General features: G+C 51.3%; 2 protein-coding genes and 1 long non-coding RNA gene across 3 annotated transcripts in view; all 3 read left to right on the forward strand.

The window, feature by feature from the left end:
- Positions 1 to 435: 435 nt before the first annotated feature.
- RETREG1 (reticulophagy regulator 1) lies at positions 436 to 115491 on the forward strand. Its single transcript, NM_001314111.1, is given in 9 exon segments — positions 436 to 719; positions 30433 to 30539; positions 35126 to 35156; positions 106028 to 106154; positions 108892 to 108976; positions 110911 to 111048; positions 111851 to 111915; positions 112144 to 112270; positions 114998 to 115491. Coding segments are annotated over 9 exon segments (1458 nt in total).
- Positions 115492 to 124303: 8812 nt separating this feature from the next.
- On the forward strand, positions 124304 to 138076 carry ZNF622 (zinc finger protein 622). The gene is given in 6 exon segments (NM_001287117.1): positions 124304 to 124985; positions 126807 to 127067; positions 127295 to 127457; positions 130268 to 130380; positions 136620 to 136763; positions 137797 to 138076. Coding segments are annotated over 6 exon segments (1416 nt in total). The 5' UTR covers positions 124304 to 124378; the 3' UTR covers positions 137925 to 138076.
- Positions 138077 to 138239: 163 nt separating this feature from the next.
- LOC119876214 overlaps positions 138240 to 142097 on the forward strand; it is a 10183-nt gene continuing 6325 nt past the window's right edge. The window contains exon 1 of the long non-coding RNA XR_005358693.1: positions 138240 to 138755. This is a non-coding gene — a long non-coding RNA (uncharacterized LOC119876214). The remainder of the gene's footprint in view (positions 138756 to 142097) is intronic.

Genomic DNA, 142097 nt, shown 5'->3' on the forward strand with positions numbered 1-142097 from the left:
CACACCCACTTCTCCGGGAGCCCCGCCCCATTCGCCGACGCTCCGCCTTGGCCACACCCACGTCTCCGGGAGCCCCGCCCCCCTCGCCGCCCCGCCCCGGCTTGGCCACACCCACTTCTCCGGGAGCCCCGCCCCATTCGTCGCCGCCCCGCCTTGGCCACACCCACGTCTCCGGGAGCCCCGCCCCACGCGGGCTTGGCCACACCCACTTCCCCGGGAGCCCCGCCCCATTCGCCGACGCTCCGGCTTGGCCACACCCACTTCCCGGGAGCGCCCCGCCCGCCCCTCCGCCGCCGCGGGGCTGACGTCACCAGGGCCCCGGCCGCCGGCGCCCCACGGTGCGCGCCCCGCGCGGGGACCCGCCGCCCTCCCGGCGCCGACCGCAGCGCGCGTGCCCGAGCCCGAGCCCGAGCCGGAGCCCGGCCGCCCGCGAAGATGGCGAGCCCGGCGCCCGCGGAGCTCGGCGCGGAGGGATGCCCGGCTCCCGCGGCCGCAGAGCAGGCGCCGCGGGCCCCGCCGCCGCCCCGGGCCGCCCCCGAGGAGCGCGCGGCGGGCGCGGGGCTGCAGGTGCCGGAGGCGGCGGGCGGGGTGGCGGCCGCGGTGAGCTGGCTGCTCGGGGAGCCGGGGCTGTGGCTGGGCGGCCGCGCCGACGAGCTCCTGAGCTGGAAGAGGCCGCGGCGCAGCCTGCTCGGCTTCCTGGCGGCCAACCTGCTGTTCTGGTGAGCGCGGCGGGCGGGCGGGCGGGCGGGCGGTGACCTTGGGGCGCGCGGGGGGCGGCCCCGAGCCCGCGGGCGGCGTCCGCCCGGCCCCGCCTTGGGCCTCCGGGTGCACGGTGGCCCCGTCCCCCCCCCGCGCACGGTAGCCCTGTCCCCCCCCCACGGTGCACGGTTGCCCTGTCCACCCCCCCCCACGGTGCACGGTTGCCCCGTCCCCCCCCCTCCTCGTGCACGGTTGCCCTGCCCCCCCCCCCCACGGTGCACGGTTGCCCCGTCCCCCCCCAGTGCACGGTTGCCCCGTCCCCCCCCCCCGTGCACGGTTGCCGTCCTCCGTGCCCCCCCGCCCCAGGCCCGCGGGCCCAGGCGCCTGACCTGCAGGTGTGGCCGGCGCGCTCGGGAGCCGGGACGCCGCCCGCTTGCCCACACCGCGCCCGCGAGCCCCGCCGGCCCCTGCACCCCGCTCGCTCCCCGACCCGCTCGCCACACGCTCCGGGGCGCCGCCGTCGTGGGCCGCGGCGTGGGCGCCGCACGGTGCCTTGGCATCCCCCGAGGGCTGGGTTGACGGCTCCTGCGGGCAAACCGAGGCAGACAGGTGGCTTAGGTACAGCGCCCGCGGCCCCCTGCCCCCAGGTGTGTGCTCGGGGCGGAAAGCAGCCTCGCTCGCAGGTGAGGCACGAGATGGGATCCACAGGAACGTGTTCGGAAAAGCCCCTTGATCCACAGGTTTGCCCCTGCACAAAGCGCCCTTCCCCGCGGAGGGCCCGGGAGGGCCGCGGCCTGTCATCAGCTCGAGCCCGCGGGGTGCAGCGAGGCCGCCTTTGTCTGCAGCCGCGGCCTCCGGATGAGCATCAGCCGCCGGCAGGACCTGCGGGGGTTGGCAGGGGACCCCTCGGTCGGTACAGGGCGCAGCTTTATGACCTTACAGTGAGGAGGTGAAGTGCACAGAACCCGCACGGCTCGCCGTCTTCCAGGGGAACTGGAGCAGCTCGAGATTTTTTTCTGCCGATCTGGGTTAGCCTGGGCCTCCTCTTCAAGTGAGCTGTGTCTTACCACGGTCCCGGAATGGGAGTTCACTTTGGACACCTTAGCTGTGCTTCGAGTGTCTATTCCAGATTTCTTTATCCTGTTCTGAAGTTCTGGGAGCCCCCAAACAGGGAGGACATACCGCATTAGGCGAGCACAGTCCAGTCATCCGACGGCTGTGCTCCCCTCATTTTACCAGCGAGGAACATGTTTTTGAATTCTCTTCTTTTTAAATTGCATTTATATCCTTAACAAACAGTGTAGCCTCAAGAATTCAAACATTTAAAGCTACACAATGATGCACACTTTGAAGATCTCTTTCCCGTGCCGGTCTCCGGCCACCCAGTTTTCTCCCAAAGGCAACCAATGTTACTACTTTCCTCTGTATCTTTCCAGCTTGTGTCTGTTTTCAAAAATAGGCAATATTCTACACACGTTGTGGGATACTCTTTGGGCTATTCCGGTTCTTGTATGTCTTGGCAATTACTTCCTTGTTCTTTTTCAGCTGCATAGAATTCCATCATAAGGATGTCACAAATTAGTGAGCCTTCCTCCTACTGATGCACTAAGATATTTTCCGAACTTCTGCTATTTCAGTGTTACAGTTAATGGCCTTGGACATACATTATCTTGCATATATTAAGCATTTCTGTAGGATAGATTCCCAGAAGTGGGGTTTTTGGGTCCAAGAGAATGTGCACATGTGATTTTTTTTTTGTGTGTGTGCAATTTATTTATTTGAGAGAGAGAGAGAGAGCATGTGAGCAGGGGAAAGGGCAGAGGGAGAGCGAGACTCCCTGCAGGGAGGCCTCTCCAGCTGGATCCCGGGACCCTGAGATCATGACCTGAGCTGAAATCCAGAGTCGAGTGCTTACCCGACCGAGCCCCCCATGTGCCCCTGTTCATGTGTAATCTTGATGGTTATCATTATAGGATTTCCTTAGAGTTCCACACACCTGTATTCCAGCCAGCAATGTGTGTGACTGCCTGTTTCTAGACCCCTTGCTAACAGTGTTTTACCAAACTTTCTGATCTTGCATATCAGGTGAAGAAGGGTATCCAAATTTGGTTTTAATTTGCATTTCTCTGGCATTGGACAATTTTTTCTTAGGTTCAAGAGCTGTTATAATTATCTTTTCTTTGGATTATTGTCTATTTATAAATAACTTTGTCCATATTTTTAGTTGTGCCATTGAGCTTTTTTTCCTATTGATTTGTGGGAGCTCTTTTTATATTAACAACTGAAATACTTATTAATTGTCATTTCTGATCCATTAGTTCCATTAAAATGTTAGTTTTTTTTACACCTCCCCCCCCCCCCGCTTTTGGGATTAAAACAATTTTCAAGGTCATCATTTTCTTTAAATAGTGTGCTTCTTATCAAGTGATCTTAACTTACGTGAAGCTCTAGCATTCTGTGTCCCAGAGACTTTAAAACTCTACCTTTTTTATGAGAATAAAAGATTGTGTTAGAAATATGAGGAACCCAAATCTTGTCTTAGGTAAAAGTGATGATTTTTTTTTTTTCTTTAGTTGGTGTGATTGCATTTTTGTGGAAAGTAACTTTTTAAATGTTTTTGAATGATTTAGTGCCTGATACAAGCAGTAGCTTTCAAGATCTTGAGTTGGGGCTCAAAAGCTCTAACGTTTTTTACCTGCCCTTTATCTGTAAGATGTTAGTGCTGTATACTAGCACAAAATCTGAGACGCAGCCGTAGCAAATGGGTATAACAAGGCTGCATGAAGTAAGTGTGGGGGCGGAAACAGAAAGCATCATTCATTTGGTGAGGTTTTGGGGGATTGACAGCATAGTCAATGGAGAAATTGTGGGGCCTTCATAGGGCAATTATGCTTGAACGAGACCCTGATGGACAGGAATGAGTTGGAAAGGTCTGATGGAAGGCCAGCAGCATTCCAGGCATAAGAAATTGTTCATAATATTTTGACCAATATACTTAACAGGTACAATCGGGTAGTGGTTGGTAGAGAAAAGTAGGGAGATGGCACTGGCCGGGTCTCATATTTGAGGGTAGTATGGTCACCTTGAATGTCAGACTGTGTGTTTGGACTTGTTTTTTTTTTTTAAATAGGCAATGGACCAAAAAAAAGTCCAAGTGTCCATGAATCTTTTAATGGGTGAGTAAATTGTAGTACCTGCATTCCTACCATAAAATTACTATATCACAGTGAAAATAAACTGCAGCTATAGGCAACACCATAGGGGAATTTTACAGACGTAGCTTTGGGCAAAAGAAGCATGCGACATGTGTAGAATGATCCAGTCTTTTAAAAGTTTTAGAATGCGTAAAACTAAACAGTCTTGATTAGGGGTATACACATAGGAGATTAGAAAGACATTTATTTTTTAAGAGACGGAAGGAAAGGTGGGGGAGGGGCGGAGGGGGAGAGAGAGAGAGAGAATCGTAAGCAGGCTCCACGCTCAGCGCAGAGCCCAACATGGGCCTCGATCCCAAAACCCCGAGATCATGACCTGAGCAGAAATCCAGAGTTGGATGCTTGACTGACTGAGCCACCCAGGTGCCCCTAGAAAGAGATTCTTATCCCTAAAATCAAGAGACTGTTTATCCCTGGAAGGAGTGGGAAAGTATGACCGTAGAGGGGCACGTGGAAAGTTCTGGGGTGCAGGCAGTGTTCTATGTTTTGACTCAGGTGGTAGTTACATGACATTCAAGTTCTGTTTATTATTTTTTAAAGACTTTATTTATTCCTGAAAGACAGATAGAGAGAGGGAGGCAGAGAGAGAGGGAGAAGCAGGCTCCCCGCGGAGCAGGGAGCCCGATGTGACGCTCGATCCCAGGCCCCGGGGGTCAAGACCTGAGCCGGAGGCAGACGCTTAACCGACTGACCCATCCAGGCGTCCTGAGTTCTGATTACTTTAAAACTCTGTGTGCCTGTGTTCTTATCTATGATATATTTTATGAAAAATGCTAGAATACTAAATAATGCTAAAAAAAAAAATGGCATCCACGCACAGCTCCAAGGAGTTTGATAAAACACAGACCGCATCTAGTGCTGTCTCAAGAAGCAGGATTTCTACAACCTGAAATAGAATGAGTAATGGCCCGAGAGCCTTAGGGCTGTGTCCTCCTCATCCTAACCAACAAAGTACATGTTTCTAAAATTCTTTTTTCTTATTTTTAAATTTTACTTATTTTAAGAAAACGCTAATGCAGCCTCGCAGTTCAAAAGTTTAAAAGTACAGAATGGTAAACACTTGAAGATCTCTTTCCCACGCCTGTCCCTGGCCACCCAGTCTCCTCTCAGAGGCCGTCAGGGACACCACTTTTAAGCCCAGTATAAAACAGGATGAACCCAGAGAGGCAGACAACGCCCATTTAGTTTTGTTTTTAAGGGATCAGCTTTGTGCAGTATACCTGAGATGCGCACAGTTCCAGTGTACGGCCGAGTGTATATGCCCGGGGAACCGTGCGGCAATCAGGATCTAGAACGCTCCATCACTCCAGAAGATTGGAGTCAGGACCACGTCTGGGGATTGATCCGCTTTACGTCACTATAGATCAGATCTGTCTTCCCCAAGGTTTCATATCAACGACACCATATAATACGCTGTCCTCTGTGTCTGGCTTGGTGCACTGAGCGCCGGGTTTTGAGATCCATCCCTCTTGTGTCCATCCATTACTCCTTTTTGTCGTTATCCAGTACGCCCCTTGGGGGATGTGCCACGACTTGTTTATCCACTTCCGAGGTGACGTTCATCTGGGTTCTTTTCAGGGTTGGCTATGACGAATCAAACTATCAAAAACTCCAGGCACAGGTCTTTGGGTGCAGGGTCTGTTTTTGCCGAGGGTAGGGGCAAGCTGTGACCTGTGTTTCGTCCGGCCACGTGGCAGTCGCCTTGCATAGGCAAGCGATGGAAGCCCCTCCTCTTAGTCTCCTTGCTGGCCAGAACACTGAAATTGGGTGCCACCCTCTTGGGTCAGGCTGCCCTTGCCACCCAGAAAGCGCCTCTGTGGTGATTTGGTTTTGAGCCGGCCACGGGAGACTGTGGCAACGGAACGTCTTTGCACAGGCTGGTCCCTTCAGGGCATGCGGCGTTGCCAGATGGCTATACTCGTCGTTTGTGTAAATAGCAAAAGTGCAAGAAAGTGGTTTGCTCGAGGTGGCTACACAGGGTGTACCTGCCAGGAGACCTGTGGGACTCTGCCTTCTGTGTTTCGTCGGGTTGGACGTCCGTGCTGTCCACGATGCCCGACCCACTGGGCGTCCTTGCAGCGCCGCCCTGAAGGCTTGGTTCCGAGAGTAGCAAAGTCCAACTCCCACTTGGTTCCAAGAGCCCCCGCTCCATGGTCACCGATGGGTTGCATTGCAGTCGGGGCCCCCAAAGAGTGGTCTCAGACGGGCACCGTCAAGGGCATCACCCGGACGCTAGTTAGAGGCCAAGACCGTGGGCTCCCCTCCACGCCTACTGGACCAGGAGCCCTGGAGGTGGGACCAAAGCAGCTCAATTTCCTCCAGTTCCCTAGGTGACCTGATGCACAAATATGAGAACCACTGCCTTGGATCCCGCTTTCTGGGAGCACGGGCCCTCTTCTCCATAAGGCGGCATTGCCGTTGGCGACAACTGAATAGTAAATATTTTCCTTAGCATGAATTCAGCCCCCCTCTTGATCATCTCTGCAGCTGCCCAAGATCCACACCCCCTTTCTAAGACAATCCTTTGTTTCAAGATGAATTCTCCTCTTGCTCCTGCTGAGTCCTTTCGCCCCAGCTGAGGAATCCCGGGCTCCTTCCCCCACTGTTTTCCAGACTCCTCTGGACCTGCTTCACCTGATCTGTCTTCCTCCTGAATGCAGCATTCCTGAGATGGCCTGACCCACCCCCGCCCTCCTGGGCAGCATTCACCCAGCCTGAGATAGAATTTCTTTATTCTGATTGATAGTAACTCCCTTTGCCCCCATAATTGACGGTTGTTGGACTCTTATTCTGTATTACACGTATGTATAGATGACTACACAATCACAGTGTGTAGAGCTGTACTAAACTAAGGACATTCAGATTTCTCACCTTATCTAAATCTTACAGCAACTTGGAAAAGCAGGTATCGTTCCCGTTTAACACAAGAAGAAACTGAGGCTTGTAGGATAATTGAACGATCAAAGAGTGGCTTTGACCTGCACCGTTCAGTAGAGTATTTGCAGTGATGGAAACATGCTACATTTGTACCGTCTGGTGTAGCCTCTTGTGGCTGTTGAGCATATGAAATGTGGCTAGTTTGACTCAGGAACTGTATTTTAAAATATATTTGAAGTTTAAATAGCCACATGCGGCCAGTGGCTACCGTATTGGGTAGCACAGTGTTAGGCCATGGTCACAGGGCTGGGTCATGAAGCCATGCCCTCTCTCAACGAATTTAGTGGTTTTTGTTTGTTTGCTTTTGCTCTATTGTATCACTCTAAGGAGAAGACAGATTATGAAAGCCAACAACTAGGGGTTACATTTTGCAATATCACGGAATCATGCTTGGTGATTTCAGCCTAGGGCGAAAATAATTATGTTGGAAGAATGTTGCTTCTGCATTGGGAGGGATTTTTTCTTTTCTTTTCTTTTCTTTTTTCTTTTTTTTTTAGCCTGACAGTCTAGGCCACGGTCCTCCGTTATCTCCGCTCCGGCTGGCGCTGGGCAGCTGTGGCGGGGTGCCTGCTCCGGGCCCGCTAGCTGCCGGCCGGGGTGTACCAGAAGCCGGGCTCGGCGCTTGTCCCGGAGGGCGGAGGGCTCTGGGAGGCCGGGCGGGTGCAGTGAACTGCTTGAAACAGGGCGGCACGATTCTGAGTCGCATGCCGCATGCCGCGGTCTCCAGGGCCTTACAGTTTAGGACTAGCGGAGCTCGGGAGGGTGGGAATAGTTACCGAAAGCTCCGTGGCTTACCCTGTAGACCAAGAAGAGAAGATAGACTTGTAAAAGCAAGGTGAACAGTGAGGGACAAGCCCCGGGGTAGATGGGGGGTAAGCACCAGATGTGGTCAGCCCGGGGGGACTCCCCTGCCTACGCTAAGGTACATTCTGGGGAGCGTGGATTTAAAGGATTATTCTTGGATGCCCGGAACCAGCGTGGGCCCCGAAACATTGTTAGATGGCCCACGGGTTCGGTGAACGGAGCTGGACGAGAGGGTATTTCCCCCGCCTGACTCGGTGGGGCCCGCGAAGACCAGTCTTGCAAAACAGAGAGGCAACGGTCACGGGACACGGCGGCTTCCTGAGCTCCCGTGAGGCTCTTGAGCACCTGGTCGTGCACCCAAGGAACACGGCTGTTTTTTTACCCGATTAATACTCATTCTAGAAACCCATCAGGTTTTCTCTCTGATAACCATAAAGCGCATCTTTAGCGATTTTGCACAATCTTATGATGATGCTATTTGAGTAATAACCGTACCTCAGCTTCTTTCCTGTTCTTTTTCTCCCCCTTTATCCCCTGCTGTGCATGACTGTTTTTCAGTCGCTGGACGGATTCAGATGAGTACACGTGAATGAGGTGTACCACGATCACTCGCTGCTGGGAATGCAGTGGTGGACACATCGGACCCCTGGTGGGAGACAGATTCGCAAGCAGATAATCCTGAGGCAAGGCTGCGCCGTGCACACTAAATCGTCACGCACGGGCCAGGAAGAAGCCATAGGATTTCCCCTCGTTGGCAAATAAGGGCTGTGTGGGGACAGGGTGGGCCGCAGGTGAGGTCAGAGGGCGTCCGCAGGCGCTGGGCAGCTGTTAGGAGCTGGGGCCTCTGCTAATTCAGGGGCGCTGGACCCGTGGCACTCATCGTGCCCCTTCTGCAGGTGGGGGAAGGGAAAGGAAGGAGGCGGAGGAGTTGTTTTATGTGCTCCGGGGTGCAGAGGTGACCCTGGGAGGAGAGACGTTGGGCCAGCTGATGAAGGGGTTACTGTGGGCCGTGCCGGGGAACTCGGACTACGTCGGCAAGAGCGGTTGCCATCTCTTGCTCGGGTATAAATACCATCATGTTAGACCCTTTCTTCCGACACTTCCATTGAAACGAGCGACATTACCGGGTGTCTGCTCTACCGACAGTGCTTTAGGTGCCAGATGTGCAGCAGCGGACACAAAACGTGTGCGTGGAGTCCCCATATTCTCGTGGCACCGGCATTCCGGGGTGGAAATGGCAGAGGGAAGAAGTGAGCGTGCAAGACGCTGGAAGCGGCTGGGCCTACGGAGGAAGCTGAGGCAGGGACAAGGGACAGGAGGGACAGGCCGGTGCTGGCACCTCGGGAAGGACCGGGGTGATCCGGGCAGCTCCCTCGGGGGGGCGGTGTTCCAGAGGAGGTGGTGTGTGCAGAGGCCCCGGGTCGGGTTGGGTGGGCTGGGCTGGGGGCCCAGTGCGCTGCCACTGGGTGACAAGGGGGAGACGCCATCAGTTTAGCCCAGAACTCCACTTTTTGAACTCGGCAGTTGTGCCAGATTCTGCGTTTTAGGCTTTTATGGGTCCCCCTGGATGAAGTAGGGGAGCGAGGGCCTGGGACCACAGCCCAGCGTGGTCCCAGAGGAGGGGGAGCAGGTGGTGGTGGGGAGGAGGAGATGGACTCAGGGGGGCCTCTGCAGGTGATGTCGGGGTGGGGAGAACGAGGTGCAGGACCTAGGAGGAGTGGCTGGCGTGAACCAGCGTGAAGGTCCCTGAGCCTCAGCAGGGTGGGGCCGCGGGGAAGGAGGGGCACCTCCCCAATTTTGGGATGTGGAATTTGATGTGCTTGTGGACACCAAGTGGAGTTGTGCAAGTGAGTCCCTACGGGGTTAGCTCCATGGGCGGATGCTCCAGGGACACATGGTTGCAGTCCAGCTTTGGGGATAACTAGGGGTGCAGGTGGCCTGGGGTTCCCGCAGGAGCACTTCCTGGGGTGCAAGGGTGCTGCGGGGGTCCTGCGGGAGCACTTCCTGGGGTGCAGGGGGTCTGGGGGTTCCCACGGGAGCATTTCCTGGGGTGCAGGGGAGTGGGGGTTCCTGCAGAAGCACTCCCTGGGGTACAGGGAAGCTGTGGGGGTCCTGCGGGAGCACTTCCTGGGGTGCAGGGGGCTGGGATTCCTGCGGGAGCACTTCCTGGGGTGCAGGGGGCTGGGGGGTCCCATGGGAGCATTTCCTGGGGTGCAGGGGAGCTGCGGAGGTCCTTTGGGAGCACTTCCTGGGGTGCAGGGGGCTGCGGGGGTCCCACGGGAGCACTTCCTGGGTAGCTGGAGGAGGGCCTGTCCTCGCCCAGGGGGGTGCCCAGAGGCAGCCCCGGAGCGCTGGGGCGGGGGTCCCGGGGGTGCCGGGCAGCAGGGAGGTCAGGTGCTCTCTCAGGGTGCGGGAGCGCTCCAGGGGCAGGTGCTCCCCGCGCCTCGGGTGCACGCAGCAGGGGCGGATTCTCACCCCGTCCTCCTGGCCCCTCCTGGCTGTGTCCTTTGGGGCGCGGTGTCGACGTGACAGAGAAGGTGACCGGCCTGAGCGGCCCAGCCTGTGGGCATAACCTGAAGGTGGCAGATGCATCCCGGGTCTGCCCGTCCCCTCCGAGCTGTTCTCCGGCTGCCGTGACACCGCGGCGGGGCTCTGAGCGACCCTGGGGCTGGTGGGGCTACAGGCACCAGAGACGGAGGGTGAGGACGTGGGGCAGGAGGGGCCACAGGGACTCTGGGGGAGGCCCCTCCTCCTCAGATACCTGAGGATGTTGGGGAAGGATGGAGTGCCCGGAGGTGGCCGGGAGGTGCCCCGAAGTGGCCGGGAGGTGGCTGGGAGGTGCCCAGGAGGTGGCCCAGAGGTGACCCAGAGGTGGCCTGGAGGTGCCCGAGAGGTGGCCCAGAGGTGGCTGGGAGGTGCCCGGAGGTGGCCGGGGGGTGGCCAGAGGTGGCCGGGAGCCGCGTGTAGTGGCAGCTAGTCTCCGTTTGAAGGAGGAGGAGCAGCCGTGGAAGGCGTTGCGGGACAGAGGGGGTGCAGCTGTCGTGGGGAAGGCTTGCAGGAAACCCCGAATCTTGGGGGCGTCTCGGGCACATTGTTTTCTTGGCTTTATTCACGCGTAGCCGTTTCTTCCGTGGATCCACTTGCGCCAGGCTCCTTCCTGTATTTTCGTCTCTGGCTCCTAAACCAATTTCCGCCGAGGTGTACCCTAGTCTTGGTCCCCCCCCCCCACCCATGCTTGTCAGTTTGACAGCGAATGTTTCGAGGGACGGTTCCCATTTGCTTACAGAGGCGAGATCAGATGCGCCCGCGGTGTCCACGGGTCATCACAGGCTTCTAGAAGCTGAACCGCTTCGCTCTTCTCAGAGACGCTTCGGAAATCTCCTCCGTGCTGCTCTGTCCCCTGCAGAGCTCCACTTACGTGCGGGGGATCTTTCCGTGTCCAGAAGGAAGGGGGCGGTGCCGGGGGATCCCGGTGGCGCCCCTTGCCCGGTCCAGACGGGAGGTGGGGGGGCAGGTGCCACCCGAGGGCAGCGGCTGGGCCAGCCCGTCACTGGGAAGGTGCGCGATGAAGCAGGGGGAGCCCCTGGGCTGGTTCACACCGGGCCTCTGGATAACCCGTTTGGCTCCTGTGCAACCAGACGGCTTTCGTGGGACACATGTGGGCGCCCCGTGCCGTAGCCTCGCAGGGTGTCGCTTCACGCTGCCTGCGGTGGCCGCTGGTGTTGACGACGGCCGCGCGCCGCGCTCTGCTGGGTGCAGGCCGCACTTGCCCCCTCCCCCAAGTCTCGTGCCACCCAGCCCGGTGCCGTTGCCCCGGTTCTCAGCGCCGCCGGTGACGGGGCCCCGAGGGCCCTTGCCCCAAGGTGACAGGTTGTCCGGCCAGGCTCCTTGCGTCGTCTTCCCCAAGAAGGGGGCGATGGCCACGTAAAGGGGGCGCGACTGCGTGTGGCTCAGCCTCGGCCTGGCGGGGAAAGCACTTGTCGCAGTACCGGCTGCCGCCCCACAGCCGGATGTGGCCGCGTGAGCCAAGGAAGTCCGTTCATTTTTCCCAGGAAAGTTCCAGCACCACCGGCGGCCTTCACCTGCTGCGCCTCTCTGCGCCCGGGTATCTCAGCTTCGGCGTTGATCGTGCAAACTGCATGTGCGTTTGTCCGAGACGTCACACGGCCCAGCTTCGGGTCCCCTTGGCGCGGCCCTCTGGGCTCGGGGGAGGCTCTGGGTCTGCAGGTGAGATGTCAAGTGGACTCGTGCGTCCGCTCAGGAGGCCACGCCGTGGGGGACGGGGCGACTTGTAACTGCCTGGGAGATGACCTCCTGTGGCCGGGGAGCCCGGTGTCCCGCCCCAGGTGAGGCTGGGCTGACGTGGGGCGCCGCTGCTGGGGCCGGAGGCGGTCAGGAGGGCCCAGGCGCCCCAGCCTCTCCCGCTTCTCCCGCGGCTCGTGTGCGCGGCCCCGAGCTCTGGGGTGGCCCCGGCCCCAGGCCCCCCCGGAGGCTCCAGGCCGCACGGGGACCTCCCGTTGATTCCAGTTGCCGCCCTGCCGGGGGCTTCCGTGCCCCTGTGCACAGTTTGAAAGTATTTTATTTTACTGTGTATTTCTTCTGATTCTTAGCAACGTATTAGAACTTTGTGGAGTTGTACCTGGGTCGAAGAAAAACCCTACAATTACCGAATACGTAGTAAATGATGAGAATCCCACACGTGGAAGTCGACCACTGTGTTGTGTACACACCCAAACGCCCTTCTCTGTCTGATCAATGAATTCCACCAGACTTTTAATAAAACACAGCCGTGTCTCGTCCCGCCTCTCCCCGGGTCCCCGTCCTGTTTCTCAAAGCAACGATTGTTATTTTTTCTGCTTTTTCGGTCTGGTTAGGCTTTTCTAAATAATATCCTTAAAATGCCTTTCTATTTTATTTTATTTTTTTTTACAATCATAAGCAATTTCTTGAATTTTTTTGAGATATAATTGACATATAATGTATTAGTTTCAGGTAATCCACCTAAAGATTGGATATTTGTGTTTGTTGCAAAGTGATCACTGCTGCACGTCTAGTTAACATCTGTCACCAGACGTATTACAAGGTCTTTTGTTTTTTTGCTTTTTTTTAGATGCCATTTCTTGACTTAGCTACGTTGTTTTTTCCCTCCCAGCCCCCACACAGACACCCTTCCCTCCTCCGTCTGCCGCAGTGATGCCGTAACTTGGGGTTCAGTCGCGGGCCGTGTGAGCCTTATCCATGCGTGAGCTACAGAGAGTGGCCCGGTCACCGTTCCTTTCTAGAATGACTTTATTTTGCTGTTACTCTTAGCGTGTTTGTTCTATTTGATCCTTTTGACTCTCCAACATTTCTAGGAGGCTCCCTCCGGTAGAGGGCAAACCTATCAGGCCGACACCCGAGCCTCCCTCCTTTGTACCTCTCCCTGCAGCCGTCCCTGCCGGAGCGCCCACACTCCTGTTCCAGTCCCGTCTCGTCGTCCCCCGGGCCTCCTGTCCCCGTGGGACATCCACACCGTTGTCACCCGCTGCTCCTCCCATGTGCCGGGGCCTCTGTTACAGGATCCAGGCGGAAAATGGGGTCACGGGAAAGCTAGCGGCCTGCACCGGGGAGCTCCCGTTCCTTCTCCTTGAGAATATTCATGGTGGCTTAAGAGTTTCTCATGTTGATTTGAGTTCTTCTTTTGATTTTTTTTCCTCTGTCGCTAGACTCTTTCTCGGTGAGCTCTTCGTCACGGAGATGGCACCTTCCCTGGCTTTGAGAGAGTCCAAAGCAACCCTGTGTTTTGAGGACTTGTGTGCGGAAAACACCTGGATCCCACTCTTCCCGCTGATTGCTGGGAAGTTGGGCTTGGTCGAGGGTTCTGGGCCGGGGAATGACTCCGCCTCAGAGGTTTTTTTTTTGTTTTTTTTTTTTTAATTTTTTTTTTTTTCCGCCTCAGAGTTTTGAAGCATTGCCCTCCGTGTCTGCTTGACTGCTTCCATGCTTCTCCAGGGCCTGATCTCTCCCAGGTGATCTCCAGTGGCTGCGGCCGCCGGCCATGCCTTCTCGGTATGCAGGGGAGCAGGGCCTGGACCACGTGCTTGAGATCTTCAGGGCACACTCAGAGCGGTCCCTTCTGGCTTTCATGCCGTGTCCCGAAAGGCCTTTCCATGCCTTCATCCCAGTACCTGCGTGCGACATAAAAGCTGCGTCTGGCGCTTGTGGTCTGCTCGCTAGCTGGGGGAGTTGCCACAGGGCGTCTGTGAGCATCCCAAGGGTACTCGCTCGGAAAACAGCAGGCGTGGGGCCCAGGGCTGCCCAGGGAGGCTGTAGGCTGGGCTGAGTGGTGCCCTGGGGGCCCGGGGGCCAGGTCCCACAGCTGGCCTGGCTTTGCGTGAACACAGGCAGATCCTAGAAGAGGCTGCGCCTCAACCAGTCCAAAGGCAGAGAGAATTGGTGCCTTGACCTTGTCAGCACAGCACTCAGCTAATACCTTGGCCTGGCCGGACAGGAGGCTGGGAGTTGAGACAGCGTCGGGCCGGTTGACGGTTTAGATTCGGACTGGAGCCTAGGAGTGCTCCGGCTCCGCTGGGCCGTGTGGCCTGAGAGCAGTGCGCGCCCGGAGTAGCGGATTGCAGCCAAGGGCTGAGAGAGCGGATCCACTGAGACCGCCTGGGACCCTGAGTTCCGTGGCCTCTGAAGGCACTAACCGGTTTCGGCCTCCAGAAGATACTTGTGCCTGTGACCAAGCTGAGCTGGCTCTGACCTAGTAAACCGAGGCTAAAGCCTTTCCAAAGAAGGCACCTGTATGATGAACTAGGAAATGGGGAGATCTTTGCTCCGCTTTAACCACCTCATTGACAGATGAAGAAACCGGGTCCCCAGGCTCCGCAGGTTGCTGGCGGCAGCACGACCCACATCCGAGCCTCCTGACCCCTTTTTCTCGAAACCGCATGCCATTCGGTGTTGAAAGAGTGAGCATGACAAACCTAGGAGGCGAAATCCTAACGCTCCCAAGGGCCGGAATCGCCGATGGTGGTTTGCAGGTCGGTGTGCAGATTTTGCTCTGTGGGTCCCACCGTGCCCTGGGGGAGCCCGAGAATCTGGAGCCAGCCTACTGACCGGCCTCCCCACGACTTGCCGACCCTCCAAGCTCCCCGCGGTGGCCTCGGGCATTCGCTGCACGTGTTCACGCTCCCTTTTGTGCCACCATCAAATGAGCCAGTTTGTTAAGCCCCTTCTGCCCTCAGTAGGGAGGGCTCGCATCTGCCTACTTCTGCTCAGGACGAGGTGCTTAACACCCAGCGAAGGGTAACACAACCTTCTTTCAAATGACGACTTGAAGTCCGTCCCAGAAAACCTTTTGTAAGAAGAATTCTTGGCACGGGGCTCCCGGGGGGCTCAGCAGTTGAGAGTCTACACCTTGGGCTCAGGGCGTGATTCCGGGGTCCCGGGATCGAGTCCCGCATCAGGCTCCCCGCAGGGAGTCCGCTTCTCCCTCTGCCTGGGTCTCTGCCTCCCTCTCTGGGTGTCTCAGGAATAAATAAATAAGATTAAAAACTGCATTTACCATTCAAGGCAGAAACACTTTCAAATGCGCCTGAATTACACATGGTACCCGTGTTTGCTGAAACAACCCCAAGACCTGTCGAGGCGGCCGTGATCTCTTCCGTGCATCTGCGGGTTGTCACAGCTCAAGGCTTCGGTTGTTACCAGGACGATCTCTAACAGAGCTGCTGACCTCTCTCAAGCTCTCTTGGGTGTTCACAGAAAACATGCATGTGCCCAGCGTTTTAAAAAGCTGATGTTTTCGTGGGTAATAAAAGCCAAACATAGAAGTGAAGACGGAGGCTGTCCTTTGGAGGCATGTTGCAGGCAGTGTCTGGGCCTCGGTGGCTCCCAGCGCATGGACCCCAGATCCAGCTTTGGACACGGGGGAGACGGCCGTGAGCTGGAGGGGGACATGCACGAGCTCCTCGCACACTTGCGTTCCTGCGCTTCCCGTGCGCGTGTCACGGGCTCTGCTTCGGCAGGGGAACCGCATTTCATCTACACATGCATCTCTGTGGGAATCTGGTTCCTTGGTCTGCCTTTCGAATTTAGCTCCCAAAAACCTTCTTGTAAATTCAGAACAAAAGCTGCATTGATGTCGTGTGTATGACATCAGAAAGTTTTAGTGAGAGACTTTCAACAGTTCATGAGAAAATGGTGTAGTGAGACTTCCAACTTTTTCTTAAAAATGATATCTAAGTAGTTGAAGATATTTAACAACAAAGTTTCATCTTCAGCTCGAGTTTTATTTATTAGGATAGATTTTAAAATAGACTCCAATGGAAATGGAAAATATGATCTAAAAATTGCTTTCTTTTTTTTTTTCATTCACTGGTGGACACTAGTGAACAGTATTATTGAACAACGGGTTTCCTTTATCAAAATGGATCATTTCTATTGAGTTTTTTACTTTTAATATCACAATATAGCTGAAAAGCTGACGCGTTTGTATATTTTTTAAAGATTTATTTTAGGGAGAGAGAGAGTGCAAGCACTAGTGGGGGCAGGGGGAGACAGAGAAGGAGAGAATGTCAAGCTGACTCCGTGCTGAACACAGACTCTGATGCGGGGCTCCATCCCCGGACCCTGAGCTCATGACCTGGGCTGAAATCAAGAGTCGGATGCTTAAGGGACTCAGCCACGCAGGCGCCCCCGTGTTTGCATATTAATGCCGTGTACGAGGTGCTGTACGTGTGCCAGCTCTCAGCTCCTTGCTGCCCATAAACCTCTGCTGTGTGCAGGGTTACCTGGTGCAGACAGGTGCATGTCCTGAGGCCTGTGGGCCCATGGCTGCCGCGCGCCTATGGCTCAAGAGCATGACTGTTGGCAAAAGAACCATTCCTGGGCTGTAGTCCCTAGATTGTCAATGCCGATCTTCGGCTTCTAGTTAAAACTCCCAGATGCCGGGGCGGCCGGGTGGCTCAGTCAGTTAAGCGTCTGCCTTTGGCTCAGGTCATGACCTCGGGTCCTGGGATCGAGCCTCTCAGTTGGGCTCCCTGCTCAGCAGGGGTCTACTTCTCCTCCCCACTGCTTGTGCTCTGTCTCAACTACATGAATTCAATCTTTAAAAAACGTTGCAGATGCCTCATAAGAAGCCGGGACCGCTCCTGGGTGTTGGTATGGCTTTCCTCACAAGTGTGTCCGCTGAGGCTTGAGGGAGGTACACGTGCTGCCACTCCTCTGGAGATGAGGATGCAGGAGTTGGCCAGGGCACCATTCTCTTTGTCCTCTTTGACCTGAACAAACACATCATCCCAACAGGCCTTTTGTACAGTGGCATTAGGATGGATTACATTCATCGTGTGCCTAATAACTTAATTATGTTAACTGACTTATTTATTAAATAAATATTGAACGAACAACAATGCAAAAAAGTATTAATTGAGCACCGGCTATCACCAGGTGGTGATCTAGTGCTGGAGCATCACCAGCGAGCCGGAGAGAGTGAGCCCTCCCCTCACGTAACCTGCAGTTTGGTGTCGGGAAGTGCAGGCTGTAAACAAAGGCACCAGCGGATCAGTACACAGGTAGAAAGCGAGATGAGAACCACGAAGAGAAAAGACAACCTGGAAGAGCCTCAGAGTAGACTCTGATTGCAGGCCGCCAAGGAGATGACGTTTCAGCCCCATATTGACTGTGACCACCGTCCACAGGGTGATACCTTGATTCATTCTTGTGCTTTGCCAGGCTTCTGGAAGCAAACACCTTTTGCTAAAGGACGTGTGTTCTCCTTGATGAGCACAGCCAGGCCCTTGTGGGTGTGGCAGGTTGGAGGTTCTGATGTAGCTGACTGCACGGTTGGGGTTGTTTCTAGAAGATGGGTTATTTTATTTTTTTAAGATTTTATTTATTCAATCATGAGACACAGAGAGAGGTAGAGACACAGGAGGAGGGAGAAGCAGGCTCCATGCAGGGAGCCCGACGTGGGACTTAATCCCAGGACTCCAAGATCACGCCCTGGGCCGAAGGCAGACGCTCAACCCCTGGGCCCCCCAGGGATCCCTAGAAGATGGGCTATTGACCAACCAACAGAGGGCATCTCCGCCATTTGTGGGCCTGGGTTACCTGCCATCCAGGGGTCATCTGATTGAAATGCAAGCTCATGACTGAGATGTCGACCATATTCCCCAGGCTCACGGTGCTTGCTGACTCTGTGGTCGAACGAGGTGTTTCCTGTCATTGCTCATGTGTAACGCCAGATGCTATAAACACCGACGCTGCATCGCTCATTGGGGGAGCCTCATGAGAGACTGTCCCCTCTCCCTATTACACATTATTCTGTTCTCCTCCCCTGCGTTGTTTTTCATGGCTACCGTCTGTCTTGTTTGGAGAGTTAATAGGGCCCTGGGAATCTCAGGTGGAATTATCAGGAGAGACTTCTGTTTTCCATTAGAGCTTGGTGAGGGCTGCGCTAAGGGTTTGTCTCCCTTGTTTAATTAGAGAAGGTTGTTAAGGTTGTTTCCACCTCCGTGTACCGCCCAGTGTACACAGAGTGGGGAAAGGGAGTGGGCAGGCCTGTAAAGGTAGCACCTTCTAGGTCACTGGTGTGAGGTTGTAAACCGAGTGTGTTGGGGAGGTGGCTCCTGTAATACCACCCATCACTGTTTCTCTTGTCCTTCCTCTTTTATGGCTTCCTTTTGGCAAAGAGTGAAAAGCATTAAAAACAAACAGACGTACCCAGAGACTCACTTTTTTTTTTTTTATGTATGATAGTCACAGAGAGAGAGAGAGGCAGAGACACAGGCAGAGGGAGAAGCAGGCTCCATATACCGGGAGCCTGATGTGGGATTCGATCCTGGGTCTCCAGGATCGCGCCCTGGGCCAAAGGCAGGCGCCAAACCACTGCGCCACCCAGGGATCCCCAGAGACTCACTTTTAATTAGTTGGGATGGTTCAGTTCATTATCGTAGCACGTGGGCTCCCAAAGTGAGCTTGGGGGGTCGTCTGTGATGTTCACTTACTTTACTTACTCACTTGCTGTGTTTTATTGATGGACTCTTTCTGCATTGAGACCTCACTGTGTAGGTCTTCTCTTACTGGGGTAAGAAGAGGGTGCCCTAAGGATGAAGTATTAAGTTCTTACAGTAGGTGATTAGGGTCTGATCAAGGTGCATTCACCCAAAAAGGGATTGGTTGGAACCAGGGAGGGCTTCCCGTGAGGAAGGGGAGGAGAGGGTGCAGGGTAACGATGGGCTGGAGAACGGGGCCAACCCACAGAACAGAACCGAGGCTGGGTGGGTGCCACACGGAGGCATGCAGCTCAAGTCCAGCTATTTGCACCCTTGAGTTTTTGGAGCAAAGGGGATGGAGAAACAAACGGGTCATTTGCAGCTGTGGTAATGTCCTCGGTCTTAGAACTGCTGCAGAATGGCTGGGTTCCTCTTGGGGTGTGGACGGGTGCAGGTACATTGGGGTGGGCTCTTGAGCAGAACGTGGACGTCAGCTGTTGAGTGGTTGACCACGACTGAATGGGCATTTTTTTAAAAGTGTAGGTATATATGTGTGTATGTATGTGATCTCTACACCCAACATGGAGTTCGAGCTCAGGATCAAGAGTCCTGTTCTTCCAGCTGAGCCCGCCAGGGCCCCCTGAATGGGCATTTAAAGGGCAGGAGCCAAAATGACAGTTGTTCTTTCAAATCTACTCTCTAGAACATTCTGGAGCTTTAGATCAGTTGGTTAAAGTGAGATGCCGAGGGACTATGAATGGCATGTAAGTAGAACGTTTGAATAGGAGTCAGTAAGACCCAGGTCTTTCACTTACAGGCTGCGTGGTTTTAAACACGTTGCTCCAGCTCCTCTATTTGTGAAGATCTTGTCATATGTCTCACTTCATCGGGTTGTTTCGGAACATTAAATGATCCGGGGAAGTGAAAATATCCAGCACGTGGTAGGTTCTCATGACACATCTCATCTCACCCAGTAGTGTGTGTCCCACTCACTTAGAGCCTTCTTCTAGAAGCAGCTTCAGCACCTGCTCAATGCCTGTATACGGTACATGCATTTATTTATTTATTTATGAAGAAGCCCCAAACTTCACCTTGATGTTTGGGTCAATTACGTGCACAGCCTCTAGGTTTAGAGTGTATGGATTCGGAGAGTGTTGGAATGGATAACACCTTGAGAGATCTTCCCTTCTTCCCTCTTAACCCTCCTGTGCTACACTGCAGTGTGTGATTTTGGTCAGCTCTCCCCCTTCTTCTCGTAGCTCCTTTCTGTGGCTGAATCTGGTAGTCCGTGCTTAGCCTGTGGCAGCCTAGCTGGAGTGGCCTGCAGAAGTTGGCTCACCCACCCTCCTTGAGAGTCTGCTTCTGCTGAGCTGCACTGGGCACCTGGGTAGGTGCAAGGCCCTCTGGATTGGCAGGTACATACACCAGGTAGAGCTAAGGAACCCGTTGCATGCCCTCCCCCCACCCCCCCCCCCCCCCCCCCCACGGTGCACCCTGTTGGATTTGCTCCTGGCTTTTTTCATAATTCCAAAGCAGGAGGAGAGAGAGCAGGCCTGATTTCACTTTGCCTTGAGCTCACATGAATTTGGTTCCACTCCAGCCGTACCCTTGGCCTCTCCCGTTCTCTGGGCTCAAGAACACAAACTCCCTGCTGCTCCACACTGCTGCCCTTGTGTTTCATCACCGTGCCTTGCTGACCTGTGCACATTCCTGGAATTCATTGGATTATCACCACCCTTTTCTACTAGAGACAGCCTGTCTCCCTCCTCCACTGCAGGATGCTCTTTCCGATGGCTATGAACCAATGTTGCCCTGCCTATGGGTGCCTTCCAAAATGTCTCATCTCCCTGTAGAAAGTCTCTCATCTCTTTATTTTCTTTCTTTGTTTTTCTCTTCTTTCTTGCTTCTAATTCACTTTTTTGGTCATCACAACTAAAGAAATACCTTCCTAGAAGAAAAAGTCTTCTGAGTTTTATTCAGTCTTCAATTTGTAATTAATAATCGTGACTTACCTTACTTCACCTTCAAAGAGGTGATTACCCTCTTTCTTTCCAAATTATTTAAAACTATATATTTTATTGACTTTTAAGAAAATGTATCTCCCTCTCCCCAACCTACAGGCGTGTTTAAACAGATCTGAAATTGGGATGTATTTTCATCTTGCAATTCAGAGAGTCATGGTTATTTGGTAGATTTTTTTAATCTGCCTAACAGTGCATAATTTAATTTCACAAAGCATCTTCAGACAGTGTTTACATGATCTGTACAAAAGGCCAGGAAAAATGAAAGCCAACTTTGGTTGAGATTCAGAATTTTGTAATTTAGGGAAGATGGCTACCAGTATGCCTAACTCTTGAGAAGATATAGGACTATCTTCCAGCAAAGTGTGATAATGTTCTGAACTTTGAATAAAAATGTTGGATAGGTCATTGTGATTGATTGATTGATTGATTGATTGTGAGACCCTCCTTTTATGATTTGAGCTACGGTAATATTACATAAAGGCAACCATACATAGAGGACTCTGTCTAGGCAAAGTCTATGATTATATATATTTCAGTAAAGGAAAACAGAACCTGCTTTTTGGGTCTCTAGCTTGAAAGAGTTACAAAGCAAATACTACAGATTAATTCCCACCTCATAACTATGGAGGGTCTAGTGTTTTTTTCCATGGATTCCTTTCCCTGAAGACAAAAAATTGTATTTTTGCTGTTAACATTATTTCATAAGGCAAAGTGGGTTATTCTGTACACAGAAGTGGGGGTTAGAGTTTCACATGTGGGACACACTAAATATTATTCTTTATGTTCATAAACCAGAGAATTTTTTAAAAGCTTTATTTATTTATTTGAGGGGCCGCCGAGCAAGAGAGGGAGAGAGACTCTCTAGCAGACTCTCTGCTGAGCACGGAGCTTGACGTGGGGCTCAGTGTCATGACCCCAAGATCAGACCTGAGCTCAAACCAAGAGTCAGACAGTTAACCAGCTATGCTACCCAGGTGCTCCCATAACCAGAGTTTTTTATTTGTCTTGTGAGTTATCCTTTTATTTGCTTTATGACAAATTTAGCCTCTTGAGCCATTTAATTTGACCTTGAACACTCATCATGAAGAAATGGAAAATTTAGCTTTTTGTCTTGTCCAATGGATACACAACTAGCAAAAAAAAATTTGTAGAGATTTGTAATGAGCCGCTGAGCAGAGTCCACAGAACATGGCTCTGGCACCTTCGCGTCCTTCGGCATCATGTCACCCACAGAGCCCCGTGCCAGCCTGGCCACTGTGCTGTAGACTTCCTCCATCGCTAAGGCTGAGGGGGAACCTCCTGGGCCCTGTGTGCAGACCGGTTGCTCGCAGATCCATCCAGGGACGAGGAAGAGCGGTGGCCCTGAATGACCTGTGCGCAGGAGGCTAGAATGGTGGGTGACCCGAGAGTACTTTTGCGCCCAGCCTGTCCTTCTCCTTTGTGGGCATCTCCCTGGAGTACACGACTGTCACGTGACGATGAGCACGAGTGCAGGCTAACTGGCCAGTAGTCAAAGCCCATAATTTGATAGGAACTTTTCTATTTAAAATGGTGGACAAAAAAAATAAAATAAAAATAAAATGGTGGACATATTTTAGAGATTCTACAGCCTCTTCTGTTTCCTTTTTTAACCATTAGACACTTACAATCTTTTAGGCTTTCTCTGGATCTCTGCCTGTTTTCCTTACACTCTCCTTCATCTCTGAACATATGGATTGAGTCTTATTTCTTAGCTGACCCAGATAGCAGAGTGGAGACTAGTCCTAGGAGCAGAACTAGCACCAGATTAAAATTTAAAATGATGTTGCTGAGTCAGAGGGTATAGAAAAAAATGAGAAAATACTAAGGAAAAAAGCAAATAGACAAATGTAGCCAACCGAAAAGTGAATCAGAAATGATGCTCTACGAGTGTGGCTAGCAATCATCCGTGGGCTGTAATAATCATAAGCTAAACATGAGTCATCTGGGCAGTGTGGTATTTTTTAAAGCAGTCATCACATTGAGATGTAGAAATTGGACACAGTTTGCTAAAGCAAAAGTGCACGTAGTGATTTGGAGCTCTACTTTTCCAAAGCAGCTAAACCATATAGTATGTCTTCATAGAACAAATGGGGTATTATTATACAAATACAACTTATATATCTATAAGATGTATGTATTTATTTTGATATAAATTTTATAAATATATTTATAAAATTTGTATATAAACATATACACAAATACATATTTATAACGTGTATATAATACATACATGTTCTATTCCATGACAGTGGAATTGTCATTTGCAGTGTTTACCTATCGTGATAGGTCTATGTATATTATAGTTGTCATATATGATATTTACTTGCCTTGCTTTACGAAATCTGGAATATCCTTTATCAGAAATTATATCCAATGTCAGCAAAAAGAAGTACCTGTGTCAGACATCATATTTTAATTTTAAAAAGATGTAATTTTTTTTCCTGTTGATGAGGTATAGAAAAGCCCATCCATCTGCAGAAGGATGTTTCTGATAGCCAGAGACTCCGGGATTAGTGGTGCCTTCTCCTTTCTGGATCCACTGATGTCAGCATAGGTTCCCAGGCTAATTTGGATACAGGCAAGGGTTAGTGGCCTTTTTTATTGAAGTAAAAGTTATTTTTAGGAGAAAGCCTTAATCGTTCAGCTGTGGGGATGCCCCTCCGAGGCACAGTGAGGCAGAGCTGGTTAAATGGGCGAGTGGCCTGTACAGTCACCAGAGCCTGGTGTTCAGAAGGCCCCATGGTTGGGGATTACTGCTCCGCGGTTGCTGCCTTGCGGTTCTCTATACTTTCATCTTTGGAGTTCTGTTTTGTAGGTGAAGTCTGATGGGACAGTGAGCAAGCTCTGGGGGTGTGGAGCTTCACCTCGCCTTGAGGGGTTCTTGCTGTCCCCTTGCGCCACTTGTCAGCCATCCTGCCCAGCCGCCCTCCCCCTCCCAGCTGCTCTGCATGACCTCCCTGCAGTGGGCAGGTTGTATCAAGAGGTAGAGGCTTGTGTTCCAGTGTGGCCATCTGCCCCTCACAGCAAGGCCTGGGCACAAGGGTGAGGAGGGTCCTCATCAGGCATGTGCCCCTCAGCCTCGAGATAGGTGTTCGCTGCCCTTGCCCCAGCTGGTGATGCCAGAGTGCATTCAGGGCTGATGGGTCATGGGCATTGTACCCACTCTGGATCCAGGTCCCAATATGCCCTGGAGTGGGGGTTGAAATATCTTGGGGACCCATTAGTCATGGGTGGGGGTTACAGACTGGTGGGAACGGGGTATTGACTTCTCCACCTCCAGCATTTTCACCTTGCAGTGGACCTGGAAAATCATGTGTGCCCTGAGTGAGGGTGATGTGCATCCACAGACCTCCCTCTTCGAAGTCTGTACTTGATCACTCTGCATCTCATGATTTCTTGGGCATCCTGCATTTTGACCACAACCCATCTCTTAATTACTATTCGACAACATTCAGGAATCGTCTGATCACCCATGTGTGGCCATCTTTCCTTTAAAATTCCACCATGGGGGGATCCCTGGGTGGCGCAGCGGTTTGGTGCCTGCCTTTGGCCCAGGGCGCGATCCTGGAGACCCGGGATCGAATCCCACGTTGGGCTCCCGGTGCATGGAGCCTGCTTCTCCCTCTCCCTCTGCCTGTGTCTCTGCCTCTCTCTCTCTCTCTGTGTGACTGTCATAAATAAATAAAAAAATAAAATAACATAAAATAAAATAAAATAAAATAAAATAAAATTCCACTATGGGTGACATGGTCACCACTTGTGAATTCTGAGTGGGCAGATGAGCAGAGTGCTTGCTCACTCAGCGCTTGCTCACTGGGAAAATCCCTGGCCCTGGTGCTCAGATCAGGACGAGCCCCATGATCCTCTTTGGCAGGTTCTGATGGTGTTTAGTTGTGCAGCTGAGAAGTGCTTCATACCTCAAAGTCATTGTCAGCATCAGTCAAGCAGATCAATACTTACAAACACTTAGACTTCAGGAATGCATTAGGTTTCAGCAACACGTTTAAGGAAATCTATTATTATGCCTTTGTGGATAAGATGGAGTGATATGGACAAGACTGTAGGGGTGGACAGTCTATCATATTCATAAGTGCTGATGAATAAATCTAAGTCACTCTGGAAGCAGTTGCTAATGGAGAGTGACAGGACACCCGCACTGATTGATAACTTTGATCAGGAGTGTGGATGAGGACCGATGACCTGCAGATAGCAAGTGTGTGGGTGCTATGAAGGTGGACAAGAGAACAAATGGGATTGATGACACCATTAAGGTCTGTGGGTTTGACTGATGGGCTCTGTCAAACAGGAACAAATTCAATAGGACATACTTAGATTCAAAAGTTGCATCTGAAAAATAGGATCCATGGAGGTTTTTAACTGCCTATTAATCCAGGATAAGCTGGGATGCTGATGGACCTGTTTAAAAAAAAAAAAAAAAAAAAAAGAGGCTGTCCCCAAGATTTGAAAACTTGTGACGACACAAAATCCTTCACACAATAGCTATTTTATTCATAATCGCTCCAAATAGGAAGCAACCAAGTTGTCCTTCAGTAGTGAGTGAATTAGCAGCGGTCCATCATATAAGAGAATGTTATTCAGTGTAAGAAATGAGCTGGGGCTCCTGGGGGGCTCCGTCGATGAAGCGTCTGCCTTGGGCTCAGGTCCTGATCTCGGGGTCCTGGGATGGAGCCCTGCATGGGGTGCCCTGCTCAGCGGGGAGCCTGCTTCTTCTCCCTCTGCCTCTGCCCCCCACTTGTGCACACACTCTCTCTTGGTCTCTCTCAAATAAATACATAAAATCCTTAAAAAGTTCGTACCAGAGGACTCAGGATCCTGCCTGAATCGGCACCCACCAGCCAAGATGGGACCCTCGATGATCAGTAGGAATCACACTCCGTGCACCGAAGCACGTCATGTGTTCGTAGCGACAGTAAGGGAAGGAATGAAGAAAACCCATGGAGTTACCCTTGGAGGAGCCTAAGGAGCTGCCTCATTACCTTGACAGCTGGTAGATAAAGAATCAAGGATTAATCCTGGGTCTCTTGTGACCTCCATCTCTCAGGGCACCTTCGTCCATAGGGGAAATTTCTCTCTGTGGGTCTTTGAAGGCCTCCCCTCTGTATAGATCTGATGCAGCAAGAGCGAGGGGTGCTCACTCTTGGGTATCTCCCCAGGGTCATCCTCGTCAGTGGCTGCCGATATCACAGAAGCATGGACACCGGACACCCAGACAGCACGTGTCTCCTGGTGGAAGCGCACACCACCAACCTATGACGTAGATTCAACTTTGAACCTAAAGCCGGTCACGGCTCTAGATCCAACTACCAGCTTATATAGTCTGCCCAAGGCATGGAGGAAACTGTTAAACTAAGCCACAGGGTTCAGTGAATGATTCTGAGACTCTGGAAGATTTTACTGGACAGATGAGTCTGTTTCTTCCACAAAGAATTTCAAGCGAGAGAGGGTGGGGGGGAGACAGAGAGAGAGAGAGAGTGATGACCGGAGATGGCCGGAGACCTGTATATTATAGGAAACTCAAAACTTGCATCATTAATTTCAATGTATGACTTTTCCCAATATTGTTTCAGTCTTTGTGCATATATACACACGTGTGTGCAAAAGGTGGTTGGGTGAATGTGCACGCTCATGGGATTTAATGTCTAGTGACACTAAAGAATTAGAATAAATTTTAAAGGGGAGATTGTGTTTTTATTGTTAGGTTAAATAGTCCTTTTGGGGAAGATATGTGGCATTATCTGAAAATAAAATTATCTGGTGTTTGGGATTTGCTTCAAATAAATGGGATGGTTGGTGGGGTTGGGAAGGAGAACTTGGTAGGAACATAGAATAGGGGCATGGATGCAAAATTGTTGAGGCTTCTATATTATATTTTGGTCTCTCTTTTTATATGTGTTTGAAATCTACCAAAGTAGTTCTTCAGAAATAACTGTAACAACCCAAGCTCCCCTGAATATTAGGCAATTCCTGGAAAATGAAGAAATTAAACTCATGTGTTCCTAAGATTTTGATTTCAAATCACAAGTCTGCACAGCCACAGACTGTTTAAATTTGGAACCGTGAGATGAATCATCTTAAACAGTATAAATAACTAAAATACCAAACATGCATAGGTTTTTTTTTTTTTTTAAATACGAATGAGTAATATTAGGGATTCGTTTTGCAAACATTTCTGCACTTAAGTCTTGGGGTTGAGGATGCTAACCTGCGAGGCGGCAATCGTGGAATCTGTACAATCGCAGCATTCCCTTCCTAAGCAGTTGTCGGGATTGCCTTTGCATCAGCCTGAGGATTCTGGTGTGTAAATGAAGTTTATTGGAAGGTGACCTTCCCCTGCTTTTATATAATATCTATGCTGCTTTCACAGAGTGACAGAGTTGACAGTTGCCACAGACTATATGACCCATGAAGCTGAAAATGTGTTCTGTCTAGGCCTTTGGGGAAAATGTGCTGACCTGGTTGCAAAATATTATTCCTTTCTCATTCACCTTAACTTGTTTGGCAATAGACCTAGGATTTTCCTTTCTTCCAGGTGGTTACAGATGATCACAGCATCATTTATTAAACAGTCCATCCTTTATGGTTGAGGGTTCTTCATGAACAATGAGACCCTTAGCCACAGTGCCCACTGGACCCTTGCCCAGCACCCCTAAGTGGAATTGCTGTTGCAGTGCCCTCCAGGTGAAGTCTCTCAGGAGCCAGGGCTGAGGGTTACAGCCCTGTCATTACCTGATGTTTCTATTCCTGGAAGATCATAACTTCTAAGAGTAATTAATGACCTCCACTGCTTGGGTTGGTTTTCTTTCTTTATTTTTAAAAAGACATTTAACTGGTTTTCTGGCCAAGGGAAGACCTTTAAACTCGAGGGAACCTTCCTAGGGCTTTGCCTGACTCTGCAAAGCAGGTGATTCTAACAAAACATCCTAATTTAACATCTGTGTAGATTTTCTCTGATGTGGTGAATGAAACTGTGAGTTACAACTCATTTATGAGCTTTGAATCACCTTAGAAATACAGTCTTCATTTAAAAATATGATAGAATTGAATGGAAAATAGCAGAAGGCATTACAAATTATAAGGATGAGTATTATTTGGGGGTGCCTGCTGGCTCAGTCGGTAGAGGGTGCAACTCTTGACTTCAGGGTTGTGTGTTCAAGCCCCATGCTGGGTATAGAGATTACTTTTAAAAATCTTTAAAAAAGGAAAAATTCAGGTGCTTGGGTGGCTCGATTTGTAAAGCATCTGACTCTTGATTTAGGCTCAGGTCATGCTCTCAGGATTGTGAGATCAAGCCCTGCATCAGGCTCTACGCTGAGCACAGAGTCAGCTTGAGATTTGCTCTCTCCCTCTCCCTGTGATCCTGTTTTTTTTTTCTCTCTCTCTCTAAAAAAAAAAGGATAAATTTATTTTTTGAAACTTTGGTTCCATTTGTATGCATTTAGATGTACATGAATTTCTTACTGTGGGTCACCATCAAAAATTTGGTAACTGCCATGGCAGTATCAGGTGGGGAAAACTGAGAGAGCTTGGCACACGGACGTGGCGAGCAGTGATCATGAGCTGATAGGAGGAAGTAAGGAAGAAGAAAACAAATACCCCAAACCAGCCTTGGTTAATACAAACATATATGAGCTCCAAAAATAGAGCCAGAAGCTCCAAAAATAGAGCCAGCTACTCTTCTCAGAGTAGAAGGACAAATCATTATTGCTAAAAAATATAGATGTTGGCCTTATGGATTTTCTTATATGTCTGCCCCTTCCCTCTGTGCTGCTTGTTCACTATTTCCTTCTGGTAGAACAGTGGCTGGCCCAATGTAGACACTTTCCAAATAAGTGTTTGTTGAATACAAATACTAGTAGTTAGAACACCTATTTCAGAGGATCAGGGCGGGGGCCAGCGCGGGGAGGAGCCTGGGGCCTGGGAATTTATATTTTAACAATCTTTCCAGACAGCAGCCTGGGGCTGTGGCAGATCAGTATTTAAGAATCACTGACTCATTTTACCTGGTTATTTTCCTGGCCCAGGTCACACACACAGTTAACATTATAATCAGAACTGGAGCCCGGTTGCCCACCTTCTGCTGGGGAGCTTTTCCCATAAAATCACCAGCAGCATCTCACACCCTCCATGTCTCATCAAACACATTGCACGACCTTCTAATGTACGCCCCGAACACCATGCTTCCTCATCGTCCCCCTCATCCTGTCAGTTGCCCTCAGGCATTTTCCTAAATCACCCATCATTCCATTTTCCTGCCCTATACCTTTGGGTTTCTATTTAGTGCCGGTAACATTGAGATGAGATGCTGTGGCACATCATTCAGGGCCTCCCACAGTGTGCCCCCAGCCTGTCCCCTCAATATCTTCTCTCTCGGCAGTCTGCCAAATCTCTGCTTTATCCAGATCCTTCCGCGGGGACGCCCCGGAACACGCAGCATGCCCCAGGCACACCTGCCCCTTCCCTGACTCTGACCGTCTGTACGCGTTGTATCCTCCAACTGGAACAGTCTCTGTTTTCCTCTGAATTACATCCATCCTGCCAGACCAAGTGCAGGGGCCATTCTGTAAAGTCTTCCCTCATGAGTGAGCTAATCACTCCTCCTCCTTTACCTCTCTTTGTTCTTTGCTCACGTTTGATTGTTAGAGTCCCTCAGACTCATTGTCTTGGATTTTGCTAGCTTGGCCTGCTTGGTCTGTGATGAGGAAGCAAGTTCCTGGAAGACAGGATTCTTTCTTTACAGTATATGTTCTCCTCTGTAAAGCCTACAGTACCTTTCAACTAGTATTAAATGACATATATGTTAATTTTTCGATGATTAGGACTGCATCAGGATTAATCTTAACTGGTAGTTTGGCCAATTAACCTCTATAGAATAGGCTTCATCCTCTACACGAAGCCTCAGAGCTCCTTGTAACCTGTTTGCCATTTTCTTCCTTTATAAGCCCGATCATAAGACGGTACTGCAGTGTCCGCGCGCTGTTCATGATGAAGAATTCCGTGTTTTTCTCTGGAGAGGAAGGGGCCAGATAGACCAAGGGGTAGTGATCGCAAAGGGGGGGGGGGCTAGCACCTTGGATCTTTGCTTGCTATTTTCAAGAGAATGAAGGGAGAGGATAGTAGTTAAATAAGTGAATGTGGCGCGAGAGCAGAAGGCCGAGGGCAGGGAGGAAAGGGCATCTGCAGTAGCTACTCCGCATGTCGGGAGACCCCGCGGCGCTCCCCTTCTAGCACCTCATAATTCGGTTGCAGGTCACTTCCATTCTCCATCTGTTAGCAGAGCGATATTTGGGGCACACCCGACATAGCAAATCCTCTGCCCAGATCAGAGGTTACAGCGGAAAGCCTAGCACAAAAGCGTACATGGCTCGAGCGCTTTTATTTTGCTGACTTCGTTGCCGATGAAAATAACTTCGATGTGGTCTCAGTGGGGTGATGCTGAAAACTGAAATTTGGATTGTTTCCATGGTGAAGACTAAACCTGTTTTTTTTTTTTTACTTCATTTGAGAGAGAGCTTGCATGAGAGAGACTGTGAGAGCAGGGGAGGGGCAGCGGGTGAGGCAGGGAGGTGAGCAGGGAGCCCGATGTGGTGCCACCCCAGGACCCGGGATCACGACCTGAGCCGAAGGCTCAACCAGCTGAGCCACCCAGGCGCCCCGAGACTAAACCTAATTTTTAAAAAAAAGGATAAAAATTCTAAAATTGATATAATGATTTGTCTGTTTTTGCTGTTGCAGGTTCCTCGCGCTGACTCCGTGGAGAGTGTACCACCTGATTTCTGTCATGATACTTGGGCGTGTTATTATGCAAATAATAAAGGATATGGTTTTGTCTAGAGCTAGAGGTAAGAAAACTGAGAATTCATTTTTATGCTAAATAATTTTCTAGGCCGTGAATGTCTGATTTTCGCGTAGGCATATTAACCAAGTAGTTTTAAAAGGGAACAAAATAACAGATCATGTAGACGTTGACTTTGGTGTTATGTTGATTGAATATTTATTTGGTAAATATTTATTTAATACGTATTATTTACTCACCTGATGTTGTCCCAAGTCATAGCTAGTGCTCCTGGGTGAAAGGTCTGTGGGGGCTGGTTTCGCTCGGGCTCTAAGCACTACGTAAATATCATTTTGATACTCGAGTAGGCTGCAGCAAGGCTGACAGTGAAATCTTTATTACGCCCCGCATGGTGACACTTGGACCGCTGGAAGATGGACTCATTTATGTAAAAATTTTCTCTGCCCCTGTGAAGAAAAAAATTATTCAGGGCTTAAAAACAAGTAATAGTTGGGCGCCTGGCTGGCTCCGTCAGTAGAACATATGACTCTTGATCTCGGGGTTATGAGTTCCAGCCCCACGTTGGAGGTGGAGATTACTTAAGAACAAAACCAGAAGACAAGGAATAGTCAAGTAAATATTAACAAACAAGTTCATAATGATGAAAAACGAGCTGACTGTAAACATCGTTTAGAAGTGAGAAGTTCGAATTACTTTTGAAATTTGCTTAAGGTGTTTCCTGAGTGATTCGTCTATATCACGAATGTGAGTCCAGCTTTCCTGTCCTTGGAGAGGCCCCTCCTCACAAGGTTTGAGTAGTTTCCGTGAATGGGCGAAACACCTTCCTCGGAATAACTGAGTCCTGGATACTAAGTGTGATAAGACTGATTGGATCAAAAAAGTGAACAGGAGGAGGTTATAGTGAGACATTTGAGTCCCTGAGTGATTTATTTATTCTCTGCCCAGTGGAGAACCTGCTTCTCCCTCTCCCTCTGCCTGCTGCTGCTCCTGCTTGTGCTTGCTCGCTCTCGCTCGCTCTCTATCAAAGAATAAATGGGTAAAAAAAAAAAAAAAAAAAGGTTTAAAACAAAAGAGATGATTAACTGCCTGAGCCACCCAGGTGCTCCTCCAGGCCCCTAACTTTTAGCCCCTCTCAGGCACCTGCCCCAGGACTTTCTGTTCACCACAGACGAAGGGAGGCCGCCTGGAGGTGGAGCACCTCACTCTGGGGTTTTGCAGGGGGTCGGTCAGATAAGGCACAGCTACGCCCTGTTTTGCCCTGATCCGTAATGGGTAGATGACAGCGCATTTTCCTCCACTGGACTTTTACCCCCTAAAACCTCCCTCAGGGGAATCTTAGAAGAAATCACTGCTTAAAATTTAATCAGCAGCCATTTTAGGTGAGCAACTCAGGAGTTTCAAATTTTTTAAAGGATTTATTTATTTTTTTATTCTTGAGAGACACACACAGAGAGGCAGAGACACAGGCAGGGGGAGAAGCAGGCTCCCCGCGGGGAGCCCGATGCAGGACTCGATCTCGGAGCCCCGGGACCATGCCCTGACGCTCCACTGCTGAGCCACCCAGACGTCCCAACTCAGTAGTTTCAGCGTTGAATCAAATTTGGTCCCGTCTGGGCACAAGTGACAAGGAGCGGACAAGCAGGGACAGAGCTGGAAGGCTTGCGACTGTTCACTTTCTCACTCTCAGCCCCTGGCGCAGAGGCCCTTCTCAGCCGTGGCTCATTGGCTTCATGTTCTTGCAGATACGGGACTTGCATGTTCCCAAGGTGGGGCCACCTCGTGACAAAGGGTCAGGCCTTAAAAAAAAAAAAAGGGTCAGGTCTTTACAAAGCTAGGCTGGTAGGGCTGGGGAATGTGGGCCAGGGTCGGCTCAGGATCCCGCAGTCCCAGCTTTGGGCTTCACCCGAGGCTCAGGTGGCCCGTGACAGTTCGTGGTAGTGGCTGGAGGGGAGACAACAAACACACGGGGATGGGGAAGGAAAGCACCAGGAGGGGGCAAGAGCTGGCTGGCTCCTTCCCAGCCTGATTTAGGGGAAGGAGGTGGTGCCTCTGCACCAACAGGTGGACCCCGCCTTCACCCCTTGGTCGGGGAGGGAGAAAGCGGAGGGCTGTTGCTTCAGCCCCGCTGAGTCTCCAGGGAAAGGGGAAGGCCGGGGTTCCGATGTCCTGAGTCCTGGGACGGGGAAGGGCGGGCTGGCTCGGGTGCAGGGCGGCTGGGAAAACTGGCAAAAAATCTGGAAAAACTGATCTCAAGGGTCTGGCCGTTGAGCCCACTCGCTGCACGTCGCAGCCGCCGAGGGCACCCGTCCCGACTGCGGGAACACGTCCTCGTCCCCGCAGTGGCTCCAAACCACAGAATCTCTGCTCTGTGGGCCACGGTGCAAGGGCAGGGTCATGGGGCCCAGGTCCGGGCGCCGCAGGGCCGTGCCCCCCTCCCTGCGTCTCCAGCCGCCCCGGTTGCGGGGTGTCGGTGGCTGAGCTCACGGCATCCCCTCCTCCCCCAGCCTCTCCCAGGGAGGCCTGGGATTACCTCTGGGGCCCTGGGCCCAGGACAGGCTGCCCGCCGCCTGCTCCTGCCTCCATCGCATAGACCACCTCCCGTTTGCCACGTAAAAGGTTCGGGGAGGGAAGACCTGCCACCTCTGGGTCACGCGGTCCCCTGCACGGCCGGCCTCCTTGCGCCCCGGGACGGCAGAAACCGACCCAGGGCACAGGGTCCTGTGAGGGCCACCGCCGGGTCCCCCGCTCCGCTGCTGCCCGCCTGGCCCTGAGGGGACTCCGCTTGTTGGGCTGCGGGCGGGGGGGATCCAGGGCGTCCACACCCGGGGAGCCGGGGGCTCCGGGGCATCCAGGGCATCCCCACTCAGGGGATCCAGGGCATCTAGGGTGTTGGGGGCGTCCACACACGGGGGTCCAGGGCATCCAGGGCATCCCCACTCAGGGGGATCCAGGACATCTAGGGCGTCGGGGGCATCCACATGCGGGGGTCCAGTGTGTCCAGGGCATCCATACGCGGGGGCTCCAAGGGCTCTGGGAGCTCCGGGGCATCCCCACGCGGCAGCACCGTGGGCGCCGGGGCAGTGAGCGCGGCCGCAGCGCCCCCCTGGGCCCAGTCCCCTTGGCACTTGCTGGCCCGCGGGTCCCGGTGCAGCGGCCTCAGCGGTGGAGCTTGGCCGGGAGTCTTCCCGCTGATGCCCACTGTCCCTTGGCCGCGTCCCCTTCCCTCTCAGGCCGTACTTCCCACCTGGCTCCCCTTCCTGTCCCGTGTTCCAGCAGTGCCCTGTGCGCCAGGGGGACAGCTCAGCAGTTGCCGCACGGACACCTGTGCGGTGTTTATACCTGTCGCCTTTTCATTATTTTTTAAAGATTGTATTTATTTATTCATGAGACACAGAGAGAGGCAGAGATACAGGCAGAGGGAGAAGCAGGGAGCCCGATGCAGACTCGGTCCCAGGTCCCCGGGATCACGCCCTGAGCCGAAGGCCAGCGCTCAGTCACTGAACCCCCACTTCTGCCCGTGGCGCCCCGTCCTTTTCTCTCTTGATGGCCTTGCCTCCTTCACTGCTGCGTCTGGGTACTACTCCCACTGCCAGCTTTAATGACGCGCCACCCTGGGAATGGCCAGGAGGCGGCTTCTGCACCTTCCCATCAAACGAATGCCAGAGACGCCCCTTTTGTCCTGCGGCATCCCCCATCCAAGATCCATGTCATAAATTTTTAAAATTTAGTCCTAGGGGAAAAAGAAGTTTCTCAAAAGTGCTTGCATTCTTTCATCAGACTATTAGAATTGTTCAGTTGATCTAGCTTCCCTTTTTGCCTTGGCTGCCAGTCAGCCCAGGGATGAATCTGTCGCTCAGTTATGGTCACCATATTAGTAGAATCCTGTTCCCCGGGCCCCTGGGGGGGCTCAGCGGTTGAGTGACTGCTTTCGGCCTGGGACGTGATCCTGGGGTCCTGGGATCGAGTCCCACCTCGGGCTCCCTGCAAGGAGCCTGCTTCTCCCTCTGCCTGTGTCTCTGCCTCTCTCTCTGTGTCTCATGAATAAATAAATAAAAAATCTTAAAAACAACAACAACAACAAAGCGAATGATTGCTGTGAGTGAACGTGTTTTCCTGTGGACCTCACGTGAGCCTGCATACGGCTGCAGACACCTAGAGGGCGGTACATAGCAGCCTCCTTCCTCAAAGAACGGTGTCTTGGCTCTCGGGTCAGTGCCAACTCCAGGGCCCACCGTGACGGCCGCCTCTGTTGTCGGCGCTCCGTGGAGCAGCGGCCTTTTCCCGCTTCCCTGAGCCCTTCCCTGTGCCCTGCCCACCTTGATTCCCAGGAGCTCACGCGCGGCACCTGCCCCAGGAGCAGCCCCGTCCCAGGCCGGGCCACGGGTGTAGGGCTCTGTGTCGCACGGCCCCTGCCCAGGGGTCTTGCATGTGGCCGGAGCTCAGGTGGTCACGGGCCGATCCCCCGAACTGATGGTGGTGCCGAGGCGTACCCGGGACAGCTCGGTAGTCTCTAGAGCCTGGAGAGCTGAGCACCTGGTTCAGGTAGCTCAGCGTGCTTCTAAGTGCAGAACTGCCTCCAGAGAAACCACCTCCGGTAGTGTTTCACGCCTTGCCTCTCCTTGCTTGTTGCAGGTGCCCAGCTATGGAGAAGTCTCAGTGAAAGGTAAGGAACGTTTTTTTTTTTTTTTTCCCCCCAGTGTTTTCACAAACAGGAGGACAGGTGACTGAGCCTCTGAGATGTCCAGTGGGTCCAGATCCATCAGTTGGTTCTCTCCTTCTTTAAAATTGACTTTAGTTTTTAGAACGGTTGAGATTTACAGAAAACCTAAGAGGCTACTACCAAGTTCCCATATACAGATGGCACATCCCCTGCCTTTCTTCTGTTCTCACAGTGATGTTATGTCATCACGATACACTGGCACAGTGAATGAGCCAATAATCAATACGCTGTTATTGAGTAAAGGTCCGTGCGGTGTGTTTTCCCTGGTTTTTGCCCGAAAAACTGTAGGATCCCATCGAGGATTGTAGGATCCCATCGAGGATCTGTAGGATCCCATCGAGGATTGCACAGTGCAGTTCAGAGACCTGGCTCCATAGGCTCCTCCTGGCGGGGACAGCTTCTAGGCCTTTTCCTGTCTGCATTGGCTCTGACGGTTTCGAGGAGTACTGCCTGGGTGTATGGTCGGAGGTCCCTTTGCTAGAATGTGGTGTTGTTCTTACAAGACTGAGGATTTCCCAGAGGTCCAGCACCATGTCTTCGTGTCTTCGCATCTACCCAGGCTGACCTATCACCCACGGTGTTAACCTCGCCCGCCCGGCCAGAGGAGTGTTTGTCAGGTTCTTCCAAGTCGGTTATTAGGCAGGGAAACCAAATTAAATCAGAAGGCTATTGACAAGAGCAGGATCAGAGAGGGTGATCTGAAGCGTGTTCACGATGGTGCCCTTGCGGCATGCAGGCCACGCAGTACAGGGCGTGGGTTCCAGTCCTGCCCGCTGCACACCCATGGGACCTTCTTGGGTAAGCGTCTACGCTCTCCGTGCAAGGGAAGAAATGAAGCTTGTTCGTTAATTTTGTGTTGGGAGGGAAATTCGACCCGGGAGCTAGTGTAATTTCAAAGGAATTTTAAAAAGCGTTTTGTGATTTACTGGTACTTATTTTGACTGGTGAAGGTGTCAATGGTCTGCTTTTCTAGAGCCTAGGGCTTTCTGATCGATGCACAAGTTGCCTGTCTAGAAGCTGTTTGAGAGTCTGATAACGATTTAGAAAAGATATTTCACAGCAGGACCGAGGAACTCACTTTGCCAATGCTGCGTTTGGTCCGGGAGCGAGTGGCTCCTTATAAGAGGGCTTTTTTTTTTAAAGATTTGCAGTATTTCACTACTTTGGGAAAGTGCTCCTGTGGTCCCAGAGAAAGCATGATAGTGGAAATAACCTTTTTAAAAAAGATTTATTGGGCAGCCTGGTGGCTCAGCGGTTTGGCGCTGCCTTCAGCCCAGGGTGTGATCCTGGAGACCCAGGATCGAGTCCCGCGTCGGGCTCCCTGCATGGAGCCTGCTTCTCCCTCTGCCTGTGTCTCTGCCTCTCTCTCTGTGTCTCTCATGAATAAATAAATAAAATCTTTAAAAAGATTTATTTCAGTGAGAGAGTGTGCAGTTGGGAGGCCTAGAAGAAGGAGAGAGACTCTCAAACAGACTCCCGCTAGGGAGCTTGGTGCAAGGCTGAGATCAGGACCTGAGCCAGAATCAAGAGTTGGTTGCTGAACCCACTGTGCCACCCAGGTGCCCGGGAACTAACCCTTTTTTTTTTTTCTTTTTTTTTTTTTTAAAGATTTTATCCATGAGAGACACACAGAGAGAGTCCCCTGATGTGGGACTCGATCCCAGGACCCTAGGGTCACACCCTGAGCCAAAGGCAGGCGCTCAACTCCTGCACCCCTAGGGGCCCCAGAAGTAACCTCTTTAAGGAAGGGTCTCCTCCGCTGCGCAATACCCTAGATTTATATTCACGTGCAAGCGATCTTGCATCCTGGGCCCAACCCCACGGCTGACGGTCTTGCCGAATTCACTTGTCTCTTGGCCTCAGTTTTCTCATCTGCTGACCCAGGAGATAGGACAGGGAATCATTTCAAATATCCCTTCCAGCCCTAAAAAGTCTGTAATGCAATTGGAGGGATTTGTGTGTTTGAGATGCCGTGATTCATAATAAGAATACAGATTTGGTCGTTGTCCCCATGTTTGTGTCACAGAGTCACTAAAACTTTTGCAATTTCCCAATTGTTGCAAGGAGTTGTCTTTTGTTATGTTACAGGTGGCTTTTCTCCTGCCCAGAAGGATGGGGAGGGCCGGGGGGGGGGGGGGCTGGTGTGCAGGGGAGGCAGGGGAGGCGGCCTTGTGATGAGAGGGCTAGAACCTCAGTCCTGCCTCCCTTCTCGGCCTGGCCTGGCGAGGGGCTGGCGGCTGAGTCGGTCACCCGTGGCCAACGATTTACAGTCGTGCCTGTGGAACGAAGCTTCCATACAACCCCCAAAGGACCGTGTTTGGAGGGCTTCCAGGTTGGTGAACACGCGGTTTGTGGGGGGAGCAGCGTGCTCCCGGGGGGGCACGTGACCTCCCCACGCTTCCCCAAGCCTTGCCCTGTGCTTCTCTTCCAGCGGATGGTCCCGAGGCATTTTTTTGGTAAGAAACCTGTAATCTAGTAAGTAAGCGGTTTCCGCGTTCTGGAGGCCGCTGGGGCGAATGAGTGGAACCCGAGGGAGGCGATTGTTGGAACCGCCAATCTCTAGCAGGCGGGTCAGCACACATGACAACCTGGGTGGCAAGTGGCATCTGATGGGGGGACGGGCCAGTCTTGTAAGACTGCGCCCCAACCTGTGGGGTCTGAGGGCATCTGCTGTAGCTGAGTTGTACACGGCCCAGCCCCAGCGGGGACCAAGAACCGCGAGGCGGGGAGAAGGAGCCTCTCCTAGCCCAGCCCCACGTGGGGAGCTGGTGATCAGAAGGGGGAGCGCGCATTCCTGTTCCTTTCAGTTTGTTCCCTCCTTATGTTTCTGTTCGGCCAGTGACTCTTTCAAAGGGATTCAATCCACAGTAGAAAGGATACTTCCCAGTACTTTTTCACTGTGGCTTCTCCCCCAGCCCCAAATTTTTATTTGTGATAGTGTGATCTTGGTCCCAGGAGTAGAATTGAGTGATTGATCGCTTACCTGTAACGCCGCCGCTTACCTGGCCACTTACCTGTAATGCCGCCGCCCGGGAGCCCATCGCCCGGGAGCCCATCGCAACAGGTGCCTCCCTAGTACCATCCCCCACTGAGCCCATCCCCCACCCACCTCCCTTAATCCTGCAGCTAAGTCTCTTAGGGTTTGCCTCTCTCCCTCTTTTCTAGTCCCCTTCCCCTTTGTTTGTATATTTTGTTTTTTAAATCCCACATTGGGTGAAATCATGATATTTGTCTTATTTTGCTTAATACTCCAGCTCCATCCGCGTCGTTGCAAATGGCAAGGTTTCCTTTTTCTGGTGGCTGAGGTCACCACAGTTCCAACTGCGTGATTGTACTCTGTTCCCTATTCATCGTCAAGACATAAAATTACAATACTTACTCCTCTCATGTCTTTGGTTCAGTATGTGGCTTGCAGTGATTCTTGGGTGTCTGGTACCGGGGAGTGCTTGTGTTTTTCACATCAAAAACTTCAAAACCACTATATGGGAAGGACGAAATACAGTGCTGTGTGAGAGGCTCTTGGGGGCAGAGAGGCGCTCAGGGGGACCCCGTGGGGTGAGGCCTTGGCACTTCCCTGGTTGGTTTGCCCGGCCTCGCATGCAGCCAGTGGTTTGTGCTCAATCTCTGAATGAGCCAGGCCTTCTCTCTCCGGGGCTTTGAGTCTTGGGTTCAGGATCATTACGTTCATTGTAAAAAAGTGAATCAAATAATGGACCACGCTGTCTTCACGGTGCCGTTGTAAAGCTTTTAAGTTACAGAGGAGCTCCTTGGAGAGGGAACCCTTGTGTGCAGTTGGTGGGGGTGGGTGGGAATGTAAATCGGCCCAGCCACTACGCGAAACAGGACCGAGGTCCTAGAAATTAAGGAGGAGAACTCCCCTATGATCCCACACCCCCACTCCTGGGTACGTACCCGAGGGAGAGGAACGCATCGTTGCAGAGCGGTGCCCACAGCTGCGTGTCCACGGCCGCGCCAAGACGTGGAAGGGCCTGAGTGTGCTGTGCCGATGGGAGGGTCAACAGGTACACATGTACACTATGGGATATCGCGTAGCCGTACAAAAAGAAGGAAATTCTGCTATTTGTGACACTGCGCGTGAGCCTGGAGGGCGTCCTGCGAAGTCACGTAAGGCAGAGAAGGAGTGTAGGACCTCGCTCCCATGTGGCATCCAGAAAAGCTGCCGGTAAAAACGGAGGGGAGCTGGGGGGCTGCCAGGGGCTGGGGCGGGGAGATGAGACGGGGGCAGAGAGCACGCGCCTGCCGAGATGCGGGCTGACCCCGGGCCCGAGGCGCTGCTGTGCGTGGGACGTGGCCGAGGCTGGGCCTTCGGGGTGGTCGCCAGCAGCAGAGTGAGCTCCGTGCCAGCTGAAGGGGGCTCCCTGTCTGCGTGGCCATCATTTAACGATTCATGCCTGCGTCAAACCTTCGTGTCATAAACAGCGAACTCACGCCACGGTATGTGTCAGCTGTCCCCCAGTAAAGCCTGAAAATAAAGGGGGCCTCCGTCCTTCACAACAGTCTGACAGCTTGACACTCCACAGACCGTTCTCTACCCTTTCGGGGGAACCTGCTTCTATCAGCCTAGCTGGAAGGATTTCCCACAATTTAGCCTGAAGACGGCAATGTCCGTGTGTACCGACATCCGTGTGCAGTTGCCCTGGGCACTTGCAGGCCGCTCGTGAGGTCCGCGTGGCTTAGACCTGTCGAGTACGGTGCAGCCAGCACCTGATCTCTGACGTGGCCCCCAGTAATCAAAGCGGAATAACTCTATAATCGGGTGCCACTCATATATAAATTTTTTTTTTTTTGGTACCTGGAAAGTTGACTTTGTGGAACTGCGGTTCACAGTAGGTAGGTTCTGAGAAGGGCTCATGCTTGGCCTGTTTCCTTAGCAAACAGTACGTCACCAACTGCAGCCTGGACAGGTGTGTGCAGAGCAGTCTGCCAACTGAGCCAGGTCCACCTCTGTGGGCTCATCCTCGTATTGCAGAGCAGCTTGACCCCCTAGTGTCCTGAGAGCGTCTTATTCCTTTTTTAAATTTTTTAAAATTTTTATTTATTTATTTATTTATTTATTTATTTATTTATTTATTTATTTATTTATTTATTTTTGAGGTCTTATTCCTGCACGTGACTGTGGCAGCTGACTGAATGGGATCTGGGGTTAACAAAAGAGACGTTGTGCACATTGCCTTTTAGTAACATAAAATAGTTTTCCTTCTGGCCAGTAGAAGTTTGACAGAAATCACTTGTGTATATCCCCATCATCCAAAATTTCTGGACAGACTTCTTTTAATGGTTTGGTAGGTTGTAGCCAGATGAGCTGTTCTCATCAAAAATCTTGTTTTATTGCTCAGTGCCAATTTGAAGAAAATACTTAATTTTTTTTTTTAATAGCAGCTAAACATTTTGAAAATTATGGCTGAGAGCTCTGGGATCTTCCAACAGATGTCTCTGGAATCTTGATGCCTCTCCCAGAATGTCCTACACAGGAGTCGGGGAGTGGCTATCCCGTGACTCGTGAGGACATCAGAGCTACTTTGCTCTACCTGGAGTTGACTCTTCAGAGGCATAGCAGAGAATTAACAGTCCGTGTTTCCAGGGCCTGCAGGGATTAGCAAGAGCTGTGGGCTTTTTGCCTCTATCTTGGTCAAATGGCAGGGGTGTCGGCTTGCCTCCATCTCACCTGCTCTTGGGAGAAACCGTTGCATGGCCCCACTTCATGAGATAAAGTGCCCTTCGGCCTCGTCAGCTTCCTGGTGACTGCCAGTCAGAGCATTCTGGCTGGTTCTGTATTTTTTTCCCCCCCCGCAGGGTAAAAAGCCAAGAATCTTTGGTTGCGAAACCCAAGTCCTGAGCTTGCCCTAGCTCATTCGCCCAGAACAAATTGGAGCCTTTAAGTAGAGGATGTCTAGTTAATTAAATCCTTGAGCCCGACATTATGTCTCTAGTAAAAGTTAAAAGTCATCTAGCATTTGCTAAATTGTCTCCTCTGAGGAATAGAATTTAGTGTGAAAACTGTGTTTTCAGTATTTACGAATCATTCTTACTCATCAAAATTACAAGCTGAATTACTAAAAGCCTCGAATAGTCATAGGGCTTCTTAAAAAGTGTCCTTTCTTTGCTGTTAGGCATAGAAGCGATTTTGATTTGTGCGTTGAAACTAGTCAATTTTATGGTTTGAGCATTTTTTAATGTGTCCGGCAGTCACCTTGTGCCTTTGTAATAAGGTATTAGGTGTGAAAGCTGTATTTTTTTCAATTTAATTTCAGCCAGAACTTTAGACAGGGAGCCACGTCTCCATGTGTTTTAAAAGAAAATTTTGCTGTGAAGAATACATTTGAGTCAATTCAATGGGGAGATATTATTTACTTTTGGAAAAAATATTCAGTTGAATTCAGAATCTGCTGGATTTTAGCATAGGCATATCTGAATTTGGTTAATTCTTTGGCTAAAGATGTCTGGGCTGGCCTGGGAGCTAAACACTATTCAGATCTGTCTCCTGCCAAAATAAAAATCCAAATAGGCTTTTATTCACTCCCCCCCCCCCCCCAAAATAATAATTGAGCACTATTCTGTAGTCCTGTATTGCACAATGGAGAGTCAAAGCCCCTTTCTTCCTCGCTGCTGGGAAAGAACAGCCGCATTCAGTGATTGATGGATGGCGAGCTCTCGGCCAGAGCTGCGGAGCCTGGGTCGGACAGTTTCTAAGTTGACTTCCTCCGGGTTCCCATGGATTGGACTCCTTTTTTAAAGCCATGCTTCGAAAATTCGACCTGTTGGAAGACGAGGATGGCACCCAGGACTATAAGCAGTGGGTAAAGCCGGCTTGCGGGACAGTCTCCTCGCCATTGAGGGTAGACCTCCTAGGAGAAGATTTACGGGTGTTTGAGATGTGCCTTCTGAACATTGAGGGGCCGTTCTTTTCTCTCCGGGTTGTCTGTCAAAGCGAAGCGCCTCCCATGTCAAGGGGCAGGGGCGCCCTGAGATTGCCTCGGACCCTAGGACAGCAGCTGGTGCGTTTCTCGAAGCATTGCAGGTGGGGGCCCCCCGGAGGTGCAGGTCACGGCGCACCGGCTTCGCCGATGGGGGCGACCAGTGCTTAGACCTGTTCTGGTGGCACATTCCTTTCATGAGTCATCGTGTCTCCTCATGGTGAAGCCCATTTACCAAGTCAGAAGCCTGGGCGCTCTGGTCTGGGAGCAGGAGCACTTAGTGAGCCCTCAGTGACTTAACACTCAAGGACCCTTTTTTCTTTCTTTCTTTTTTTTTTTTTTAAGATTTTATTTATTTATTCATGAGACAGAGAGAGAGAGAGAGAGAGAGAGAGAGAGAGGTACAGACCCAGGTAGAGGGAGAAGCAGGCTCCATGCAGGGAGCCCGATGCAAGACTTGATCCCAGGTGTCCAGGATCACACCCTGGATCAAAGGCAGGTGCTAAACTGCTGAGCCACCCACGGATCCCCAGGGACCCTTCCTTCCTTCCTTCCTTCCTTTCCTTTCCTTCCTTCCTTCCTTCCTTCCTTCCTTCCTTCCTTCCTTCCTTCCTTCCTTCCTTCCTTCCTTCGAGACACAGAGAAAGGCAGAGACACAGGCAGAGGGAGAGGCAGGCTCCCTGGGTGGGGAGGGGGCAATGCGGGACTCCATCCCGGATCCCGGGAGACAACCACGGAGCCCCCCAGGGGCCCCAAAACTCAAGGTTCCTTAAGTGAAAAGCACTCAATATTATGTTTTACTATAATTTCTCATTTTTGTGTTTGATAGTTTTTGACATTCCTTTAAATTAACACGACTTAATCTGCTTTGACACGAGTTCCATCACCCCCATTTTAAAAATTATTTAAAAGAGCTACTTCATCTTCGCATAAGTGCGCGTAGACCACCATTTCCCACAGCAGCGCCTTGAGCCCCTACAGCCCCTTCCTAACAGATGAAAACTCCCGGTCCAATCATTTTAGTCCATGTTTCAGTTTCTCTGAACTCCGTGCTTGTTAGGTTTGATTCCGTAGTAGATCTGAGTCATCGAGGGTTTGAAGATGTGGTTCATTCATAAATATACTTAAAAAACAAAGTTGGACTAATTAATGTTACCTAATAGATTCTTGCTTCTTTAAGTCTTAAAAAAACCAAAGGAAGAATGATTAGTGATTAATGTTTGTCTTAACTTACCCTGGCCTGTGTTGTGATTATTTGAATATAGAGAAGACTTCACAGATAGTTGGAGGTTTCTGTCAGCCTGTGTCTTTGTTTTTGTCTTTTTTTTTTTTTTTTTTTTTCTGTCTCTTGGTCTCTCTCTGCCTCTCTTTTTTGTCTCTTTGGATTTTTTTTCTGTTTTTTTTTTTTTTTTTTTTCTATCTTTGGTTCTTTCTTTACTGTTCCCAAATAGGGTTAATTTTAGTCCTGTGTGCCTAGTAGCATCTAAAATGTCTGTCCTCCCCCCATGTTAAAAGCATTACATGCTATTGAAAACTGAAAATATAGGAAACCTAAAAGAAAAAAACCCCTAAATCCTTATAAATCTATCACCCAGAAATTAAACTCCCTTTCAGTTTTGCTCGTTTTCTTCTAGTCTTCATAAAATTGTGTGTGTTCCCTCATCCATCCTTTTCAACAAACATTTAATCAGTGCTTTTATTGCCTGTATTTTAAGGCATTTGTGGATGAAATGGAGTTCATATTGTAGCGAGTAAGCCAGCAAATAAATTGCTAGACTACATAATGTTACATAGTGAGCCTTATTTAAGGAAACGAAAGCAGAAGAGGGGATTAGGGGGTGTGAGGGCGGGCAGGGAGGGCCAGGTTGTAATAAAGTGCTCAGGACATACTTCACTGAAGATTTTGAGCAAAGCTTAGGAAGTGAGATTGTGAATCATGTCTGGATAAAGAGCTTCTAGACAGAGGGAGCAGCAAGTGCAAAGGCCCTGAGGCAGGAGCCGTATATGAGGGTGATTTTTAAATTTTATCCCAGTAAGTTTTTTTTGTGTGTGCAGCCATAGTAACTGGAATACATGGAATATTACACAGCTCATTAAGATCATATTATAAAAGAGTTTGTAGCAATGTGAAAATATACCCTTTATTGTTAATTGTGGATTTAAACCCCAAAAAACTATAGATTTAAGTAAGTGCAGGAAGGTCTAATGTACATTATAATCATGTGCTGGTATACATGGGGTATTGCTCGGTGAGGGGAAAACAAGGGGTTTTTATTTTCCTGATTTTATTACATTTCTCTTTCTATAACGAACATGGTAGCTTTTATGATGAAGAGAGGCCGTGAAGGGGGGAGTGTCCCGTCAGGCGGGGGGAGGTCCGTGACTGAGGATGTTGGAGGTGACACACGGAAGTCTGCAGGCACCACTGCTCCAGGCCCTCCACTCACCCAAGTGCCTAGTGGCTCGACCCCAGAGCTGCGTCCAGACACAGGGCTCTGGTTGCGAGGGGGACTGGCATGGCCTCGACACTGGAAACAGAGGTCAGGGCCGAAGTCCAGAGAAGCAGCTGGGCTCTATGAAGGCTGCAGCGTCAGGAAGAAGTCAGAGGCAATACAGGGGGCGGGGGGTGCTGACCAGGCCAAGTGCCGCTTGACACTAAGTCTCATGGGATTGGGGTGAAGAGAAAGTATTAATGGATTATTAAGGAGTAAATTAAAATTATTCATTTCCAAGGTCAGGCGGTGTCGGTGTGAGGGGGGGTTGTGGGGGGTAAAAGTTCTTGATTCTTCCTTTGGGAGCCTCTGCCTCAGGCCCAAGGTTGAGCCTCCACGTGCGGGTGGAGGGCCTGGCTGCATATTCTCATGATCGAGGCGCCGTCCAAGCGTTTTGCGTAAAATTTGGAAACTCATCGTATCACCCGGGCTAGGATTTGTGTCTGCCCGTACGCCCCAAACTACGGTCTTTAGGCAATCAAACGAGAATGGGTCTGAGAAGGCCTCATGTTCTCCTGAACAACCCACCCCTGGGTTCTGTCCACCACTTGGTCTCTGTCCCGCCGTCCCTCGATCAACTACCAATACGTCAGTCGACTTACCTGCACGTATCCTTTAACTCTAGTTTAATGGTAATATTTGATATATTGAAGAATGTAGCAGACCCGTAAGCTGTAGACGTTATGATACAGTGAATATGCCGGAGCTTCCCCCAGCCGGCACCGTCGCCTCCTGTGTCCCTTACCCTCCGGGCCTGCGGCCTCATGCCAACGGCAAGAAGGATCCTCAATTTTGTGGTCTTCGTTCCATTGCTTTTTTTTTAAAAAAATCATATGTTGTGTGTGTGCGAATATTCATATAAATCACAAATACTTGTGTTCCTAAAACCATTTTCGAGGTCTGTAAAGTGGGATTCTTACATCGTTGGGAAAACGGAGTCTCTCTGTTGGGAAAGACTCCTGCGGGCGGGCGGGCGTCGCGGTCGTGCGGGTCGTGGCTGCGCGGACCCGCCGCTGACCTCCCGGGTTTACGCGGACGCGTCTTTCGGCCGGACGGGGTGCGTCTTCCTGTCCCGGGGTCCAGGTGGGCTCGCTGCCCGGCGCTGCGCGGGTCCCACGGGCGGGAGGGGCTCCCTGGGTCCGCGCCGACCCTGCCCGAGCCCCGGGATGGCGCCGTCCACGCGGCCCGGCGGCTGCAGGAACGCGGCGCTTTCGGCACGTGCGCGTTTCGGGGCGGAGGCGCCGGAGTCGCTGCAGTTACGGCGGCGGCCCCGGGGCAGGCGTGTCCGGGCCGCCGCCTCCAGGAGGGCGCAGTGGGAGCCGCCCGCGCCGCCGGGACGCTGAGCGCTGGAGCCAGGCCGCGCCGTGGGCCGCCCCTCGCGCGGCCGCGGGGCGGGAGGCTCTTCACGGTGACCCCGGGGCGGGGGGCCCCTCACGAGGCAGGGGACGGGAGGCCCCACAGGAGGCCGCGGGGTGGGAGGCTCTTCACGAGGCCGCGGGGCGGGCGGCTCCTCACGGTGACCCCGGGGCGGGCGGCCCCTCAGGAGGCCGCGGGGCGGGCGGCTCCTCACGGTGACCCCGGGGCGGGCGGCCCCTCAGGAGGCCGCGGGGCGGGAGGCTCCTCACGGTGACCCCGGGGCGGGGGGCCCCTCACGAGGCAGGGGACGGGAGGCCCCACAGGAGGCCGCGGGGTGGGAGGCTCTTCACGAGGCCGCGGGGCGGGCGGCTCCTCACGGTGACCCCGGGGCGGGCGGCCCCTCAGGAGGCCGCGGGGCGGGAGGCTCCTCACGGTGACCCCGGGGCGGGCGGCCCCTCAGGAGGCCGCGGGGCGGGAGGCTCCTCACGGTGACCCCGGGGCGGGGGGCCCCTCACGAGGCAGGGGACGGGAGGCCCCACAGGAGGCCGCGGGGTGGGAGGCTCTTCACGAGGCCGCGGGGCGGGCGGCTCCTCACGGTGACCCCGGGGCGGGCGGCCCCTCACGGTGACCCCGGGGCGGGCGGCCCCTCGGCGTGGACACCCCGCTTGCTAGGCAGTGTGGGGGCGGCTGCCGACCTCCACCGCCACCTGCTGAAGAAGCGTCGTGTGGGCGCAGCGTGTGGGGAGAGCGGGGGCCTCGAGGTCCCGGCGGACCGAGCCAGGGAAGGGCAGCAGCCGCCGGGAGGAGCCGGAGCGTTCCCGCCGGTCCGGGGTGCGAGAGCCCGGGCGGCGCGTGGCCGAGACGGCCCTGAGGCTGTGGAGGCGCCGAGGGCCCCGGGCGCGGAAGCGGGGCTCCCGTGGGGCGGTCCCGGCCCCGGCTCACCGCGTGGGGAGGCGGAGCGTTTCGGAGCGAGAGAGCACAGTACGGGGCTGTGGACGGGCCGGGGGCTGAGAGGGAGGCGGGTGGCGCCAGGCGCGTCCCGGGGAATACTGGGGCGGGGGGCGGGGCGGGCGGCCAGCGCCGGGGCTTCTCGGTGGTTCGGCGTGTGGAGAACGGCCGTAGCGCGGCAGTGACGCGGCCCCCGCGGCGCACCAGGTTTTTAAGGTTCGTGCATCGTGTCGCGCGCTTCACCGCTTCGCCGCCTGTCGGGGCCGGAAACTCCCGCCGCGGGACGGGCCACACCGCGCCGGCCCGGCCACCCGCTGACGGCACGCGGGTTGCTCCGGCCTCGGGCGGCCGTGAAGGGCGAGCCGCCTGCCCGCACCGCGCTGGGCTTCGGTTCCGGAGCGGGGAGACCGGCCCGTGGGGACCGGCCCGTGGGGAGGAGAGGCCCGGCCGGCAGCCCCGCTCTGTGGAGCCCGCGGCGCCTCGACCCGCCCGGTGCCGGGGGCTGCGGGGTCTGTAGGGCGCAGGGCTCTGCCTGCGGGGAGAGGCGCTCGGCCGTCCCGGATCCTACGGGAGCCTGGAAGCGGGTGCTGGTAACTGGGGCGACGCCCAGGTTGCTTCTGAAGGGAGAGCCCGACCGTGCCCTGGGCTTGTCACTTAGTCATGCTTCGTTTCTCCCTTTTTTTTTTCTTTTCCTTTTTAAAGGGAGAAAACTTGCAGGAAGGAGGGAAGCGAGGGGGGCAGTGTTGTTATTTAGAGATATTTGGGGGGAGGAGGCGAAAGTGCATGATATGGTCATCCTTATCGGGTAGATTGCATCGCTCGCGTGCTATTTATTCGTTTTTTTGAAGGCTATTCTTGTGCCTTTTTTTAATACCTGAACAACTGGGAGAGAGAACTTATAATCCTGTAGTCATTTGGCTTGTATTCTTAGAGAGTATTTTTAAACGCTAACTTTGAGAGCCATCGAATGTCATTTAAAACACAAGACGTGCTTCCAGTATTCGTTTCTCTTGACCTGCAGGTTTTTCGATTTTGAGTAGTATTTTTACTTCCACTGAAAACACAGTTCTCCCCCCAGATCTCTTTCTTGATGTTTGCCTAAATTTTTTTCGGTCAGTTGTCTATTTTGTCCATCACTCTATTAAAATGAGTGATGATATTTTCAGTTATGACTCAAAAGTCATCTGCTATGGAAAGAAAACTGTCTGAATTCCAAAGCTTATCAAGCTAAACATCCTCAAGTCAGAAAATAGATGTGTATTTTGAATAAATTGCGCATTTAAACTCTTTTCCGGAAGCTAAGTTGGAGTGAAATCATCTTGCCTTTTTAAAGGGCTTTTTGCGGCTGCACCAGGTTTGGAATTTGTAAGGAAGACTCAGTAATTGAGAAAATTTTTAAATGAAGACTCAGTAATTGAAAGAAAAGAATCTTGTATTTTTAAATTGAGAAATTGATCTGGCACTGATCTGAGGTCAAAACAGGAGTGTCCTAATCTAGGTCCTCGTTAAACTGGAATAGAAAACACTGCGCTTCTCCACGTCTCTCCTGCATATACGTAGGTGATCGAGTTGGACCATTTCTACTTGCCTAATGAAAGGGGACAAGGGATCCTGGTGTAAGGACTTTGTGCTTGTGTAGGGCCCCTGGGAAGTTAGAAATTGACTTATAAGTTTGACTTTGTTCCTTGTTCAAGGCACAAAAGTCCTCAAGAGTGAAAGAAAACATGGCTGGTCACCACTTTTCTCATGCTGGTTACAATGAATTGGGGTTGATAATTAATAGCAAGAAGGTAGTTAGCTCAAACTTTCAAGAAAACTTTTTCTTTTGGTACTTCCAGCTGATTTCTGCAATAGAAGAAATTTCTGCTTAGCCATTCTCTGCTAAGCAGTTGATTCCAGGAAGTAGAGAGAGTGAAAACTTGACCCTGTTACTTTTACCTGAGACTCCGATGGTACGTCCATGCCTTTGCCTGAGACTCACCACCTAGACTTTGCATGAAGTCTTGGCCTGAGATTCTCTTTCTGCCCCTCTCCCTCATTTTGCCTTTTTGAATTTAACAATGAGGGGAAATAGAGGGGATTAGTTGGCTGATGCAGTCCGTAGGAATGCAGAATTAGAGACTAGGATGAAGCCATGGGTAATCCACGCTTGGAAAAGATCTCGATGAAACAAAATCATAAAAGATAAGCTGCCCAGCACTCAGAGTTCTGAGTCCAGAGGGATTATTTGCTAGTCTCTTTTGGTGAAGTGGTTCTAGCATCTCATGACTCTCCTTTTTAGATACAAAAAGGAAAAGTCCTATGTTGTATTCTTTTTTGGACAGTCCTCCCTGTCTGTCACCATTGTGCTCGGGGACTCCTGAATTACAGTAGTTATTTCAAGGGATGTTGTGAATACTTTGCTGTGGATCATGGAGGACTAAGCTGTTTTCACCCACAAACTACCCTCACTCATATTTTGACACCATTGAAAGAAACCTTGACAGCCACTACCATGGGTCTGACATGGCGGTGAGGCCTAAGTAGGGGTCATATGGTAGGGTCGCCTCACATCAACACAGTAACAAGAGCAGAGTCCTTAACCAATCCTGATCACCCTCCCCTCTCCCAGCTCTTGAGTCTGATAGATCCTGGCTCCTTATCCATGGATAAGGATAGAAGGAGGGAATCCAGACAAAGTATAAAAGTGGATCTATATAAACAATTTCTGTTCAAAAAGTCTTCTCAAGATCTAAAATTTTTATTAATCAGTTCACATGAAGCTAAAAAACAGGATTTTTTTTTAAAGATTGTATTTATTCATGAGAGACACACAGAGAGAGACAGAGACAGAGAGAGAGAAGCAGGTTCCATGCAGGGAGCCCGATGTGGGACTCGATCCCAGGACCCTGGGATCACGCCCTGAGCTGAAGGCAGATGCTCAACCCCTGAGCCACCAAGGTGTCCCAAGAAACAGGATTGATAATGAATATGTCATGATTCCCCAATTGCCATACTTGTCTCCTCATTGAGTAAGGACATAGCATAGTCAGGCATTGCTGTGTAACAAGCATACGGATCTCAGTGGCATACAGTCAGCATTTATTTCTTGCTCGTGTATCTGTAGGCCGGCTGGGCTCCAGCTGGTTTGGCTGGACATGGCGCCAAGCTTTGGGTGTCTCTGGGCCCGCTCCTCAGTCTTTCAGCCTTTTTGGACTAGAGGCTATCCAAGGCAAATTGTTCCTATGGACGAAGACTGTAGGAACCTAAAAGGGCAAACCCCATCATTCATGTGCATTTCAGGCTTCTGCCTACCAGTTTCCAGTTGGCCAAAGGAAGTCACGTGAGCAACTCCAGAACCAAAAAGGGGGAAAACACATCCAGTTACCATAGGCCATGGCAAGGGAGTGGAGAATTGGGACTCATAATTTGACCTGGCATTAGGGTTTGTTATTATTAAGTTAGGATATTTTTCATATGGTTATATTGGCTTTTATTCTATGTTCACAGTATTTTTTGATTCTGTGTGTTTTTTCCATTTATGGGATAAAATCTTCTAAGTCCAGTTTTTCTATTTCTGAAGATAGCAACTTTACCTTTTCTTAACCCTTAGTATTTATAGGTGCTTTTTGGAGTTGGGGCCATAATTATTATTTTTATCCAGCACCAATTTTAAGGAATTTACTCAATTCCTTGTTATTCTTCTATCTTTTCCAAACTGAAGCAATTTCACCCACTAATAATTTGAGGATATGAAATTATTGGCAAATTTGACATTATGGTGGCACATCTGTGTGTGTGTTCATATATTCAGAGCTGAAGGGCTTTCTTTGGTTTTATTTTAGAGAGAACATGCAAGCACATGGGTGTATAAGTAGGGTAGGGAGGGCCAGTGGGAAAGGAGAGAACTATTTATTTATTTATTTATTTATTTATTTATTTAAGGAGAGAACCTTAAACAGGCTCCATGCTCAGTATGGAGACTGACAATGGGGCTCGATCTCCCGACCTTGAGATCAAGACCTGAGCCGAAATCAAGACCACCCAGGCGCCCCTAGAACCAAGGGGCTTTCTAAAAGCTACTGTTACAGGACTGAGCACTGAATGTATTCTGTATCTTTTATTTACAGAAGGGTCTCATTATACATATTGAAAGGGGAACTTAGAAGAAGCAGGTACATTCTTTGACAAAATCCTCCACCTATCTGGAGCCTAAATTAATGTAGGTGGCTTAGAAAGAGTCACTGTTTTCGGATCATGAATTCCTATTGTTGGCAGCACACTCGTGGGTATTCAGCAAAGTTAACAAGGGAACCAACTGTGTGCGAGGCTCTGTGAGAGGATGAAAGTGAAGATATAATTTATTAAAAATGTTCAGGTATTCAGAAGAAACCAAATTCTCCTGTTACCTGTTCAGGAGCTCATTAACCAGCGACGCTTTCTTGCCATAAAATATCTTTTATCCCGGGCCTGACTCTGAAATGCTTCACTTGGACTTCTTAACGATATTTGTGAAGGAGTGAAACATTTGACCAATGTCAGTTTTTTGGCTGTGAATAGAGAAGGGGAGGTGACAGTTCCCAGGGCCACCCTATAGAGAGGTTTCTAATAGAGCATTGCTGTTTCGGATTCCCGCTCCAACTTTGGGGTCACTTTCCCTATCAGGGTCTCGAGCATGAGTCAATGGCTCCATTCTTCCAAGACTTAGTCGATGCCTGCTGTGCCTAAGGTGCTCTGCTGGACATCTAGCAGAGGACCTCATATTATGTCAGGGTTTTGTTGTATTTCCCTTGATGTTGGAATCAAGGGAGAAGGTCTCTGGTGTCAGAGAGGTGGTAGAAATAACAGGAGACTTGCACATTGTCAGACAGAGTCAAAGCTGTCCATTTGCAAACGATTCTTAAGAGGACTGACCACGTTTGCTGTTTGTTCTACATAAAGAGGGCCTGCGGGCACCAGAATAAAAAGAGCTGCAAGTATTACAGCATCAGAAAAAGTTTTCATTGGTACATCATGCCTTGAGAGGAGGAAGTCCATGATTATATTTAGATTGATTCTGTTTTGCTCATTGAAATGATAATACTAAGACAATAATAAGAAACAGGAAGGGGCGGGCTATTTGAAAGCACACATTAGTTAATATCGCAAAACTGGGGCCTGCTATTTTCATAGATATCAGCACCCTATTTTATGTTTTCCAATCAGCCGTAATAATTATGTCTCATATTTAAACTATAAAAGCATCTTGGAGGTAATGTGTTACACCTGACAGTGGACCTCTTTTCAAAAAGTTGATTGTTTCTTTTATCAAGACTATGAAATTTCAAGATTTGTGCAGTGAAAAAACCAAAGTACCAAAGGAAACTTCAGTGTTTTGTTTTGGTTTACCTTAGGGTTTTGGTCATTGGATCGCATAGCTTTGTTTTTCATGGCTGTGAAGACTGGACTTGGTTTAGATTCTCTCATCACAGGGTACAGGTGTTAGCTCCCTGCCCATGTGATACATTTTGCCCTCACCCAACAGGACACCTGGTCCAGGACCTTCTGCTTGGCCGCCTGCAGTGACTGTGCTCCAGACGACCCTGCGCTAGCACTGTGGACATGGGGATCCACCAGTCTCTAATTTATCTGTCTTTCCAGGGAAGCTTCTATGGTCACAACAGGAACCCCTCAATCTAGCATTAATAAGGAAGGGATTACTTTATTTTGACTCAGAGTATGACATGGACGCTAGGCCCAAGAAATGCAAGGAACTAGAGGCTAGAAAGTTACCAGGAACAGAAGCAGCTTTTGAGGGCTCCCCAGGAATCAGAGGCAGCAGGTGGGGAGCTTGGGGTGCAGTGAAGGGCGGTTGAGGAGGTGGGAGGAGCTTGAATGATGGTGCTGATAACCTGTTAATAACCGCCATCTATTAGCGCGTAATATTGCCCGGCACTGTGCTAAACGCCTTCAGCGTTACCTAATTTATCTTCATGGCCGTTGAGGAGGCAGGAAGTCGTGGCCCCATTTGCAAGACAAGGATGCCAGAACTTGGGTAAGTAGCTTGACCAAAGTGATGGAGGCCACACTTCCATGTCCGTCGCTCCCCAGAGCCAGCGGGCTGGTCTCCATGTTTCAGTGCATCCTCTGTCAACCCGCTTATATTTCCTCTTCTAGAACATAACCTTTTAAACAGTACTCAGGCAAAGAAACGTATAGTTATAATTTAAAATAAGCATTTAAAAGGTTTCATCACGTGCCAATAAAGAGGAAGCAAACAGGACTTTGGTGTCACCGCGGTGCAAGGCTATGAGACGGTTGGAGCCCTATCTCTGACGGTGTGTGGAGGGGACTGTCTTCATGTTGGAGAGACGAGTCATGCTTTTTGTGTCTGACCTATTTCTTTTCTCTTGTTAAAAGTTTGCTTTTAGTATTGTTAAAGCTTGTTTTCATCACAAAGACGAGGCTGTATTTTTAGTAAAAATAGGCTCATCTCTGTCATATCAACTAATTTTTTTCTTGGTGTAGAGTTCCTCCTGACATGTTAAAAGAATTAAATCTTAGGAGATGACAATGGCACCTGATGGAAGAAACTTTGGACTTTGAGCAAAGCAGTTCATCTTATAGGCCTGTCTCCTTATGGGCTAAACGAAGTGAGTAGGTTCATTTTAAAGCTGTGCTAATCCCGACGGGATAGTGATAAATCAGCGGGACAGAGTCGAGTCTAGAAATCAGACTCACATATATGTGACAACTAATTTTCAGCAAAGGTTCAGAGGCAGTTCAGAGAGAAGATGGCTTTTTAACAAGTAGCACAGAAAAGTTGAATATCCGTATGCAAAAACATAAACTTAGATCTGTGCCTGGCGTCATGTATAAAAATTAACTCCAAGGGCATTAAAGCAGGCCTAAATGTGAGCTCAAATCTATGAAACTTCTAGAAGAGAACACAGGAGAAGGTCTTCATAACCCCAAGTTAAGGACAGATTTCCTGGATATAATACTATAGGCATCATCCATGAAAGAAAAATCTAACAACTTGGACTTCAAGATTAAAAAAAAAAAACCTAAAATCTTAAAAAAAAAAAAAAAAAAAAATTGGGAGGATCCCCAGGTGGCTCAGCAGTTTATTCCGGGGCATAATCCTGGAGACCCGGGATCGAGTCCCGCATCGGGCTCCTTGCATGGAGCCTGCTTCTCCCGCTGCCTGGGTCTCTCTCTCTCTCTCTCTCTCTCTCTCATAAATAAATAAAATCTTAAAAAAAAAAAGATTAAAAAAAAACCTTTGGTCTATGACAGTATTGAGGAAATGAAAAGTCATGGCACAGGTTGGAAGAAAATACTCACCATGTATCTGAAAAGATCTGTACGCAGAGTATGTAAAGAACTCTTAAAACTTAATAAGAAAACAAGCAACCCAGTTTTTGAAAGTCCAAATGATTTGAACAGATACTTTAACAAAGATGAACACATAAAAAGGTGTCATCCATCATTAGTTGTTGGAACTGCAAATTACAGCCACAGTGAGATACCACTACACGTATTTGGACGGCCAAAATTAATTGATTAATTACTTTGTTTTTAAAAGAGGTTAGTTATTTATTCCTGAGAGACACAGAGAGAGGCAGAGACACAGGCAGAGGGAGAAGCAGGCTCCATGCAGGGAGCCCGATGCGGAACTTGATCCCGGGACCCCGGGGTCATGCCCTGGGCCGAAGGCGGGTGCTCAACTGCTGAGCCACCCGGGGACCCCAGAATGGCCAAAATTTAAAAAGACCATACTGAGTGTTGTGACAACATGGAGCCGTTGCAGTTCTCATATTCTGCTGCTGGGAATGAATGTCAGATGGTTAGAGACGTCTGCTTAGGCAGCCTCGGTCGCTGGTTCTTGGAAAGGTCAACACGCACCTACCATGTGGCTCAGCCGTCCGCTCCTAGGTGTTTACCTGAGAAATGGGCGCTATGTCCGTACAGTCTTGTCTAGGAAGGTTCACAGGAGGGGCGCCTGGGTGGTGCAGGTGGGTAAGCATCTGCCTTGGGCTCAGGTCATGATCCGGGGGCTCCAGGGATCCACCCTGCCTCTTCTCTGCCCCTCACCCCCTCTCAAAATAATTACCCTGAAGTAAAGAAGCCAGACCAAAGTCATGCTGTATGACTCCACTTGTATGAAATTCTTAAAATGCAAACTGCTGTGTCGTTACAGGGAGCAAATCGGTCTTTGCCTTGGAAGGGAGGGGGTGGTGCAGGGAAAGGCAGAAAGGAAGGATCCAGAAGGGCACCAGGAGACTTGAGAAGGCTGATGGCCTTGTTGAGTACGGTGGTTTTGATGGTGTCACGCGTGTACACGCATGTCAAAGGTTATCAAATAATGCACTTTATTTTTTTTTAAAGATTTTATTCATTCATGAGAGACACACAGGGAGAGGCAGAGACACAGGCAGAGGGGGAAGCAGGCTCCATGCAGGGAGCCCGATGCAGAACTCGATCCCAGGACCTGGGATCACGCCCTGAACCGAAGGCAGATGCTCAGCCACTGAGCCCCCCAGGGACCCCTCAAATAATGCTCTTTAAATATGCAATTTATTATACGTCGATTACACGCCAGCACAGCTATTTAAAACAAAGCACAGCGGGTGCAGCCGTCAGCGCTAGTACTTGAATGAGAGTACAGGTGGGCGCGCTCAGGAGACGCCGTGGGGTTTTCTGTGTTCCGCAGCTGCTTCCAGAACTTGTTCTGACACCAGCCCGTGTTGCTGAGGTATGCCTTTCATGTGTGTTGAGCGGGGGTCATTTCTTGGAGTTGGAATAATTAAAAGGTGCTTTGACTTTGAGGAATAATGCATTTCTCATTTTAGTAAAAAGCCGTTAGGGAGGCGCAGTACAAAGGTGGGCAAGTGCGGACCTGACTTCTGAGCTGACTCCCTGTGGGGTGGTTTTGCGCCTTGGTGTTTATACGTCATAAAAGCAGTAAACCAAAGAGGACTGGGTGCTCGGAGGAAGGTGGGCTCCTCTGGCTCTGAGATGAAGGTGTCCGCACCCCGGGTCTGTCCTCTGTCACCTGCCACGGCTGTGTGGAGGTGGGTGACAGGAAGTACACACCCGCTTTAGCACCCCTGCCCGGACGCCTTCGGGTAGGAGTCAGGTGGGCTGTGTCGTTTTCCCCGGGGACCTTTGACTACCCTCTAGTGACAGCAGAGCGCTGGCTGCCCCGGGCTGCGTTGGACTTCAAAGGAGGCGATCCCGTAGGTGGGCAGGTGTTCTCGGGTGGGCGTTGGACATGCTCTGTGTCTTGCTTCTGATGGGGTTTCAAGGGTGCAAACAGCCGCTAAACCTCACCACATTTTTGTGCTTTCAAAACGCGTAGTTTATTCTCGGTAAATCACATCTCAATAAAGCTGCGGTTTTAGAAACTCCACACCTTTCTGCCTTCAGCCCCGAGCCCCCAGCTGCGGAAAGTAATGGCCCCGGGACACACACACCCCGACTGTATCTCAATAAAATAATCGTGTCGTTGCCTCCATGAGTCATTTCTTCTTAGGAAAAACAAGAGCCAACACCTTGCAGCTGCTATCCCAGGCGTAGACCCGTAGATTAGCTTTTATTGTCGAGCTTGGGTGCTGTTGCTTCATGTCTGTGTTTCTAGGGACAAAGTCAAGGCGAAATTGCGGCAGTTGGCTCGAGCTGCTGAGCGACACGGAGCGTGATCGCAGTCCTGTGTGCACACGTGCGAGCGCGGGGCCGCGGCCTCTTCGTCCCAGAATCCCAGGCGCAGGGATGCCGCATCATAAACGCCTGGTTACTTGTCCCTTGACCGAACTGCTGCTCCCCTGCAGCTCTGACTCACCCCTGTCAGATGAGCCCTGCGCTCGGGGATCCCCTGACGGACCCCAGGACGCTGGCCAGCTGTCCTCCCGTGTCCTTTCGTCCTGTGCCCAGAAACATCGTCTTTGGCTCCGTGGAACGTGGGTGAGCCGACAGGTGAGGGTGCCCAGCACCCCTGCTTGTCTGCAACAGGCTCCTACCCTCCTTGTCCCCACCCCCTCATGTGGCCCTCAGTTAGGTCCAAGCTCCGTACTAATGAGCCTGCATCTTCCCCAGGTTTGATCTTCGGTGACGGAGTGACCCCTGCACCAGTGCGCGTGTGGGTTTCCTGAGGGCCTGGACCCGAAGCGGGTGGGCTCCCCACTTTTTAAGATCCTTTCCGTCGTAACTGAGTTCGTGCTAGGGGTGAATCGCGTTCTTCAGGGCTAGCCTGTTTCTGCAGAAGCCCTGTGCTTCCGGGTGCCAGAAACCTCAGTCCTGAGCTCCGAGTCCAGCCTCACCGCCTGCCCTGTGGGGCGGGTACACTCCGTCCTCTCAACTTGGATCAACGTTTGACTTCGTAAGTGACTCTGCTCAGTAAACAAGCATAATGAGCTAATTAACTTGCTGTTGAGAAATGCACAGGTGCCTAAAATGCACCAGCCGGACAGCGACCGTTGCCGTCGGAAGTACAGCTGTCAGTGATTCACTTGGGGGGTCCCGGCCGGAGCGAGAAAGCTGTTCGCTTTGGGTCCCCAGATCTCCACTACAAAGGGCCCCAAAGAACTAGTTTTTGTAAATTTAATTTCTGAATGTCTGTCCTAGCCAAGGAAGCAGTCAAGAATGAATAGGAACGCCCGGGTGGCTCAGCGGTGGAGCCTTTAGCTCAGATCTTGACCCCGGGGTCCTGGGATCGAGTCCCACGTCGGGCTCCCTGCATGGAGCCTGCTTCTCCGTCTGCCTGTGTCTCTGCCTCTCTCTCTCTGTGTCTCAGGAATAAGTAAAATCTTAATATATATTTATATATATATGTAAATTATAATGCATTTTTACATCTTAAAAAAAATTTACTTGAATGTGTACCTCCCTTGGGGATAGTTATTATCTGTTCATTTAAAAGTGTCCCACACATTTTCCACCCTGAACAAACATTACTCTAAAAAGTTATTTTAAGACACGCCATTCACTTCAGGCATATTTGATAAGTGGAGAACCTGGTACCAGTAATGACTCGACATCTCAGTGTCTGGTGAATGAAATACTTACTGAATTTTGACAGTTACTCAAAACGTGTTCACGTCCGGGAAGTGATGGGACCTGCCTTTGGTGACAGTGAAGGGACACGATGGAACACAGGTCCCGGGACGGTCGGCTTTCCTGGTGGTGGTTGGGAGGGGACCTGGGGGCCGGGGCCGGGGCCGGGGCAGCAAGCAGGCAGCAGTTAGTGTGGGGACCTGGCGAGCGGGAGGTGAGGCCTGGCGCCGCAGGACCAGGGGCTGCCTTTTGACCTTTCCTGTCTGGCTCACCCAGTCCCAGCCCTGGATTACGAAACATGTTCTGGAAATTATTTCCAGAGGGCACACATCCCTTTGGTGACAGCTTATTTCTGGATTCCTGGTGCAAATGCCTGGGCTCTGAGGACATTCGGGGGTGTGTTTCACGGCCCATCACCTGATTAGTCACTGGGCACTGAGGTCTGTCCCCGCTGGCTTGGGGTCAGGAACAGAGAGACTTGTTGACCCCCCTGGGCTCCGCAGAGAGACTTGTTGACCCCCCCGGGCTCCTGCTAAGAGACCCCGAAGGCCGACCGCCCCTCCCCCTGCCGTCCTGCCGCATGGCTGTCCGCAGCCCTTCTTTCCGCAGAGGCTCCTCATGGTGAAGTTCCGAGCTGCGTGTCCAAAGAGATGGTTTCAGCCTCCTCTGAAACATCTTGGAACACAGAATGCGCCCGCCACGGGTTCTGACGAACGTCCTCAGCTTTGCTTTGAAGAAGGCTGCTCTCGCTCCTTTTTCAGGTCTGGGGTGAGCTGCTGAGCGAGGGCATCCTGGCCAGACAGCCCGGCTTCACGCCTCTCCCCGCCTGGCCGTGCTCACCTTCGGGGGTGGTCGTCGAGCTCAGTAGGCCTGCGTGAACCCGACCGGGTCTGGCGTTGAGCCCAGCGTGGCACACAGTCGGTGCCCGTTAGCTGTCACTGTCCCTGGAGGCCTGATCTGCAGCCGCTCCCTGCTCAGAGCGAGACTCCCTGGGGGAGCCCGGAGCCTAACCCCCGGCTGCTGGGAGCAGTCACCCGGGCTCCCTGGGCCTGGTGGCTTGGCCCTTGGGGAGGGCAGGTGCCACCTGCTTGGTGTTAGGTGTGGGGGTGCTGAGGTTTCGGGGTCACCAGGGCTGGGCCGCGCGGCCCTCGCCCCTCGTGGTGACTCAGGGCTCTGCTGAAGCTCCGTGTCTGACCTCACACATGCAGAAATAGGAGGGGGCCGAGCTGCCCCTGCGCTCTTTTCCAGGAACATCCTGGAATCTACCTGAGAGCTGAATTCTGCTCTGTTCAGGGAATATCCCGAGGCCTGAGGATTTATCCACGTGGCGTGTGCGCCCACAGGTCTGGCCTGCGGTCCTCACCGCACACCGCGCACACCTCGCTCCCGGGCCCGGCCTCGGCCTGTGGCTGCTGCAGGTGGAGCAGCTGGCGGCCTGCTGGCGGCCTGCTGACGGCCTGGACGCCCGGCCCCACAGCTTCGGGCAGAGCAGGGGAGGCATTCCCAGACCTGGCTCTGAAGCTCACTGCGATGCCCTCCACCGGCCCTCTGAGCAGGTGCCTGGGCCCGGGCGAGCTAGGAGATCTGCAGGCCTCATTGCTTTGCTTTTAGTAGGTGGGAAACGCTCTTCGATTTGGATTCCAGCCCGTGGAAATCTGCAGGGAGCCTGGCCCCGTAGGGGCTCCTGGAATAGGAGCGCTTCTTGCATTTATATGGCTGAGGCCAGCCAGTCGGTCCCGCTTGGGGTGAACCCTCAGGTGCTGGGTGACGAGACCGGCAGCCTGAGGGTGGCGTGGGGCTGGTCGGAGGAAGAGCGGGGAAGAATCCAGAAGGGCAGTCGGTGGCGATCAGGCCTTCTGCCACTTTGAGTGATGTACTGTGGGCTGAGCTACAGAGGAGAGGCCCTCTTCAGACCGCGGGTTTGCTCTCTCCTGCTGCGAGGGTGCGTGGCCGTGGCCCCAGGCGGGATCTGTCCTCGCAGTCTGCCAGAAGGTTCTCCCAAAGCAAGAGTCCACGAGGAACGTGGAAGCCTGGAGTTACAAGACCGTCCGCCTCAGACATCCTTTTGTTGGTACCTTCCTCGCCGCGCACCGACCCCCAGGCCCCCAGAAGGTGGCTGTCCCGCCGCAGGAGGAGTCATGTGTTTTCCGTGGCGCATGCCCTGACATGTCCATGGGGTTCAAGATTCCCATGGGGACGAGGTAACAAAGGACGTGAGATGGGACACGTGTGTCCTGAGGCCTGGGTGTCCTGCCGGCACTGTGGGAGGGAAGTCGGAGGTGAGTGTGGGTGAGCCCGGGCCCGGGGCGGAGCCAGCTTGGTGACCATGAGGCCATGTCTTAGGCTGATCATCCTTGTCACCCTTGTCATCACCACGTGTAAGCAGATTTCTTCTTATCTGAAGGCGAAAGGAGTGAGTGTGGGATCTGTCAACAGCGTCCAGCCTCGGGGCCTTTAGTGAGAGCTTCTCCCTCCCCCTGAACAGGTGAGTGGCTCGCAGATGTCGAGGCCACGCCTGGGAAGAGAGGTTTCTTCTGGAAAGCTGGCCTGAGAACGTCCACCCGCCCCAGCCGTTGGATGGTCCATCTCGAGCAAGAGAAACGCAGCAGGTGGGAAGCAGCAGCTGGCTCCCAGGTGACACGGCTTTGTCGGAGCGCGTGACGTGGCTGCACACACTCTGACGCTCATTTTCTGTTGGTGCTGCTGCTGTTGCTGGAATGTTCCTGCTGCAAATCGGTGGAGGGAGGGGACCGTGTCCCCCACTCTGGCGGCCCAGACCTTCTGAAGGGCCTTCCTTGGAGGGGGCTTCGCTGCCTTGGGCGACTGGCCTCCCCGCAGCAGGAGGTGGCGCCCGCCCTCTCAGGCCTCCCTGAAGCTGGGGAACTGCAGACGCCGTGCTGAGCCAGGAGCTGGCGATGAGGAAGGCGGGCTTGAAGGAATCCCTTTAGCGGGGGTGGCATCGACACGTGCCCTCTGCCAGGTTGCAGGGCCCAGAGCTCTAGAGTGTGCCGCGGCCTGTGGGCTGCCCAGCACGTCTGCTGGTGAGTCTGCTGGAGCGGTTCTGTGCTGACGTTTTGGCGGCACTCGCGATGCCACCCTCCTACAGCCTCCCGGGGCTACCCCTTTTGTGGGTGACTTTTCTGTTCCAAGCAGCCAGGGTAAGGCCATCTTGCTCGCCAGCAGGAACTCTGGCTGATCCTGTGGGTCATTCAAGTTCTAGACCCACGAGGGGGTGAAATCTCACCATGACCTCCTCGGCGCCCTGTTGGACCTCCGCTGCTGGCCACAGAGACAGGTCTGCTTCCTCCTGAGCGTCAGTCAAGAAAGGCTTCGACCCGGGGACCTCCAGGCCGGTCCGCCTGTGTGTTAGCTCCTCCCCAGTTGAAATTCAGCACTTGTCCTGGGAGGTAGGGAGGAGCGGGGCAGTGATCGGACTCTTGGGCTGAGCGGTTAAGACTTTGGAGTCCATCTTGTCAACCCGCTAACGGATGCGCTCCATTCCCTTGGACTCTTGAGTCTAGATTCCAGGATGAGGGTCTTCATAACATTCCTTCACCTTTTCTAAGAACTTTCCCAAGCGCCACATGCCGTGACTTCAGATGGCATATGTTTCAATCATGTTTGTGTCTCTGTTGGGACTTGCCATTAATTTTGGGGATGAAATGATTCCACGTTATCTCTCTTCGAAGTCGTCATTGTTTTAAAGCTTACCTCAGTCTTACCCATGAGCTGTGTTACATGAGCTGGAACAGTTTACAAAACAAAGATGCAACCAAGGAAGCCCCCCTTGTAGGTCAAGTCAAGGCCGACTTACCGCGTGGTCGCTCCAACCATGCAGAGAATTCATGCCTTATCTTCATGGTCAGGTAATTCGCAGAAGTTTCTTGAGAAATACGCAGATCATACAAGTGCACTTTGTATATATTTTTAGATTTTTTTTGAAGGTTTTGAGAGAGAGAGAGAGTGTGAGCACACAAGCAGGGAGGGGCAGAGGGGGAGAGAGAGAAGCAAGGAGCCCGATGCAGGACTCGATCCAGGACCCCGGGGTCATGACCTGAGCCCAAGGCAGACACTTAGCTGACTGAGCCACCCAGGTGCCTTCCAAATTTCACTTTTTAAGATTTTATTTATTTATTTATTTATTTATTTATTTATTTATTTATTTATTTATTTATTTATTTTAGAAAGAGCGAGAGTGTGAGCCTGAGGAGGAGCAGAGCGGGGGGAGAGGGAGAGGGAGAGAATCTCAAGCAGATTCCTGCCACGTGCGGCCCTGAGCCTGAAACCAAGAGGTGGATGCTCAACCTGACTGAGCCACCCAGACGCCCCTGTAGAAACTGTTTCAAATGATCTCTAGGTCATTGCTCTCATCTTTCCCTTTGTTGTCTTCATGCAGACTCCGCATGAGGAAACAAAAGGAAAACAGTGCCTTTTGATCACTCACAAGGAAACTGAGACGAAACCTCTGATGTTCCAGAAAACTGCATTGCCATCTTGAGAGCGAGAGTTGGGTGACAAGCCAGTGACATTCCACGTCCTGGGGTCTCCACCGGCTGGCAGGCACCCTGCTGGGCCTGTGTCTGCCGTCCTGTGTCCGCTTTTTAAGGGAGATTTCCAAGGCGGAGGGGGACTTGGTCCACTCCCTCCCCCCGCAGCCCGTGCGCCAGAGCAGGGTCTGACACGATCCCTGGGGCCGTCGTGGCCAAGGGCGCTTCCGGGGGGTGGAAGGGGCCTTCCCTGGGGAAGCCTTCCTAGTCGGGTTGCTCCCTGCATGAGGCCCACTGCCTGGCCGGCGAACAGGGACCCTGCTGGGTGCTGGCGATGGAGCTTCCCATTCATGGCCCTGCAGGCCCCGCTGATGGGCATCCGTGGCCATCAGCCCCCAGCCCTGGGCCCGCACCCCAGCACAGCCGGGGGACCCCAGTTGCCAGGGGTGCCGCCCGCCCGCCCCCCGGGCCCGTGGCTCCCGCTCACCTGCTGGGTCCACGTCGCTCTGTGCTCTCCATCCCAGCAGCAGCGACCACCCGCGCCGCGCTGTAACCTCTCGGGGATTTGTCCGCCTGGCCCGTGGGGTGACAGGGACCACTTCTGATCTGCGCCCTCCTAGCGCTTGGCCGGCAGTTGGCCACCAAACTGTGTAATTTATAAGGTCTGTGAGGAGTCTCGAACTGTGGTGGGAGCAACGGGGGGGCCAAGACAGGGAACAGCCCCGGCACAGCCACCGGCAGGCTCACGGCCTGGGCAGGAAGCCGCCTGCACACCTCAGGCCCCGCGTCTCTCTACCTCCTCCCGCATCTTCTGGGTCGTAGGCAACACTGCCCGCAGCTCCTGGCTCATGGAAAACCCTCCTCTGCTGCCGTTACGATCGTTCGCCATCGAAGGGTGGGCTGGCTGGCGGTAACGGGGGGCCCAAAATTGGGGAACGGGAGATCTGGAAGGTTCCTTCCTTCCTTCCTTGTGTCGATAATCTGAATAAATCTGAAAAAGGAAAGACCATTGCGATTGGAGGGAGCAACGTGGAAAAGGTGAGACGGAAACTCTTCCTCTCTTGGGTGTTTTTTTTAAGTGAACCCTTCAGTTCCGCACATGACTGACTACTGTCACCCAGCCTGCGGCGCAGAATCCAGCCACCTCACTGCTGGACACATGCCGTGTCAAGTCCTCCTGATATCCCACTTGACAGAAGAGGAGACGGCCCAGAAACGTCAAGTGACTCGCCCAAGCTTGCCCGGCCAGCCCGCCATCGAGCGGGGCCAGAGCCCGGGCAGGTGGCTCTGGGCTCACAGGCACAGGGGCCCAGCGCAGTGAGGGGACCAGATGCCACTGCTCAGGCGGTGGTCACCAGCGCCCTGTGCTGGGGCCCAGACCCCACAGCGGCGCGGAGGACTGGCTAGGGCGGGTGTCCCAGGAGCGGACTGCGCGGTGGGCCGGGCATGGAGCCGCTCGTGAGGGTCCCCGGCAGGGCGGCCGAGGCGGGGCGGGCAGAGGGGACGTGCAGCTGCCGGGTGGCCCGGCCTTCTGAGGACGATCGTCCCCGTACACGGCACAGCCCTCGGGACGCAGGCCGAGCCACACAGCCTGTGCTTAGACCACACCGAGGCCAATCGAGTCACAGGTTGAAGATGAACCTGCTGCCGCGCGGGGTGGGCCCGGAGGGGAGCCTGGGGGTGGTTCCGCCCGAAGGACGCCGCAGCTTCTCCGGGTGGACGGGCAGCGTGCCCTGGTGCGCCTACGGGCCTGAGACAGTTCACTAAGGCAGCTGCCGCCGCGGGGACACAAGACATCTGCCCTGAGGTGCGGCCTGCTGCGGCGTGGCCACCCGGAGCCCTCAGCTATCTTGGGTGGGACGGCGACCTCACGGACTCAGGACTGGTACTTGGAAAGGGTGTTTCTGCTTTGTTGACTTGCCTGACAGCAAGGCCCGCTGCTTTGATTTGCACCTGACCCGACCAGAGGCTGATGCTGTGCAGGGTGACCCACGTGGCGGGACGGTCTCGTCCTAGCAACACAATATTTATCCGCACAGCAGACAGTCAAGCTGCTAATTCAAGATGCAATCTTTTCCAGGGACTCAGCCAATGCAGTAAAAAACAACTTTCCCCATTCCTCACACGGGCACCCGCTGGTTCTCGGAAAAACAGCCACAGTTTTATTTCTTGTCAGCCACCGACGTAAAGCTTGTTTACTGATGGCCTTTTTAATGAGTATTTTTATATTAAATAATCAGTTTAAAAAAAAGATCAGTGAGATGACACCCAAGCACAGACTCCCAGAAATCTTGGCTTTCCTTTGTGCACTTTAAAAGTAGAATTTTAGACTTTGCTTCTTTTAATTTGTAGATTTTTACCTGATTACAAAAGGAATACACACATGGGAAAAGTCTTGAAAATACACAAAAGAGTGCAGACAAAAGGAGACAATCATAGAGATAATCACTAGTAATCTGGGGGTAATAGTTCTTTCCACCTGGTTTCCTTTAATCAATCATAAACAGACACACATTCTTTTATAATTCATGGGGGTGTGCATGCGTGTAAAGTACAGGGGTTGGCAAACTACGGCCTGCACGCATCCCTACGTATTGTCTGTGTTAACAGCAGCGGGGTTGAGTGGTTGTGGAGAGACCATACGGCCCACAAACCTGGAAATACTGTCTGGCCATTGACAGAAAGGTCTTCCACCCATTTGGTATGTCAGGCACCCTGTTGCCAGTAGATTTGCTTCAGAATTGAGTGTTCAGGGGGGAATCTGTGGGGAGCTCAGCGGTTTGGCACCTGCCTCCAGCTTAGGTCGTGACCCCAGGGTCCCAGATCGAGTCCCACGTCGGGCTCCCTGCGTGGAGCTGCTTCTCCCTCTGCCTGTGTCTCTGCCTCTCTCTGTGTGTCTCTCATGAATGAATAAATAACATATTTAAAAAAAAAGAATTGAGTGTTCAAGTGAGTAGATGGGGGTTCTCCTGGCTTCCACTCTGTGTGTCTCTTAAGTTGTGTCCATCAGTAGAACTGCGGGGCTCCCTTCCTGGGGTGCGTCCCCGGCACCCCTTCCCCCAGCATCCTCTCCCTGAGGCCACGCCGGCTCTCGCCCCAGCTGGCCCTGGGCCTTCCCTCCATCACCAAGAGCAGGTCCTGCTCAACAGCCACAGCTAGCTGTCCCCCCCCCCCCCCCATGACTTTCCCTTCCACTCAGAAAGCGGCGTGTGCCAGCCAGGGGGGACCTTGGCTGTGGGGTACCCTCCCGGCTGCCGGGATCCAAAAAGAGCTTTTGGCCCCCTGGATCTTATGGGCTTCCGGGCATATGAATTTAAAGGGCCCGTTCTACTCGTAGTGATCGTGACCACTGGAAAAACCACTGTTCTCTGATTTAGTTAGGTTCATAATATAAACTCACGTTTACGTCCCATGTTAGCTTGAAAATGCTGCTATTCCTCCCCTCACGTCCATTTTATTTAAACTAGGGCCACTTTCTGAGAGTAACGTATTTGCCAGAATAAATTGTCATCACTCCTGAGATGGTGATGGAGGACTTGAGAAAATCGGTCGCCGGAAGTCACACCAACCAAGCCATAAACAACTGTTTTGATCGGCCCATTTTTTTTGTTTTGTTTTATCTTTTTCCCCAGTCTTACTGAGATATAACTGATGTAGAACGTTGTGTGAGCTTCACATTACGACATAATGGTTCGATATGTATCCTTGCAAAATGATGATCACAGTAAGATTAGTTAACACCCATCATCGCATGTAGTTACAGATTTTTCTTCCATGGGATGAGAAGTCTTCAAATCTCCTCTCCTAACGAATCTAGAGTATTGTTAGCTGCCGTCATCATGCTGCGCTTTGTTCCCGGGACTGCTTTGTCCTGTGACTGGAAGTTTGTGCACTTTGCCTGCCTTCACCCAACCTCTCCACCCCCTGCCTCGGGCAGCCACCGACCTGTCCGCCAGTCTTCATCATGGACAACCACTTACTATATCACTTTCTCAGTAAATTTATTTTTTTTGTATTAGTATAATTCAAGTGTAGTTAACACACAGTGTTACACTAGTCGCAGGTGTAAACGTAGTGATTCCACGCCTGCACACATCGCCTGGTGCTCGCGACAGGTGCCCTCCTTCACCCGCATCCCCTCTTTCCCCCATCCCCCCACTTCTTTTATTTTTTATTTTTTATTTTTTAAAGATTTTATTTATTTACTCATAGAGACAGAGAGAGAGAGAGGCAGAGACACAGGCAGAGGGAGAAGCAGGCTCCATGCAGAGAGCCCGACGTGGGACTCGATCCAAGGTCCCCAGGATCACGCCCTGGGCTGCAGGCGGCGCTAAACTGCTGCGCCACTGGGGCTACCCTCCCCCACCTCTTTTAAAATCAATTTCCGGAAGGCGTATTTACAGTAACCGCCCCTTCAATTGTGAGGTCACACCCCCCAAGTAAGTATGAAATCTGATAAATGCCTTTTTCTTTCTCTTTAATTATGTTACTTGTTATTTTTATTTACCAATTCCATCAGGTAACCTCTATGACATCTAAGAGCTTCCCAGACTCGCATTGATGGGTGTCATTTCTGCCGTTCCTCTTCCCCGGGCACTTTTCTGTTCACAGTAAAGAAACTGAACACACAGGGGCCCCCGGGGGGCTCAGTGGTTGAGCACCTGCCTTCGGCCCAGGGCGTGACCCCGGGGTCCTGGGATTGAGTCCCACATTGGGCTTCCCATAGGGAGCCTGCTTCTCCCTCGGCCTGTGTCTCTGCCTCTCTCTCCAGGTCTCTAATGAATGAATGAATGAATGAATGAATGAATGAATGAATAGAAATTGAATGCACAGCCCGAGTGTATGACCAGCTTAGAGCACAGGCATGTGGCCACATCCTCTTTTTCAGGGATAAGTTCAAGTAAACACAAAGCATGTTTTAAAGGGATGACTGTTACCCGCCAGGTCCCCCTTTGGGAATGAACCCTGATAACAGCCCTCCTGGGAGGAGCCTTGCTTTTGTTCAGGGTCTGTAAATAGTGAAGGGCCTGGGAACACCTCCTTCTCGTCTCGGTGAGACTCCCTGTCCCTCTCCTTACTTGATGGCAGTTGTGTTTTCATAGGACAAGGAGACTCGTCCTCCTGGAAAACCCGCGTACCCACAGTGTCCCCTCTCGCACATCTCTCTGCAGCCGGTGCTTCCTGTCCTGTGTCCCAGCCTCCGACATGGCGTGTCCCTTGCTCTTCACTTGTATTTAGGACTTGAGGTGATTTTGGACTTTAACTGCTCGTGACGGACACGGAAGCTGGATCGGGGGTGGGGGGTCCCAGACGAGTCATTACCCTCTGCTGTTTTCGGTACGACTTGTGATTTCATGGTCTCATTAAGTCACGTTTGATATAAACAATTCTCATTGGGTATAAATAAGTGGATTGAAAGCGGCATCTGGCAGTGTGGATGCGCCACAGAAATTTATGAGGGACCGTGTGTGGCGTTGCCATGGTTTGATGCTAAAAGTAGGTGCAGGTAACCCAGCCAAGTGTCGTTTCCATTTTTAGACCGTGAACTTCCTCTAATACTCACAACAGGAAAGAAACATGAAAGGTAAGGACAAGCAGCACACCCGGAAGGGAAACCTGAGCTTGACTTTGACCCTGGAGGTCTCATCAGGGTGGGGACGAAACAGGGCAGGTCGTGAACGGCTCTCACGGGGACACCCTGGACGAGGCTCGCACGTGCTCTCCGCTCGCCCCGGGGATGCTGCTCACGCCCAGGAGGGGTGCACACCGCGCCGCTGTGCATGCGTCCCTGGACGTGGGCGCTCACTCGGGCCTTTGTTGCTGGGGCCAGGCCACCCGTGACTGCCGGCTCGGGGCCTGGTGTCCCCTCCTGGCCGCTGCTGACGTGGAGTGGGAAGGAGCAGGGAGTGTTGCGGGTCCTGGGGCCGCTGCGGTGGCCCGGGCTCAGCGGACGGTGCAGGCCGGGGCTGGGAAGGTGAGGGGAGTGGTGCCAAGAGGGCGGTGAGGCGGCCTCTCCAGCTCCCGGGGGTTGGGGGGGTCAGCAGAGAGGGCAGGTGGGCGGAAACCCGCATGAGGCTGGAGCCGCGGGGACAGCGTGACCCGTGACAGGGCTGGATCGGTGAGTCCTCGGCGACACGATGGATGGATGGGGTGCGCGGTCGGGGAGGTGACGGAGGTGCTTCGTAGAGAGACTCCAAACCCTGCTGTCCTGCCCCGGGCCTCGCTCCCTCCTGCTTGGCCCGGCCTCAGCCCCCATCCCGCGGCGTGGAGAGGCCAATGGGGACCTCACAGTGCAGAGACCTAGACTCGGCCTCGGCCCCCATCCCGCAGCCTGGAGGGGACCAATGGGGACCTCGCAGTGGAGAGACCTGGACGCTGCCAGAGCCGCGCGAAGCCGCTGCCATCACCAGGAAGCAGTCACCTGGACATCATGAGCCCCTGACCTGCCGTGAGGGGAAGGCCCCTTCATGTCCATCGCCTTTTCCCCTAAAGCCCACGATCCCAGTCTAACTATGAGGAAAACCCCAGACCAGCGAATTGAGGGGTGTTCTCCAGAATCCTCTCCAGCCCCACGAAGGTGAGGGACCGGCAGGGCTGAGCAGACCACAGGTGGCCAACTACATGTGACAGCTGAGTGCCACGGGGGGCCCCAGATGCTGAGATGCGGTTCCCGAAGAGAAAAACCAGTGGGCGGGGTTGGTGAGGTGCGAGTGAAGTCTGGAGCTTCATCCGTAGTGACGCCCCGGCGCTGGGGTTTAGTGGTGACAGATGTCCTGGCGTCACAGATGTCCACCCAGGACAAGGAGGCGGGGAGCCCTCTGTATATCTTCGTCCCGCTTCTGCAAATCTCAAATTCTTCCCAAATCTAAACATGTATTAAAACAAGTTTGTGTGTGCTCCCGGGGAGGAGCCCTGGGTGCCAGGACTGGGCGTGAGCAGCGCCAGGGCCTCACTGGAATCCGGGCCTCCCCCGAGGTCCTTAGGGCTCACGGTTGGGCCCGTGTCTAGTTCTGACACCTGCTGCCGTGCTGGTGATCCGACACCCGGGACCCGGGACCCTGCCTGCGGCCGGAGGGAGGCAAACCACGCTCCCCACGCTCCTGAGGGACCAGGTGCATCTTCATCAGCCGGGGGTTGAGGCATACGGAGCCGTGACCCGCGAGGCCGTGGGGCGCCAGGTGCCTGAGGGCTCCCCTCTGTCCCACCCACCGGGACCAGCTGGCTCCAGCTCTCCTTGTTGCTGGTGCTTCTCGGGGGCCTGGCTCCTCCGCAGACACCGAGAGGCTGCAGGATGTTGCCCGACAGCACATTTCCCCAAACCCCATTGCCTGGAGGCGAGGTTCCTCGGTGTCTGGGGAGATCCCTCATCCCTCAGGCTGGGTCTGCAGGGGGAGGTCACCCAGCCAAGGCCACCGGGTGCCACATGGCGCGTGGCGCTAAGGGCCTCGGAGGCGTCCTGGTCACCCACCCGTAACCTCAGAACTCAGATGGAAATGATGATGAGGGCAGCCCAGGTGGCCCAAGCGGGTTAGCGCTGCCTTCGGCCCAGGGCGTGATCCTGGAGTCCCGGGATCGAGTCCCACGTTGGGCTCCCTGCATGGAGCCTGCTTCCCCCTCTGCCTGTGTCTCTGCCTCTCTCTCTCTCTCTCTCTCTCTGTGTGTGTCTCTCATTAATAAATAAATAAAATCTTAAAAAAAACAAAGAACAAACGAACTGTCGTAGGGACCGTTAAGCTGAGAAGTGTTGGCTTCAGTGTGGCCTCTCCACACAATACTGGGTGAGTGTATAGCCAGGAGGCATCTTATCAGTTGCTATTTAAGGAATGAAAACTGATTTTTAACACTGACAAAAGCAAAATCTGATAAGGAAGGTCAACACACAACAAAAGTGTCCCGCAAGCCCTAAACGGGTTGTGGTTGCTCCGTCCCCATTAGACTTCTGAGCTCAAGAGAGCAGGTGCCGCTCCTGCGGGGTCCCCCCGGCCTTCCCGTCCACACAGGCCTCCGTGTCTGCAGTTCGTGGCCTTAGAAGTTTTCCATTTCCTGCTCGGGCGCCGGGGCCCGCCAGGGTTCCTGGTCTCCTACGGCTGCGTGCTCTGAGTTTCTTGGAACCAGAGACCCTCGGTGGAGCCCGTTCACCCCGGAGCCGCTCACGAGGACTTGGAGCTGTCAGGAGGCCGGGCGTGTGCCGGGGACCGCGCCTGAACCAAGGAGAGCGGCCGGCTTTGATTTTTACCAGCGTGTGTATTCCTCCTGGAGTTTTATAAAAAGGTTTTTTCTTCTATTTTTTCCTTTTTCTTTCGTGTGTGTGTGTGTGTGTGTGTGTGCGCGCACGCATGTGTAGGGAGGTTGGGGTCGGGTGGGAGAAGGGAGAGAGGACGGAGTCGGCGGGATGCTCCCCAGCTGTTGCGGGGAGGCCTGAGGAGGTGGGGGGACAGGACCCAGTTGCAGGTGCCCCGGGGCCCTCGGAGAGCGGCTCCCACGGAGCGTCTGCGGGGGCCGTGCTCAGGGCAGTGAAGTGGGCCCCAGGAAACGCGGGACGCGGGGCGACGGGACGCCGAGGCCCCGGCACCTGCCCGCCCACCTGGCTTCCGTCCGGGCTTCCTGCTGCTCCCCCACCCGTGTGGGCGGCCACCCCGCTCCTCTGCCCCAGCCGCCTGCCCGGCGTCCTGCTGTGAACCCGCGGCTCCTCCGCAGGCTCCTCTGCAGGGTTCACGCTTTGCTTCTTGGATCCCAGAGGCCGTTAACTCCGAAGTATCACAAATTAAAAATGAACAACAGACAGTTGACCCTCGAACAAAGTGAGCGTTAGGGGCGCCGGTCCCCTACGCAGCTGATAAGTCCAGCTAGAACTTGTAACTCCCTCAAAAACTTTGCTAGTAGCTTACTATGGACCAGAGGCCTCACCGATAACACGAACAGCTGGTTAAAGCGTATGTTGTGTGTTCTATGGGTCATCTGCTGTGATCCTACAACAAAGTGCCAAAGAAAAGAAAATGTCGTTAAGGAAATCATAAGGGGTGGCTGAGGGGCCCAGTCGGCGGTGTCCGACTCTTGATCTCAGCTCAGGTCGTGATCTCGGGGTCGTGGGATCGAGCCCCCATCGGCTCTGCGCCGAGCACGGAGTCTACTTGAGATTCTCTCCCACCCTCTCCCTCTCCCCCACCCCTCCCTCCTATTTACACGGTCTCTCTCTAAAAAGAAAAGAAAATACATTTTCAGTCCTGTACCATATTTGTCGGGAAAAATTTCACATATAAGTGGACCCATGTTGTTCAAGCGTCTACTGCATGATGAACTTTTTTAAAGAAACATTTGATCCGGAAGGCTTTCCGATGCCCCCATAGAGACCAGCTGGTGCAGGACGCCCCTCTCGGAGGCTCTTGACTGAGCTTTACGGTGTTCCTTGTTAGCTTTTCTACCCCACCCCCTCACCCCCTTTCCCCTCCTGCCATTTGCTGACTCTTCCCCCATATTGCTGTCCTTCCCCTCCTGGCCATCTCCTCTCTTCCAGGCCGGCCGGCTTCTCCAGCATCCCCTGGGCAGCTGCGCTGTGTCATATCTAAACCATCCTTTCCAGGCAGCTTTGCTTCATCACACCACTTTGGAGGTGGGGCCCAGCTCAACCCACGGCAGGGTGAGATGGCGGCTGTAGCACGGACCAGACTGGAAAGGTGTGAGCGGCACCCGCTGGCCAACCTGAGTGTCTGTGGCAAAGCTGGGTCCAGGCGGGGTCCCTATTGAGATGGTAACAAATTATGTGACCCCACAGCACAGATGCACAAAGAGGAAGTCCCAACAAATAGGGCTAAGACATGGTGAGGCAGTGGGTCCTGCAGTTGGTGGCCTGAACGGGTACATTGATGAGCACGAAGGGGTCTGTTACTAATCATACCAGGACACGAGGTGCAGCTGGGGACTGTCCTAGGCCGGGAGATAGGTTGACTGCAGTGATACCCCCAGAAAAGGGTGAAGGTCGAGCAGAAAAGCTGGAGGGCAGGGACTTTGGGGGCTCTGGGTCTTGGTGTGAGAGTGCCAGCTATTTCTGGATGAGAAGAAATTTGAAGAAAACACTCCATGTGCTAAGCTTAAAAAAGTAAAAGGATAAAATGGGTAACTGGGTTGATTCTGTTCTCATTATTATGAAAAGAGACGGAGGAAAAAGGTTCCCACTTTCTCTTTCGGGCTGATGATCTAGGTCACAGCTTTTCCACGGTATCTTGAGCAACTCTGAATTTCCAAGGACGCGATTCAGGGGCTGCCTTTGGGGGGGAGGGATTGAGGTCCTGTGTCCGTGCCCTGCCCGCCCCTTTCAGCCTGAGTAATGCTTTTTGGTTATTGTGTCTTTGATATACTAAAGTCTGTTATAGCATTTGGGGGGGGGGGGGAGTTTTCATTGCTCTGAAAGTCACCGATCTAGGCCAAGTCTCAGTATGATTCCGCCAACCAGAGAGCAAGAGAGAGGGGACCATCTCTCTCATTAGCGCGTACACGGCCACCGTTCATCACATTTTCCATCATTGCTGAGTGCTGTGATTCACACCACATACACACAGGGTCACTTGATCCCTTGATTTTTTTTTTCTCTCTCTCTTTTTTTTAATCTAAAGAAAAAAATGTTCTTTTTTAACCTCATTCCAAAAATATACTGGCTTTGATAGTAGTTCCATACCACTAGTCTACTTCTGCAAAGTGCATAATATGTACCCTGAATTTTCATGGCAAACGTTCTCTGTTGGCAACACTGGAAGTCTGGTGGGAGAGGAGGAAGGTGGGGAAAGGGACTCCCTACACTTTTGAGTCACTGGGTGAAGGGAAGGCTCACGTGGGTGTTCTTTTCCTCCTCCTTGCAACCAGCACCTGTCTGCTACCAAAGAGTTAACTCCTCAAAGACCGAGACTGTTAGTGGGTTGGCTCAAGAGCAGATCCGGAGCAGAGAGGTCCGCTGGGGATGTGCTTCGGAAGGCCTTGTTTCCCAGGTGAAAGAGCACAGATTTTTTTTTTTTAAGATACTTTTCATTAATGACAGAAGCCACAGAAAAATTCCGCTTCCATTAAAAAGTCAACTGTTTTTTTTGTATTTAAAATAACTTTTTTTCTTGTAAGAGCAATGTATGCCCTTGTTACTGAAAAACGGAAAACACGGACAAGCAAAAGGAATAAAATGGAAAATATTCATTGTTTCCTTAAACCAGGGGAGAAAAACCATGATTCAGTGTAGATCCTTTGAGATACTTCTCCTTCCTCTTCCCCCCACTCCCCTCTTCTAAGTTTCCCTGTCTTCTTTTTTTCTTTTTTAAGATCTTATTTATTCATGAGAGACACAGAGAGAGAGGCAGAGACACAGGCAGAGGGAGAAGCAGGTTCCATGCAGGGAGCCCGATGTGGGACTCGATCCCGGGACCCCGGGGTCAAGCCCTGGGCTGAGGACAGGTGCTCAACCACTGAGCCACCTGGGTTGCCCCGTTTCCCTGTCTTCCTACATATCTTTCCAGATGTCTTCATCAATCTACAAATGTATATTTTTACATAAATAGGACTAAACACCTTTTGTATTCCATTTTAGCTCACCATATCATGGGAAGATTTTTATGACAACCTCATCTTTTTTAGCAGCAGCATGGAATTCATTGCACCAAACTTCAGTTAACTGTTTATCGATAGGCCTTTAGGTTGTTGGGGTTTTTGTACTACTAAAGACGCTTATATCTATTTCTCTCTACATTTAGAATTTCTTTGCATGATTTATGAGGTACATAAAATATTTACAAATAACATGGTATTGAAAAATATATATGCTTGGGGGGTGCCCGGGTAGCCCAGTTGGTTGGGTGTCTGACTTTTGGTTTTGGCTTAGGTCATAATCTCGAGGTTGTGGGATCCACCCCCATATCGGGCTCTGTGTTCAGCGTGGAGTCTGCTCAGGATTGTTCCTCTCCCTCCCCCTCTGCTGCTCCCCCAGCTCCTGTGGCACGTACTCTCTGTCTCCCTCTTTCTCCTTAAAATAAATCAATCCTGGGGCGCCTGGGGGGCTCAGATGGTTAAGCATCTGCCTTCAGCTCAGGTCATGATCTCGGGGTCCTGGGGTCGAGCCCCCATTCCTGCTTCCTGCTCAGTGGGGAGTCTGCTGCTGCTTCTCCCTCTGTCTCTCTCTCAAATGAATAAATTAAAAAAAATATTTTAAAAATGTAACAAAAATGCTTATAACAAAAAAAATGCTTGTAACTTGTAATTGCACAGTATCTTTGCAGGGCATGTACTGTTCAGAATATTTGATCACAAGCATTTGGCTGCCCTTAGCCTAGGCAGCAGATGGGAGCAGACTGAACTAATACAAAAAACACAGCGAGCAGAGAACCTCAGGGTGGATTACAAACAGCTCAGTGTTAGAGCTGATGGTGAGAGCCTTCTCTGTGGGTGAGGGAGAGGGAAGAGAGCATACGGCTCCCATTTTTCTGCCCCTGTTGACCATTTGGAACATTTCTTCACTTACATAACTTACATTCACCAATAATAAATCCTAAGAACACTAGCTTGTTCTAGGAGCTGACTCTCCCTTGCTTTGTGCTATCGCTGGGACACGGGAAGGCTCGTTGCCTGCTGTGGGAGGGACGGATTCAGATAGCAGAGATGTAAGCAGACAGTAAAGTGAGATATTGCTAAATTTTAATGGAGAAAATGCATCAGAATACAGGGGTTGAGAATGATATGAGGGGTTACTTTTCTTAAAAAGGAAAGAAATGGGAGAAGAAATAGAAAAGCTTCAGGGAGGGGCAGGTTGCAGAGATGGTGGGTCCTCTTTGGATCTGCTTTTTGGAGATCCCTGTGGGACCTCCAGGAGTTAAAGGATAAGCCAAGGCACATTATACATTGTAAGAGTTTATGTGCCCCCAAAATCGGTTTGAATCAGGTGGCACCAAGCTGGAAGTGGTTAGGAGCACGCCCCTGACAGAGCCAGGGCAAAGACTCTGGTAGAAGCCAAGCAAGGCAATTATTTGATTGACGATAGGGCAAGTGGTTGCCTTATTTGGGAAGGTCTACTGGCTGCTCGTGATTGGCCATCCTTAGGTCAGCCGTGAGGCACTTAGGCTTGCATTTGGGCAGGATGCTAGAGCGTGAGAACCATCTCGATCTAATGGCCTCCTTGCTTAATGTAGCACAGGTTAAGGTGGTTAGAAATCGGTGGTGTGGGGGTAAATTTTGAACAACTCACGGTGGGTAGTGATGAGATGGCTGATTTGCCAGCGCCCGTGGTGTAAATGCCACCACCGTGACTGACTCAAACTACCTACTTTATATCACTGAACACGGGAGGGAAGGGATAGGAACCGTTGCCATGAGCTAGTTAGAGGCAGCTCCTGTGTGCCACAGCTGGTGGGCGGTAGGACGTGAGCTTGGAATTCTGGGGTGTGTGTGGCACGGAATATGGGTTTGGGCATCGAAGTGGGGGTTAGAATCTGGGAAGAGAGATTTCCTCGGGAGATCGTATAGCAGGAAACGGGAGGGGGCAGTGAGCACGCTGTCCGTGCTCTCAAGGTGTGGGTTCCCCGCCAACAGCATCAGCAGCACCTGGGAGCAGGTTCAAGGGGCAGCCCTGGCCTGCGGATTAGAGGGGCCAAGAGTGGGGCAGCCCTGCCCTCAAGGTCACCAGCGTCGGAGAGCCAGCCAGAAGAGGGCCACCTAGAGAGACCAAGAAGCAACGTTGAGAGAAGCTGGAGTTGGGCACAAAAAGTGGAGCTTAGAGCCGGGCATGGGGTTGGCACCAGGGCAGAGGGAAGTGGGCCGCAGTGAGGTGCCGCCAGGAGGCCTCGTCAGATGAGATGAATAGTAAGCATCAGCTGCATTTGAAGAGCGGTGCCAGGGTCGTGGTGGGGGCAGAAGGTAGGCTGTCACTGGTGAGCAGTGACGACCACAGGCCACGGGTCAGGGCCTTCGGCCGTAAAGGACAGAAGACAGATCAGTAACTAGAAGGAGATGTGTGGTCACTGACGTGGTCTCTGGAAGAGGCCTGGATGTGTTTGTGCCTGAAGGAAAGAGCCAGTAGAATTCGAGAGGGTCCTGAACCAGCAAGGAGATGGGTTGGGGCGCCTGGGTGGCTCAGTCGGTGAAGCGTCTCCCATGAGCTCAGGTCACGATCCCAGGGCCCGGGGGTCGAGCCCCACATCGGGCTCCCGGCTTAATGGGGAGTCTGCTCTCCTGCTCATGCTCTGTCTCAAATAATTAATTAATTAATTAATTAAGTAAAGAAATAAAATCTTAAAAAAAAAAAAAACGGAGGAGATGGGATAATTGGTGGCACATATTGGAGAAGAGAGCGAAGGGAATGGAGAACTCAGGATGGAGCCTGGCCTTGAAGGAGTTACTTACGGGATCTTGTTCTTGTCCCCAGAGGCTGGAGGGAAGGTGGGATGCAGAAGACAGTAGCATACGGAGCAAATGCTTCAGGGACTCTGCTTAATACCGTCCTAATCGTTGTCTTTTTGCAAATCTCTACCCTTCCCCGCTTTTCCAGGGGACACCTGGGTGGCTCCGTCAGTTGAGCATCCGATCCTGGGTTCGGGCTCAGGTCATGATGTGAGGATCTTGAGGTTGAGCCTTGCCTCGGGCTCCACGCTGGCTGTAGATCCTCCCTCCCTGTCTCTCTCCACCCCCCTCCCTGGCCAAAAACAGCGATTCTGGAAATGTTTCTGAGACAGTTGGTAAGATTGTGTTACCAGCCAGTCGCATCTCACTGTAACTTGTTTTGTGTCTAACTTAAACCAATTCTGGCAGAGAGGTAGAGAATCAAGGCCCTAGAGCTATACAGACCACTAGAAATACAATGCGAGCTACGTACATAATTTAAAATTCCCAGAAGCCACATTAAATTAAAAAAAAAACAGGTGAAATTAATTTTAATATTTTATTTAACTGATACGCCCAAAATATTATCATTTCCACACGTGGTCAATATGAAACTTAGCGATGGGATGTTTCACGTTCTGTTTCTTCTCCCGCGTCTTCAGCGTCTGCACCAGCCACAGGCCTGTGCTCGGCGGCTGCCGTGTTGGATGCTGTGGCTCAGAGGGTCCACTCGCGATGTAGCGGTGAGCGCCGAGAGAAGAAATCCAAATGTGCTTATTCTTAGGAGGTGACAAGACTCGCTCTTCGATCAAATGCTGGTCTGCCTCCTCTGAGCTCTTCGGCTGCTAGGCTATACCCTTGGGCATGTTCTCAGGAACCCAGTTTGGGTTTTTTTTTTTTTTCTTAAGTGTTTATTGAAGTCATCTCTGCACCCAACCCAGGGCTCGCACTCACAGCCCTGAGATGGAGAGTCACCTGCCAGGTGCCCCCTCGAGAACCCAGTGTTAGCAGGAATCCCGTCAGGTCAGTTTGGCGAGAATCCGTCCCCCTTAGTGTCTGGTCACCCGCCGTCTCTGACCGAATTCCTCCTCACCCGGCACCCCCCGGTGATGTCCCGTCGGCCTGGCCTGCCTTCAGCGAGAATTCTGTTAGGCCAGCTTAGCGACAGGTACCTCTCCTGGCTTAGTCATCATCTTCTGTCCACCAGTGACACCCGCACCCACAACTTGGCCATTTCTGCTGACACTGCCTTGTGGCCTCCAAGAAAGGGGAGTCCCTCCTAGTGTCTGTGATAGAATGTTCCAGAGCCTTAGCCTAAGCGGTTATAGGAGAGTGGGAAGAAAAAACTCAGACCGGTGATTATGTGAAAAGAAGCAGCAGCTCCAAGAAAGGTCGGTGACCAGCTTTGGAGCGGCAGTGGCTTTCTCAGCTCACAGAGTCTAGGACTAAAGCACAAAACAGGGGAAGTGTCTAGTGTGCGTCGCTAAAAGTGCGAGCGCATCCGGGAGGACGATGCACACAGAGCCTGCGGTGGAAGTGCCTGGGGACCAGTCCCGGGAGCTGTCGCCTGCACGCGTGGCCGTGCTGCATCTTCAGCTGCAGGAGTGCCAAGAACACCGGGCGCTGGGGTGTGTCCCCACCTGTGCTCACCGGTCACCTCACTTTGCGGGCGTCTGAGTGGTGGGCGGCCGGGCCTCGGGGCCCCGCGTGCACGTGCTGAGTCCTCGTGTGGGATGCCCGGGACTGCAGGGCGCCAGTGACCGCGGTGTCACAGCCCCCGCGCGGCCCGAGGGTCCCCTTACCCCGGCCGCCCTTACTCCCGTCCTCGTCCTCATGAGTCGCAGAACCCAACACACGCCCGCGGACGGGGACCCGGGGGCCCGCGTGGCACCCGTGAGCTAACGCACGCGGCTGTGTTCGCGGGGGGCCCGTCCTGAGTGCCCGTGGGCTGAAGGGCCGTCCGACCATGACAGTGTGGTCACTGCTGCATCCCTCTGGGCCCTGGCCGGCTCCCACACCCCACGGTGGCCTCCCCCGGGGCTGTGTCCCGGGCGGGGGGCCCCTGGGTGGGACCTGGGCCTGCACAGCCGCCCCCTGGGCCCGCGCCGTCAGGGTCTGCCTCCCGGGGTGGAGCACCTGCGCCCACTGGACGTCGGACCCGGGGTCCGGAGCTTTAGGTCTTGAGCGAGGTTGAAGCGAACAGCCACAGTGACCACGTGCACGTGTCACACGGTCTGAAACACGGCAGGGCCCGGGCTGTCTGGCCTTCTTTCCTTTTTTTTTAGCATTCCATCTCAGCTTGCTTTATTTTATTTATTTATTTATTTATTTATTTGTTTATTTATTTATTTATTTAGTATTTATTCTTTTTTTTCTGATTTAAATTCAATTCACCAACATACAGAATGACACCTAGTCAATTCTTCAATGCGCTAGAAATCACACGTGTAAATGTAAGACGTACGCTAAATACGCATTGCTGTGTAGCGATGATGGAACGCATACGTTTTTATTTTTTATTTTATTTTTTTTAAATTTTTATTTATTTATTTATTTATTTATTTATTTATTTATTTATTTATTTATTTATTTATGATAGTCACAGAGAGAGAGAGAGGGGGGCAGAGACACAGGCAGAGGGAGAAGCAGGCTCCATGCACCGGGAGCCCGACGTGGGATTCGATCCCGGGTCTCCAGGATTGCTCCCTGGGCCAAAGGCAGGCGCCAAACTGCCTGCGCCACCCAGGGATCCCAACGCATACGTTTTTAAAAGAAAAGTGTCCTGTTTCCTAATAAATAGATGTTCCTTACGGCTTTACCTGACATTCCCAATCAGGGCAAAAAAAGTCATTTTAACTTGTCATACAAAGCTTTTAGGGTATTTGAAAGAGTCTCAGCCGTATTTGTCTTAGCCTTTTTTTTTTTTTTTTTTTTTTTTTTAATGAGGAAGGTGTACTTTCCTTTTCTTGCTGAGATATAACTAACACCTAGTACATTAGTTTCAGGCACACGGCACAGGGATGTGATACCCGAGTGCGTTGGAAAGTGATCCCCGTAATAACACACGGTAACAATTATTTTCTTGTGATGAGAACTTTTAAGATCATCTTCCTCAGCACCTTTTTTTTAAAGAAAATATTTTATTTATTCATGAGAGACGCAGAGAGAGGCAGAGACCCAGGCAGAGGGAGAAGCAGGCTCCATGCAGGGAGCCCGACGTGGGACCCGATCCCGGGACCCCGGGGTCACGCCCTGAGCCCAAGGCAGACGCTCAACCGCTGAGCCCCCGGGGCCCCGCTCAGCACCTCTGGAATACGAGGTGCGGTGCTGTTGGCCACAGTGACCAAGCCATACATTTTGCATCCCCAGGACAGACTTATTTTCTAACTGGAACTTTGTACCTTTTGACCACCTTCTTGTAGCCTCTTTGGAAGCAAGAAGAGCTGAAGCGATCGTGTCCTGCTCTTAGGAGCTGCAGCCACTGAGGGTACTGGGTGGCTGGTGACTCGTATGTGGTGATGAGCCAGGCTATAAAAATATCCCAGGCACACAGCGCGGCCGCGTGCCAGCGTCAGGCTGCTCCCTGATGACAGAGGGAGGTCCGCGGGAGAAGCCCTGCTGCCCAGCGGAGCGCACGGACTCGCCTGTGTGCACACTCACTCCGGGTTGGGAAATCTAGATGACCCACAGAAGGATTTTCTTGCAAAACAGTGTCCCTGAAAACACAGTTGTTTCTTGGCGTGTGTGTTTTTCCTTTTGAGTCAACGATGTTTTGCTGGGTGGCTGAGCACTCTCAGAACAAACAAGGCTCCCAGCCCTGGCACGCACGGCCCGTGTCGCTCCGCCCCAGCCTCCCACTGCGAGTCGGAGATCCGATAGGCCAGGCTGAGGCTGTAGGCCGCCCTTCCGTGGGTGCCTTGTCATGCCAGGGGGGAAGGAGGAAAAAAAAAAGAAGGAAAGAGAAAGAGTGGGCAGGTCTACGTGAAGTCATCCCAATAAAGGTTAATAGCTGGGCGGTGACACCTTCTCACACCACTGGGGAGAAAATGCTTGCTCCCAGCGGCCCTCACGGTCCCGGGAGTAAGAGGTGACCTATTTATTTTTAGAAGGGGACGGTCATAATAACCCGGCGCTCGGCTTCATTCAAGGCAGGCAGGTGCTCTGGAAGTTTGTAAACACCTACTTTCTGAATAAGGGGGGGAGAGCTTTTTGTCCGCAAAGGAGAGGACGTGACGCCCGGGAACCTTCCCTCCTCATTGTTGCTGGCGAGTGAAGTCCCGGTGGCGCACGGGTGCCGCAGCCCCGTCCACTCGCTCATTGTTCTTACAGGACAGAAATGCCTGAGGGTGACGACACTGGACCAGGCCAAAGGTAATTCCGATCTATGTTGACTTGTTCTCGAGTCTGTTTTATGGGCTGGTTGTCTTTTTAAAGACCTTATCACTAATTTCGAAAGTAGTTTGAAGTTAAAGAAGGAAGAATGCAACCCCTCATTTCCAGGAAACCGAGTTCTCTTTAGCGTGAAGCGGGAAACGTAAACTTGGCTTAATAGACGCTTAGAAACATACGCAAGTAAGTGTTTTTCTTGAATGAGGAAGGGGGTGGCCTGAGACTTTACCCGTGTTTCCCCGTCTACCGCCTAGAATGTTGGAATAGCGATAATTATAGTGGCGGATGTGAAGTGTGCTCGTGTGTCTACGTCTATTCCTACGGTAAACGGCTACTAGGAGTGGAAGGGATCCTATTAAAGTATAAAATAAGCAGTAAAGTCCTGCGTTTAGTCGTTCAGTTTGATTCAGTTTGAGTCGTTCAGCCTTTGATTTTTGACTTTACGTGACGGTTGCCGGAAATCCACGCTGGGGAACGTTGTGTCAAGTGTTTGAACATGCCGGGTTAGACCGACGTTCCCGTTTTGCCACGGCTCCCCTTGGTCCCGCCACCGCGCTTCTCTTGGGAAATGGGAGGCGTTGGGCCCCCACCTGCAGCGCGTCGGGGCTCCTGAGGGGGAGGACGGAGCCGGAGCCGGCAAGGAAGCGGCAGTGACTCCCGCGCACCGCACCGGGGAGGGGCCCCGCATCGCCCCCTGGCTGTGTCCGCAGCCCTTGTGTGTGGGTCCCGACTGCGCAGCAGGGTCGCCGGGACTCGGTGCGATGGCGGGAGCTGTGGGGACGGGGGCTCAGCGGTGGGTCGTCCGACTCCTGCTCTCGCTCAGGGCGTGGTCTCGGGGTCCTGGGACCAGCGCCCTGTGGGCTCCACGCCCCGCGGCACGTCTGCTTGGGATTCTCTCCCCCGCGGCCCCCCGCACGTGCGCACCCATGTGCTCGCATGCTCTCTGCGTCTCTAAGAAGTGGTCTTTAAAAAAAAAGTGGGGGGAAGGGGTTAAATGACGATCTTATTGTCAGAAAAAGTACTAACTGGGATTAGGATTACGTTTTCAGGAACAGGAAGGCCCAAGCATTTGTTGTCCTATGCGAGGTCAGCATGTCTGGAAGGCACAGCGCAGGTACCCGGTCCGGGCGTCGTGTGGTGACGGGAGCCGCCCGTGGGTGAGCCGCGGGGCCTCCACGCACTGTGCTGTCCGCCTGACCCCAGCGTCGCGTGGTGTGTCAGCTGCACGCCCACCGGACGAGACTTCCCAGTGGGCATCCTTCCCCGCCACGGCCTGCGGTGCGTGTGCATCCGTGTCTGTGCATGTGCAAAGCGTGTTGACCGTGGTCACTCGTACTCGTGACCCTAAAGGACTCTTTTTAGGTTTTTAGTCCTTGTTTTCATCCAGATTCCTTCCTACAACACTAAAGGGGACATTCAGTTGACACTTGATTTAATAATGAAACAACTTTCCCTGTAAAAGCAGACGTCAGGTCAAGGCCTTGAAGATGACGTTTGTAACTGGGCCTACGTTGGGACCACCCGGACTAAGGGGGAAAGGAGACATTTTCAGAGAAATGTAGACGCCAGATTGTGACTTGACGGGCTGACATACCGTTAGCTCTGTTTTCCCCCACGTGGACATCTCCGGAAGCAGGATTTTCTCTTTTTCCCTTGCGTCCCGGCGTCCCCGCCTCCTCTCTGCACAGAATCCTGCACAGCACAAGCGTTTTCATAAGAAACAGTCGTTGAGTGCGATGTATTCATAAAGCCCTCTCGCACCTGCGGTGAATTCCTAGCGCCTGGTGGGCTCGGGGGTTAGCGGGAGACTTCGCAGAAGCTCGCAGACGGCGTCGGTGACTTGTAGCGTCATCACAGTTACGGAGCAAGTGGTTTTTGGTGATCATAAATAATTATGAAAGAGCCTGTTTTGGGATGTAAAAGTCAACACACGTGAGATCTTTTCCTAAGAATGTTTTACTGGTTACAAAGGATAAACCGAGAAAACGAAGAGCCGCAGGATGTGTAAGGGGGTGCGGTATACACGCAGCTGCTAATAGGGATTTCCAAGGACGACTGACATATTTTCTGAAAAATGGGGAACTCGCTCTCACTGCTTTGAAGTGTGATGAAGGCCCATCCCTGCCCCCACCTTTTTATTTGCTGAGATAAATACCAGCTTGGAACAGCTGGTGGTTTTCTACGCAACATGCTTTGTTTTGCCTCATACTTTTCTTTTCCCACCATCTGTGCGGAGAGTTAGAAGGGGGACCGCACAGGGGAGGCCTAGGGCCGGGCCAGGAAATAAGCTGTTTCACTTGCGAGGGAACCTTACTCCTGCTAAATGGGAGCTTGGATGCGGTTGGACAAGGCCCCTGGCGCCGCGTCTGCAGGAGGAGCAGCTGTGGCCGTCGCCGGCTGCTGACCGCCCCAGCCCGAGTGCCCCACGCCCCACGCCCCACGCCCCACACCGCAGCTTCTGGTTGAATCTCACATTCAGGCTTCCTTGTGTTACTTTGGTCACGTTTTGCAGCCTGGTGACCGGAAGGGCTCTGTAACAGGTGGGGAGCGAAGTCCGAGTGTAGTCCTGGAAGCCAGGGGAAACCGCAGGCCCAGAAGCCCCGGCACAGCAGGCCTGACTGTGGGTGCACCAGAGCCCCCTCCTCCTCCTCCCCTCCCCCACTTGCTCCCTCTTCCCCCTCCTCCCTCCTTGTCCTCGTCCTCCCCTCCTCCTCCCCATCCTCCTCCTGTCCTCTTCCTCCTCCTCATCCTCCTCCCTCCTCCCTCCCCTTCCTCTTCCTCCACCTCCCTCCTTGTCCTCCTCCTCCGTCTCCCCCTCCTCCTCCTCCCTCTCCTCCCTCCTTCTCCTCCTCCTCCTCCCCTTCCCCTGCTGCCTCCCTCTTCCTCCTCCTCCCTCCTTGTCCTCGTCCTCCCCTCCTCCTCCCCATCCTCCTCCCCCTCCTCCTGTCCTCCTCCGCCTCCTCCTCATCCTCCATCTCCCTCCTCCTCCCTCCCCTTCCTCTTCCCCCTCCTCTCCCCTCCTCCCCTCCCTCCTCCCTCCTTGTCCTCCTCCTCCCCCTCCCCTCTCCCGCTGCCTCCTTTCTACCCCCTCCTCCCTCCTTGTCCTCGTCCTCCCCTCCTCCTTCCCATCCTCTCCCCCTCCTCCTGTCCTCCTCTTCCTCCTCATCCTCCTTCTCTTCCTCCTCCCCTCCTCCTCTCCCTCCTCTTGTCCTCCTCTCCTCCTCCTCCTTCCCCTCCTCCCTCCTTGTCCTCATCCTCTCCCTCCTCCCCTTCCTCCCTCCTTGTCCTCCCCCTCATCCTCGTCCTCCTCCCACTCCTCCTGTCCTCCTCCCCCTTCTCCCGCTCCTCCTCCTCCCCCTCCTCCTGCCCTCCTCCCCCTCCTCCTCCTCATCCTCCTCCTCGCTGTTTATCTCGTTGCCAGAAATAGATGCACGTGGTAAGAACTCCCAGAGACTCCATGCCAGCGTCAAGGTTGGGAGCTGAGGGGAGCGGGTGTGAGGGATGCCGTCCTGGACGGGGTAAGGAGGGTGGACCCCCAGGCAGGAAGCGCTGGGTGCTGACAGGAGGGGAGAGTGGGGGCCGGTCCCCAGGGCGAGAGCCGGGTCGCGGAGTGCGGGCTCCCCACGTGGGGCCCGGCCCGCCTCACCTTGCGTGTCCCTGGGGGGCAGCAGGCAGCCCTCGGGTGTGCCGCGTGACAGGCATGGGGGAGGCCCCAGCAGCCGAGGTATGTCCCGCCGCAGGTGCCGGGCAGGGGACCCCGGGCTGCCGCGGCTGAGCTGGGGACGCATCTTGGGACAGAAGTACTTCCACGGGCCGCCCCTGCGTCCACACGCTCACGGGCCGCTCTGACCCGTTCACCGAGGGCGGCGGCCAAGCCACCTGCTGCGCCGGGCGGCGGGTGAGGCCCCTGCTTTCTTGGCCAAACTGTCTGAACAGTGGAGACAGATGCTTCCTGGGTTACAAAATAAGGCAAGAATTTCATGTTTTTAAGGGAAAAAGTATTTTAGGTAACCAGGCTAAAAGTGTGTTTTAGCCATAATGTGGGGGATACGTGGCACATGTAGGGGGCAGGCCTCTCCGGGGAGGGGTCCTCAGGCTGCGACTTGAAGGAGCCCCCATGTGGGGGTGCGGGGAGAGATGGACAGGGGCAGCGGCCTGCAGGGGGCACCGAGGGGGGAGCACGGTGACGCTGTGGGGAGCACAGACTGGGCCGGGCCACCGCGAAGCCCCGAGGCAGGGGGCTGGCTGTCACTCAGAGCTGCGCACTCAGTAGAGCGGTTGGGGCGGGGGGTCTGGGGGCACAGGGCCACCCGTGTCCCTCAGAGAACTTACAAGCTAATTCACTTCTGTGAGCGGGCCTGAGGACCTCAGACATGATGGGTCCCTACGAGGCACGGGGTCTGCAGCGTGGACATGCGAGCTTTGGAACATTCCAAGTTCCTATGTTGGGGGCTTAGCTGGGCAGGTACGTAGAGGTCAGTGTGAATCCGACACGGGGAAAATCCCAGGGGACAGGCTGGCATGCTGCACACACAGTGCGTGACCCCGGTCAGGTGGTGGGTAGCCGGGTCCCCCACCCGGTGCTACGGGCCCACCCCGGGTGTTCTGATGTCTCGTCGGGAGCCTCACTTCCTCCAGAAGCGCAGCCAACCTCGCACGGAGAGTGTGGCCCGGCCGCGTGGCCCTGGGTGCATGACAGGCTCCAGGGTCGCCTTGTCAGGACAGGTACGTCCTCCATCCATGGCGAGCAAGGGCCGTTTGGTGTCTCGCCAGCCACGGGGTGGGGAGGGGATGCTGGGAGGCGGCCCCCCACCCCGCACGTGCAAGAGGACGATGTGCACGTTTAGCAACGAGGACCCGACGCGTGGGCTGCTACTGCGGGACTCCCTGGCACGTTGCTGTTGGACATCGAGCCACGCAGGTGCGACGTGAAGCTTCGAGTGGCGGAGGCCCCGGAGCTCCTGAAACTGTGGCTGTCATAGCAGTTAGTGTCGTTCTCACGTCTGTCCTCCTGCTCTGTTCTGGGGCGGCCCTCACGGCCTTGAACAGAGGCAGGTGACGGGCTCCGAGCAGTGAGACGTGCCATTAGACGCGGTGACGCCCCCGGTGGGGTCACCGACAGGCAGGGCTGCCCACTGGGCCCTGGGAGGGGGCACGGACGACGACGGGCCACGTGGGCCCCGTCGGGGACGCCGCGCTGCGAGCCATGACCACCCAATCCCGCGGGCAGGGAACCCTGATTTTTAGCATTTTGTAAAGACTCGTATTTACTGTATTTGCTGTAGAGCCAGAGAGCGCAGACGGCGGGAGGGGCAGAGGCACGCGGGCGGCGAGAGTCTTTAGCAGGTCACGAGCCGAGCAAGGCGCCCGCGGGGCTCGAGCCCACAACCCTGAGAGCAGAACGCGGCTGAAACCCCGAGCCGCCGGGCAGACCGAGCCCCCAGGCGCCCGGATCTTCGGGTCTGCGGATCCCATCCCAGGCCCGCCTGCGAGGTGCCGGCAGGAGCCGGGAGCAGATGCTCCGCCTGGTCCTCGCAAGCCGGGGTGAGGGGGTGCACAGTGTTGGGGGCCGAACGCTCCCGTGCCGCCCACCCTCTGACTCGTCCTGGGAAGGGCGTCTCCGGCGCAGGCAGCGCGTGCGGAAGCCGCGGCCCCACTGGCCAGTGTTTGAGGCTGACGGGACCACGGGGACCCTGGCTCCCCAGCGCGTGGCTCCGCAGGGCATCTGCTGCTCAGGCTGCGGGGAGGCTGACGCCCTCCTGCACACAGCGGGCCACGCTCCAGGTACCCCAGCCAGGGTAAGGGTCTGTGTGCTCTCGGGCGCCGGACACGGGCCCCGGGGAGGCCTGTCCCTGGGCTGGTGACAACGGCTAGCCGTGGTGTCTGCTGCCCTGCGCCCCGTTCTGCTGTCTGGCCTCCCCCCCACCTCCCGGGCAGATGCAGGCCCCGTGGCAGGTGTGACCTCACACACGCTCGTGCGACAGCCTGCCACTTGGGGAAATGAAACTAGGAGGGGGGTCGAGGAGTAGAAGGAAGAAAGGACCATCTGTGATCTTAGGACCCTAAAAACAATCCTGTTACATCGTATCTTCTGGTACTTTTTATTTTTTTTAAGATTTTGTACATTGGGGCAGCCCGGGTGGCTCAGCGGTTTGGCACTGCCTTCAGCCCAAGGCGTGACCCCGGGTCCTGGGATCGAGTCCCGTGTCAGGCTCGCTGCGCGGAGCCTGCTTCTCCCTCTGCCTGGGTCTCTGCCCCCCTGTCTCTCTCTCTTTCTATCTCTCATGAATAAATAACATCTTAAAAAAAAAAGAATTTTGTATATTGATGAGAGAGCAAGTGCGAGAGTGAGAGCGCGGGCATGGGCAGGGGAGGGAGCAGCCACTCCCCGCGGGGCAGGGGCCCCATCCCAGGACCCCGTCCCGCCCTGAGCCCCTGGGCGCCCGTCCTCCAGCGCCTTAGTTGGGTTCCTGCCCAGTCGCTGTATATGACACATACAGTTTTCTAGACCGTTCATTTTTTTTTTTTCCCCTCGTGAGCATTTTCCCTGACGGCAAAGGCACGCTTTGGGCGCGTTGCTTCGTGGCTGCATGATATGCTCATCTTCGGGCTTTCCCACGACTGTTGGACTGTCTGATGGAACGTTGTTCTGTCGTGGAACTGTGAGCGACGGAGGCCGCGGTCGTGTGTCTCACCTGGGGAAGGACTGGTCACGAGCTGCCGGGTCCCTGAGGTCGGGCCTGGAACCATTTCCAGCGAGCGACCGAGGCGTCTAGATTTCAAGAGCGGGGAAAATGCCAGCGGGCCTCACTTTTTCTCGGGAAGAATGTCAGAGAATTTAGGGGCTTTATTTCAAAACGTCTCAAAAGAGGAAAGAGGTGTTTGCTGGATATGCATGTTCACGAAACGTTTATCGTTTCTCATTTGAGAAGATATCGGTGGTGAGACTTTTGATCTGGCTCCTTCCGCCCCTCGCAGAATCACAGGGCGCTGGCGTCTCTTGCCGACGGGTGCTGGTGTCTTGGTGGGCACGCCTGTCCCCAAGGATGGCGCTCCAGGCCGCTGCCGCTCCTGGCTTAGGCGTCAACACGGTCTTGTCCGCTCTGCGCAGCACAGCACAGTCGTGGGATTGGGGTTTTCCAGTCCTGGCTGCACGTCCCAGCCTCAGCACCCAGTGGCTCCGTGGCCTCGGGCAGCTTTCTTCGCCTCTCGCTTTGTCAGCGACATGAGGCCAGCAGCGCCGACGCCACGGGTTTGTCTCATAGGTCACGCTGTTTAGCTAATGCTAAACTCTAGGTCTTCAGGAAGCGGTTAACGGGGCACCCGGGGGCTCAGTGGTGGAGCATCTGCCTTGGGCTGCTCAGGGCATGGCCCCAGGGTCCCGGGATCGAGTCCTGCATCGGGCTCCCTGCATGGAGCCTGCTTCTCCCTCTGCCTGGGTCTCTGCCTCTCTCTGGGTCTCTCGTGCATAAATAAAATCTTTTTAAGAAAAAGTGGTCAACAATCACAGTACGCAGGTTAAACCTTGCCTAGAGCAGCCCAGAACGGGTCACTTGTGAGTGAAGGCACCTCCGCCGGGGTGAGCGGATCCCTGTGACTACCCGGGCCGCCGGCATGGCCTGTGAGGTGGGCACGCAGCGGGCTCTGTGGCGGTGGCCTTGGCCAGGGTGGAGAACGGCCCGCCGCCTTCCTGGCCGGGCAGCTCTAGGTGGCCTGTGAGCTCTCCCGGTTTGGATCAGGGCTGTGAGGCTCGTGTGTCAGGCACGGCCCCCTCCCCGGGACTGCTTCAGCCCACGTGAGCGCGGGGATCCTGCCGCAGTCGCTCTGCACCGAGTACAAGTAGCGACGTCTCTGGGGGAAGCGAGGTGTCTGCCCGTGGCTCCTTGCAGTGAGCGGCGTGTCCACAGGAGGAGCTTCGGGTTCAGGACGTGCATGTGCCTCTTGTCCAAGTGGTTTGTTTTAATCTTATGAGCCCCGTGAATCGTGAAACGGTCATACACCCACCTCTGACTCATCCAGTCGGAGGTGAGATTATAGCTCGTCTCCAACAAGTCCGTGGGACCCTCCGGAACGCACTCTCGTACGTTCTTAGCCCCGTTCTGTTTAGGGCCACCCCCGCCCCCGCCCCCGTGGCTGCATAGGCCGGGAGCTAAGGCGTCCAGTGGAGGGAGGCTGTGGGAGCCGGAGTCTGTCCCTGGCTCAGACTGGGCCCTGGGGTGCGGCTCCATGTCCTGGATGACGGTGCACCGTTTTGTTCAAGTGCATCCTTATTTTTCTATGTGCTTTTTGGGAAAAAAAAAAACTTTACAATTCATTTATTTACCTAAAGGGACAACATAGGGGGGTGGGGCAGGGGACAGGAAGAGAGTGAAGCTCCAGCAGACTCTGCACTGAGCGTGGAGCCGCGAGGGGCGCGATCCCACGGCCCTGAGGTCGTGGCCTGAGCTGAAATCAGGAGTCGGCCGCCCCTTCCGCGGACCCTCCCAAGTGCCGCGAGGCCTCTGTGGACCGGAGCGAGACACGGCTGTCACCGAGAGTCGCCCCTGCCGCACGCATGTCCAGCACGTGTCTGAAGAAAGAGGAGATCACGAGCTCCATCCACGTCGCTGGTAACTCAGACAGGGGACAAAGAGCTGGTCATTCCCCGAGGAGGCCGGTTCCGCGCAGCCCGGCCCGAGGAAGCGCGGTGCCTCAGCTTCAGGCCTGCGGAGGTGGGCACCAGCCGGCAGTGCTTGAAGAAGGTCGCTGTGAAAACCCGCGATTTCTGCAGCAGGCTTCTCTTTCAACCAGGATCCACACGCGGCGGTGCTCCCGCTCACGGAGCGCTCTGGGGCGGAAGTTGGGAAACGGCGGGGTGGACGCCGACCCCAAGGAGGTGCACGTGAGGGGCGGTCGGCGGGGGGGGGGGGGGGGGGGGACAGCCAGTGCCCTGGGGCGGGGCGCAGATGCACGCACGGCCTTGGAAGGAGGCCGCGTGAGCCTCCAAGCCAGGCCAGGCTCTCTTCTCTACCCCAGCCGCGTCTTTGCCGCGTTGGCCTGCCCTGGGCGTGACGATCATCACCCACGGGGCTAAGGCCTCCAAGCGCGGCTGAGGACCATGCTCTGTGGCTGTGGCAGCATTGGGGGGGGGGGGGGCTTGGCCGACTGTGAACTGCTGCCTCGGAGGGAGGGACTGTGTTGGGATGCCTGGTGGGGGGAGAGGGAAAGGTTGCAGCCCCCGCAAGTCCCCTGCTAACCGGCTGCTGCGCCTCAAGGGAAGAGACGGGTGCTCGGGAGCTGGGCGCCCGCCCGCGTGTGGTGAAGCCCGGGGAGCGTCACACAGTAATTACCCGTGTGATGTGGCCTCCGGGGTAGCTGTAAGCAGAGCCGCTCTGTGACTCAGGACGTGACCTGTCATCGTGCTGCTTTGCTTGGACTGCAGGCGAATGCTTTAATTTTTTTTTTTAAATGAACCCACCTATCAATGGAGCACCTTCAGGTTATGCCTGCCATCGGGGCGCCGGGTGGCTCAGTCAGCTAAGCGTCTGCCTCAGCCCAGGTCATGATCCCGGGTCCTGGGATCGAGTCTCCCACCAGGCCCCCTGCTCGACGGGGAGTCTGCTTCCCCCTCTCCCTCCGCCACCCCTCCTCCCGTTCGTGCTCTCCCACCCGGATAACTTTCCTTCCAAAGCGATTCAGCTGAACACGAATCGTACATATTCACAGGTCCTCCATCGTAAGATAGTCTGGAAACTTCCCTTGAGAGGCACATTCATTTGTGCCCAGGGAGGCTTTGAGATGTGGGCTCCGTCGTACGGGGAACGCACACGTCGACGAACCCCGAGCCCGAGGAGCGGTCTGCGAGCTTGCCGAAGCAAGAGGAGACGTGCTCAGGAGAGTGACACACAGCAAACCTTGGCACGGGCGACGAGAGCGGGAGCTGATAATTCCATCTCGGGCACCACGGGGGGAAGAACCCAGAGCCGCTGCGTCCCTGAGGCTGGGGTTGGGGTTCGGTGGCGCGTGGCTGGATTGTCTCCTGCTGGTCGGTCCTCTGAGCTAGAAATGGTGCCTGGAGCTCTGCTAGGGGTTGGGAGTCCTTGTCAGGAAGGTTCTGGAAGGACCGTTACGACACATCCGTGTGTGTGCCGCGCTCGGGGAGGTCGGGGCGGTTGTGGGCATGAAGCGGGGGAAGATGGCAGTAGGATCGCAGCGAAGATCTTTACTCATTTTGATAAACTTGGAAAGATGTAAAAGCTTTCAAGGCTGCTGATGGCTCCCGGACTTCTTCGTTTCGTTGGTGACCTAAGCTGGAGGCCGCGGCAGCATTACCACAGGAGTGGTCCGAGGGCGGGACACCTCTGCCGAAGCCCGGATGCTCTTCTGGAGTGTGTGTGTTTCGAGGGGAGGAGGAAACCTTCCTCCCTGTGTTACCTTCAGCCGAATCCGGCCCACATCCTACCCCAGCTTCACCAGTCACACGATGAGAAATTGTGTGTTTGGCTTTCCCTTCTTGTTAGCAGTAGGGCGGGCTTTCACCTAAGCCCCGGCCGGGGGCTTGGGGGCTCGGTGCGTTGGCGCCGGCCAACCCTGGGTTTTGATCCTGGAGCTGCCGCTTGGCGGTGTAGGCCTTGTAATCTGGAAAATGAGGACGTTTTACCCACCTTCTCGGCCCGAAGTGAGGATAGTGAGGATTGGAGGGAGTGTAAGGACGCCCCAGGCTCTCTTGCAGCTATGCCTGGCCGTGGAACTGGGTTCCAGCCTCGTGTAGGCACGACGGCTGGGAGAGGGGGGCCCTCCGACACGCTCTTCCCCTTCCTGTGGCTTCTACGTGGCCGGCACGCGGGGGCTGCAGTAGACGTCTCAGACCACACATACGGGGTGGTCTGGGAGCATCTGAGCAAACAGATACCAAGAGCTTAGGTGTCTCCATCACGGAGATCCTGTGCACGCCCTGGGCCACTATGCTGTGCTGTGCATGCGGCAGAAATGAAGCGGCTCTTGTTTAAACCACCGTCAGTTTGACGTTTGATAGGACAGGTGAGCCTACATCCTGAAGCAGCCTGTGAAAACTGCTGAATGCATTGGAGAAAGGAAGGCGAGATGCTAATACGGCCTTTTTTTTTTTAAGTGGGCAAACAGCTAAGAATGTTGGTGGGGGATGATTTAGAATCGGAGCCATCCCGTACGTGAGTTGTTTGATTCGTCCAAGTCTTGCTCTTCTTGAAGTAAATGCAACTAGAAATCCTGGTTAATTCACGGTGGTGTGTAAGGAAGTGTAAGGAAGCTCCTGACGTCTTAGGCAAGAGCGTCAGTCTTTGTCCCAAGCCCTCAGTCACTTGGCAATTGTGTGACTCCCCAAGCACGTACAGGTAGGCTCATAATTACTGGGTTGACTGGAAAGCCCCCAAGAGCTGGAGAGCCCCCAGACCAGACAGTGGGTCTGGTTATAGCCCAAGTCTAAGAATAGTCACGCCAACTTCTCATTAATATGGTCTAGAATTAATAGATCATCTGTATCATCCCAGGGAAGGGGAGGAAGACGTCCTCTAATCCCGAAAGAGCAGCTTAAAAGCAACCACGGTTTGCAATAAATAAGAATGGGGTGCGATAGCCCTTTAGGACCCCACGATGCCCATCTAGGAAAGGAAGATTGAGGCAGTCCCAGGGAGTCAGGCGCTGACGTTGACAGCACCCTGCGATTTGGGCAACTGGGCCTTCACAGCCTACCCCCACCTCTGGGATCGCCAGCAACGCGTTTCAATGAAATCGTAGGTTCCTGCTTGGACCAGACACAGGACTTCTAGTTGTGGGTTTTACTGACTCTGCGAAAGCAAAGGAGAGCCGCAGCGTGTCAGCCACGCTCACAGGCCCAGCTGACAGACCTCCGGAGGGCAGGCGGCAGGGCGTCCGAGCGTCCCTTGTGCAGGAAGGGCAGAGCTCCTCCTGTGGCTTTAAGTTCCTCCGTTGCAAGGCCATAAGCCCGTTACGTACCCTGCCCAGCTCAGAAATGGAAGCCGACGTCATCAGCTTTCTCCGCTTCTTGGAGGCCTGTTTGCTGGGACGCCCTCTGAGGTCCGGCCCCCCGACTAGTGCCTGACGTGTCCCCGAGAGCCGCTGTGTCTTTCCCGTCAGTATCACCAGGGCTGTTTTAAGCGATATTGCCACCTTTGGGGAGTCCTCTCTCAGGTCCACACATGAGAAAGTAAAAGCTGCCTGTTTAGTGGCAGTAGAGGACTTGGGTTCCGGGAAGTCAGCTTTGCAGGTGAACGTGTGCACGGACGGGCGCTTTCTGCAATTCACAGTCCTTGAGCGGAGGGTGTTGATCATCCCACCCAGTGGTACTGCACTCAGGGTCCACAGACCCTCCGTTTTCCCCGGCCGTGTCGAGGCTGGGCACCGCCCAGAAGACATCCCGAGCAGCCCGAGTTCATTCTGTGAAGGGCTCGGCCCTCCTGGGGACCCCTGTGCCCGCTGTGCCGTTGGTCTGCGTCACGTGAAAACCCTCCATTCTTGAGCCACGATTCACTAAAAGAATGTTGACTTGAGGGGCGCCCGGGCGGGGGCTCAGTCGGTTGGCCATCTGCCTTCAGCTCAGGCCACGAGCCCCACGTCGGGGCTCAGCACAGAGTCTGTGCCTCCCTCCGCCCCTCCCCCTGCTCATGCCCTCTCTGTCTCCCTCTCAAATAAATAAAACCTTAAAAAAAAAAAAAGAATGTTAACTTCATTTGCTCTTGTGATTCTTTCTTTTTAAATTTCATTTATTTATTTATGAGACACACAGAGACAGAGACAGAGAGAGAGGCAGAGACCCAGGCAGAGGGAGAAGTAGGCTCCATGCAAGGAGCCCGATGTGGGACTCGATCCCGGGACCCCGGGGTCATGCCCTGGGCTGAAGGCGGCGCCAAACCACTGAGCCCCCCGGGCTGCCCTGCTCTTGTGATTCTGAAGAGCTGGCTCCAACCAGAATTCAGAGTTGGTTCCCTCCTGGCCTTGCGGGGTTTCTATTCATTTTTTATTTTTTTATTTTTTAAAGATTTTACTTATTTATTCATGAGAGACACAGAGAGAGAGAGAGGCAGAGACACAGGCAGAAGGAGAAGCAGGCTCCATGCAGGGAGCCCGACGTGGGATTCGATCCCGGGTCTCCAGGATCACGCCCTGGGCCAAAGGCAGGCGCTAAACCGCTGTGCCACCCAGGGATCCCGGGGTTTCTATTCAAAGTGAACTTCGTTTCTACGGGCACCCACCATATACCCAGCGTCTGAGGTGTCTGGGCCTATGATACGTGGAGGGGTCACTGACCAGGCTGGACCTCGATAGTTTGTTCCAGACGATACAGATCAGAAGGTACAAGGCCTTTCTTGACTATAACATGAGGAACAATGGCATGCATCTTTCTTTAAAAACAATCCGTTTTTGTAGAACCCAACCTCCTGAGGATCCATTTTTTCCCATTTCTTAAAACTGCATTGCGGTCACACGAGCTAGAAAATAAAGAGAAGAACGTGCACCACAGATTCGGTTCTGATGAAAATAGAGAAAGCACAGACTGTCTTTCCAGGCCGTGATTAAAGGCGACCTCTATGTCTGCGTCTCTCTCATTGCGGGTTGGTTCAAAATAGTTTTTGTGTCGTTGGTGGTAACAGGTGATTTTCCTCCGCCGTCTGGCTCCACGGGTTCCGTCGGGGCTGTGGCCACTCCCTGAGGGCTCATTACCTTCATGGCTCTCACCTGAGGTTGTGAGCTCCCAAGCAGGTCGGGATGCAATGTCCGGCACCACTTAATTGATCTCCTTAGCTGGGTGGAGACAACCCTGGAATGTGCAGGCCCAGGTGCGTGCTGTTTCACAGTCGTTCTGTCCCCGTGGTTCTGGAAAGTTCTCCCGTAGGAACGGTAAGTGATTGAGCTTGCTCGAAGAGCTCTCCGTCCCGCCAAAGGATCTTAGCAAGTCTGCCTCACAAACCTACGTTATCAAGTGCAAGCAGAAAATGGAATAATGATAAAAAAGGACATGGAATCATGATCAGTGGTGCAAATCCAGTCAGCAGTGACCCGGAGTGAGACGTGTAAGGGGCGCGGAGGATGTGCGCAGGCTGCGAGCACACACGTCACTTTGCCGTGACGTCTGATGCAGTGAAGAGGATGTCCTGGAAGTGGCGGGAATGTGGGCCGAGCGGGTGATCTCCAGTGTGCGTGCGTGGCCGGTAGCCACACCTGATGCCACCGGTTCTCTTGCCCGAAGCTCCGGCTCTGGGCAGAGAGGAGCACCTGTCGCAGGTGCACATGGAGGAGGTTGGAGCACATGGGGGGCATCTCCCCGGCACCACGAGGTTCCCCCCAGGTTGTTCACATCTCATTTATTTGCACCGAATTGCATGTCATGAGAGGAATGCTCATTTTTAAAAAGAAGGGTTCCTGAGCAGATCGATAGTGTGAATGAAAGTGAAGTCTCGGAGGAGCTCTTTAAGTGATGATTGGTGGGGGAGACTCTTTAAATCTTTCTAAAAGATTCGGAAAAATACACAAGGCTGTTGTGCAAGGACTGTTTGCTAGAAATTCAGAGGCAGCTCCTTCGCAGTTTGTTTGCCGGATTCCTGTGGCTGTTACCGCACATGAAGACACGGGGATGTGCGTGCCTGTGCGAACCCTCTCGAACTGGACAGGTTTGTTTTTTTTTTTTTAAAGATCTTATTTATTTATTCATGAGAGACACAGAGGGAGAGAGGCAGAGACACAGGCAGAGGGAGAAGCAGGCTCCACGCAGGGAGCCCAGTGTGGGACTCGATCCCAGGTCCCCAGGATTAGGCCCTGGGCTGAAGGCAGGTGTCCCACCACTGAGCCACCCGGGCTGCCCTCAGACAGGTTTTATGCTTGTGTTTTCCTAGAGAAGCTATGGGTAGGAGAGGTGGCCTCTTTGGGGCTTGTCCTCACTGCCTGCTGTCAGCCCCTGCCCCCCCACCCCTAGGCGATGACGCGGCTCATGCACCAGAGCCACCTCCACCTTCTCTTGCACATCCCTTTGCTTCACAGATGTTCTTTCCAGATCCTGCAGCACGTCAGGAAGGTGACCTCCACCGCCCTCTTTATTTCTTTTCTTAAGGATTTAGAGAGAGCACAAGTGGGGAAAGAGGCGGGTGGGGGGAGCAGCAGACCGCCCCATGAGCAGGGAGCCCGTGCAGGGCTTGATCCCAGGACCCCGCGATCAGGACCTGAGCTGACCTCGAGTCCCACGCCTAGCCGACTGCGCGCCGGGCGGCCCAGCCTCGCCCTGGTTGGGCCCTGCACACCTGCTGCCCGGGCCCTGCGCCGTGCGGATGGACTGTGCGGCCCGCGCTGCTCACCCGTAGCTTCTCATCGGAACCTGCTTTGGGGGGAGCGGATGGCAGGTGCAGCAACCGTTCAGACGTCGTGGCGAGCTTGCTTTTCCCACAGCTGCGGAGGATGATCCGCTTGCTAAGGGCCTGTTCCCCGCCTGAGGCCCTGATGTCACCGGGGGCCAGCTCGTCCGTGAGCGTGGCGGTGGTGCGGCCTGTTAGCGGCCTGGGGCGGGCGTGTGGCCTGTAGCCAGCGGCCCACGCTTGAGGGAGCGTCCCAGTGACGCCCCTGGGGGTTGCCACGTGGCGGGGTGTGCGCTGGGCCGCGGGGCCGGCACGGACCCTCCCGGCAGGTGGGTTTTCCTGGGCCTCATGGTGGGAGCGGCCGGCGGGAACCTGGTCATTCGGGGGTTCGGCCTGTGTGTGCGGATTCAGGCCCCGCGCCCGGGCACAGAATCAGGGGCCGCGCTGCGGGTGACCATGGTCGCGTGCAGGAAGGAAGCTCTGGGTTGTCACAGGGACGTCGGTGTCCTGTGCCTGGGCCAGAGCCGAAGGGCACGGGGGGACGTGTAGTCTAGACTGCGGCCTCTGTGCTTCTGGGTGGGGTCTGTGGGTGTCGTCGCCGCCACAGGAGGGCCGACCTCCGAATCCTCAAACTTGCCTGCTAGTCACAATTTCCGGTTCCCCCGAGGAACGCTTCTGGACTTCCAGCCGGCCTCCGTCCCATAGGGATGAAAAGACCAGGCCCTTCTTCCGTTGGGGGTCAGGACGGCAGCGATCTTTGTGGTCAGGGCTGGAAGGCGACTCACCTCCCGCCTGTCGCTAGTGGGTGCTTGTTCCACGCTGCTCGTGGGACTCGAGTGCTTCGTGCCCGGGCCGCGGGGTCGACTGTTGAAAAGTTGGCACGAGGGACGCCTGGGTGGCTCAGCGGTTGGGCATCTGCCTTCGGCTCAGGGCGTGATCCTGTGGTCCCAGGGTTCGAGTCCCGCATATGGCCTCTCTGCATTGAGCCAACTACTCCCTCTGCTTCTGTCTCTGCCTCTGTGTATCTCATGAATAAGTAAAATCTTTAAAAAGAAAAAAAAAGAAAAGTTGGCACGAGACTGAGAACGCTGAGAACTACACGTCCCACGGGCGCATGTCCACAGACACCAGGATGGCGCAGGAAGGGATCCCCATGGAGAAGTCAAACATTGGGTCCTAAGTCTTGCCAGAAGGAATTTTACTCAAAATACTGATTTTCAGTTTAGAATGTTTCTTGGAATTAATGGGACCTATTTATCATAATTGCCCAATTATGAAGGCAGTTCAACTCTCCATTTGCAAGGAAGAAAGTTGGAGCTATTCCATATATATGAAAGTTGGTCTCCAAATTTTTAGAACTTTTTTTTTTTAAGATTTTATGTATTTATTCATGAGAGACAGGCAGAGACACAGGCAGAGGGAGAAGCAGGCTCCATGCAGGGAGCCCGATGCGGGACTGGATCCCGGGACCCTGGGGGTCATGCCGTGAGCCAAAGGTCACTCAACCACTGAGCCCCCCCAGATGTCCCTGTTTAGGGCTTTTTATCTGTTATTTTGCAGATGTTTATATGTCTGAGGGAATACATGGTGATTATCGCTGATTTGCGACGTCCAGAAACACTTGGATAAGTCAACAAGAATCCTGCAGGTGCCCCTAAATAACCACTAAGCCCCTCAGATGTTTCAGCCTTGAAGGCTCTTCCCGCTGCACGGACTCCGAGCCCCTGCTCCCGGGTCGCGCTCCTGAGCGCCCAGCACCGAGCCTCCCGCCAACGCCTCTAGGAGTCTAGTGGGTCGGCGGCCCTACAGGCCTGAACTCAGTAGTTGGCGGTGGCAGCCCCAAGAGACTGAGGAGGTGCCGAGGCTGCCAGCGGCGGCTCCCGCCACCCCGCCTTCCCTTGGGTGACCCGGAGGTGGCTCGGTCCCTGCCTGGCAGGTGCGGCGCTGACGGGGCAGGTGCACAGGCGCGGGGCTGCGAGCCGGGCCTGGTTGGCACCGCGTGGAGCAGCCGGGGCACAGAGGATGCCAGGCCGCCTGCCTCACTCGCGATCCCCTCCCCTGGAACCCGAGCTGCCCTGTGGGAGGTTTACACCCGCGGTGGGGGGGCACCTGTGGCTTCCACAGCCTCCCTGCCGCTGCACTGCGTGTCCCCGCCCCGGGAGCCCCCGTGAGCCCCTGCCCCGGAGCCCTTGCCCCGGGAGCCCCTCCGTGTGCCCCTGCCCCAAGAGCCCCCTGTGCGCCCTTGCCCCGGGAGCCCTCCTGCGCCCTGGAGCTGCCCCACCCCCACCCACCCCTGCCCCGGGAGCCCCTCTCCACCCCCACCACGCGCCCCTGCCCGGGAGCCCGGTGCCTGAAGCACATTCTCTACTCGGTGCCGGTTTATGGACGTGAACGGGAGGGCCGCGGTACAGAGAGGCTACTAGCGCTCTGCCAAGATTCATTTATCCCGCATCATATTTCCTGGTGCTCAAAGACTCTGGGCGAGAGGGACGAGGCCGGCTGCTAGCACGAGCTCTTACTGAATCACCATCTATTTTTAAAGAGCACGGGAGAGTCACATTTCCAGTCTTCCAGAACCCCCTGCGGAGCATACCGTGTGCTGCCTTCTGAAGCTCGCTGCCTTCACACTTCATCTCTGTGGCCGCTGAACTGGACAGAGACAAATTGGACTTTCAATATAAAATTCAGACATTTTTTATTGATATGTTTTGCAAAGAGAGAAGGTACACAATAGTTTTCTTAGGATGTTATGTACTTATTTCTGAGAGACACAGAGAGAGAGGCAGGCTCCCTGCTGGTGACACCGGGCGTCGTTTTCAACCTCGGGGTCCCTCGGATGGCTTGGTCCTGGCCTCGGTCCTGGCCCCGGGTGGAGGCCGGTGCGCTGTGGCCTCGACGGGACGGGTCCCCAGCTCCAGGCTGGCTTCTCTCTGCAGGCTCGGCTCCCGCACGCTCCCCTGCGTCTCCAGCTGCCGTAGCTTCGGTTGGGACCTTGAGTTCTGTGCCCCAGCCCAGGCGGGCCCTGGTGCAGCGAGCTGCCCTCCCTGGGCTGCGGCCTGCACACCGCAGACGACGGGCCCACCGACGCTCCATCTGCCCGGATAAACATCCTTCCTGGCCCAGGATCTTGAAAATCGTTGTTCTGTGTATTCGTCTGCGTTCATGTGTTCGTTCTTTCAGTCTTCCTCTCTCTGTCCCCCCTCTCCCTCCCCCACTCCGTTCCTTCCCATCTTGTTGTTTCCGATGGAGGGCAGATGAATCCCTGATGTATCATCTTCCCTGACGCCGGTTCACCTCTTGTCTCTGTTTTTGAGTCAGGAGCTCTAGCGGCTTCTCCCAGGTGACTCCTTGCAGTGACTCTCTGGGTAAGAAACACCTGCCTCCCAGTCACTTGGGACCGTCACTGAAAGGGCCGGGTGCTGGGCCTTCCCGCCGGCCTCCCCTGTCGGAGTCTGTGGGGTGAGGCCCAGAAGGCTGCAGTTCGAGCACCGGGCGGGGGGTTCACACACACTCGATTCGGGAACGGCCCAACGGGCTGGTTTGGCCAGGTCACCAATGTGTGCACTTAATGGTATTCTAACGGGTAAGGACGCAGGAAGGAGGGAGGTTGGTTTCCAAGCCCACGTGGGAGCCTCGGCTCCCTTCTGTGATAAAGTGAGGCTGCTTGTCTGAGGAACCATCTTCCTCATTTTTATTCCCCTCCGACTGTCACCGGCAGGTGAAACCTCACCTTCTGCAGCTCCTGACAAGGGAATAACTGCTGACCCTGACCATGCAGAGGGTCCCTTGCTAAAAGTCTGTCCCTTAGCTTTTGTTAAGAAGAAGATGGTAACTGAATGGGATCTGCAAGGCCTTAGTTCTGGTGGCTTTTTCTCGAAAGCACCGCACGTGTGCAATCCCGGGGGGAGCCCTTCGGAGAGCCGGGGGGGAGGGGCCGGGAGTCGTGAGCTTGAACTGCATTCACCAGGAGTGTGAGAAGGCGGTGATAACGCTGGGTGGGTCGTGAGGGAGCGACTCTTAACTGGCCCTTACCTGTGGCTGGAGTGCACCGAGGCTCCCTCCTTCGTGAGGGCGAGGGACAGACAAAGCTGGAGCAAAGCCGGGTGCGGGGTAGGGTGGGGACGAGGGACCACAGAACCTCCCCGGAAAACGCACGTTCTCTCTGAGACTGAAGAGGAAGGACATGAACCCTGGAACATTACACTGAAGCCGTCGGGGATTTTCGCCGTCGGACGAGCTTCCATCGTAGAAGACTTACACTCAGACGTCCCGTAAGCCTCCTCTTACATTAGTTGGGCCTCACGGTGCGTGCTGATCCGCGCCAGCGATGCTGGGAGGACGCCACACGCCGTGAGAAAGGCCGGTTTCCCCAGCATCGTGCGGTGTTCACAGGGATCCCGTCTCTGGTTATGCGTTCTCCAGACGGGCCCTCCAGGAAGGCCGAGAGGCCCCCAGCGAGCAGCGCCGTGGCTGTGTGCACGTCACCTGTGCTAAAACCTCAGCCAGCCACGAGGCAGACCTTAGTTTGCGCCGAGTATTCAGATGCTGTGGGCGCAGCCTTTTTTCCTGGGAAGGGTGGGTCCTCATGATGCCACGTTGGTGTTGGTCAGTCACACCTCACTGCTCCCGGCTCTGGAAAGGAGAAGGAACATGGAGCGTTCTTTCTTGTCATAAATTATCTAAAGTCTCATCAAAGGAGCTCATTGGATTTATCCATTCTTTGAAGAGGGCGCGTGTGTTAGACAACAGGATGACTGGAAACCAGGAGTCTTGGCCTCAGGTCTATGAACAAACTTGGGTTTCACTTTCTTCATCTACAAAATAAGACTGAAAAGTTGGTATCAAATGTCGTATTTTATTCCAAAGTCCACAACTGTATTAGATACTATTCAGTTATGTATGCTGCGTGACTCTGTAATGGTAGACTGTATACAGTGGAAGACTGGAGAGCTGTATGTTCTAGGGGGACTCAGAATTAACTCGCTGGACAGGTTAAAATGATCATGAAGCTCCCAGAGAGTGACTCTTCTGTTTCGTGTTTTGATTTTTGATTTTTAAGATTTATTTATTTATTTTAGAGAGAGGCGAGCACATGCAAGAGCATGGGGGGGAGGAGGGAGAGAGAGAATCTCAGGCAGACTCACTCCGAGTGAGACGCTCAACACGGGGCTCGAACTCCCGACCCTGAGTTCACCACCTGAGCTGAAACCAAGAATTTGATGCTTAACCAACTACACCACCCAGATGCCCTGGATCCACGTTTCATTTAAAGAGGTGTAGAGTGGGCTCTCTGCTTTGCTTTAGACTCAGACTTCTTCATATTTCCACTAAATTTATTCAGCACAATGTATGCATTTTTTTCTCAAAAACATTTACTATTCTTTTTAAACATTTGCTATTCTTTCCAAATCTCATTTGGTTAGATATTTTCATGTTCTACACAATGGATTCCTCGTTTCTGTTTGTGGTTGTGACAATAATTCAAATATCAATTAGAATTACTTAAGGTTATGGTGTTAGTATAAGTAACCATAGAAGTTATTGTCCTAAGATACTGTCACATAAGGCTTCTTCTGAAGGGGAGGAATTTAGTATAAATAAGAACGTCCTTGTATGACATGGGAAATATTCACAAGGTGAATATCCTCTTGTTTCTTCTTCCCACCAAGTGGTGGTGTCTGTAGACAGAGAGGGACTGTGCTACAGGTATTCAGTTTGTGCTGGTTTGAAATAACAACAGTAAACACACTGGGTATAATATGAGACACAAAGGGGGAACTTGATGACTTTTTATTGAATAAATGAATAAGGATGGATAGATACTGAGGTTTCTTCATAGCCACTTAATCCCACTATGAAAATAGGTGGTCCTTCAATGTAAAACAAACGTTTTGGTTAATTCATTGTGATATGTATTAAGCACCTTAAATTGTATGAAGACTTCACCATGACGTTATAATTTAGGCAATTTTAGATGATTTAGTATTAGACTAGGCTCCTTGCTGATTTTAGGGCATTTACTTACTAGAATAGTGAAGTATGTATACAAATATGTATAAGTTCTGAGATAGGAATCCTAAAGGTAGTATTAGGACAAGGTTTCAGCATCTCTATATGGTATAACTTATTTTAAAAACTGTGTTTCATGGTTTAGCTCTCAGAAATACTGTTTGCTTCACAAATAAACTGAGGCAAAAAACTTAACATTTGTATATAGAACGTGAAGTGAGATAGACTCATTGAGAATGTTATTTATTAAATGAAAAGCATGATCATACATGTATCATAACAAATTTTTATTTTTATTTTTTTAAACTAAAAATTTATTCATTCATGAGACACAGAGAGAGAGAGGCAGAGACACAGGCAGAGGGAGAAGCAGGCTCCATGAGGAGAGCCCAATGTGAGACTCGATCCCAGGACCCCGGGGCCATGCCATGGGCAGATGTTCAACTGCTGAGCCACCCAGGCGTCCCAGGAATTTTTATTTTTTATTTAATTGATTTTTAAAAAAGATTTTATTAATTCGAGAGAGGCTGAGAGAATGTGTGGGGAGGGGCAGAAGGAGAAGCGGACTCCCTGCTGAGCAGGGAGCCCCAAGCGGGGCTGAATCCCAGGACCCTGGAATCCTGATTGAGCCGAAAGCAGACGCTCAACCGCCCGAGCTACTGAGGCAGCCCTCAGATGTTTAAATAAAGGCCATATGTGCGTATCCGTGTGTAGCTTTAAGAACAGTAGTAAGTCGGTTTGCACGTGTCCGTCATCTAAGTCAAGAGCTAGAACGTGACCAGGACTCAGGAGGCTCCCATAGGCCTCGCTGGTCACATTCCCTACATACCCCCACCCCACCCCTGTCCTGGAGCTTGGTGGTGGTGGTTGGTTTGTTGATGTTGCTTTTTTTGAAATCATTTCCTTGCCTAAACAGTTTGTCGGCTTAGCATGACTTTGAGCTTCATGTAAATGAAGTCATAGTGTCCGTACTCTGTGATCTTTGTCTTTCGGTATTTTGATTCTGAGGGTCACATACAGTCACGGAGTTCATTCATTTCCCCTGCCATTTCATCTTTCATGGCCTGGACACAACTCACTTTATCTGTTCATTGTCCTCTTGAAAATACTCCTAAATTTGTTTCAAAATATGAAATGTTCATTCATTCCATTTGAATCGCTGAGAGAATGATAAAGCATTCCATAGGAAGTTTTTCATTGATTTGTTAGAATTGCATTTGCCAGACTGTTCAACCAAATCCTTAAATATACTATTAAATATGCAGAGAGAGCAGACATTAAAGTCCGTATTTATGTCCACTGTATGGCCCCAGTAAATGAACAGTGGCCTAGCCTAGTCAATTTGCAGTAAGTCCTCAGGAAGGAGGCCACAGGGCTCCCGGGTGGCTCCGTTAGTGAAGTGTCTGCCTTCGGCTCAGGTCATGCTCTCAGGGTCCTGGGATCGAGCTGCATGTGGGGCGCCCCGCTCAGCAGGGAACCCGCTTCTCCTTCTCCCTCTGCCCCTCTCCCCACTTATGCGCACGCTCTTTCTCTCAAATACATTTTTTTAAAGGCTACACTTTAATGATCGTATTATTTCCTTTGCTCCCCTGCGGTTTTCAGCCTCCTGTACAAAATCTTTTCCCATTAAGCAGACATACTGGCGAGATTTTGTTACAGAGAGTGGCTTCTATCCATGCACTTAGTGTTTCCTCTGGTAGGTCTGCAGTCGTTCATAAGGTAGGCAAAAGCTAGTGCTAAATTTGGTCGCCAATGGAAACTGGCTTGCTCAGCGATTCAAGAGAGGGGTAGAGTTCATGGGTACATAAACCACTGTCCGACAGCTAAGCGTCCCCAAAAGTTCATTTCTTAGGATACTCATTCACAAGTGTCTACCTCATGGGATTGCATCTACCTGGAGAACTGGTAGGCCAGTGACTCGGCGAGAGCATTTGACTCTGATAGAATAAAGAGGAAGGAACATGAAATTGTTGTTTTTCCCTTTTTTAATGCTATTGGATTCACTTAAATGTAACTTAAAATTGTATTTAAAAAGGGTATTTAATTATCTAATCTACAAATTGCCTTAGTGTTCAAAGTATATTAGAAAGAAATAGGGGCGCCTGGGTGGCAGAGTCGGTTAAGCATCTGACTTGGTTCGGCCCGTGTTGTGATCTTAGAGTCATGGGATTGAGCCCCACGACGGGCGCTCTGCTCAGTGTGGAGTCGGCCTGCGTTCTCTCTCTCCCCACCCCCACGCTCTCTCAAATAAATCAATTGAAATTTGTAGATTACTTCATTAAATTTCCTTTTTAAATATAATTTTAAGTTATAGTTAAATCTTAAAAAAAAAAAAATTCGAACCACGTGTACATAGTCTCTGGGGAGTTGAGCATCTAGGGGTCAAGGTAGCTTTGATTTGTTTTAGGACTACTGGATTTGAATCCAGAGATCATCTCACTCTGATTCCCTTGCAGTTGCAGCTCACTAATGTGAGCTGACAGTTCACTAATAATCTTTGTCTTGTACTGGCAACGTTCATTTATTGCCTTATCCTTAGCTCTATGGCAGTGCCTTCCACATACCACTTATCTATGAAATGAATGGATTTGAGGGCCCTTGACAGAGCTTGTTTCAACTGGTATATTCTGTTGATGAGTTAGTATTGCAAGAGTGGGCTGAACTTGCTGTGATGGTGATTTTAGGGAATGCCCTGTGTCTGCATGTCTTCTTCCTGGAGAGGCTGTTACTGGTTTTAGCTTACTGAGGTTCCTGTGGGAAAATGAGGGCAGGGGCCCAGAGCACATGCCTGACCCACGTATCACATTCAGTGCATTCTATGATGACGGTTGGGAGAGGATCCATTAGAAAAATACGAGGAACTTTGAGACCCTGTTGAGTTTAACAAATAGTTTTCTATTGAGCTAATGGACCATAATGTATATTGAGAAGCATTGCTGTTGATGATGATGACGATTAGAAGATCGGCACCGAGATTCCTCTAAAAGCACTGTGGCTTCCCTATCCTTGAGGTTTCCAACGTTCCTAACAAGTGCCCCCAGGCCCCTATGATTAGGTCCCATCCTACCTTCCAGGCTTTATGCAGCCTTCCTCTTCTGGCCGACTCTGTCCCTGTGGAGCCACATGTGGGGCTCGATTCAGTAGCGCCGGTAGCTCCTTCTGGCCCCAGGCCCTCTGCACATGTTGTACATTGTTCTATGTGGAACTCTTTCAAGCCCTGTGATAGACTGCTGCTAATCCAGAGTTCATCATAAAAGGGGCTTCTTCAGAGATCTCTCAAAGCCCCCACCCTATACTTCACCGTCGTCGTAATGGGGGATTTGTGTAAGAAATTGTTTAGCTTGAATCTCTTCTCTTGGCATATGAGCTTCATTGGGCAGATACCTGGCTTGTTCAATTCTCAGGGCTTTTCCAGAGAGCGTGACCAGTAGCAGGTGCTCAATAAATATTTGCTGAAACAACGAATGTTGAATGAATCATAAAAGGCAGCTAAAATTTCTTGTTTTCTTTTTGTCTCTTTAGCTGGGAAGTTGTCAATTCCAAACCAGATGAAAGACCCAGGTTCAGCCACTGTATTGCAGAATCATGGATGAATTTCAGCCTATTTCTGCAAGAAATGTCTCTTTTTAAACAGCAGAGCCCGGGCAAGGCAAGTTTTCCAGCATGGGAGGATTACTGTGTGTGCTTTAGAACGTGCAATAAATTGGAAACCAATGAGTTAACCTAGTTTATCAGCTTATAAGGGTTCTCCAATACTAGATATAAAATACTAGGAACACTTGCCATAAAAGCTGATATTAGCAAAATTCAGAAATATGAGTGTGTTAGCATTAGAAAATCCTCAAACTTCTTTTTTAAAGTTGTCTTCTGTTTTATACATGTTTATCTAACTCATTAACAAAAATGGTGATTGGTCTTATCAGCCAGACTTAGGAGAAAAAATTACTAAGAATTTCAGTTTAAAAACAGACATGTAAATGTAGAGAGCAAACTGGTGGTTGCCAGAGAGAAGAGGGGCAGAGCAATGGGCAAAACTGGCAACAGGGGTTAAGAAGTACAAGCTTCCAGTCATGGAAGTCACCGTTATGTCATACACCTGAAAGTCATGTGATAGGTCAACTGTACTTCAGTTTAAAAAAATAAATAAGTCATTGGGATGTAAGGTCCAACTTAGGGAATGTCATCCATAGTATTGTAGTAAGTACAGAGATGACAGATGGGAACTAGATTTGTCATCATCCATAATGTGTGTAAATGTCAGGCTGCTGTGGGGTACACCCGAAACTCCTATAACAATGTATGTCAATTATAATCCAATAGAAAAAAGAATTTCAGTTTATATCATTTAGGCCGGTTCTGCAGTCGAAGGGAGAGGAGACAGAGTCCTTCTGAGGGTGCCTTTGGAGATAATGGAGTCTTTCAGTCTAGAAAGTAGAGATTCCTATATGATTTATTTAAGAAAGAAAACCTTTGGCAAAGATCCTCACAGTCTTTATATAACTGGAACGAGTGTTTTCCCAGTTAAAATGAAAACCCCTGAGGAGAAGGATCAAATGTGGTTTGGGAGGGATTGCACGGTGCACATCCTTGGAGGACTTGGTGTGCAGAGGCAGCTACAGCTGTGATCGTGAGAACATGGGTTTAAGGGCAGAGCCAGCAACGGACGCTTCCCCTTCCAGTATTGTTGGGTTCAAGATTCTTGAACCTCCGCCTGCAGTTGGAAGGAAGAGCCTAGGAATATCGACATTTAAAATCCCTCTGGTTGTACCATGTACATGTGTCTCTTAACTTCAGTAGTATTGAAAAATAAAACTATGCTTGGGCACATTTTGAGCATTATTAAAGGGGCAACGTTGCATATGTATGGATTTTTTTAAAAAAATCACTGAAGTTAATTCTTAGACTAGATATCCATATGGTGGAGAGGGAGAGTTGCATTTTTGATGCCTATTTTACTGAAATGATCAAAACACATTTTTAGGAGATTCTGAATTTAAAACTTCTGCATTGGATTGCATTAATGTACTCCAGGTCGACTGGCTTAAGGTGATGATGTTACAAATTTAGTGGATAGTATGGAAATCTCTTTGTGAAACTGAATTCTGGACGTTGTAATGCTTTCCTAGACTTATTCTTTCAATGCTTATGGTCTTTCCTCTTCCATTTTGCTATTAGAATTGCATATTCGTCAAGGGCCTCTGCTTTTTCAGAAACAGCTCTTAACTTTGTTCCATAAGTTCATCTGTTCTCCTTTTGATCAGTTAACTTATTAATCCTGTGCCAAAGAATGGAAAACCAAAGTTAATCTGATGGTGTTAATCAGTTACTGATCAGAGTTATATTTTTTTTTTATTTTTTTACTTTTTATTTACTTATGATAGGCACACAGTGAGAGAGAGAGGCAGAGACACAGGCAGAGGGAGAAGCAGGCTCCATGCACCGGGAGCCCGACGTGGGATTCGATCCTGAATCTTCAGGATCGCGCCCTGGGCCAAAGGCAGGCGCCAAACCGCTGCGCCACCCAGGGATCCCTGATCAGAGTTATATATTCTTTTTTCATATGTCTTTTTGAAATTCCCTTAAGGAATAAGGAATTCTCTTTACTTGCCGATTTAATACCATCATATAAAGATAAATCAAAAGAAGAAGGATAGTTTAAGACTGGGGTGTGGAAAACAAGTGAAGGCTTTATGGGAGATTTTTTTGTCATGATGTTTAAATTTGTTGAAACAACCAAGATTTTTTTTTTTTTTTTTTTTTTTTTTTTGGTCACAACTGGCAGTAGGAAAATATGCACATTTCACTTTGGGAATTTCATTTCATTTCCAGTTGCTTTCTAAGTGACCTAGAAGTGGGATCAATTTGAGGGATGGATGTGGTTAGGAAGGAGGATAGTAATGGCCAGTGGATTCATCCTAACAGCTTATCAGCTATGCAGATTGCTGTTATATTCATACAAATGCCTCAGATTTTTGCTTTGCTGTGTTTATGAATCTTGATGGGTTTATAGAATTACTTTGAACTTGCAGGTTATTTACCAGGCTGCATTATTTTCAGCAACTGATCCTGAGTAAAAAAAGTTTCTGGGGACATATGACGCTTCAGTTCTCTTGCATCTGGCAGTCATACAGCCACAGGCATGATTAATGGGAGATGTTCTCTGTGCCAGAAATTAGCTTCTGGAACCTTAAAATGATTTTTCATTAAGTGTTAAAGTGGGCTGAGGCCAGCTGAACACAGCAGCCATTAGGACCAAGTACAAAAGAACACTGTTTGAAAAACATTTACCGTAACGTGATAGATCACATATAGACAAAACTTGTGTATCCTGTGCTCAAAAATGTCTTGGGGTTGTAACTGTCACATGTTGTTTCTATTATTTCTAGTTTTGTCTCCTGGTCTGCAGTGTGTGCACATTTTTTACAATCTTGGGAAGTTACATTCCTGGAGTTATACTCAGCTATCTGCTGTGTAAGTATAGTAGAACATTTGGCTAATTTATGTGATGCATATGGTATTGCTTAATGGTCCACAGGACCTTCCGTAGTTTGGAAGAGGAGGGATGAGTTCTTGGTTATAAAACACATTGGTCATCCTTTAATTTCCTGCTGTACAAAGTTTCTCCTTTTCCTAGAGACATGTTTGTATTTTCAAGTTGGAGGAACAGCTGCCAAAAGGCAGGGTGGGTTGGTTATAAGTGTTTTGATTTGATTTTAAATTACGGCAGGAGAACTATAAGTAAGCTATACTTCCCACCCCCACAAACACACTAATACTTTTGCCCTCGTGTGTGTTCTGTGGCTCAAAAAATAATTAAAACTATAATGTGATATCACTGCACTCCCACCAGGATGGCTAAAATTAAGAAATACGGACCATATCAAGTATTAGCAAGGATACAGGGCAACTGGAAATTCCCACATACCGTTGGTAGGTAGGTAGGTAGAATGGTGTAAACACTTTGGATAACAGTTGGGCAGTTTCTTAAAAACGATCGATGACCCGCCTATCCCATGGCTAGTATCTATTTACCCAAGAGAAATGAAAGTATACATCTACACAAACACTTGCATGCAAATGTTCACAGCACCTTTATCTGCAGTAGCCAAACCCAGAACACAATCCATATGTGCACCCATAAATGTACCAGGAAACAAACTCTAGTATATCCATCCATACAGTGACTGCTCAGCACTAAAGAATTGGCGTATGCAACAATCCGGATCAATCTCCAAATAATTAGATCGAGTGGGAAAAGCCAGGTAAAGAAGAGTATAGAGCGTATGATTCCATCTATACATAATTCAGACTCCTCTTGAACCAATGGCAAAGCACACCCATGGTTGCCTAGGGATGAGGTGGGTCGGGGCAGGGGAAGGCAAGAGAGAGATGAATGGGAAGATGGGGAACCTCTCGGGGGTGAGGGCTATGTTCACTACCTTCATTGTGGTAATGGTTTCTTAGTTCTTTGCACATGTCAAAACTTATGAAATTGTAATACTTTAAACGTGTGCAGTTTATTGTATGTCAAATACAGCTCCAAAGTGCCATTCAAAAAAGTACAGCGGGCCAGCTTCTCCTGAAAAACCTGGTCTGCTGCTGCCACCCTGAGGATGGGATGAGACTCAACTAAGGCTCCCATTTCCCTGTGTTTCTGAACACCAGCTTTTAAAATGTACCTATTCTTCCTTGGTTTCTAGTGATATTTGAGTTTGCAGCTCCTATTTAAAAAGCAAATGGGCACCTTTTCTAACAACACCAAAGGAGTAAACAGTAGGGAATACAACGCATTCGCTCTGTCGGTCTTCACTTTACTATTCCCGATGCCTAGCTCCCGTGGCAGATGATCAAAGCGAAAACCCATTCTCCCGGGTGGAACTCACGTAGAGTATCAGCCCTTGATCTGCCTTGTTGGGGAAGTAAAGGAGGAGAGAGCCAGGGAGAGGCCGGCACAGGCCAGGCATTATTCACAGGGTTTGCATTCGCCTCATTTATTCCTCACGAAACCCCGGATATCATAGGATCATCCCAATATTCCTGGTGAGAGGCTAAGAGAGAATAACTTTCCTCTAGTGAAGAGGCTTATTCGACAAACAAGTAGAGTGCGGATTTTAACCCAGGACTGTTGTCAAGCAAGTGTGTAATCTTTGTGTGAGTGTTGACGGGAAAGCATGAAAGGGAGAAAGTTGATTTGGTGGCAGGTCTTTAAAAACAATGACTGGAAGCAGTGCTCTAGCTACGGGAGGAAGAATAGAAATTAGGAACTTATTTCACAGAGGCACCTCTCTAAGAAAGAACTTGTATTTGTCAGTAAGGGAACGGAAATATTTTTTGTGAAATACTCAGAGGCAGCCTTTTGAAAGGAAGGTCCTCTTACCCACACTCCTCCCTTCTTATTTTTGCAGTGCTGTGTGCATTTTTGTGTCCACTGTTTAAGTGTAATGATATCGGACAAAAAATATACAGCAAAATCAAGTCAGTTCTGCTGAAGCTAGACTTTGGAATTGGAGAATATATTAATCAGAAGAAACGTAAGAGATCTGGTAGGTAAAGTTTGAATTTTAAATTCCACGCGTGGAAGGAGACGTCAGCTGGCTCTTTATTATGAAATCACCTTGAATATATCTCAAGGTGATTTTAGGCTTTTATTACATATATAGACACTAATCCCCTGAAAGTAATGTAGCCTTTGCCTATTTAGGATTTTATGCTTTTCTCAAACATATAAGAAATTGACTTTTTAATCCAAATTGTCGGGGGAAGGAGAAAAGGATTCAATAATTTTATACTTGATATCTATGATTTTCTTTGTCTCACTTGTTTTATTTTGGGGTGGACTATTGCAAAAAAAAAAAAAAACACGAGGCTAAGAGTGTGGGAGCCACATAAGAGGGGATTAAGAGAACAGGGGAAGGAAAAGGAAACAGAGGACAAGCCAAAGTGATCATTTTTCAGTATTTAACTTGGCCTATGACCTTATAGATTCTCACACTATAGCAAGATCAGAATGGCCTGGAGGGATTATTAAGGCATAGAATTCTGGGCCCCAGAGTTTCTGATTCAGTTGGTGTAGGGTAGGGGGTAGGACCTGAGAATTTGCGTTTCTAAAAAGTTCCTATCAGCGGTGCTGATGCTGCTGGTTCCGGGCCCACGCTACTAGAATCAGTGATATGGACCATTTCCCTTGGAAATCAAACGTTTGCAGATATGTGTGGCATTTAGTTAAATGGAAGCACTGGACAGTGTGAGGAATGTGGGGTCAGGATATCACAGTATAATGGATAAAACACACTGTGTCTAAGCTGGCCAGGAAACTGAAAGGCCTCTACATTTTTTTCTCAACAGAAGCAGATAAAGAAAAAAGTCACAAAGATGACAGTGAATTAGACCTTTCAGCTCTTTGTCCTAAGGTATTTTTTGTTTCGTTTTCAATTCGTTCCTGTGTGGTTTGACTATAAACTTACTTTCATGTCCTAAAGCTGAGTGATTTTTCCTAATGGACTCCTCCTGCTTCTCGAAGGTGATTGAACAGTTTCAAAAAAAAAAAAAAAACAGTTTTGGGGGCATTTATATGGAGCCTGCAAAGGATTTCTGTTAGAAGTTTCAAATGTGCCTCTGCTCTCTCCGTCTCACCACAGATCAGCCTCACGGTTGCCGCCAAAGAGCTGTCTGTGTCGGACACAGACGTATCCGAGGTCTCCTGGACTGACAATGGGACCTTCAACCTTTCGGAAGGATACACTCCACAGACAGACACTTCTGATGGTATGCTCACCTTCCCGCTTACTCTTATTTGTGTTCTTAGGAGTACACGTCAGCTGCTGAATGGAGCAACAAAATCTGGTATATCCATGCCGCGGAATACCACTTGGCTCTAAAAACAAAGTACTGATACATGCCATGACCCGGATGAACCTTGAAAACACTGTGCTAAGTGAAGGAAGCCAAACACAAGTCCACATACTGTATAAGTCCATTTATATGAACACGTGGAATAGGCAAATCCACGTGGGACGGAGGGTAGGTTAGTGGCTGCTAGGGGCTTGGGGGAAGACGAATGGTGAGTGGTAATGAGCGTGGGTTTTTTGTAATGATGAGAATGTTCTGGAAGTAGGTAGTGGCGATGGTTGCCCCAAAGCTTTGTGAATATAGTAAATATATTAAAAACCACTGAATGATAAAGGGCAAATTTTATGGTAGATGAATCATATCTGAAAGGCTATTACTTTTTTAAAAGTATGAGAAAAAGATGTAAGGCAGTCCATATCCAAATCTGCCTTTACTTGGAAAACAAATAAGTAGCTGACAGTGAAAACAATGTCTGAAGTGTCTGGTGGCAAATGTCTATTGTTCATGGCAACGGTGGACAGGATGGGGGAAAGAGAGGCACTCATCCCATATATCCAGGGCTAGTCCTCGTTAAAGAGGATTGAAGTGTGGAGGACAGGTTCCCCAAATCCAAAGCTAACTCCACTCATGTTTTTCTTCAAAGTTGGCTTTTAAAAAAGATTTATTTTTTTAATAATTAGGATAAACATAATTTGAAATAGCAATCTTGTGTAGTAACAACTTTTGCTAGTCTCATTGGATTATTTCAAGTCATTTTAGCCATATACTGAAAATATGAGCTTATAATGGAAGATTATGAATTGTTTTATGTGTGTTTTTACAAGCAAGGACATACGTTCTTCTAGAGGAAGGAGGGAGGCTGTACAATGTTTGAAATAAAACAGGCTTGGAGATTGGGACACCCAAGTGTAGTCTTGCTTTTGTCCTTAGCTAATTGTATGGCCTTGAACAGGTGACATAATTTCTGTGGACCTGTGTCCTCACCTTTAAAATGTATTAGAACATTCACGGAGCAACCTAGTGGCTCAGTTGGCAGAGCATGTGACTCCTGATCATGGGGTTGTGAGTTCAAGCCCCACATTGGGCTTAGAGCCTACTTTAAAAAAAAAAGCACTCAAACTGTACAAGCCCTACATTATCAGGATAAGGATAATAAGCCCTTTGTTCGTAAGCATCCTATCTCAGACTTAGACAACAAAAGGGGCATCAATAATCCAACCCACTTAGAAAGTATTAATTAAATTGAAGAGTTCAAGTCACTGTTTTAAAGAGTTAACTGTTGTACTGAAAGATTTTCTATGGAAAGTGAATAACAATGAAATCAGTCTGCCTGCTAACCTGTCATTGCCTTTAAATGTCCCAAATCTTAAAGTGTTCCTGTATGTATTCTGGACACAAATCTGGTAAACGGGGCATAGTTATTTTCAGCGATATTTATAGGAAGCCAAGTGCTTCTATGAGCTCTTAAGTTGAATGTGGAACAGAAGGAGCAATATTTTCTTTCTTTTTTTTTTATGACAGGCAAAGCATTTTATGCACGTGCAAAATATATCTAAAACAAGTTACTTTTTTACAGAACAGTGGTAGTTTCTAACATTTTTTTATGAATTTATTTTTTATTGGTGTTCAATTTGCCAACATATAGAATAACACCCAGTGCTCATCCCATCAAGTGCCCCACTCAGTGAATATTTTCTTTTAATTCCTTGCATTAAACAAACATAGGTTACAGATGCTAAGACATTGCCCTCCATGGAGGAAAATGCTGAGACAGGATAATACCGTTTGTTATACCAGAACCCATGAAAACCTCCAACTGAAATATTTTTAAACTTTTTGATCATACATATCCACACTGGCTTCCAGCTAATACCCTCCCTGGGCCAGGATGAAAGTTTTGTTTACAATGAACATTTAAACCTATTATATATAGGTTTATACACACACACACACACACACACACACACACACACACACACTGGAATATTACTCAGCCATAAAAAGAATGAAATCTTGCCATTTGCAATGATGTGGATGAAGCTAGAAAGTATTATGCTGATTACCATATGATTTCATCCATCTGTGGAATTTAAGAAGCAAAAAAAAAATGAGCAAAGGGGAAGAAAGAGAGAGGGAGACCAAGAAACAGACTCTTGAACAGAGAATAGACCCACGGTTTCCAGAGGGGAGGTGGTGGGGCTGGGTGAACTAGGCGACGGGGTGAAGGAGGGCGCGTGTGATGAGCTCGGGGTGTTGTCTGCAAGCGCTGAATCACTAGAGTGAACACCTGAGGCTAACACTCTGTTAACTCACTGGAATTTAAATACAAACTTAGAAAAACTTCAGTCAAGCCTCAAGCTAACGTTAGACAGGTTGGATGTTAAGTCATCACATACCCTGTTTTGTGCTTAAGAGGAAAACTAAAGCCGTAGCGGGGACGTGGGGTCCTGGTGTCCTTGTAGAGAGACGGTGTCCCGCATTCGAAAGGGGTCCAGCCTGTGGCGAAGCTGATTTGCTGGGAGGCCAGTGGCCGCCAAGCCTGCCTAGAGGGTTCCGATTACAATCAGAGTTCCTTTCAGACAGTTCTTTTGTTTCAAATTCATCATGGTGCTCAAGCATGAACTTGTGTGATACATTCCACAGATCTCGATCGACCCAGCGAAGAAGTTTTCTCTCGAGACCTTTCCGATTTTCCATCTGTAGAAAATGGCATGGGAACAAATGATGAAGATGAATTCAGCCTTGGCTTGCCCACTGAGCAAAGGAGAAGAAAGGAGCAGCTGGACAGCGGTGTGAGAACGAGCAGAGAGAGGCAGTCGGCGGCTGGTCTCAGCCTTCCTCTGAGCAGTGACCAAACCTTTCACCTGATGCGCAACCTGGCTGGGGACGCCATCACGGCCGCAGTGACAGCTGCCATCAAGGAGCAGTTAGAGGGCGCGCAGCAAGCACTCTCTCAGGCTGCCCCCAGCCCAGGAGACGACACAGACACTGAAGAAGGTGATGACTTTGAACTACTTGACCAGTCAGAGCTTGATCAAATTGAGAGTGAGTTGGGACTCTCACAAGACCAAGAAGCAGAAGCACAGCAAAATAAGAAGTCTTCGGGCTTCCTTTCAAATCTACTCGGAGGCCATTAGTCTGGGAATCAACTTGTTCAACACAGCACAGAGAAAACTACCAAAAAAATTTGAAACAAGCAAAAAAAAAAAAAAAAAAAAAGAAAAAAGAAAAAAAATTTTTTTGAACTGTGAGCTTTACTGATTACTTCAGATTTTTTTCTTATTTTTCCTTCTGCAGTGAATTGATTGGATATATATCAGCTGATACTGATATTTCCTATAGTTATTTTTATGTAATAAGCATGGAAATGAACTTTATATACATACATATATATATATATACATACTGTGGTGTCAGACATGAATATTAGAGGTTGTTTTTAAAGGAAAAACACCAAATTATTGGGATCCTCTTATAAGTACTCCTTATTTTTTCTTTACAATTAATTTTTCAAGCATGCAAACAGTTTATTGTAACTCACTGAAATATTAACCATTAGTTGTGAATACGAAGCAGTATCATCTCCTTTGTTACTGATACTTGGAAACAGTTAAAAAATTCTGGTAGACTCTGATGTAAAAAAAACAAAAATTATCACGGTATCTTTAATCGAAGGACTTGGGAAATATCATCAAAATTAATTTCCTAGGGATAATTTAAAAAATATATTTAAATACTTTGGATAGGCTGATACATTTCCACGTCGTTTCTGCAGTCATAGACTTAGGCCTACCTGTGTAAGTGGCATGCTCCGTGGACGGCAGCTCTGGCCTTGCCCTCGGTGGTGTTACCCCTGGAAGGCAAGTAATGGTGTATCGCACAGACAGGGGTTTTGATGGAAACACAGACTGGGCTGCGTTTGGTTGCTGGGCCGTCAGGTACTTGTCAGAGATGTTGTCAAGTGCAGGTCTGTTCTGCTTGCTCAGACCCAAGTTAAATCGTCATCTCTCCTATTATGTCATGGACAAAGTCTCTTCAAGTTGTGAAACGCGTGCCTGGTATGTTCTGTGAGTGATGTTGTCATCGGCAGTAGAGAAACAGTGACTGCTTCCGTAGTCTGTAGCGCGTCTCCTGTGGGAGAGAAATTTGCTTGGCTTTAAGGCGTCTTTACTTGCTACTAAAGTCTAAAAATAGAACCTGTTTCTGCTGGGAAGCTAGAATATATTTTTCCTTTATTTAAAACTTTTTAGATCACCTTCAAATAACCAAATTGACATAGGCTTTTAGCAAAGGATTTCGCAGAAATCAAGCTAAGTTTGTTTTTGTGATGTAAACTTTTAATAGTGTCGAGGGACCATGCCAGCCAACTACCAACAATCCCTTCAATCTTCAGGTACAGCTGGCATTTCTACAGATGCATACAGACGTCTGAGACCCTGAGAAAGGAAAGATAATCCAAGAATATAGGAAAGCTGTTGTCCCTTCCCTTCATTTTATCCCTTTCCTTCTATTCCTAAAGACGATAGGTAATCTGATGTTTTAGTGTAGCATCTCTTATTTATTTTTTCTGAGGTATTAAAATATCTAGACTGAATTTTGCCAAATGTAAAGGGAGATTATTGAGGACTTTCAACACATGCTTTTTGTGACTGACTATGCTTATATGTCATTAGTGCCTCATGACTGTGTTTGATGTCCTTTACTGATACAAAGTGAGCCTGTGCCTTCATTATCTTGCCCATTTTGGTACAAAAACCTGGTGTTAGATCTATGAACTGTGTGGGTTAGGGAGGAATATACCTGAATTCTATTCAATACAAGTTTCTGGACATAAAGAACAATACAGTCACATATTTATAAAATAGTTGTCACCAGGATTCTTTTTTTTTTTTTTTATGTGTATGTTTCTGTATTTAAAAAATGTTCTTGGCCATGAAGTCAAAAAGTTTTCAGTCTTTTCAATTTCTTCATGGAGGGGAAAACAAGAAGGTGACCCATGTAACTAAAGAATGTGTTAAGAGTCATTAGACAAGCTTACAGAAAGATAAACTCTAGAGTTGATGTTACAAACAATAAAACTAGGGTCAAATATTATGAACTATAAATTAAAAGTGGTTTGGGGATGGCGAGGTAGTTAGGGTAGGAAATTGTGTTATTAACACTCTGGAGGAGACATACCAACTTGCTATGGGTAGTAGCATCATAACCAGACATGTACTTCATTATTTATTCCAGAACATATGTCATTACAGATGTACCCAATGCAGTAACAGTACTCCTAATTCAGACAAAGAGGGGTGCTGTGGGGTTGTGTGTGTGTGTGTGTGTGTGTGTGTGTGTGTGTGTGTGTATGTGAATGTGTTGGTGGATGTACTGTATATAATCCTATTTCTGATTTTAAGGTATAGTAACAGTAAACCCCGATAATTGATCCAGTCCCAGTGGGGACTACTTACCCCTTACTGTGAGAATTTATGCATTCATTAAAGTGTGAAACATGGATTCTTTTTAATTGTAAAGGAGTTGTAGAAAAAATGCTTTGCAAAAGAATGCTGAGCAAAATGAGACAATGGAAATAGCATACATTGATTATGCATTTTGACCTGAAACAATGAAGCAGAGCTCAAGAAGTTCAAGCTTGCTTTGGAAAGTCAATCCAGGCTTACAGCCGTGTTTATATTCTCATTTTGAATCATCATTGCTTTTTCCTTACTCTAAAAAATCTCAGAAGTGATTTTTAAACCACTCCCCCCATGTAATAGATTATTAGGAAAAGAAATATTTATAATTGTAATTGGCAAACACCCTCAACATATTTAAGCGTCTCACTCTTATCTTTGAAATAAGTGCAACTCTTCAGCTTTTAAAAAATAGTAAATGCTAGTATACTGCTGATTTTAGGCAAGAAGCAAATCTACATTTAAGAAAAAAGTACTTAAACATTTTCCTTTCTGTTTATAATTTAGGTTGATGTAGTTCTTTATACACTGCTTCAGTTATATTAGTTACAAGATAGGAAATTATTCTGAAAACCCTTATTAAACTGTAGTTGTCATAGGTCATTTGTATCATGGTGAAGGTAGAAAGTCTCAGAAATAGATTTTTGTGTATTATTCCTCCATTTCCGCTGCAGCAGTTAAGTTAGTATGGGATGCCATAAATACCAGTTCTAGTTCTAATGTTAATATTATGACCCCTTAAGGTACAATGTGAAAGCCACATAACATCCTCAAACTACCACTTCGGGTTCCCCAAACAAAAAATAGGGAGCTAATTATTCTCTTACACAAGAATGTTTTTAGAATGAATGGAAAAAAGTATCTGAAGCACTTTCGCGGGGGGAAAGGCTATATATAACTGAGATAGTGATTTTTTTTTTTCCTACCTGTGTTTCAACTAAACCACCTTTTCAAACATTAAAACAAAGTCAATCAACAAGTACCTGCTTATAAGAAAACTCTAAAGTTCTTTCAGTAGGAGTAGCAGTATATTGGCCTCATAATCCCGGAAATGCTGTGGAATAAAAAAGATGAAAAGTGTTGCAAAAATGTCTATTTTTTCAGTTGACTCTGGACCACGTGTGAGGTTCTAAACTAGCCATTTTTAATGGATCTAACATTGGCTGGGAGGCTCCAAGTCATTCACATTAGATCTATACCTGTTTCCTTCATCTATAAAATTAAGTTATGGCATCTGCATCCCATAGTGTGTAATTCAGTGTCTAAGACTGGCTTTGGCAAACTATGGCTTACGGGCCAAATCTGGCCTGCGGCTGTTTTTATATGGAATAGCAGCTAAGAATGATTTTTTAAAGGTTTTTAAATAGTTGGAAAAAATCAGAAGAGTTCATGACTTGTGTAAAATATATGAAATTAAAAATTCATCCATAAATAAAGGTTTTTTGGAACATAGACACACTCATTTATGTACTGTCTATGGCTGCTTTTATATTTTCTCTTTTTATATAAAGAGAAAAGTTGAATAATTGTGGCAGGGACCATAGGCCTAACAAAGCCAAAACATTTACTATCATGCCATCTATAGGAAAAGTTTGCCAACTGTTCGTGTAATACATAGAAAATACTCAGTTACAGTTACAATCACGTGTAATCCTGATGACTCTACAATTAAGCAGCAGTAAGAGCATATATCAGAAGGACAGGGTTAAATCAATTTTCCAAAGTCACATAGCTAGTAAGGGGGAAAGCCAGTTTGTCCCCAGAGCATATTCTCTTTCTAGTATATTATGTTATCTAATTTTTTGTTTTTTAGATACATTAAGAATGATCATAATTTTAGTTCAGAAGTTTACTAAATATTAATGACTGAATATTTAGGTTTTTTTTTTTTTCAAAGAATCCAGAAATCAGCTGATCTATACTACTGTAAATGCTGTGATAACCAGGTATTCTCACTTCTTTGTTAATTTAAGAACAGAAAACTGCATATCTAGACACCCAAAAATCAAGAGGTAGTAAAACGTATTACAATTGTCTATTAAAAATCATAATTCTTTACTTAACATTTTTTAATGAACACCAAATTCACAGAACTTGTAAACCATTTACTAAATGTTAGTTTTTATATTATTTGTTATCCCCCAAAAGTAATCCCATCCAACCCTTTTAAGTTTTTCCTTTTAAAAACCAAGTTGCTACTGCAATATAGGTACGTGGAAAGTAGTAAGCCTGTCACAAGAGAACACTACATATCAATGTTAGTATCTCAGCTGACTTGAGGTGAACTTATTTCCTCTTATTTTAAATTTTGTAATTATCAAAAATCAATGTCCCAACATCTGTCAGGATTGAAAAGGAACCACATCGTCATTGATACTATCACTTTTACAGTGTGTAACATAACTTCACTAGTTTGGCAATTAAATGATCTTGAGGGCTGTGTCACAGTATCCAGAAAGAATTTTAATTTTTAAGATTTTCAAATCTAAATTTTTTACATGGGCAGTCTCAGTTTAAATTCTTCAGTAAAACGATTAATTAGGTAAGAAACCTTTTTCATAGTACGGTCAACAGGAATTAGACACATTAACATAATATTCTGAGTATATGGCAGAGAAGTTCAACACAAGGTCCCTTGGTCAAACATCTTGCGTTTACCTAGGAGCTGTTGGCTACAGACCTGCTCCTTTCAAGTATTTTTCCAGTCCATTCCAGGTACTGCTGTTGGATCTCAAGGACCACTTCTGTTCCTGATGCCCATGTAAACTGCAACATTTATTTTGAGTGCCTACTGTTTTAGCAAATGAAGAATGAACAACAAAGTATGGAATTCAATCCTCTACCCAATACCTTAATCCTCTCTAATCCTATTTCCTCTTCTTTACCTGTATCCTATGCTTCAATGCAAACTAGACTAACATTCTTCCTAAATATGTCCCTTAGTTTGGCCCCTTCACAGTATTTCTTCTACTTTCCACCTCCCTTCTCCACTTGCAGATGAAGTCTTCAGTTTCCCCGCTCCTTCAGGACCCATCTGAAATGTCAGCTTTTTTTTTTTTAATTTTTTATTTATTTATGATAGAGAGAGAGAGAGAGAGAGAGGCAGAAACATAGGCAGAGGGAGAAGCAGGCTCCATGCACCAGGAGCCCGACGTGGGATTCGATCCTGGGTCTCCAGGATTTTGCCCTGGGCCAAAGGCAGGCGCTAAACTGCTGCGCCACCAGGGATCCCGAAATGTCAGCTTCTTAATGAAGACTTTTCTGGTCTCTAGTCGGATGAGATTTTTCTATCCTAAATCCCATTGCCCCTTTATGTTTTGTTGTAAGTGACCCAGTCTTTAATGTGTTCATTGTGTATTTCTTATCATCCCTATCAAATTGTAAGAAACTCCTTGAGGGTAAAGATTCCTTAATTTAGAATTAGAAGAGTATTTTAAAGGACAGTGTGATGATGTGATTCATAATAAATATACCTTTGGTCTTTGTCCATTCCTGGCGTAGAGCTCACAAAACCCCTAAGTGTTGAGAGGATGACTATGTTTTTGATTATGACTTTTGGAAAGCCCCTTAGATGGCCTAAGGATGAGAGCTGGTTGCCAGGGGAACCGACCTGTGGGGAGGAGAAAGTAGCTGGAGGCTGAGTTCAATCACCAAAGATTTAATCAGTCATGCCTACCTAAGGAAACCTCCATAAAACCCCACAACGGTGGGGTCAGAGCTTTTCGGTTAGTGAAGCAGAACAAATCCATGTGCCAGGTGGGTGACTGCACCCAAGCTCCACGGGGACAGAAGCTCCTGTATTTAGGACCCTTCTGGACCTCACCCTGTGTTTGTCTTCATCTCTGGCTGTTCATCTGTATCTCTTCATATCCTTTCTAATAAACCAGTCCTCTAGTAAGTCACCGGGTTTCCTGAGTTTCGTGAGCCACTCTGCGAATCAGTCAAACTGCAGGGGGCAGGCGGCTTCGAGGCCGTGGGTCTGCACGGGTGGCCCTGGACCTGCTCCCGGGGTCCACGTGGGCGCAGTCCTGTGGGACGGAGTCCTCAACCTGGGGAGCTGATGCTGTCGCCAGGTCGCCGGTGTCAGAAGAGTCGGGCTGTCGTGCAGGACTTGGCCCGTGTCAGCTGCTGGGGTGTGGCAGGAACACCCCCCGGAGACTGGGCACACGGGGGCAGGGAACGGGAGCTACTGGAAGGCAAAGGAGCCGGAGCTGCATTCTCTGGGCATCAGGCAGCCATCCCCAATGGGGAAAAGTGACCTGTGAGGAAGAAGGGCTTAGGGAAGAGGAGGCCCCGGGGGTGGGGGCGAGCGGGGCCCTGGGGTGTGCAGACCTCGGGCTCCCCGCAGGAGGGAAAGGAAAGGGTGTGGAACTCCCAGGGGTTCAGACGCTGGAGTGGGGGCTCGTGAAAACGGACTGAAGGAGGCAGGAAGGAAATGACACATGAAGAATGACGAGATGCTGGAAGAACCACAGGAGGATAAGAAAAAAGTAAAAGAAACCCAAATCTCCTTACACAGCCATCTTTGGCTTTACTTTTTAGAAAAGCATGAAAATACACATCAGTTTGGTTTCTCCCCGTCGATGGCTAGTCGTCCGTACATTTCTTGAGGTGGCCTCTTCTCCGGCCGGCTGAGCAACTTGAAAAGGTTTTGATGATCTCAAAACCAAGTTTTCTGGAATAAAAATCCCCATCGGATAACTTCTGCGGTAAGAGGTTCGTTTCAAATACTGAACAGTCCGGGCGCCAGCGTCGGGGGCACCTGGGTGATGGGGTGTCCAGCCTGGCGGTAGAAAGGAGATGGTCTGGGGAGCCAGGACGGCGGCTTCCCTGAGATCCAGCACTCCAAGGGGTACGCGGGGACATCAGTTGGGGTGCTTGGGGGGGCCTGGCTGAGGGACACCTGGGTGATGGGGTGCCTGGGTCGGGGGGGGCCTGGGTGATGGGGCGCCTGGGTAGGGGGTGCTTGGGTGATGGGGTGCCTAGGTGATGGGGCACCTGACTGGGGGGCACCTGGCTTCGGGGGTGCCTAGGTGATGGGGCGCCTCGGTGATGGGGCGCCTGGGTGGGGGATCGCCTGGCTTGGGGGGTGCCTGGGTGATGGAGCACCTGGGTGGGGGGTGCTTGGATGATGGGGCACCTGGCTGATGGGGTGCCTGGGTGATGGGGCACCTGACTGGGGGGGGCGCCTAGGTGATGGGGCGCCTCGGTGATGGGGCGCCTGGGTGGGGGATCGCCTGGCTTGCGGGGGGTGCCTGGGTGATGGGGCACCTGGGTGCGGGGGCTCCTGGCGGGGCGGTGGCCGGCTGCGGGGGCGCCTGGGTCGGGGATGGGGGGAGCGCGGGGTGGCTCAGTAGGTTCGGGTCCTGAACTCGGGGGGCGGGGCTGCAGTCGGGGGCCACGCCCCCCGTGCCCGCCGCCCCCCGGCCCCGGCCCCCGCGAGTGAGCGCAGCGTCGGGCTGATCGGCCCCCGCCCCGCCCCCGCCCGCGCCCGTCTCAGCCGCGTGTCCGCACCCCCGGAAGCGGGGTGCCCGGGCGGGCGGGAGGGGGCGCAGCGCCGGGGCGGCCGAACTCCTCCTTCCCCCGACTCGCGCGCGCCCCTCGCGGGGAGGCTGCCCCGGCCCCCGCGTCCCTGCGAATTCCCGCAGCCTCCGGCCCGGGTCTCCCTTCCCGGACGTGTCGGCACCGGCTCCGTCCTCCGCGCCCCGGGAGAGCGACCGGCTGGGCGATGCGCGGGGGCCACCCCGAGCCCCGCGGACCCAGTCCCCGCCCCACTCGGCCCAGTCCCCGCCCCCTCGGGCTCAGTCCCCGCCCCCTAGGCCCAGTCCCCGCCCCCCCGGGCTCAGTCTCCGCCCCCTCTGGCCCAGTTCCCGCCCCCCTCGGGCTCAGTCCCCGCCCCCCTCGGGCCCAGTCCCCGCCCCCCCCGGGCTCAGTCCCCGCCCCCCTCGGGCCCAGTCTCCGCCCCCCCCGGGCTCAGTCCCCGCCCCCCTCGGGCCCAGTCCCCGCCCCCCTCGGGCTCAGTCCCCGCCCCACTCGGGCCCAGTCCCCGCCCCCCTCGGGCTCAGTCCCCGCCCCACTCGGGCCCAGTCCCCGCCCCCCTCGGGCTCAGTCCCCGCCCACCTCGGGCTGGCCCAATCCCCGCCCACCTCAGGCTCAGTCCCCGCCCACCTCGGGCTGGCCCAGCTGGCCCAATCCCCGCCCACCTCGGGCTGGCCCGATCCCGCCCACCTCGGGCTGGCCCAATCAACATCCACGTCGGGGTGGCCCCGTCCGCGCCGCCGTCAGGCCGACCCTTGCCGCGCCCTCCCCGTGCCGCCTTAACCTACACCCGCTTCAGGCCGACGGGGCGGGGCCAGGCCAGTCCCGGGCCTGCCCTCGCCTTCCGGCGGCGGCGCCGGCGGCGGGGGCGTGGCTGCGGCTCGGAGGCGGGACTTCCTGCCCCGCTGGCATAACTTCCCTGGCGGGCCGGAAGTCCTCGCAGAGCGCGGCCGGCGCGTGCGGGGCAGGGTCCGCGCGGGCCGGGGGCGGCGGGCTTGCCTGGGTGGCCTGGTCCGTGGGCCCCGCGATGGCGACCTACACGTGCATCACCTGCCGGGTGGCGTTCGGCGACGCGGAGGTGCAGCGGGCGCACTACAAGAGCGACTGGCACCGCTACAACCTGAAGCGCAAGGTGGCGGCCATGGGCCCGGTGAGCGCCGAGGGCTTCCAGGAGCGCGTGCGGGCGCAGCGGGCCGTGGCGGAGCCGGAGAGCAAGGGCGCGGCCACCTACTGCGCCGTGTGCGGCAAGAGGTTCGCGTCCTTCAACGCCTACGAGAACCACCTGCAGTCGCGGCGGCACGCGGAGCTGGAGAGGGCGGCGGTGCGCGCCGTGAGCCGGCAGGTGCAGCTGAGGAACGCCAAGAACCTGGAGAAGGGGCTGGGCGCGGACGGCGTGGACAAGGACGCCCTGAACGCCGCCATCCAGCAGGCCATCAAGGCCCGGCCGGCCGCGTCCCCCGCCAAGGCCCCCGCGGCGCCCGCGCAGCCGCCCCGGAGCCCCGCGCCCGCGGCCCCCGACAGGCCCCCGCGCCTCCAGTGGTTCGAGCAGCGGGCGAGGAGGCTGGCGAGGCGGCGGCCGGCGGAGGGGCACCCGGACGGGCACCCGGACGGGCACCCGGAGGAGGACGACGACGGTAATGCCCTCCCGAGGCCGGCGCGCACTGCGTCCGCGGTTACCTGTCGCGCACTCGGGCCCGGGCGGCTGGGACACGTTCCCCGACAGGCCCCGGGGACTCCACGGCTCCGGTCGCCCCCGTTTTATTTAACGCTTCACCGTTTTGCCGTCGTTGTCATCGCCGATCCCGGATGTCCGTGCGGGAGTCCATGGAGAGGTCGATAGGTCATGACTGAATAGTTGGAGCTGCTGCTGCTTTCTTTTTCTTTTTCTTTTGATATTTAAGTCCAGTTAACCTATAAGGCATTGCTGGTTCCAGAGGTGGAGGTCAGTGATTCAGGGCCCGTCGCATCGCCCAGGAGCCCTGCCCCCCCACCCTCCTGGGGGCCCTCAGTTCGTTCCCCATGATCAGGGTCTCTTGGGGTTTGTCTCCCTCTCCGATTTCATCTTGTTTTATTTCTTCCTCTAGGAACTTCTGCCTTGTTTATTAAATTCCACGTGAGTGAGGTCATATGATAATTGGCTTTCTCCGAGTTATATTCACTTAGCATGAAACCCTCTGCTTTTAAGGATGTTATTTATTCATGAGAGAGACAGAGAAGTAGAGACACAGGCAGAGGGAGAAGCTGGCCCCCTGCAGGGACACGATCCCAGGATCCCAGGACCCCGGCCGGGGTCACGCCCTGAGCCAAAGGCAGATGCTCCACTGCTGAGCCCTCCAGGCGTCCCTCTGTAGGGTTTGGGTTTTTTTGTTGTTGTTGTTGTTTGTTTTTGGTTTTGGGGGGCGGCTGAATAGCCCATGGTATATATAGAGAGACCGCATCATCTGTCGCTGGGCTTCCAGGTGGTTTTCCCTAGTTTGGCTGTTGTGGACATTGCTGCTGTGAACACTGGGATGTAGGTGCCCCTTTGGACCACTGCATGTGTATCTTTGGGGTAAATACCTAATTAGAGCAATTGCTGGGTCATCGGATAGCTCGATTTTCAGCTTTTTGAGGACCCTTCACTGTTTTCCTCGGTGGCTGCACCAGTTCACATTCCCATCAGTGGTGTATTAAGGGGGTTCCCCTTTCTCCACAGGCTCACCAACATCTGTCATTTCCTGACTTGTTAACTTTAGCCATTCTGACTGGTGGGATCTCGTTGTGGTGCTGATTTGTATTTCCCTGGTGCCGAGGGATGTGGAGCGTTTTCTCACATGTCTGTTGGCCACGTCTGTGTCTTTGAAGAGATGTCTGTTCGTGTCCTCCGCCTGTTTCTTGATTGGATGCTTTGGGTGTTGTTGATGACTTCTGTATTGAATGAGGAGGCATTTGACGTTCGCATAGGAGGGCATGATACCGCCTGCACCAACAAATGTAGGACTTGGGATTCTACTGGGTTTCTAGGTAGGATGGCTCTGCGTCTGATTTAGTTGCTTAAAACAACAAAACGGGGGCTTCAGAATCAACTAGCTAACCTGAAATGTGGAGGTGGAGCCAGCAACCAAGCCTCCTCTTTTTTATGAGCTATTTATTCCCTCCTGCTCTCATCCCACATCCCATTAATATGGATTGTATGTGTTCATATAGGCTTAGGAAGGAAGTACAGACTCCTTCAAGTAGTTTACTGTATGCTGGAAAAGAAAGATTAAGGAGTCTTTAGCGGTACAAGCTCGTCTGTGTGAAGGGACCAGCTAAACTTGAGATCTTAAAAGAAGGTCTGTCCTTGGATGTAGTTAGCATTCTGTCTCCCCAGATGTAAGACTGTACCATCCCTATTTATGAATCATTATGGTTTCTTCGATTGTAGTTACCACTTTCTTAAACTGTTTTTTTTTTTTTAAATCTCTGGCTTGAAGATTGGGAAGATATTGATTCTGATGAAGAGTTGGAATGTGAGGATGCTGACGCCGTGGATGACGTGGAGGAGCAGGACGTAGAGGAGGAGGAGGCTGCGGGAGGCCCCCTCATTGGTGCCATCCCCATAACAGACTGCTTATTTTGTCCCCATCACTCAAGCTCTCTGATGAAGAATGTGGCTCATATGACTAAAGTCCACAGCTTCTTTATTCCCGATATAGAATATCTTTCAGATCTTAAGGGACTGATTAAATATCTGGGTGAGTACAATAATTTTCCTTTTAATGAGGAAATACCACATTATTGGGGGGACAGATTTTAAGGGAACATTCATTTTTTGTTTCTCGTCAGTCTTTTATTGAATTATCTGCTATTTCGTAAAGATAAAGAAATGATGCATGTTTTTTGAATCTTGGAGATAAATTGTGAGCTTTAACCTGGCGGCAGAAAGCTCCTCTTATGTTTTGTCTTCAAATTATTTTTCCAGGAGAGAAAGTTGGTGTTGGGAAGATTTGCTTGTGGTGCAATGAGAAGGGGAAATCCTTCTACTCCACGGAAGCTGTACAGGCACACATGAATGACAAAAGCCACTGTAAGCTCTTCACAGATGGCAATGCTGCTTTGGAATTTGCAGACTTCTATGATTTTAGGTAAGTCTGTGGTTTGTAAGCACAGTGAGGTCATTGTATTTGCATTGATCTTAGGTGTGCCAGTGCTTACCACGTGTCTGGCACAGTACAGTATGTGCTTTATAATTTATAACTCTTCCATATGGGTGATTGTTCCCTCTTGGTTTGTAGATAAGAAACTGACTATGAGAGTTGAACATACACATTTAATATAAGAGATCTGATAGAGAGACGATCTCAGGCCCAAAGTGAAGTTTGTCCGACTTGAAAAACCTTGAAAACGGTTTTTCTTCTTTTGTTGTTTAAAGGGTTAGGAGCTCAGTTTTGCCAGTTACCTTGCAAACAGAGGGACTGAGGTTAGATTTCATCCTTTGGTTTCCCTAAGAGTCCTTGAATCACAAGCAGTCTCCTAAGGTTGGTTGCTGAACGAGGCCCGACCCAGGCATTTGATGGTGACATTATCCCATAGGTGGTTCACCCTTAACTAGAAAGTTGAATAATTCGTCCATGATGCGAGGGATCTGTGCCAGGCACTTTTGAACAGCTAGTTCCCAGTGTCACAGTACCTAGCACAGGTGTCCTGACCTAGCACGGGTGTGCTACACAAGCAGTTGTGTGTAGTTACCATGCCAAGCATGCACAGTCCCCAGATACATGTGTTCAGAAAAGTCCTGGTCTCTTAAATCATCCTTCTGCGTTTTCCTCCTGATTTCTCATTCTTCTTTTGCATTGAACAAAAGGTTTTATTTTAGCCATTTTGGTGGCTGGGTAGTGGTATCCCATTGTGGTTTTAATTTGCATCTCCCTGATAATAATGAATGTAGTTGAGAACCTTTTTATATTAATTGGTCATTTGGATATCTCTGCTGAGGTGTCTGATCAAGTCTTGTCTGTTTCTCTATTGGGATTGGGTTATCTGTCTTAACTTTTAACATTTTGACGTATAATTCTCCAATTATTTGACGTGTAACTCTCCAATTATTCTCCAATTATCTCCAATTATATACTTGAGAACATTTCTAGGAACACAGAGGTTTTTTTAGAATTGTAGTGTCCAATACGGTAATTACTAGGTATATGCATATGGCTATTTAAGTTAATTAGAAATTAAGTTAAAAATTTAAAAATTAATTTTTTAGTTGCATTACCTAGATTTCAAAGCTCAGTGCTTAAAAGCACATGTGACTCGTAGCTCCTAGCTCCTATATTGGACACACAGGCCTAGAAAGAACTGTGATCACAGAATTCCTATTGGAATTCTATTCTAGAACTTGTTCTTAGAATGGTTAAATTGAGGAGAGCTGCATCTCCAGCTCTACATTCTCTTCTGTCTAGCTGGCAACCATCTTAGGAAGAAACAAATAGGTGAAAGAAAGAATTCAGTTATAGATTATTTTCCCAGTCTCTCTTTTTTTTCTTAAGGGTAATTTGATGTTAATAGGAAATTTGAGCAGAAAGCACAGAGATCTCCCATGTAATCTTTGCTCCCCACAACCACACGAGCATGGTAACCTCCCTGGTTATGGACATCCTTCACTAGTGACACATCTGTTGTAGTTGATGAACTCACGCTAGCACCTCCTCATCACCAAGTACATAGCTTACATCGGGGCTCCACTGTTAATGTTGTACATTTTCTAAGTCTGGACATAGGTGCGATGGCGTGTATCTGCCATTACAGTAGCTTACAGCGTCGTGTCACTGCCCTGAAAATCATCTGGAGTCCACCTATTCTTCCTCCTTGTCTTTTCAGACTGGCTTCTTTCACTTAGTAATACACATTTAAGTTTTCTCTGTGTCTTTTCATGGTTCACTAGTTCATTTCTTTTTAGTACCGAATACTATTCCATTGTCTGTCTGGATGTACCACCATTTATCCACTCACCTACTGAAGGATGTTTTGGTTGCTTCTGAGTTTGGGCGATTATGGATAAAGCTGCCGTAGCCATCAGTGTGCAGGTTTTTGTGTTGACATGTTTCCAGGTCCTTTGGATAAATACTAAACAACACAATTGCTGTATCCTGTGGTAAAGAGTATGTTTGATTTTGCACAACCACCAAACTGTCTTGCAAAATGGCTGCATCATTTTGTGTTCCCGCCACCCGTGAATGAGAGTTGTTGCTGCTCCACTTTCTCACCTGTGCTTAGTGTTGTCATATTCTGGATTTTGGCCATTTGAATATACGTGTAGTGTTATCTCATTTGATTTTGCATTTTTCTGGTGACACGCTGTGAAGCATCATTGTCTGCAATCTGTGTTTCTTAGTGAGGTGGCCAGTAAGGTCTTTGCCCCATTTTTAAATCTGATTTGTATTCCCGTTGTTGAGTTTTTTGTGTATTTTGAATAATGGTCCTTTATCAGATATGTCTTCTGCAAATATTTTTTCTCAATCTAACGGCTTGTGTTTGAATTGCCTTGACATTGTCTTCCCCAGAGCAGAAGTTTTTCATTTTAACAAAGTGTCCAACTTACCAACTATTCCTTCCATGGATCGTGCCTTTGGTGGTGTATGTAAAAAGTCCTCATCAAACCCTAAGCCATCTAGATTTTTTTCCCATGTTCTGTTCTAAGCATTCTTACAGTTCTGCGTTTTGCATTTAGGTCTGTGATCCATCTTGAGTTTATAGGTCACTTGCGTGCTTTTTATTACAGAGGATGCACCCAGGTTGGTTCTTCTACTAAACCTTTCAGCTTGCCATGCCTGTAGCTGTATATCCCCTGCTTTGAGGTAGCTAGTGGGTTTGCCATTTTGCAAATACAATTTATCTTTTAACTAAATCTGGGGTGTTAGTCTTTGTATTAATGCCATTATTAATGCCATCATTACAGGAGTAGCTATCCGGATTACAAGGAAGGGGACCACCCTGATGAGACTGAGGAATTGCCTTCAGAAAAGACAGTAGAATATGATGATGAAACCATGGAGTTGATTCTACCTTCTGGTAAGTGCACTTGTCAAAGATAAATAGCTTATTTATTAGGCATGTCACATCAGTCCCCTTCCATACTGAGGAAGATAGTTACTAAACTTTTTAAATTCTATGTTCTCAGACACATAGTAAATTCTGCAGGTTGCCACTTAGCTCTGTGTTGGCTGTTTCATTGAAATTAGATCTATGTTTTTCCTTACTTCTGTTACGATTCCAAGTGCTTTGATCAGTCATTTCCTTTCAAATACATAGACATTTTGCATTTGGTTCTTTATTATTATTATTATTATTGGCTCCTTTAGGTTTTTCTTGTAAGTCATGGCCCCGCTCTTATTCTTTGAACTGGTTCCTGTTTCCTCGTGTTGCTCAGACTTCCAGCTGGTAGTCTGTCCCAGGCGTACCTAACGACAGTGCCCAGTTGCCTCTGTATTCTGATTCTGGTAGGGAGGCAGGGAGTTTGAATTGTGCCTGCTACTTGAGGGAACAAGATTTGACTGAAATGGTGGGTATGAAAAGGTGGGGGGACAAAAGCTATGGGTCTGACCAGCATCCACTATTGCTTCCAGTGTTAGGATTAGCTGATGAGAATGGGAGAAGCTACAGAAGCACCTGTGAGAAGGGACTGGCATGGAGCCATGGAGATAGTAAAGTCCTAATAATACTATTTAGTGAAAGGTGGCTTGATACGTGGGTATATTATTTCATCTTTACAAGCGGGTTAGAGTCCATTAGCCTTATTTGACCTGTGAGCCTGCTGCAATTTAAGTAGGGTGAAGAGTTGACCCAAGACCCTAGTCAGTGAAGCCTTTTTCACGTCTTCCCTACCTGGCTTTGGGAGGTGTGCAGCAACGGTGGGGGCAGGAGCAGCTATCCTGCTCGTGGAGCTGACTGCTCAAGAAACCGTCTTGTATCACGGCTCTTCACGTAGAATAGCACTGCTTAGGTACAGACAGCTCCTTAACTCGGAGTAATCACCTTTGAGGCCAAGGGCAGCTTTAGAGTGTGACGTAGGAGGAAGGGGCGGGCGGAGCCTGACTCTACTCTCCTTGTAATGATGAGGGCGCTGTCAGGCGTGGCATTGTGGCCTGTGCAAGACACAGGAGCAAAAATACATTACAGAAAACCTCTTGTAGTCTTCCTCTGGTGGAAATGTCAGTACACTATAGCAGAAATAAGCTGAATAACTTAATTTCCAGGGCGGGCTCCTTTAGCCCCTTACCTCATGAGCATCCACGTCCTTGACTGGAGAGTGCGATGACCCGGACTGTGCCCGAGTTGACTAAGATGATCCCTGTAGCGTCTGGCATGTCATTATGAACGGGGGCTTCGTTTTGTGTTGACTCCAGCGTATTCTATACCAGACTGTGCACAATGAGCATATCCTATTTAAGAGATACAGTCTATTTGAGAGAAATTTTCATTTAAACATAAAAGTTTTGCAACTTTACTTAGGGGTCTTTTTTTTGGGGGGGGGTCTAGAAAACACCTTTTCCTAGGATGATTGAGCTAAGATTAGCCAAAGCCCCAAATGGGCGTCTTGTCAGGATACTCTCCTCTCCCACATAGAAATGGTTACTAAGTGCAAATCCTATACAGCCTTTGAATATTTTTTCCTTTGTTTTCTCTTGAACGCTTGTCTATGTCATCATTACTGCTTCCTATGTGTCCATCTCCACTCTGGTGTCCTCTCTACCACCCAGAGCGTACTTCCCAGAACAGACGCCAGTCTGTTTCCTTTTCCTCTGGAATTCCTCCAGGGGGAGCCATTGTTCTTCCGGTAAGTTAGTTTTTCCAGGTGCGACCCCCACCAGGTATCCTGTTCTATCCCTTTACCTGCCCAATGGCAGTTTCCCTCCTCTGGGACTTTGCATGGCTGGTGCTTCTGTCTTACTGCTGCTAAGACTTGGGTTCGCCCCTCCATCAGCTTTTGTGAACTCAGCCCCTGCCCTGAGTGTGGGGAGTCTCCTCTGCTCCTGGGACACTTGCCTATCTGTCGGAACAGTCTTCTCCTTTGTAATTGTTGGCTTGCTTGCCTCTCTTCCCCCTTTACTTTTTTTAAAAGGTCGCTGCTTTCGTCTCAGCACCGGGTCTCAGGCACACGAGAGCCAGATAAATGTTTGTTGACTGAGTAATTGAGGGGTTGGAGGTGACTTTAAAAGGAAAGTAAGGTTGACTGTCTTGGGCCTGACACAGACCAGGAGAAGCAGAGCAGAGGGAACCATTGTGGGCTAAGGGGCCTCGGGCTTGGAATCAGTCAGTGGCCTGCAGCACCGTGCAGCAGATTGCTTGTCTCTACATCCTCATGTAGTCGAAGAAGACAGTGGCATGAGATTAATTTGAAGGTCCAGTTTCCCTGGTTTTTAAAGCCTGGATTCCTTGCTCACTGCTGCTGGCCACCTACTATTAGATAATAAGCCTCAGGACAGGGAGTAGTGAAGAATAGTAAGTGGTTTGGTACCGCCCTTGTAGACACTCCGGCCCTACAAGAGGTACCACCCTTGTAGACACTCGGGAGAGACGTGAGCAGCAGTACCGTGCAGGCTCCTAACCAGGCCGTCCGCGTTGCTTCGTCTGAATGTGCCGTTTCCTGGGGAAAGGCCATCGTGCTTAGTCCCCTGTGTGGGGTGGCCCAGTTACCTAGGTGTCTGCCTTCAGCTCAGGTCATGGTCTTGAGGTCGTGCGATAGAGTGCTTGCATCAGGGCGCCCTGCTCATCAGAGAGTCAGCTTCACCCTCTGGCCCTCCCCCTGCTCCTGAGCTGCAAGCACACACACTCGCCTTCTCAAAAAAATGAGTGAAATTTTTAATATCACCTGTGTGGCCATGCATGTTTGTTTTTTTAACTGGATGGATGGGCAGGTACATTTTTTCTGTGGAGATACTGTAGTTTTTTAAAAACACCTGTGACCTGGAGAAGAATGAGAGCCACTAATAAAAACAATCTAAGTCCTTCACTAGCTTAGTGGGTCTTCACAGATGATTGGTGAGGCCTTATTAAAGAATTTGTTTAGGGACGCCTGGGTGGCTCAGTGGTTGAGCATCTGTCTGCAGCTCAGGGTGATCCTGGGGTCCGAGTCCCACGTCGGGCTCCCTGTGAAGAGCCTGCTTCTCCCTCTGCCTGTGTCTCTGCCTGTCTCTGTCTCTCATGAATAAATAAATAAAATCTTAAAAAAAGAAAGAATTTGTTTAATAAATAACTTTCTTCATGAATCAGTTTGCTAGTATTCTGAAATTTCTTCCAGGTGGACTGATACCTTGCTTTTCATGTCACCTGTAGTTCCACCGTCTTCTGTTAAAAACTCGCCATCCTTCTGTCCATCTTGATCACAGTGAGACATGATGGTTTCTAGTCCATTGACTTGCCCTCATGTCTCAGTCCTGGTTTAGGAAGTTCTCTAATGAGCCGGGAGAGTGGGAGATCTCTGAGTAGGCCCCGTAACCGAGGAGCAGTATTACAGCAGGATGTCCAGTCCCCTGTTTATGTCTTTGAACGAATCTACCAATCAGAAACCTTTTCAGTTACTCGACTGAGTTAGTATGGATGTTAGCATGAAGCTGATTTGAGAAGGAATCTACTGTGGAAACCTTGGTGACATTTAATCGACCACACTTAGTAGGGTCCACTTTCAGCCGGTTTCAGAAGCGGTCATTCGGCCATCCTAGATCTAGTCACCAAGGAGTAGGTGATCGGAGAGCCAGTGACAAAGAGCACCCGCAGGGGGCACTGTGAGCATGTATGCGAAGCCTGAGGCCTGGCTCCTCGCTTCCTGGAGTTTACTTCCCTGCTCCTCAGCTCCTGTGGATAAGTTGTTGTGAAAGACGCAGGCAGTGAGCAGCTGGGCAGCCGGATGAAACTGGTGGTGGATCCACGAGAAGATGTAATTAATCTTGGGAAAATTACAGCTGGAGGTCATTTCTTTTCCACTGTCTCTTTGTTAAGTAGGAGCAGACAGTTTTAAAGTGGTTATTGCGATGGTGAAAGGTCGATGGACAGAGTGTGGCTTTGCCATCACTAGGGCATAACCCGTCTCCTGTTTATTGGGCAGTCACACTGTGTTCTAAAAATAATTTTCCGGGACGCCTGGGTGGCTCAGCGGTTGAGCGTCTGCCTTGGGCTCAGGGCTGGATCCCAGGATCCAGGATCAAGTCGCATGTCGGGCTCCCTGCAAGGAGCCGGCTTTTCCCTCTGCCTGTGTCTCTGCCTCTCTCTCTCTCTCTGTCTCTCATGAATAAATAAATAAAAATCTTTAAAAAAATAAAAATAAAAATAATTTTCCTAGATGAGGGCCTTCAAGTTGAGCTGTTCCTGGCACGTTATTCATGGGGCTTCCTGTCATTGACAGGAACTGTGTTTTCAGTTCCCCTGCTGGGGGCACAAACCTTGGCGTTGAGTAATGAACTCAACCCTGAACCCTGAATTTTCAGGGGTGTTCTTCAAAGATGCATATGTCCAAAGTCTGCTTACCATTATACATTGTTTTACTTTGTCCCAGTGACCCAGCATTACCATTACCATTACCAATGATTTTGAGCGTGGCAAACCTAGAGCGTCCTGACCTATTACTATAAATAGAAAATGATAGTGGTGCTGGGGTCTCCTGTAGCAGCCTTCTTTTAAGCTGGAGTCTCGTGTGTCAGCTGCATCGTATCCTTTCCTTGTGGTCTAGAAGCTTTGTTAACTCTTAGGGTGGCTTCCAGAAGATACAGGTTCAAGGGGACAGGTTCATCTCTGCTGGTATCCAACAACCAACTCATCTTTGAATTGAAAGGGTCTTTTTTGGGGGGGAGTCATCTCTTGCATCCTATGAAAGTAAGTACTTTCCCATGTTCGTGTAGCAAGCAAACCTTTCCAGGTGGCTTGCCCCAGCTATCGGGACTTAAAATAACCTGACAGAATTTTTTCATGTAAGTGAAAGGTCTAGATCCTAAAGGCAAATACAGCCATCTGGAGTATTTATAGTCTCCTGTTCATGGTCTTTCTACACAAAAGATTGTGAAAGACCTGGTCTGATATAAGTAAATGTAAGACTCTCCTGGAAGCTGTGCACGTGGTTCGCCGCCGCCACGTGTCCTTCACCCCTTTGCAGCGGGAATGGCAGTTCTGTGCCCGGTGGACACGTGCTGTCGTGGAATTGCTCCCTGTTTGTCTGGGAAGGTACCTGATTATTGTTGCTGTGAGAGAACCACACTTAGTGTCAGATTCGATTGCCCTGGGGTGAGGCTGATACCGCTGTGCCAGGACCACCTTGTGAGAGCCCCTGCTGCGAGGGCGCCCGAGTCAGGGAGCCGCTCTGCCCCCTTCGCTTTCCTGCTGTGCAGCTGAGGCTGGGTACATGCTTCCTGGAACGGGCCGGGGAATCCACAGTGACTCGTCTCTGAAAGCATGGTGGGCCTGCAGAGTTTTACTAGATTCTGCTAATAAGCAAAAGCTGTAGAGGGAATGCAGTTTAATCATCCTTTAGAATTCTGGCTCCCAGGTGATTTCTGTCACATAGAAAACAACAGGGCAGGGTTTCTAAGCGTGGGACCTTTTAGGCCACATGACTGTTGTGGAGGACTGTCCTGTGCACTGCAGGATGTTTAGCAGAACCCTTGACCTCTGTCTGCTAGCCGCTAGCCCGCCTCCTCCAGGTATAACCACCAGCAGTGTCTCCAGATGTCCCTGGAGGTAAAGAAATCAGCAGCTTGAGAACTACCACTACGGAGAATTTAGGCAGAAGAAAGGTGGATTGGTTTTTTTGTTCTAGACCCAGACTGTGACTTTTAGGTTTTGAACATCAGGGTTATTATGTGCTTTATCTTTGTATTAAAAAGTTTCTGGCCCTATTATCCATATTAGCAGGTGTTGCTGTGTTAATCGGTAGAGAAGCATACACAGCAGATGCTGAGTGTTTCAAGTAACAGTGACTTGCCATTCTCTTTTTTTAAAAGTCCCTCTCTTTTTTGGTGGGCACTTGATGGGATGAGCACTGGGTGTTATTTTGTATGTTGGCAAATTGAACACCAATAAAAAATAAATTCATTATTAAAAAAGTAAAAAATAAAAAAATTAAAATCCCCCTATTTTTTGATTTTCCGTGTCTCATTTTCTAATATGCTACTTCATTTTTATTTTTTAGCGGATAGAACTTTGTTTCTTCTGGCTGTCCATTTTCCAGCTAGAAACCCTTGAAAGTCTGATTTAGAAAGTCCTTGCTCTACCTTGAAATATTATCCAGTTCAGCATCTCCATCTTGCTTCTTTGAAAAACAGGTGCCAGAGTGGGTCACCGCTCCTTGATGAGATACTACAAACAGCGATTTGGCTTGTCACGGGCTGTGGCAGTTGCTAAGAATCAGAAGGCCGTGGGCCGGATACTGCAGCAGTACAGAGCCCTGGGATGGACCGGCAGCACAGGTGTGTGGGTACCACCGTGGACCAGCCCAGGGCCTCCTAGGACCCGAGGGGCTTGGATGGAGTCCTTTCCATTGATGTCCTTATGGGTCCTCCCTAAAGGAAACGGAACTTCTTGGCTCTGGGGCCTTATGTTACTACTTGATATGTTTATGGCAATAAACCCAAAGCTCTATTACTTAAAAACTTCATATTTCTGGCACGGTAACTTTCTAAAATGGCATATAATAGTAGTTACAGAAATAAGTACTTGGTAGTCAACAAAGGTGGAAATTATCCTGGAGGTTATACGGAGGACTTAACTAGTGTCCTTGGGGCAAACAGCTCGAGTTACGGAGTCAGACTCGACTTACCTGATTTACTAGGTGGTTCTTACATGAGGAACATGAGTAATTTAAGTGACCAAAGCCTCTGTTTCCTCATTTATAAAATGGGGGCAAGAACAGGACCCCCTGGCAGATCTGTGGGTTGCCTGTCCTAACGCATGTGCTACAGCAGCTCAGTGCTTAGATCTTCGGGGAGACCATCAGCTCACTGGGGCCTGGAGCAGACGGGGGGAGCTCCCTGAGGTGGGCATGGAAAGTCCTAGATGGATAAGCTCCGTGTGCAGTGCCTCTGTGCTTAGTTACACTGGCTTCCTGGCCCGCGGCTGCCACTTAGGTCTAGCAGACGCTGACTTCATCTTACTCTTGTCAGGAACTGTCACCTGACTCAGTTTATAGTGTCTGCCTTTCTCTGTCACCTTTGATGAGTGGGGCATTACCTCTGGGGCTTACAGACCCGTCCAGGTGACGGGAACTAGTGAGGCTTGTCCCAGAGACACGTGTGCGAGTACAGGTGGTTGTAGCTCTGGGCACGTATAACCCCCACGCGCTACGTGGAGACCCCAGGTCAGCGCCCTTCTTCACAGTAAGAACCTGGTTACCACGCCCCCCATCCTCCAGTTAGATCTGAGAGTCTCTCTCACGATTGGGGTTTTTTCCTGATCACAAATAACAAACCTTTGCCCCATTTCTTGTCCCCTCTGCAACCCCAGGAGCAGCTCTTCTGCATGAGCGGGACATGCAGTACGTCCAGAGGATGAAATCGAAGTGGATGCTGAAGACCGGAATGAAGAACAATGCCACCAAGCAGATGCACTTCAGGCCCCAAGTGAGGTTCTGAGGGTCCCCGAGGATTGAGTGGTGTGTGTCCTGCGCAGGTGCGCTTCCTGAGGCCCGGACACAGCCGGATTAGATGACAGGCCCTTTTTGCTGCTACTTGTCCCTGTTCTTTATCTGTTCTTACCTAAGAATAAAAGTCAGAATCCTGTCGGCTTTTAGCTGTCATTTTTGGACAGGGGTTAAAGGTGATGTTTTCACAAAGTGCGGGCCGTGCCTGCTGGGCTCTGGGAGCCAGACTGCTGCCTAGCGGAAGCTTTCCAGCCTCAGCTTTTGATTCCTGGCTGTCAGAATGACATGGGAGAGCAGGAGTGCCTTGTCCTCTCCACACGTGTGGTTGGACTTTGGGAGGAGTAACTCCACCTTGCCCTGGCACCGGAACCCCCAGAAGGGGGCTGGGAAGCTACGAGGAAGGCGAATGTCCTCGTTTGAGCGTGTTACGGCTCGTGACGTGGTGCAGGTCACTCTCCTTGAGTTCGGGCAGGTTGGCGTGTCGTCGGCCGGCCGTAAAGGTTCTTTACTTGTAGATGTGAATGCGCAAAGGTGCCCCGCTGCGCCCTCAGGCTCGGTTTCCAGACCTACCTTTACTCGAGCAGTTAGTTGAGGAAGAAAATAACGTAAAATGTTTAGACCTCACTTTTGGAACAAAAGCCGGCCTCAGGGCTCAGCACGAGGGGGCTCCCTGTCCGGGTGGCTCAGGGGAGTCTCGGCAGAGATGGGCTTCGCCGCGGAGCTCAAACCCCTCGAGCTATCCCGTGACTCGGGAAGAGTGACTTGGTTTTTCCGTGTGTGCAAGGGGGTGTTCGTTCCCTCCCTGGTGGAGGGGGCTGAAGAGGTAAGTGTTAAGGTTCTTCTCCCTTAGAGAGCAAGCCTGCTCCAGCAAGGACGTGGCGCTGCCGCGGGAGCGGTGTGTCTGCGGAGCGGCCGCCGGGGAGCGCTGGCCCTTACCACGTGCCCACTGGCCCTCTCAGCAGACCTAGGGCTTCTGTAAACCTCGGGTGCAGAGTGCAGTTAATTGTGTTTCCTCGGTGCACAGGTTCGCTCTCACTAACCACGGAGGGCTCCCTGGCCGTAAAGATCTTCCTTCATCCTGTTTTCCGACATTGTTCTCACACAGCGACCCTGTTCCCCGGTGTTTGACACGTCTCTAAATCTACGTCCTGGGAAAAGGATGTCCTGCTCCACAGGTGCTGTGTTTCTAAGCTACACTTCACTGAACGTACATGACACCGCGCCGTAGCTTTTGTCGTCTTTGTTTCCCATTCAACATTTTGTCACTCGGCGCGACATGCAGAGATGATTGCCGCGGACACCTGCTGTCTCCAGCCCCCGTTACCAGCCCGGCACAGTCTGTGTGCCTTGTCTGTATACACACCCCTTAACTTTGGGGTGTCCTTACCTGGGGAGAGTAATGACGGTGTTGGCCGACCAGTAAAGTACTCCCTGCACTTAGCACGCAATTTCATCTCACTTCTCTCCACATCATAATTTTATAAAACACAGGTTCTTTGCCTTTGGGAAGGAGGGCACAGAAAAAATACACATCATCCATGCAGTCCTAAAAGTTTTTTCTTAACGATGAGGACTTTTAAGATTACTTTTCTGAGCCACTTTCAAATAGGCGATACAGTATTCTCCGCTACGTTCCCCATGCTCACCCCGTGACTTACGAAGGTTTCCACTCTGACCCCCTGCACCCATGCATTTCCTTGGGATCGAATCCAGAATGAATCCAAATTAACCCGAAAGTGAATCTTGAGTAAATCAGATTCCTGTAGCTGTTTCCCCTCAGTGCCTGTTCCCTTTAAGTCCGTCGCCCGAGCTTGCAGTGGGCAGCAGATCCTATCAGGCCTTCCTCCGCGCCAAGGCTGCTGCGGCTGCTGTGACTCGCGTGGAGCCGCCTCCCGGGAGCGCACCCAGGACCAGGATGGCCCCGGCAAGGGGGTTCGTCTGGCATTAGCCCGAGACCTCAAGGCTGGGATCAGCAGTGGGAGAGCATTGCCTTGTCCGTGTGCATGAAACCACGGCCCTGGCGGCCCCCGCACCTCCTCTGCAGGCTAGCCACAGGCTCGATGTGCTCTTTCTGCTTTGCCGAGTGTGGATTTGTTCCAGGGAGTGGAAAGGGCCGTCACGCGCCACCTTGCCTCTCAGCTGAGAGGTGTAGGGGCTGCTGCTTCACAGCTGAGGGAACAGACTCCAGGAGGTTGGGTGACTTGTTCAGGGAGGCTCAGGGAACCAGACCGGGTGAAGCCTGGCGCAGCACTCTCAGCATCGCGGCACTGCGGCAGCAGCGTCCCGTCTGGGGAGCGCTCTGGGGGGCCACGGGCCTTTACACAAGCCTGTTAAACCCGCAGCAAACCCCGAAAAGGGTCTTGGTCTAAATCTAGAAAGACCTGGAATTTAACGCCCTGCATATGATGCAAGCACAAGTAACATAAATATCAGCACGCGCCAAGGAAAAGACCTTTTCTTTCCTAGATTGTGAACATATTTTGCCCCCAACCTCTTTCCCTATTTGTGGACTCCTACTTCCACTGTTTTCCCCCACCTTAGTCATTTCTAAACTGTTGAGATCCCGTTGGGTAGTGTTAATTTGGAATCCGCAATAATCCGTTTGCAGGGGACCAGGTGAGAGCTGTGCCGCTGGCCCTGCGTGTGCGACATCCTCGCGAGGGAGGTGCTGCTAGTCCTGGCGAGCTCGAAAAGTGCTCAGAGGAAGGCGACGTGCTTAGGCTCATCGGCGACGGCACCAAGTCATGACGCGGAGATGAGGGCGATTGGGTCAGCTTGTGTATCCCACAGACCTTTGAGTTTTCCAATACAACGTACTGACGATCACCTGTGGGGCCGCCTGGGGCAGCCCGTGTTGCCAAATCCGTCTTCCCTCTTCCCGGCCACACACTGTTACCCAGGGTCCCGGGAGGCGGGCTCTGCTCGCGTGGCTGGATGGGGGTCCACGGGTGGGAGCAGGGGTGACGGGCGCGAGGCGAGCGCCATCCCCTCCACCGCGAGACCTGCTGCATGTTAGAATCCGCCCGTCTCCTCCGCGGCTGGACGTGAGGGGCCGGGGACGGGTGGCGCGGGAGGAAGCCGGTCCCCAGGAGGCTCGGGGACCTTGCCCAGGTCCCCACACACTCCCCGGGCCGTGGGGCAGGCCGCCGTTCCTTATGTTCCGGGGGGCCTGCCCTCAGCCGGGCGCAGGGGAAGGGCCTCCAGGTGGTTCGGGATCTTGTCGATACTTTCCACGTCCTCTCTCCCGTATTCTTTTGGAGACCGTACAGACTGGAAGCTACCGTTTTAGGTGGCAGCTTCACGACGTGCTGCTAACCACTTGCCCGTCGTCTCCCTCCTTGAGGCCGGGTTGGCCTCCGCGACTCCATCGTTACCAGTAAAATGCAGAAGAGACGCTGCTGACTCGAGAAGCCGCAGAAGGCAGTCGGCTCCCGCCTGGCCTCCTTGCACACCCGACCACCTAGAGTCCTGAGCTCCGCCGAGGGCACGCTGTATAAAAGCCCAGGCCACGGCGGAAGTCCCTGGAAGAGCCGCAGTCGGTTGGCTGAACCTGCCGAGCCCCAGGCAGCACGGGCACCGCGGCCGGCGTCTACGGGCACCGTCGGTCAAACCCGGTGCGGTCCAGCCTCGACCCTGGCAGGACCTGCCGTCATCTGATGGCAAGCACACGACACATCCCAAGCGAGGCCCACCCAGGGGAGACCTTCCAAGACCCCCACCCCACAGAACCATGAGCTTAATAGTCATTTCACAGCAGCGGTAGTAACCGGGCACCTCACCGTGACACTGTCACACGGTCTACATGACTTTGATTTCCATGTACCACCCGATGGTGTTTTCCTGTCAATATGCTTTTAAGGGCACGGACTTTACGTGCATCGTATTCCCTGATTATTCCAGCACCCACAAGAGGTAGATACGTTATTCCCGTTTCACGGCTGAAGGATCTGGGGCATAAAAGCCCAAGGTCATGCTGCTCTTAATCGCTCGATGGTCTGTGCTGAAAAATGAAAGGCTGCCTGACTCCTGGAGTTTCACCCTTTGGTGACACATTGAGGTGACCTCAGCCCCACCACCCCACCTCTTCCCTCGCTCTAGCGGCCAAGAGCCTGGATGCTTGTGGTGGTCTAAGGCTGACCCACCTTGAAAGCACGGAAATGCCCGT

Source organism: Canis lupus, chromosome 4 (genome assembly GCF_011100685.1).
Source record: "Canis lupus familiaris isolate Mischka breed German Shepherd chromosome 4, alternate assembly UU_Cfam_GSD_1.0, whole genome shotgun sequence".
Lineage (NCBI taxonomy): Eukaryota > Metazoa > Chordata > Mammalia > Carnivora > Canidae > Canis > Canis lupus.